Here is a 115,700-nt window from a genome sequence, read left to right on the forward strand (position 1 = left end):
AAGTTACTTTTGGAAGCTCCTAGAGCTAATACTAAATTGTATATATAGTTTTCTAACTCAAATAAATTGTAGGACTTAAATGGCTCAGCTTCCATCTTTAAGAGATGGTGTGTGTTTGTTTCACCACCACTCGAACTTGGTCTTAATGTTGTCCCTTGTCGAAAAGTGTCCGTTTTGGGTATCAATTCGTAGAAATCTTGACCTTAGTGGTGATAAATCGTGTTATTATTATTTGTTTTGGATGAGAGTAAACCATGAGTGATGAAAACTAATATGAACTCGGAGAACACCAAGTGCAAGTTGTAGAGAATAGTATGATTGTTGGGTAGGATAGTATGTACAACCATTATGATGGATGACTAACCAGTTGATATCAGAGTGCGCAGCAGAAATATGATATTTTTTTTTATCGACATTGATTGTTTATTTTCATTCTTAGTTTTCTTATTTGTCGTTAGCTATTTGAACGGATACTTTACATAAAATTATTTAAAAATATTTTGGATTGTATATTTTCTTTTATGAAAAAGAAATTTTTTTGAAAGGTTTTACCGCAGCTGTTTTATTAATTCTACAAGCTTTTCTATTGTTTAGTTTCGTGGGCGAAACTATTTTTAGGTGGATAGAATGTAAGACCCCAAAATTTTATTCATAATCATTTTGTTTCTATTTGTGAGAAAATTATTCTGGTATCCTTTGATTTGTTTGGTTGAATTCAGTCAGTTATTCCTTGAGAGCTCTTAACGTCACACCAAATCACTGAACCTTCAAACTCTGAGGTTCTCCGCCGTTGAATTGTGCATGAACGTCGATCTACCCGACCATTGTTTTAAATCTACACAATAAGAAATTAAAAACAATCAATGAAAAACTCATTCAAACATTTTATCAAACACTTAATGTGCAAATTATACATCGACTCTAAAAATCATAAAAACAACCCTAAAATTATAAATCATATACTCTTACTAAAAGAAAAAAAGTAATCATATACTATAACATAAATCATTCAACTTATGTTTAACATAATTTTTTTTGTTATAACGTAAAATATAACAAAATTATTCAACTTATATTTACTCTTAAAATAAATCATATACTCTTACTAAAATAAAATAAAAAATATAAAACATCAAATTAAAATATAACCTTAAATTTTTAAACTATAACATAATCATGATGCAAACATTTTAACTAAATTAATCAACTAACATCTAATCTAAAAATGATTTATAACATGTACATCTAATTAAAAACTAAAATAAAAAATAAATATAAAACACCAAAATAATAAATAACCCTATAAAATTCTAAGTTATAACATAAACATCATGCAAATATTTTAACAACATTAATCAACTAACATCTACTCTAAAAATTAATTATAACATGTAAATCTACTCAAAAACTAAAAAATAATAAATCTACTCAAAAACTAACAAATAAAAACATCTATAACAACTAAAATGTAAGTTAATAGCATTATAATTACTAACTTGTGATTTTGTTGAATAAATTTGGTTTGGTTTTTTTGAGAGATTTGTGAGAGAGATTTGGTAATTTTTTTTGGAAGATAAGATGAATAATGGATGAGAGAGCTTCTGCCAGATTTGTAGCAGAAGATCCTCGGCAATTAACTGCAACCGGTTTTTGAATTCTTCGTCGGTTAACTGCCGAGGGAGAAAAAACTTATTTTACTCGTGTTTTTAAGCCATATGAAATGTGTCAAGAGCAATTCTCATTTTCCAATCAAAAAAGCATATAACCCCTTTCTTTCTCGTACATGAGTCTTTTTTTATAGGCTTAAATGCAATTTTACCCCGCTATTTTGATTGAATCTGAATTTTACCCCCTATTTTAAAACTTGGAATTTTACCCCCTCTATTTTTATTGATTCTGGATTTTGCCTCCCCTATTTTAAAACTCGGAATTTTACCCCCCTATTTTATGTTTTTCAGGATTTTTCCCCCTCCCCCTATTTTATCCACATAATTAATTATTTGTATTAAATGTTTTTTAATGAAAAAATAAAAATAAAACCAAAAAAATACTAAAAAAAATGAATAAAAAATACTAGAAAAAATGCATAAAACTAGTATGATCTCTAAAAATAAAATAAAAAACTAGTATGAAAATAACAAATATTTTTAGAGGTGCAAACTAGTTTTTTCATGTATTCTTAATTGAATTTTTTCTTGTAATTTTATTGTTCTTCTATTTTTTAATTTTTTTTTTTTGTTGCGTTTTCTTGTTTTCCTTATAATTTTTTACCAAATTAATATTTTCCAATCGTTTCTTTATTTTTCTAGTATTTTTTGATTCTTTATTTTAAAATAGGGGTAAAATTCTGAAAAACGTAAAATAGAGTGGGTAAAATTCCGAGTTTTAAAATAAGGGGGACAAAATCCCGATTCAATCAAAATATAGGGGGTAAAATTCTGAGTTTTAAAATAAGGGGGGTAAAATTCAGATTCAATCAAAATAGCAGGGTAAAATTGCATTTAAGCATTTTTAATATTTTTCTTTTTGTTAATTTTTTTTCATTTAATTTTATCCCACACACACTAACACTCTCTTCACCAAAGAAATTCTGTAAAACTCTCTCATTCTCTAACAAACCCTAGCTGCCGCCTCCGTCCTTCAGTGTGTCTCCGGCGGCGCCTTTTCATTGTTCCACCATCTTCATCCTCTCATTCTCTAAAAAAATCAGGATCGGACTATCTTCGCCGGTTACCACCGTGCCGGAGCTTGCAACCACCGTGCAGGAAAAAAGATTACGTGTTTTCATCTCAATCTTGTATGTTTTGGTCCAGACCTGGGTCAGAATTTTTACACAAACACTGATATTTTGGTCTCAAACCTGGGTTATTTGTCTTCATTGAGGTCAAGTTCTTTACATATTTTGTTTCCATTAATAAAAATATGAAATTGGATGTGATTTTGTTCTATTTTCAAAAATCTGTTTTTTATACTATTGATAACAAAAGTCCTTGATCATTTCATGTTCTCTATATTTTCTTGTTTTGCCTCATATGTGATTTTGCTGATTCTGTAATTTGCTGGTTTAGGAATTGTTTCTGGAAATATAGTTGAAGTTTCTATGTTCGAGACGCTGCATGTTGTCATCACTTTGAACTAGCCGTGTGATGGAATCTGATGTCGGAGGTGTCTGTGATTCTTCTACTGTGCTAAGTTACAAGAAAAGAAGGGTTTCTGAGTGCTATGTTACTCGTTCGAACAAGACCATGACCAAAATTGAAGCTTCATTGCCAATACTGCACTCTCCTGGTTACTACACTGAACCGTCTTTGAAGGATTTAGCGGCCCGTGAAGTCCTTTACCCCGGCTATTGCAGCAGTGTTCCAGATTTCACTGTTGGAAGATTTGGTTATGGATATATTAGGTATGTCAATGAAACGGATGTACGAGGATTATGTTTAGATGACATTGTGAAGTTCCATAAGAATGAGGTTATAGTTTATGAGGATGAAAATAATAAGCCTGTTGTTGGTCAGGGTCTTAACAAAGCAGCTGAAGTGGTTATGGTACTGAATAGTAGAAAGTTGAAGTCTAAGGAGTGTCGGAATGATGTTCTGGTGAAAAAATTAAAACAAAGTACAGAGAGTCAAGGAGCACGGTTTGTGTCATTCGATCTGGTAACTTGTGAGTTGAAAATCTTAGTTGAACACTTCAGTAGATTTGGGTTTGATGACGATGATGAAGAGGACGCTGTTATGGATGATGCTGAGACACATGATGTTGAGAAAGAGTTGCCGATAAATGTCGATGAAATTGAGCTTTCTCATTCTCTTCCTGCCCATCTTAGGCTTGATCCTGTTAAAATGAGAGAAATGAGATCATTGATGTTTCCCGATGAAGAAGAGATGGAGGACTTGGGTCGCAAATCATCTTTTGGTAAGGAAAGTGTGAGGCCTTTGAAAAATTCTGCTCAGTCGGCAATGAATAGATCTACTCCACCAACTGTTCGAAACACTCCATTTCCATTACTTGAATATAAGCACGGAAATCTAGAGTCAAATTCTCCTGGATCCATTTTGATGGTTCAGCAACATAAGAATATGCCTCTGAGGGCAGTAAAAGCTCAGGGTTTTAAGCTGGACCTTAAGCAGGAAACTCCAATATCCGGAAGCTATGCTCACAATATAGTTGATGCTGGTCTGTTCATGGGTAAGTCATTTCGAGTTGGGTGGGGACCAAATGGCATTCTTGTACACTCTGGTACACTTGTAGGAAGTGGTGGTGATCACAAGCTAATGTCATCGGTTGTCAATTTGGAGAAAGTTGCTTTTGACAATTTGGTAAGAGATGAAAATAAAAAAGTGTGTGAAGAACTTGTTGACCATGCTTTGGTTTCTCCATTAAATTTTCACAAAGGAATAAACCATGTGACGAAAGAGGTTGATGTTGGTCCCTACAAGTTAACTCTTCAAAAGCTCGAAGCTAATCGTACAGACCTGCCAGAGATTTCTCATCAATACTGTGATATTATTGAGAGACAAATGAGTGTGCCTGGCTTACCTTCCTGGAACCGATTAGGTTTGACACACCAAGTAATGACCTGGGAGTTAATTAGAGTTCTTTTTTCTGAGAGAAAACAAAAGGGTCAAATAGAATCATTAGGCGCTGACAATGAGGAAGATATGATGGAGGATATAAAGGAAGTTGATAATGATGTTGACCAAGAAGCACTACCTCTTATCAGAAGAGCAGAGTTCAGTTATTGGATGCGAGAGAGTGTCTCCTATCATGTCCAAAACCAAATAAGCTCTCTAAATGACTCTCACTATTTGCAACATGTTTTCACACTCCTGACTGGACGGCAATTGGACGAAGCAGTGCAGTTGGCTGTGTCCAATGGAGATGTGAGGCTGGCTTGTTTGTTAAGTCAGGCTGGTGGTTCTACTCTGAATCGCTCTGATATTGCAAAGCAACTTGATATTTGGAGGAATAAAGGCCTTGATTTCAATTTCATTGAAGAAGACAGATTGAGACTCTATGAACTGCTTGCGGGAAATATTCATGATGCATTGCATGATATCCAAATTGACTGGAGGAGGTTCTTAGGTTTGTTAATGTGGTACCAATTACCTCCTGACACTTCGTTACCAGCTGCTTTTGAGACTTATAAACATTTTCTTGATGAGGGAACAGCTCCATATCCTGTTCCACTTTATATTGATGAAGGAACATCTGAGGAGGTTGTCAGTTTGAAAGCAGATAAACACTTTGACATTTCATTTTATCTCATGCTTCTTCATGCTAAGGAAGATACAGAATTCAGTTTTCTGAAGGCTATGTTTAGTGCCTTCTCGTCAACCCCTGATCCACTTGACTATCATATGATCTGGCACCAACGTGAAGTTTTGGAAGCAGTGGGTGTTATCAATTCTAATGATCTTCATATTCTAGACATGGGATTTGTGTCTCAGCTGTTGTGCTTAGGGAAATGTCACTGGGCCATATATGTGGCCCTTCACTTGCCTCATCGGGAAGATTATCCATTTCTTCATGTAAATCTGATTCGTGAAATATTGTTCCAATACTGTGAAACTTGGAGTTCAGATGAATCTCAGTATCATTTCATTGTGGATTTAGGCATTCCCAAAGAATGGATGCACGAGGCTTTGGTATGCAACATATTTAAATATGGCTTCTTATTTATTTATTTATTTGTTTACTTTGTTTTACAATTATGAAAGAATATAATGACATGCATAATTTGTTGTTTTACCCTTTTAACTGCCCTTTTCAGTCACTGTTTGGATAACATATACTGAGGGAGACGATCATAAGGGGAAGGGGCATAAGTAAATCTTGTTTATGACTTTAGATAGAGAGTACAACACAAGGGAAATCATTTCCTCTCAACTACACAAATTTTGTTTTCACAAAGTTAGCATAGAATAGGGGGAAACTCAAAAAGGTAACATTGTTCTGTTCCAAAGAAGGGGGATGATTATTTGGTTCACAATGGAAGGAGAGAGATTTTAATGGAGAAGAACTAGCTTGTCTCACCTCAACGATACTCTATGTAAATGAAAAAGGTCAAAAACATCCAAACACAATTTATTTAGTGGTGATGCTATGTTTAATTATATAAATGATGTCTGTTACCTGGCTTGAGTGGATTTTTAGAATGATATTTATATTTATGGATTTTTAGAATGATATTTTTATTTATTAAAGGAAAATAAAAAACTTATGATTCATATGGGTACTGAATAATCAGTTTCTGACCAAAACTGCATTAATTTATCGTCCTCATGGTGTTGTTCTTCACTGATTAATGGTATGTGCAAATGCTTGAGGCTACTGGAAGTTCTGATTTCTTTGATTGGGGAAACTTTTAATTATTTGAATGATTTTCATGTTTTGGTGCAGGCAATATATTACAATTATAATGGGGATCTTGCAGAAGCCCTTGAGCAATATCTTCAGTGTGCAAATTGGCAGAAAGCTCATACCATCTTTGTAACTTCAGTTGCTCATAAGTTATTCTTGCAAGGTAAGTCGTTTGTATGTATATTGCTTGGTAAAAGAAAACTAAATGCTTGTAGGATTTATTATGCTATATATTTTTAATTTCTAAGGTGCTGTTGTGTGCGTATTTAGACAATTTCTGTGAATCTTACGTGAGCTCGATTTTTAATTGAGTTTTTTGCACAAACACATATAGTTTCTGCATTGATGGCTCTTTATTAATTATTCCCTCCATCCCATAATGAGTGACCCTTTAGATAATTTCACATATATTAAGAAAAATGTATAAATGAATGAGAGAGAAGAATGTTGTTACTAAAATACCCTTATCAATTATTGGTGTATTCACAATACAATAAATGCAAAGTGGAATATATTAACTTGGGATTGATAAAAGTAGTATTAATTAGAGGGTAGAATTGGAAAACAAACAACTAATATTCCCTTGAAAATCAAAAGGGTCACTCATTTTGGGACAAATTTTATTTACAAATGGGTCACTCATTGTGGGATGGAGGGAGTAATTGATAAGAATACTCCAAATTGCAATGTATGATTTTCCATACTAACTAATCAAATAAATGCTACTACATCGTATAGGAGCTTCAGCAGCTAATGCTTGAGCTCTAAACAGCACAAGTATTTGAAATCAAGTAAATAACGTCAGAGGATGTTTCCTTCTTTTCTAAACATTCAAGCAGTAAAGTTGGTTCCATTTGAAGATATACGATTTCTTTATATGTAGAGTGGAAGGCAATTCCAATGTTTTATTTTGCCATGCCCTATACTGTAGAATATATATTACTTACTGAAATGCCTAAAATATCACACGTTGTCCCCTGTGATTTTCCAACACACTCCAGATAGATGCTCTGACTTTGAAATATATAATTCATACAATAAATTGATTTAGTCCTCAATTTTGAAGCATCTTGCCCCATTCTTCATTGTTACGGTGATATGATTTGGTCTAGGTTCTGGTACCAATTGATTCTGTACCTGAAAAAAGAGTAAGAGAGGGGGCTTGGGTATTTATCCCACTAGCTAGCCCGCATTTAAAAAAAATTAGTCGTACTACCTAACCCAAAATGACAATGTTGATGCTTTGGAAAAACAGAAGTTAAGGATGATCCTTGGAATGTTGCATAATATTCATACTTGAATTGGAAAGTATGTTGTTGTATATTGTTTTGCACATAGCTAGCCCTTTCTAAGGGGTAAACAAACAATTTTCCAGATATTTCATTATCCAGACAATAGCATAACTGGACTTTATTTTTCTTGAAACTGCCATGAAATTATTTTATGCATCGCAGAAAATTGTCAAAAGAATCTCACTGAAAGCTACTTGTAAAATAATTTCTAGAATTTTTCTTAATTCCAGATAAGTGCAATAGGGCATCATAGTTAACTTCTTTTATATACTGTGCAGCCAAACATTCTGAGATATGGAGGATTGCAACTTCCATGGAGGACTATAAATCTGAAATTGAAAACTGGGAGTTGGGAGCTGGAATTTATATTTCATTTTATTCAATGAGAAACTCACTTCAGGGAGATGCCAATACCATGACTGAATTGGTAAGAGCAATGCTTTCATTGCCTCGTATGATTTCAATGATTTGTAGTTGATTGTGAAGTGTAACTAAAATTTGAACAAGTTTGAACCTGAACCTGAAACATGAATGTGCAACAATATGAATTTATCATTCCATATGATGATATTTAATGGAACAGCTGTACAAGTATTGGTGCAGAAGACACTAATGCCTGTACGGCAGTCATTTAAATTTTTTCTAGTTGTGGTGAGCTCTATGTGAGATAATCATACTAGGCTAGAAGAGGATATAATTTATGAAGTTAGGTCACAGTTGTAATTTGTTTCTGTGTTATGGTTCACTATCACGAAACAAAATTTTGTTATGCTCAAAGAAGATGTACTTTATGAAGTTAGGTTACAGTTGTCATTTGTTTGTGTGTTATGGTTCACCATCACGAAACAAATTTTTTATATGGATAAGCTTTGAGCTTGACATATTTTCTAGTTATAATTATATTGGTTGATCAGGAGAATAGGCAGCAGGCACTCACTCTGTAAATCAGTTTTGAATGCTTCAGACATTATTTCTTTTTCTGTTTAATTGATTGAAGTCGAAATTTCTTGTTTCAGGATTCTCTTCAAAGTAAAAATGCTGCATGTCAGGATTTTGTCAGTCAGTTAAATGAATCTTTGGCTGTTTGGGGTTACAGATTACCTATTGATGCAAGGTATATATCGTCCTTTGCTGTGAAAATCATTTACCATAATTGCCAGTACTTAATGTGGACCTTTTTTTTCTAAAAAAATTGTACAGCTAGTATTCTGATTTTGTAGGCTGATCGAGATACTTTTCTAAAACCACTTTCTCTTATATGGAACTTGTTAAGATAAGGAAACAAAATATGATAATACAACAATATGTCTGCAGTTCTGCTTGAAAATTTTGTTGAAGCTTTGCATTTTAGTAACAACTTCAAAATCGCATATCATTTAGTCTAACATGTTCAGCACCTATATGTTTTGACATATGGTCATTCATTTGTTAATCCCTCGTGATAGTGTTTTAATTGCTATATTCACGTTTACTACTTTTTTGCAGAGTGGTGTATTCTAAAATGGCAAGCCAGATATGTGACTTGCTGTTATCTGCTGTCGGTGAGGGTGCCTCACGTGATGAGCAGTTTGGTTGCTTTAACACTGCTTTCAGTGCTCCCATTCCTGAAGACCTACGATCCGGTCACTTGCAGGATGCAGTGTATCTGTTTACCAGCTATTTGTCAGAGATTGCGACTTAATTCTACAATCTGCCATTTACCGAGTTTGTGTGCTTTTTGATATTGGTCTTGCTTGCTGAAGCCTGAGATACTAAATGTAATTGTAGTAACATGTTCAGTGGTTTTACATGTTGACCAACTGAATTAAAAAACACTGTCGTGGAATATTCTTTGCCAAAGCCGGTGGCGTGTCATCCCTTGTATTGCAAATGCCAAAGTTCTTGTTAAGAAAGGAACTGCAAAATTCTTGTGAAAATGAGTAGTGTATAATCTGAGAGCAAATGGTAGATGCCTAAATAGCAACTTTCCCATAAATTTTATACTGTATGTCAAAATACTGTAAGTGCTTTTTTTAGTAAGTCCATAAATTTTATATATTTATTCTACAACGTGCATGTGCTCCTAACATGGTAAGACAAATAACAGATCTCCCCTATAGTCCACTCTTTTACAACTCGTGAAATGTTTTTTCAGCATATCAATTAAATTTTCTGCATATTAATGAAATCACCATATGACATGTACATACAAAAAGGAATTCATTAATCTTTGTTGGGGTACTTGGGTAGTACTATGGTTTCTATTTTTCAGAGATTTATTTTAGTCCGGCTCCTCAAATACAAGCAATTCATTTTAAAGTCTAACTAGGATAATATGAATCGTTAACTAACAAATCAAAGGTAGATATTATAAGTACATTATAAGAAATCATCATTTAATTGAACTGTTTATTCAAGTGAATACAAATTTCTAAAAAAATTGCACAAATTTGAAGATCATGTAAAATAAAATACCAGAAAATAATTTGGAGAAATTGAAATTTAAAATTGATTATTTAAACTCAATACAATAACATTGATAATTCAAAGCTCGAAAGAAACAAGTATAAAATATTTAAATTAAAAAGATTGATTCTTAGATAAATTTAAAGGGATTTAACATCTTTTCTTTGACATTTAGTCATCATAGAGGTCATTGAGGCCTGGTTTGGTTGGTCCAGGGATCAAACGATTTTGCTTAATTTGATCAATCTTCTCATGATCCTCCTTTGTCAATGACCAATCAAAGATACACAAATTTTGGTTCATTCTCTCCTTATCATAACTCTTGGGAACAAAAGTGACTCCTTGTTCATATAACCATCTTAGAGAAATTTGTGCAACAGACTTTCCATGTGCATCTGCAATCTCTTTAAGCATATCATTCTCCATAACTTCATTTGGTCCTCTGCTTGCACCTTTCCTCAATGGTGAAAATGCAGTTAACACTATTCCGTTTGCGTTGCAAAACTCTCTAAGCTTCTTTTGTTGCCATGCAAGGTTCATCTCCACCTATAAATATACGATTTCATTGTATAAGTACATATTAACAATTAAGAAGTTTACTATAAGTTAATCAAAACTTAGGTTTAGTTGATGACTTACTTGATTGACTGCAGGAAGAATAGTGGCAACAGAGAGAAGATTTTCAAGTTTCTTGACAGAGAAGTTACTAACTCCAATAGCTTTGGTGAGTCCAAGTTTCAATCCTTCTTCCATGGATTCCCAAACACCCTTCACATCAAATGGTAAGAGATCTGCCACATCAATTGGAAATGTAAACTTTCCAGGCTGAGAGCTAAGTGGCCAATGAATCAAATACAAATCCAAGTAGTCCAATTGAAGAGTCCTACATGAAATTAACAAATCAAGATCAAAATTAATTTTTATCATTGTAGAATCAAACATCCTCCAAATGAATGTAATATTGATATGAATTAAAATTTACTTACTTGAGAGATTTTTGAAGAGCAGGAATAACAAGATGAGGATGATTTTCAGTAACCCAAAGTTTAGAAGTAACAAAAAGGTCTTGTCTAGTGACAAGACCAAGTTCAATTGCTTCTTTCAAAGCTTCACCAAGAGCTTGTTCTGAGCCATATGCAGCAGCAGTATCAAAGTGTCTATAACCTTGTTTGATGGCTTCAATGATTGCATCTTTTGTGTCTTTCTTACATGTGAAGTCAGGGGCTGATCCCATTCCAACCACTGGCATCTTCAATTGACTAGATGTGTTTGTAAGAACCTTTGTTGGGATTTCAACACTGCCCATGTTGTTATTTTTGGGTTGGACTAAGGTTCAATGTTAAGATTGGTACACTATGAGAGTTATGTTTGATGATGGACTAAGCTTTGCTTGCATCCTTTTTATATAGCTAAAAGTTGGTACGTTCTATAGTAAAAGAAATTGACACTTAAATTATTGCTATATTTATTTGGTTTTGTTTTGCGCAGTCCAATTTGGAAATTTGTGTTTCTTAGAGGGTTGGTGGGTTGTGCTCATTTCTACTACCATTTTATGTGATATTTTATTGAACAATACTTATATTCAAAGTTGGCGAATGGGTGCGGTCTAACGATGTCTATATTGGTCATAGCTCTTTGACCTTTATTTTTTATTTTTATTTTGTTGCTTTCTACAAATTTCAGATTAATCTGCATGTGTTATCCCTACTCCCTAGTACCATTTTTGTCCCTGTCTCTATCTTTTTAATTATTAGAGGAACAAAAACAATTGTATACTGCAAATTGGTAAATTCTCTCTCTCTCCCTCCCCCTCCCCTAATTGATGGGCACACCCTTAACTTTTTATCTATCATTTAATTTTAGACTTAAACCTACTTTTCACCCCTTAAGTATTCAAAAGTTGTAATTTTAGCCCCCTTTTAAAAAAAATAGAAAAGTGACCCTCTATGTTTAGCCCCTTTTGCAAAACCTCAATTTTGACCAAGTTAATCCTATGTGTCATGCCACCTAATTTAAAAATTTGCCAACTGTATATTTTTGGAATTTAAAATAAATAGAAATGCCACAATGTATTTTAATAATTTGAAACTTTCTCAAAAACCCATTCTTTGTACAATAACAATCCAATCCAGAGAACTTGCTTTCACAAAAAAACAACAAGTTTATCTTCGTGAAATCAGAAACAAAACAATTATTACTTGCTGCTGATGTTGCTGCAATTCTGGGAACCTAGAACAAGGGCGGCGGCGTGAGGATACGAGTTGTTGGAGAAAGAGATAGATCCAATTGCGAGAGAGAGATGTTTAAGGTTTTAGAGGGAGTTTTCGCAACCACCTCCTCCCTTTTCTTCTTCTCTTTCAGTTATTTCCATTCCATTTTCCTCCAAACTAACCGTCGTTTTCTTTTGCTCTTTCGATGACCGATTTGGAATTTGCGATTTGGTTTCAAAGATGAAAGTTTGAGTGTTGTCCGATTTGCTCCGATTTAAGTTTTAGGTATATGACAAATTTCAGATTTGTTCAAAGGTTGCTGGGTTTTTAGTTATTGATGAAGAAGATGAAGAAGAGATGAAGTTCTTCTGGATTTGTGGCAAGAAGAGAGATAAATTTCGTTTTAGTTTTCTTTTTAATTATTTTATTTAAATGAATAATGTGTTGGATTTTGTATTTAATTTAAAATTGAAAAATTACACAAGTGTCATCTGAATCAGCTAAGTTAAATGCCACCTCTGCGTTGACCTTGTCAAAATTGATGTTTTGCAGAAGGGACTAAACATGAGGGGTTACTTTTGCCATTTTTTTTTAATAGGGGGTCAAAATTACAACTTTTGCAAACTTAAGAGGCAAAAAGTGCGTTTTAGCCTTAATTTTAAACTGAGGAGATAAATATAATATACCTCAATTCAATGCAAAGAAATCTTAAGATTAAAAATATAGGTCTTGCTAACGAGTGTTCTAAGGACACTCTTTAAAGTTTCTCAATTGAGAAATTATTCATGAAAAAAGTTTAAAATTTCAATTTTCAATGTATTGAATACACAATTTTCCATAAAAATTTACTATTTAAAGTCTTTAAAGAGTGCCCTTAGAATACTCGTTAACATTTTCCTAAAAATATTTTCGAATTTTTTTGGATAATACCTCAATTCAATGCAGAGAAAATCTAAATTCATTCGTAATTAGCAAATTTGAATAGTGGAGAAAGAAAAAAAAGGGTTAAATATGTTTTTGGTCCCAATAAAATTGGAAAATTAAGTTTAGTCATTACTTAATTTTAATAGATTTTTTAGTCCTTACAAAAAAAATTACTTCTAATTTTAGTCCCTGTTACAACAAAGTTTGTTTAATTATTCTTAAACTCTTAAATTTTTGAAGGATATTTTTAAGACAAGTTTAGAATGCCATGAAAGGTTCATTTACCAAAATTTAATTTTTTTTAAGATGAAACGAATTAAATATGAATTTTTAAAACGACAAAAGATAAAGATAAAATTAACAAAATCTGGACGTAGAAATAAAATTTTGCGACAATTTTTTGCAGAGGAACTTTTAGTAATGTTCTTAACACGTCTACAAAAATTGTTTAAAAACTCAAGAGTTTAAGCATGAATTAAACAAATTTGAATTGAGGAGGGACTAATATTGAGTTCAAAAAAAAATTTAAGGACTAAAAAAACTATTAAAATTAAGTAAGGACTAAACTTAAAAGGTCTCAATTTTATAGGGACCAAAAACATATTTAACCCAAAAACACACACACACACATATATATATATATATATATATATATATATATATAACAATTTATTTTTGAAAGAATAAATATACAAAATAACCGTTCTCTACAATCATTAAAAATATCAACCTCTATATCAATTGAGGTTTAATCTAGTGGAATAGGTTAACTTCCACAACAAGATGAATCAAGATTCAAATCTTTACTTAAAAGGTATATCGTTTAGAGTCTAATGTTTCTAGGATAAGATTGTCTTCAGGGGAGAAAACCTATTAGAAATAAAAAGAAAACCCCCTAAATAAAGAATCAAAAACAAAACACCCTTATTTGTATATATAAATAAATTATTTAGCTTTTCTTTTCTTTCTTTGAATAGGATTTTGTTATGTTGGATAAGCAACTTGTAGAGTTTAAATTGTGCGATGATGATAGTGTCATGTGGGTCAAAATATCAACAAATAGTGATATATTAGAATTTTGACAAAAACTTCTTCAAACTTAGTGCTGATGTGCCCCTTCAATACAAATTTCATTTAGGTGACATAATTTTTTGATGATATTGATGACATTGGTGTATTTTAGATGAGAAAGAAGTAGGGATGACAAAAAAATTCGCATCCATGGATATTCGTAGATAAACTCCGTCACAGACACAGAGCAGATACTTTAATGAATATCCATAGATAAAATAAACGGATTTTTTAAATACCCATTAATTAATGGATATGAATGCGGATTTAATGGTATCCACACCCGCGGATATCCATACCCGCTATTAAACCGAGTAAATTACATAAATAACCTTAATACCATTCAACTTTCTAAGAAAAAACCTAGGCATTGTTAGCGTTATTAGTTATTACGCTCCTTTAAAAGGAAGTGAAAGTGGTTGAGATTGTTGAAGAAGAACTTTATTTTTATTAAGTGTAAGGGACTTTATTTATGTTTTTGTTGAGTTAATGATCTTTGTTGTTATTGTAATGTATGAATATTACATTTTGCTAAAAAAAATGCATGCGAAGAACCTTTATTTCTAAATTTTAGTTAAAAAAATTAAACAAATTTTTTCTTTCATTTTTATAAATGTTATCCATGAATATATGTATAAACCTGCGAATACCTCAACATCTACGGATTACCCGCTAAACGGATATCCGCCGGGATATGGATATTGTACATATTTCATATTTATCCAACGGAGTAGACATAAATATTACACTATTCGCCAGGGCCGGCCCTAGGGCATAGGCCGCGAGTGCGACGGCCTAGGGCCCATGCCGGTAGGGGCCCAAAAGTTTTTTTAAGGTGTAGGGTGTATATAGAAATATTTGGATTTTAGGGGGTATATATAGCAAAATTATCTGAAAAGGCCCAAACTTTGAGATGATAAAGGAATGGGCTGAAATCTGTTAATGTTTTTGGCCCTTTTAGTGAGATTTACTATATATATCCCATGTGGTACAAATATTTCTATATACACCCTCCTATAACTTTTTTTGATTGTTCTTAATAATATGCTCAAAAATTTATTATCGAAGAAATTAATGATATTTTTTTGGGTCCTTTATTCCTAATAATGTGTTTCACTAATATTAAAAATATTGACGATATTTTTTATCCAAGAAATTGGGATAATTTTTATAACAAAGCAAATTCTATTTTAGTTGAAAATGGGGTGCTAAAATTTTAGTTTACTATGCATGTGCTATTTTTCTCTACATCTATGGTATTTTATTTTGTTTTGGTGTATATAGAGTATTTAATTTATTTTCAATGTTATCTAAAAAAACATTTATTTGGTAGTGAAAAATGAAATAAAAAACGAAATGAAGAGCTAAAAAAACACAACAATGAGCTAAAAAAAATTATGATCTATTATGTAAGGGCCCTTTTTTCATATTATGCCTAAGGCCCGTAAAACTCTAGGAACGGCCCTGCTATTCGCATCCATGAATATCCATTTACATCCATAGAAAGAAGGATAGATGAATGATTAAAATAATGAGTCTTGTTAACGAGTGCCCCGAGACACACTTTAAACATCCTACATTTAGAGATATTATAATACTAGTATATCTATACCTATTAATAAAGGCAATACATTGCTTTGGTGTAGCCTATTTTCCTACCTATTTTACCCTTCAAGTTAAGAAACAACAATTGCAAATAAAATTTGAAAAATGAGAATTGGGTGGTTTATTTATTTAAAACAGTAAGTTATAAACAGAATGAGATGGTTAGACATCACAAAGAATAAGTCAATAACTGATTAATGATAGTTTCATTATCCTCAAACTTGCGTTCATGCAATAGACATCACTCATAATCATTATTTCTAAAATTTCTCAAGGATATCTACTTTCTTACATAGACAAAACGTTTGGCATTTACCCCCTTGGTTATCTTCTTATAATTTGTTTTTGGTGAACCCTTCTGCTTATAATTTCTACAATTGATTATTGATTACTATTTTGCAGTTCCAATTCATAGACACACCACCGGTATATGCAAAAGTGAAAGCACAAGGGTTCAAAAGTGAAAGGGCTTGCTTAAAAAGAATAGTGGGGATCAAATTATTGTTTAAATATAGATTTTTGATTTGGTTTAATTTTATAATGTTTCTTCATCCCAATTTATGTTATGTTTAGTGATCGGTAAGGACTTGCAAATCAATGGCTGAAATGCAATAAGAGATGAAAGGGTTCTTCAATCAAGTTTAAACCATATGAACAAATGATGATCGTCTCACACCATTTATCGGCTGCAAATTGGTAATTTTATTTATCAAATTGTCAATTTTTTAAAATGATTTTCATTCCTTGGTTTTTCTTCTTCTACATGATCGTTATAACCACCCCGTCATTGTAGGGCCTAACTTCGGTATATAGGAGTACAATTTATATAATTTACACTAATTGAACCCACACATCTTTTAACTTCAACTTACATTATTTCTACTTTCAAAATGGTATGCTTATCCTTCATAACTGGAAAAAATGGTTACCCTTCATACCCACTCACTCGATTCATAAAACTATAATAATGTATACACACAGGACATGAAATGCAGAAATGGGGAATAACGATGGAGCATGGCAACAACCGTAATGTAAAAAAGGAGATTAGTATATGCGGTACATGCGGCAGGGCTGCAATAGCTGCACATATTCGGTGTTGGAATGTTGTGTTTTCACTTTCAAGATAGAGAGGTGAGAAAAAGGGGAAAGGTAGTGGTGTCCTTTGCCACCGTTGAAAAGAAGCGGTGTCGTGGATTGGCCACGGAGAAGTCATTGTGAGCACAACAAGTTATCACATAGGTGACGATGCCACCATGACGACAGTAGGGATTTCTTCAATTTTTTCCTTTCTTCTATTCTTCTTATTCACTTTTTTATATGCTCATTTTTGTTGATTTTTGTTACAACCTGTTATTCTTCATCAAAAAGAAAACCTCTCATACCAATTTTGTTTCACTTATTTCTTCTAAGTCAGTTTCTTATTTCTATGATTCTTATGATTATTGTTATCATGTTTATCTTTTCACAATTTATGAAATAAGAATAAAGGATCATGATTCCAGATTCTTAAGCAAGAAGAAAGTACTCAAAAGTAAGTTTTTATCAATTTCCTACAAGGATTTAACAAAATATTTAATACCATCAACTTTTTGTTTTTTATTTTAACTTTGTGGTTGCTTTGTTCATTGTGCACTGAAATGGGAACTCGAGAACATTGCTTTGAGTAGAGACCATGAAACACAAGGAGGAAGATAAAGCTGAAAAGGTAACCATACATGTACAAAGAACCTTATATGAAATTCTTAAACTCTTAAATTTACCCGAAATTCAAGAGTAGAAAGAATTAGTAGCTACATGGATATATATTAAAAGTACTACGCTATTTCTTATAAGGTTAATACACCACACCTAGGAATTCTAGGCTACACCCAAAAAATTTCTCTTCTAATTAAAATGTCCAGACGGGCACGGGGTTCTTTCTACTATATATTAATTCCGACCTTATATGAACAGGGATTTTCATATATTTCATTAGCGCAGTATATATATATATATATTATGCTTTTTTTTTATCTTGAATATATCAAATAATATTTAAAAGTCAATATGCTTTGTAAATGATACTTACAAATTCACATTCAAATTTTGAAATCATCTTAAGAGCAAGTATATATGCTATGCTTTTTTTATCTTGAATATCCTATTTCTATCCCATATGAGAAATTTATAGGTTCAATATCTCCTATATCAAGTGGAAGGGATTAGAGATTGAGACGAGTGAAGGAATTGAATAAGAGAGCAGAAGAAGATCGAGTGGAACGAAAAAGAAGAATTTGAAGTTATCAAAAAATGGTGCTACATTATCGACAACAAAGCGTGAATGAAAAAAAGGAAAGGGGTCGTTGTATGCAGGCGCTCTTGCCTTCTATTTCTCCAACATTTATCAAACAACAACATCAATTATATGCTCCAGTTTAATTAACATTCCACTTGCTATGTCACATTGACTTTTTCAATCAAAAATATCGCAAAGTATGAGAAGTGATATGACTAATGTGTAAATATTCTTTCACTCTTTTTGAAATGTCTTCGTCCTTTGAAAGACATAAATGTGTTATCAAAGTTTTGTTCTTATTTCTTCTATTGGTTTTCCTTCTATTTTCCTAATTTTATATTTTGTGACAAACTCAAATGACTTGATAAATAATATAGAGCATATGTTTACTGTTTTTCTGTAAAATGTGTTAGCGATGGAAAAGATTTAATATCTTCATCAAACCAACCCTCATAACTGCCACTCATGTTTCATGCATATTCATCCTCCATAGATAGATGATTATGCATCACAAAACTAAGTATATATTAAGTAACTCCGTGTTAAAAAGTGCATGAATTACCTATCTTACATTTTTTATCAAGTTTAATCCTTCTCTTTTTGATCAAGCTTGATCATTCTTTTAATTCTAATAATTTTCTTCAAGATATATCAAGAAAAACTAAACAACATTGATGTTAAAAAACATATTGTTTATGAGTTACATGCGTTAGCGCAGTAGAAAGAGCGGACAGACGGGCACGGGAGTGCCCGTCTGGACGCTAGTTATAATAAATTCCTTAATTTTTTTTTTTTTTTTATAATAAATGAGTATTGACACTAGTAGTGGAAGGAATCATTCTACAGTGAATTTAAATATTTTAATAAAATTAATCTTAATATTTTTGAAATATTTTAAAATATCCAACGTCGGCTAGAATTGACGATGTTTAAACATTCTTAAATTTTGATGGCTTACTTACTATGTCAAAGTCTTAATATATTTTTTTCCAAGTTGGCCACACACCCCTTAATAGAAAAGAACAAATATCAAGATCATGTAAAATAAAGTACTAATGAAAAATAAATTGGAGAAAAATGAAATGTAAAATTGATTATTCAAACTCGATTAAAAAACAAGGGTAATCCTAAGCTCAAAAGAAACAACAAGTATACAATAAGTAAATCGAAAAGATAGATTTTATGGCAAATTTAAAAGGACTTTAACATTTTTTTTAATCATCATAGAGGTCATTGATGCCTGGTTTGGTTGGTCCAGGGATCAAACGATTTTGCTTAATTTGATCAATCTTCTCATGATCCTCCTTTGTCAATGACCAATCAAAGATACACAAATTTTGGTTCATTCTCTCCTTATCATAACTCTTGGGAACAAAAGTGACTCCTTGTTCATATAACCATCTTAGAGAAATTTGTGCAACAGACTTTCCATGTGCATCTGCAATCTCTTTAAGCATATCATTCTCCATAACTTCATTTGGTCCTCTGCTTGCACCTTTCCTCAATGGTGAAAATGCAGTTAACACTATTCCGTTTGCGTTGCAAAACTCTCTAAGCTTCTTTTGTTGCCATGCAAGGTTCATCTCCACCTATAAATATACGATTTCATTGTATAAGTACATATTAACAATTAAGAAGTTTACTATAAGTTAATCAAAACTTAGGTTTAGTTGATGACTTACTTGATTGACTGCAGGAAGAATAGTGGCAACAGAGAGAAGATTTTCAAGTTTCTTGACAGAGAAGTTACTAACTCCAATAGCTTTGGTGAGTCCAAGTTTCAATCCTTCTTCCATGGATTCCCAAACACCCTTCACATCAAATGGTAAGAGATCTGCCACATCAATTGGAAATGTAAACTTTCCAGGCTGAGAGCTAAGTGGCCAATGAATCAAATACAAATCCAAGTAGTCCAATTGAAGAGTCCTACATGAAATTAACAAATCAAGATCAAAATTAATTTTTATCATTGTAGAATCAAACATCCTCCAAATGAATGTAATATTGATATGAATTAAAATTTACTTACTTGAGAGATTTTTGAAGAGCAGGAATAACAAGATGAGGATGATTTTCAGTAACCCAAAGTTTAGAAGTAACAAAAAGGTCTTGTCTAGTGACAAGACCAAGTTCAATTGCTTCTTTCAAAGCTTCACCAAGAGCTTGTTCTGAGCCATATGCAGCAGCAGTATCAAAGTGTCTATAACCTTGTTTGATGGCTTCAATGATTGCATCTTTTGTGTCTTTCTTACATGTGAAGTCAGGGGCTGATCCCATTCCAACCACTGGCATCTTCAATTGACTAGATGTGTTTGTAAGAACCTTTGTTGGGATTTCAACACTGCCCATGTTGTTATTTTTGGGTTGGACTAAGGTTCAATGTTAAGATTGTTACACTTTGAGTGAATTATGCTATAGCTTGATGAATGATGATTGAGTAGGCTTTGCTTGCAACCTTTTTATAGCTAAAAATGTAGAGTCTTATGAAAAAATTGACACTTGTATTATTGCTATTTGTTTTTGTTTGAGTAATCCAATTTTGAACCTATAGTGTTTCTAAGGGGGTAGGTGGGTTATGCTCATTTCTACCACCATTTTATTTCCTTATTTTAATGTACACTACTAAATATCTTAAGTTAGTGAATTGGTGGCGGCATACTCCAACTATGTCTATACAGTCATACATCTTTGACTTTTTGTTGTTTATAGATTCCAAATTAATCTGCATGATGGATTCCATGTACGTACCATTTTGTCCCTATCTATATCATTAGGGGTGGCAAAAATACCCATGCCCATGGGTACCCGCGGGTAAAATCCATCACGGGCACGGACGGGTAGCTAAACGGGTATCCATGGGTATAATTAACGGGTATTTGACTACCCATTATTATATGAATATGGACACGGATTTGATGGTACCCATACCCACGGGTACCCATACCCAATAATAAATTAACTTAATTACTAAAATATCCTTATATAACTTTATTTTACTTCATGAATTTGTATGAATTATGTAAGAATTATGAATTTTCTATGGATTATGATTTATGAAATTTTGAATAGATTATGTATGGATGTTTAAAAGTAGTTGAAGTTTTTTGTTAATTAAAAAAAGTTATTCTTTGTTCCAAAAACTAAATAAATTCAAAAATCCATGGGTACCCACGAATACCCATGGATACTTCAATACCCACGGGTACCCACATAATGGGTACCCATGTGGGTACGGGGTGGGCATGGGTATCATGTTTATCCAACGGGGCGGGCACGGGTATCATACTATCCGTGTCCATGGGTATCCATTGACATCCCTATATATCATTTTTAATTATTGGAGGAAGAAAACAATAGTATATTTCTTTATCTTTTATAGTGATATATATTAAGTTTTTTTTCTATTCTACAGGCAGTCAAGCTTGCAGGATTATGGCAAGTAGAAAGTTGATGGGCAAAAATCTCCGTGAGCTTAGCTAAGTTGGTAGAGATATTGCATATTATATGTAAGGGTTGGGGTTCGAACTCCAGACACTTCACTTATCTATAATTTTATTATGCGAGCTCTAACCACTAAAGCTACTTACAAAAAAAACTGATAGGCACGCACGTAAGTATTTCTTTATGATATAATTTATTTTAAAAGAATGCTAACTTCTTTCCTAAAGTCTCAATTTAGAAATATTTGCCTTAGAAATTGCTACTCAAATTTTTTAAATTTAAAGTTTCTTTATAACAAATGCAATTTTTTTACTTTTGTGTCCTTAACAAACGTAAAACATAACTTAGCAAGACTCATATATTTAGAGTGGGGAATAATATCTAAGGTCAAGGTAAAGAAGATCTTATGAATAAAATATTGTATTTATATTTATCTTTCTTTAAATGTATAAGTGTGGCTTGAACTACCCTCCTCAATAAGTCGATCTTAGTTTTTTTTTCTCTCTAAGTTTTCTTTTTCAGTTTCTTCATCGAGAGGTGGATTTGAGTCAATTTCTGACTTAAAATCACCCATCTTCATCATTTTCTTCATCCTTTTCTCTCTATTTCAATCAAAATAAGTGCTTTTCACATAGATTTAGGTTTTTCTTCGTGATTTCATCATCTGAGTGTGGTGGTGTGTTGTTCGTCGTCTTGTGCGGCGTTGTTTGATTTCCCGCCTTGTTGCAGTGTTCATTTGATTCATATTAAAAGATCGATTATTCAATCAAAGATTTGACGTCAACGTTGCAGATCCGAAGACGGCATGGTATTCCGGTCAATTTAATTTTATAATATATTTTTGTAGGCATTATGCCGTTATATGCTATTAACTTGAATGTTGTGAGTTTTTTTTATTTTTTTTTATTTTTTTTATTTATCCTTTGATGTTTTTAATGGTGTTAAATGATATACTCTATCGATTTTGAAAGAATGAATATCGTTTTCTTTTTGTAAAAAAACGTGTGGCTTGAACTCGGAAGTTTTGGATTTCTTTTTTAATTTTTCACCATTGATCAAACTTTTGGAGCTGATGCACTTCTAAGTATAATCCCTCGGATGATGTCACACAAGCATATATTTTTTCATCACTTTTATGACTGGTGTCAAATTTTCATAAATTAGTTATTGTAAATGATTTGACTTAATTAACAAATAATCTCTTTTGAAAAGAAAGCTAAAAATTAGTCTAATCTGAGAAATTTTGATTTTTTGAGTGTACTGTGAGTATTTTTTTTTTTTTTTTTATAAAGAGGGTCGAAGTTCGAAAGGAAAAGAGAACTAAATAAGAATCAAACGGGGGATAGAAATCCCTATTACATCAGCTGCGAGCACGTGACTAAATTGAGCCGGACAAGACTCGAAAAAGGTAATTTTATCCGTTAGAGAGCATCCAAAATTTGCTAGAGCATCTGCAAAATGCTTCACCACAATCTCCCAATTTAGATTAATTAATCTCTGAAATCTCGAAGTTTTGTTCATGTGAAAGTGAAATATTATATGTTTGTCATGATAATGACGCCATGTCTACTACATCAACTGTAGATATATAGCAAAAAATATGACTCCATTTAAGTTAATATAAAACTTGAATATAATATTTTCTCTTGTTCAGTGTCAGGAAAATGTATACCGAGTGAAGACTGTAAGAACTAAGATATATAGAATTTATTCAAGAGTTGATAGGTCATTGATAATGAGTTTTGAGTTGCAACCTTAAGTGGAGTAGTTTAAATTTCATCAATTAAAATGACAATTACTACCATCGTCGTTGCTAATAATAATAGTAATTTATCTTTTTTATTTTATTTTATTTTAAACAAAGAATATAGACTTGTGAGTTATATACGTTCAGAAGATGTATTTAGTTGTTATAAAAAAAATATGTCCTTAGTTAGAGTGATATTTTTCTTTTTCGAAGCAAGTTAGAGTGAAATTAACACTGATAACATTAACAAAAATTATTGAGTAAGTTTTTTTTAAAAAAAGTATTGAGTAATTTTTTTTTTTTGAAAAATTAACCAAGTTATACACGGGTCATTTAAAATATTTTAGAAGCCCTATTTTAATTTTAAAAATTGGTATATGCAAAAACTCAGGGTCTCAAATTTTTTAATTGGTGTACCCAAGAATTTGAGCTTTAAACACTTTGGAAGCCCTCAAAACTTGAGTTTTTATTTTTTTAATTTTTAAGTAAACTTTTTGGATTTATTGATATTAGAATTTAAGCTTTTACACATTTCTATTTAATGTTTTTACAAGAATTTAGATCTTCAAAATTTTAAGGTATGTGTTGTGACCTAACTCGGTTAGGCTATGGAGTTCAGATATGCTCCATTTACACAAGACTCCATTTAATCCATTTAAGGTACGAAGTAAGACATGTGACATAAATTAATTTAAGGGTTGAGTTTCTATTAAAAATATAAGTATTATTTAATAGAATAAAAAAAACAAATCACTGAATCAGTAACCGTCTTCATTCTCCCTCACACAATCTCCTATTTCTTCCTCTCTCATCGCCACTCATTGATTGTTGTTTTTAACCCTAATCTCTCTGATTCTAATATGCACTTAATAATAATAACATGAATATGACCTGATGTAAAATTAAAAAGGTTTAGCTGTGATTATTATTATTAAGAAAAAAAATGAAAAAAGTGAGTTTTCATGAAAATTGACAGAAGAAGAAGAAGAAGTGAAGAAGAGGAGAACGAGAAGGAAGAAACATAGAAACATGAGCAGGGAAGGAGAGAACGTGAGTGAACATGTGATGTGATGTGATTTGTTTCTTTTTAATTATTTTAAATCTCAACCTTTAATTTTTCTTTTGCCACATGTCTATCATCTATGATGATAAATGGATTAAATGGAGCATACCTGGACTCTAGGCTATGAGACCGTTCTTATGATCCAACCAAGTAATTTTCCAAGTACAAATCATCTGTGTCCATTTTATTTTATAAAAAAGTCGAACTTTTCTAGTTACCTGAAATTATCTAAGAACGATACTTTATTGAATTTTGTATTTTTTTTTATTTTAGTTTGAAGCTGGGGATTTATTAATTAAGTCAAAATAAAAATACTTAAACAACATTCTCCCTCGAATTAAAGATATGTGTATATATCAACATTACATTGATATGAACTCTAATATTCAATTAAACAAAATCTTGGATTTAAGTTTTGTGGATGAAAAAAATGTGATTTAATTGAATGAACCCACTAAAATTGGCCTGCTAATTCTGCAATATTCATTATTGGCAAAATCAGGGATTAAAATCCTCCCTAATGATATATGGTTACCCCAATAAAAAAAATTAAGTGTGTCCCTATCAAGCTGCACATGTCATATTCGTGCGTGCAAGCTTGACCGGTAGAATTAGAAAACTCAATAATAATATTAGTTTAAAAATTACGTAGTAGATTTTTTTCCCCTCCAATAATTATAATTATAAAAATAGAGATATGGACAAAATAGTATCCATCCATAATACAAGATGGAAATTATTCTGCAATTTGTAATAAACAAAACAAAAATAACGGTCAAAGATGTATTACTAGACATCGTTGGACTATATATGCCGCCAGCAACTCACCAACCTTATACTTTATGTATTATTCAATTATATGGTGGTAGAAATGAGAATAATCCACCTACCCTCTTAGAAACACTATACTACAGTTTCAAATTTGGACTGCTCAAACAAAACCAAATATCAATAAAGTGTCAATTTTGTGATTATTAAGAATGTATGAAATTTTTAGCTATATAAAAAGGATGCAAGCAAAGCTTAGTCCATCATCAAACATAACTCTCATAGTGTACCAATCTTAACATTGAACCTTAGTCCAACCCAAAAATAACAACATGGGCAGTGTTGAAATCCCAACAAAGGTTCTTACAAACACATCTAGTCAATTGAAGATGCCAGTGGTTGGAATGGGATCAGCCCCTGACTTCACATGTAAGAAAGACACAAAAGATGCAATCATTGAAGCCATCAAACAAGGTTATAGACACTTTGATACTGCTGCTGCATATGGCTCAGAACAAGCTCTTGGTGAAGCTTTGAAAGAAGCAATTGAACTTGGTCTTGTCACTAGACAAGACCTTTTTGTTACTTCTAAACTTTGGGTTACTGAAAATCATCCTCATCTTGTTATTCCTGCTCTTCAAAAATCTCTCAAGTAAGTAAATTTTAATTCATATCAATATTACATTCATTTGGAGGATGTTTGATTCTACAATGATAAAAATTAATTTTGATCTTGATTTGTTAATTTCATGTAGGACTCTTCAATTGGACTACTTGGATTTGTATTTGATTCATTGGCCACTTAGCTCTCAGCCTGGAAAGTTTACATTTCCAATTGATGTGGCAGATCTCTTACCATTTGATGTGAAGGGTGTTTGGGAATCCATGGAAGAAGGATTGAAACTTGGACTCACCAAAGCTATTGGAGTTAGTAACTTCTCTGTCAAGAAACTTGAAAATCTTCTCTCTGTTGCCACTATTCTTCCTGCAGTCAATCAAGTAAGTCATCAACTAAACCTAAGTTTTGATTAACTTATAGTAAACTTCTTAATTGTTAATATGTACTTATACAATGAAATCGTATATTTATAGGTGGAGATGAACCTTGCATGGCAACAAAAGAAGCTTAGAGAGTTTTGCAACGCAAACGGAATAGTGTTAACTGCATTTTCACCATTGAGGAAAGGTGCAAGCAGAGGACCAAATGAAGTTATGGAGAATGATATGCTTAAAGAGATTGCAGATGCACATGGAAAGTCTGTTGCACAAATTTCTCTAAGATGGTTATATGAACAAGGAGTCACTTTTGTTCCCAAGAGTTATGATAAGGAGAGAATGAACCAAAATTTGTGTATCTTTGATTGGTCATTGACAAAGGAGGATCATGAGAAGATTGATCAAATTAAGCAAAATCGTTTGATCCCTGGACCAACCAAACCAGGCATCAATGACCTCTATGATGACTAAATATAGAAGAATTAATGATGTCAAAGTCCTTTAAGTTTGCTTAAAAATTATGTTTTTAATTTAAATATTGAATTCTTGTTGCTTGAGCTTGGAATTACCGTTGTTTTAAATAATCAATTTTCCATTTCATTTTCTCCAAGTTATTTTATCGTAGTATTTTATCTTACTCTATCTTGAAATTTGTATGTGATGTAATTGCATTGTCTTATTTATTCAATTTAATTAATGGATGTGTGTCTTCCTCCAATCTTCTCATGATCCTCCTTTGTCCCAGTTCTAAGTGAACTAAGTTTAGGCATTTCTAATTTTGCTATCCTCCTCTTGGGTAATGTCTAACTTTGTGGTGTGAAGGTTTCCTCCAAGCCACTTCTCATGATCCATAAATACTGTCCCAGTTCTGTCTCGGGTCTGTGCTGGCATAGTTTAGGCATTGTTTGCTGTTTCGGTCTGGGGTGTGGGTTCCCTTTCCATGGGAGTTTTGGTTATTTTCCGGTGTTTTGGAATGTCACATGTATACGGCATTTGTATTTCTGTTTTTCGCCCCATGTTTAAAAAAAAGTATCAAAATTAAACTCATTTTGTAAACCTAAAAGCATAATGGAAGTTATCAATTATTTATATTCCAAAACACAAACAATGAAACAGTAATTAGTTTCACTAATACAAGTAAAAGGCTATACAAAACTTCAAATGAAAGTTTTTCACCAATAGCAATGACAAACTGCATAGTACATACAATGTCTCCAACTCCATGTCTAGATGACACAATGACAATAATCACCTCAACCAGTGATTAACCCTGCCTTCTTCACCATAGCAGCATGATTATGGTCACTAAGGTGAGTATTTAAATTTGCCTGGCTATTACACACCACATTGCATAAAGTGCACATTTTAATATCATTAACTGCAGCTCCTCTTTCCACAGCTTTACGTTTCTCTGCCTCGATATCAAGTTCTGGTACCTGCTTTGCTTTTAGGTTATCGGAATCTGGTTTTTCCTGTGTCTCAATTATAGTAATTGTTGCGGTGGTGGTGGGAGTGGCACCGCTGCCAACACCGACTTTTGGATTTGACAATTTCTCCAAGTTCCTCAAGTGTTTCTTACCGGATATGTGTGCAGTGTAGCTATCCCTGCTGTTACAATTAATCTTGCAAAATTCACACCATACAGATTCAGCAACCTTGATTTTCTTAGCAGCTTTTTCAATTGGAGCATCACCTTTACGCTTGAGTTCGGCAATAGATGGACCAATGCCATCATTAGACTTCAAGGCAACCTATGAGTCACAAAAAGTGGTCAACTCAGAAACATTTCATAAATGGCACTCCGTTTTATACTTCTCTTGCAGTTCAAGTAATGATAATACAACAAATACTTATCTATCTATAGATATACATCCAGGATACTAAAAATATTTGATTGTTCAAGGTCGCTAAAAATACAAATGATCAATTGTAACAAAGCTAAAAAACTAAAAATCAAGAGTTCTATCATTCCCTGTATGGTCGTATATTAGTTCTCACTGATGTCATCAAATTTGGAAGCCAAAAGACTATATTTTTACATAACTGAACTGTTAAGAAAAACAAGACAAGACATTTATTTATCATATTTAACTGTTCAAATGTTTCAAGGATTATATATATAGTTTGGCCTGGCACTACAACATTTATGAGAAAAGTACATTTAAGACAACTAACTATAACAACAGTACTTGCCGCAAAATAAATAAAGAACAAGTGCTTATTGAATGTAATTTGATTATGACGTCATCAAATCCTTCTAGTGGAAGAAGACTATTGTTGTTGTTAATACCTCTGTAGTTAATAGAGGCTGTTGCGGACGCTATAATACTGTGGCATGACGTAGCGGTAGCTAGGTTCAACTGACATCAGGGCAGCATAGCGCCCATGGTAGTCAACGTTACAGTCGCTTCATGGTCAAATTGCAGGAATTAGCACCCGAAACACAACACTAAACTCATTTGCAAAACCTCAAAAAACCCTCCACTTATTGCCGTTGTCTACATCTCCCGAACAACAATTTTTTCCTTATTTCCAATTACTTTTTCCCAGTGGATGAGTAAGCCAACTAGTTTGAACTAGAATACTCAAAAGTATGAAAATAAGAGAATCTAGGTGGGTTGCAGCCACTATGATTTTGCAAAGCACTTTGTAGCTTTTGCAAAATCACGGTGTCTTGCCGAGATTTCAGCAAACCCACAGTTATATAAAATATTCACATATCAAGCTACCTTACATGCATTTTAGCTAAATGGCCTACAAAGTTAATTAGCTAAACCTTCAGTGATCCTCTCTTGCCTTGTGTGTCCAATCAAGATAAAAAAATTCGTCCTTTTAATGTTCTTGTTCTGTCAGAATAGTTTTGTTTTAATGTAAAACATGGTTATAAGAAATTATACATATTAGTGTGTGCCACTAGTGTGCATTATGTGTGGATAACAGTAGAAGCTATGAAGCACGGATATGGACACGGACACACCGACACAGCTAATAATTTGAAAAAATCACATAATCCAGTGTAATTACAAGTGTCGGTGTCAGACACAACACGTGTCCGACACCAGGACACGCCTAATATGAGGAGTGTCCATGCTTCATAGAGTAGAAGTAATCATGACAGTAACGTAAAGGATAATGTAAATTCACCTTAGCCGCATGCTTTCTCCCAGCAACATGTTTGTTATATGTATCTTGACCAACGCACACAACATTGCATGTTGAGCAAACCTTAACAGAATCAACCTGTTTCTTAGGCTCTGAGTGTTCGGCTACAGGACCAATTAACGCTTGTCCTTGGATACCACTTGTGTCAGTTTGTACATTCTTAACAGAATCAACCTGTTTCTTAGGCTCTGATTGTTCGGCTACAGGACCAATTAACGCTTGTCCTTGGATACTACTTGTGTCAGTTTGTACATTCTTAAAAGAATCAACCTGTTTCTTAGGCTCTGAGTGTTCGGCTACAGGACCAATTAACTCTTGTCCTTGGATACCACTTGTGTCAGTTTGTACATTATTAACAGAATCAACCTGTTTCTTAGGCTCTGATTGTTCGGCTACAGGACCAATTAACGCTTGTCCGTGGATACTACTTGTGTCAGTTTGTACATTCTTAACAGAATCAACCTGTTTCTTAGGCTCTGATTGTTCGGCCACAGGACCAATTAATGCTTGCCCTTGTATACTATCAACCTGTTTCTTAGGCTCTGATTGCTCGGGTACAGGACCAATTAATGCTTGACCTTGGATACTACTTGTGTCAGTTTGTACATTCGCATGAGATGCAACTGTAGGATTAGTCTGCCGTTGCAAATTTTTCTTGTGTTTCTTTCCAGCTATGTGATTTTCTAAAGAGACTTGGCTATTGACTTCAATTTCACACACTTCACATCTGAAAGCTTTGATGACTTTGGTTTGGTTAGGCAACATTATTTTAGTCTCATTGCCATAAATTTGAAGTTGCCATGAACCATTATGCGCAGAAGGCAAACTTGCAGGCACTGCTGAAGTCTGGTGTGATGAACCAACAGCCGGCAATATTAGAAGCATTGGCATACCATTCTGCGCCGAAGGCAAACTTGCAGGCGCTGCTGAAGTATCTTGTGATGAACCACCAGCAGACTGCAAAATTAGAAGCATTGGAATACCATTCTGAATAGAAGGCAAAATTGCAGGCGCTGCTGAAGTCTCGCGTGATGAACCAACAGCCTGCAATATTAGAAGCATTGGAATACAAAACCAGAGTGAAAGTCAGAAGCTTCCAATAAAACTCAAAATCCTAAAATAAGGGATCAAATCAAATGCAGTTGACCTCTCTATTTTATTATTCTCGCTTAACACACTGATTTATATAATAATTGAACACATTTATAGTATAACTTATACTCAATTAACCGTATATATCATAATTTTCCCATTTCTATTTACGTTAATTATATGATAATAGTTAACATAAGTAGATTATAAAAAACACCCAGATTTTCATTATTCATCTTCTTCCTTCTACATTTTTCAAAATTGTTTTTGAAAAGAGTCAATTTAACAAAGAAGAACAAACATACATGTGATAACCATGTGAAGATACTCACAGTAATGGTTAATGTCTTCAATGAGTTTGGCCTCTAGTGTTCTACTACTTCAAGTATGTTATGCATATTGTCCTATTTGGTGTTGTCAATAACAGTTTGCGGAAAATAACGATTTTAACAAAGCCATCACAAAGCCATCATTTGACAATTATTTGTTCTAAATAGAGTATCACGAAACAATAGTGATTTATTCAAATTCCGCGCGCTATAGTGCCACTATTTGACAACACCTGTCCTATTGGGTTCATTATCGGTTATTAGGAAAATTTCCAAGCTGCATAACTACTATAATACTTTTAACCGGATCTAAACAATATTTAAGTCCTGATTGCGGTCACAATTTTTTATATTGCAACGAATTATGGTCAAATACAATTCTTGCAATCTCAACCTCAGTAGCAGAAACATCAAAAACCATGATGTTATGGCCACAATCACAGTATGAACACAGTATCGGTTCATTTTAAAACCCTAATTATGACAATCACGCCATTGCCTCACCTTTCTTTTGCAAACCCTAATTACTACAATCACGCCACAATTGTGGTGTCAGTCCATTTCAGAAACCCTAATTAAGAGAATCACGCTACAATCGTGGTATTGTTCCATTTTAAAAACCCTAATTAAGATGAACTCCAACACCCAAATAACAGAACTCCCACATTACCATCAGCAAGTCAAAAACTCTACAAATATTTATCCACTATTTTTTGAAACCTAACAACTAAAATAAAATGCAACAATAATTTCAAGAAATGAACATAAAAATGATACTAAGAATTATAAAAACAACCCAAATGACAAAACATAAAAAATGGGATTTTGATGAGAAATTTGAAAAGTAAGATCAAAAGGGTAAGTGGAACTGACAGAATCATATCTGATGAGTTGAGATTGTGGAACGATCATATTCGGTTGGGAAGCGTAAAAGGGACGCAGAGGCAGGAAAAATGTTTGTGATTGATTTGTAGTGATTATTGATTAATGGGTTTAATGATTAGGTTTAGGGTTTGCTCATTTTGATTTTGTTTTGACTAGACCCCAACACATGGACTATTTATTGTTAAAAACTACTCCCTCCAGTCCGAGACAAATAATTTTTTTTAGATACATTGAATAATTTGATTAGATACATAAATTATTCAATGTATTTAAAAAGTCAATTTTCTTTTATAATAAGATCAGAATGAGTATTTATTAAACGATCATTAGGAACATGTACTTTTTTTGGAAACATATAATATCATTCAATGAAATACAACAACGTTTTAAAAAATGAATCGATTAAGCTATTGAGCTATTGTTTTATTGGTCAAACTAACAGGACATTTGTTGAACTGCATACTTGAATTGGATAATCCGGTTGTTTAATTCGTTTTCTATGTAAAAAATGTAAATGTAATAAATAAGGTTGAATTGAATGATATGGGTTAGAACCGATCTATATATTAAAAATATAAAAATATTTATTATTGTTTTTTTTACAAAAAAAAATGTTTATTATTAGAAACCATCCACTAATTGGTTATAAAAACCATCAATTACCATTGAGTGAAATACAACATTATTTTAGAAATTGGATCGGTGTTCAATCAGATCAAGGTATTAGGTTATTGGTTTATTGGTCAAACCATATTGTCACTAGTTGAGTCGTATAGCTAAACCAAATGACCTCATTGTTTAACTCGATTTCTATAAAAAAAATTAAATGTATTAAATGATATAGAATCAAATGATATTGGTCTTATAGACTTCAACGTTGAACATGAAATCTCATTTGCTTATGCAAGAATAATATAAAAACAGTTTCATAAATAACATAGGCATCACAATGTAACAAAGGGAACTACAATGTCGAAAATACATTCTCTGATGTAATATCTTGATGGAAGAATCTGATTTAGTGTGATTTTTGTTTTATTTATATTTTATCTAAAATTACTTGTGGGGGAAAAACACACAATCAAAATTTGATATTGAAGGAGTAAAATTTGAGAAAAATATCATAATTTTGTCTTATATATTTACAAACAAAAAATAAGTTTTAAAACTATAATACTATAACACAATCAAAATATCAAATCATTTTTAATTTTCATTTTCAAAGCAAACTGGAAGAGAGTATAAATATACAATCAATCACGTTAGAGATAAAGTAAGAAGGAAATACAAGACAAATAGAAATTTTTTATTGAATCCATGGCTTGCTAATTGTACACTTAACAACCAATAAAAATGGTCCAAACAAGGGAAACATGCACCATAATTATCATGGTCACACATCTAAACCATAGCGCCAGAAAACAAATGCTAGTATGCTACCTCCTCTCAAAAAAAAATGCTAGTATGCTACCTATAATAGCTCTCTTCTCCTTTTATGGAGTAGAAAAACATGAAATAAATTCATACTCCCTCCGTCCCTGAATAAGTGACCTATTTGACCATTTCACACAGATTAAGAAAAGTGTAAAGATGAAAGAAAGAGAGTGATACTTTTACTGAGTTGCCCTTGTCATTATTTTGAAACTTTTTCACTTTTAAGTAATGATTACTTTCTTTGTTCCACTACAAACTTTAACATGGGGACCACAAAAAGTATTTATAAGGGGTAAATCTGTCAAATTTTGCTTAGAAATCTGAGAAGGTCAAGTATTGTGGGACAAATATTTTTTACGTCACTTATTCAGGGACGAAGGGAGTACCAAACAGGTAAACACAACCTTAATTGCATGTGCATGTTGAAGACACACACTTCTTCCATTGGTTCCAGCTAGCATTGTGCTAGAATCTTAATTATTGCTCATAAATGGAAGATCATTTTTACTCACATTACAATAAATCTCTTTGGCGGGAGAATAAGCAACTTTAATCCAACTGATTAGAAACCGTTGTATTCCACCAGTGACCAACAACCTCTCAGTTGGTCAACGAAGGAGAGGAAATGCAGAAAGGCCGGCATCTGCCTCCGTCAAGCACTTCGACCTTACATGCCTCGTGCTTGGGGGGCAGCGTACCACACCATAGAAATTAAACCGGGGGGCACGCAACTCCCTAATTAAGAGGGATGGTGCCTCCACATATACACCATCTTTTGGTGAGGACGATGACAAGCCTAGACACCACGATGATCATACCTAACAACAACAGACTGTAGGTCCCACTATTCGAGAAGAACGTTCCTTACGTCACACCTCGACCAATTCATCCAGATTGGTGAGGATGGAAACAATTCAGAGTAGTTCGACTTCCTTCTTGGTCTTGACACTATAGTAGACATGGTAGATTACTACATGATCTCTCAAGTAAGTGGTTAGTAGTGCGATCCTTGACTACTTTTTCCAACGGAAATTAGTCGGTGGTATTAATCAAAAGTCAGAACGTCGTATCAATAATTAATATAATAACTATAAAAAACCGAATCAAATTCTCAAGTTACACTCTTTAACAATACAATTACAATTTCACACACACGAAAAGGAATCACAAGCAAAAATAATATACTAGCAAAAGTCCAAGCTAAATAGTTCAAGTATACAACTATTATTTATAAGAATCACAATAGGAGACATTTTTATAATAAGACGGAGCAACTTTCCTAATGTTAAACTTCAAACTTATTGGTGGTTTAATCGTATTATACTTTTTATTTTATTTTTAGTACACGACTTGGAGGTTGAGTCTTTTGTTATACTGCTATAACATAATTTTTTATTTTCGTTCGGCTACTGTGTAATAGCTTGTCTTTGTTATTGTAACATTGAACATTTTAGCTTCCTTTGTACACCTTGTACCATAGGAGCTTTTGTTGGTTTTAATATATTCTTTTAGCTTTTTTTTAAAAATAATAATATTATCGTTGGTTTTTTATACGAGCAATGCATGGTAGAGTGTATATAATTAATTTACGATACAACTTAAAATCACAATCATCTGATAATAATAAAAAAATTGTACAACTGATATCTAAATCCATTAATAAAACTAAATTTGACTAATGGTGTCCATTTCCACACTTCACATGCTAACTTCATTATTTGTCGTTAGCCATTTTTCATTCTTAGGTTTACTCTATTATGTGTTAAAACACTTTGTGATGATAAGAACATTCCATGCATATTACTGATGAGTGTTGCCGATATTAAGGTTGATGTAGATATCTTTCGAGCTATGGTACTACTTGGTGTGTCACTCCAAGGGAGGTTTGAAATCAAACCAATAATATGGTAATATGTGTTGTAATTTTTTTGTTTTGAGGGAATGTGTTGTAATTTTTGTATATTTCAAAAGTGTCATTATATATTGTGTACCATGTTTTAAGTGAGAAATATGGAAAAGATATTTTAATAGAGAATTATTATATTGTTTTTTTTTTTTTGACGCAAGAGAATTATTATATTGTTATTATTTTAATTTACTTGGTCCAATCCTTTTGTTATAATTTTTTACTAGACTTAGTCTTATAAGCCTATTTTTGCTCAACTACTTGTTTACCATTTACCACGTGTTGCCTAGTTTTACTTGGTCATGGCTTTTATGACTTATGACTTATCACTATCGTGCATTCTTTTAATGGTGTTGAATTTGTTTATAGCAAAATCAGTAACACATCATTCTTCTTTTCATATAAAAACTCATGCACAACCTAAACAAAACCCAATTTTTTTAATGCTTCAAGTCACACATAAATGATTTTCGTGAGTATGACATACAATCTTGATTTTTCAAAAATAGTTTTCCTTGTCAGTTTTGTATCTTCGGATCTACGAGGAAAATCCTTAATAACAATGTTTCTTACAATAGTTTACCGTATGTTCATTGTGCAGATTTTAATAGTTGGTTTAATAGCAGGTTTGATTTTGTTTTTTTTTGAGGGAGTAGCAGGTTTGAGATATTGATAAAATTGTTTCTATGGTGTAATTATATAACAATATCAAAACCCATATAAGTTTACTTAATATCTCTCTTACTTAGACTCTTTAATATTTAATTGTAATGGAGGATATTCAAGGTGAAATGGATGATTTTGTGGAAGATTTAAATAAGGAATGGATGAAAAATGATGCACCGGTTTTTGGTACCTATTAATGTGGAAGAAGGTTCACAGCCTGACATACAAGTTATCAAAGATTTGAGTGGGCCACACATTCAAGTAAATAAAGATGTGAATGTATCTTTAGACATTATTAAGAATGGTAACAGCCACAGCAAGCAGCAGGCCGATCGAGAGTAAGCAGGAGGTGGTTTTCCATGTGAGTAAAAATGGCGTGCATAATGTTCCTGATGGGGAGTGTTCGCTGAAGGTGCATAGACATTCCAAATCAAAGTCTATCTCTAAAGGGAAACATCATAAGAAACATAAGAAGTTAGCAGGAATTTCTCTTCATCAACCGGTTGGTTTTATTAAAAGAATTGCAAGATTACCTTTGAAAGATAGAAAGGAGATTTTGAAGGTGCTTAAGAGACAAGAATGCAAGAAGAGTGTAGTGTCTACAACATCTAAGGTGATAGCTAACTCTTTATCTCAATCTTCAAATACATCAAATTCATCGGTGAACAACGACTGGGAGAATTAGGTTATTCTTCATGGTAAAAAGGAGGTGGTGGAGAAGGATGTTCGGGATATAGGTACGAATTTGGGTGTTAAATTTAAGGGTGATAAAAATAATAGGTTTAACTTGTTGACTAAGGAGGGACGAAGGGAGTTGCGTGCGGAGAGGGGGGTTGTATTCGTGGAAGAAGGTAAGGAGGACGGTGGGGATCTTGGTGAGGGTTGTTAGGGGCGGTTTTGAGGGTGGTGTTGGGGGTGGAGCGGGGTGAAGATGAAGGTATTATCTTATAATGTTAGGGGTCTTGGTGGTTTTGAGAAACGTGATGAGGTGTGTCGTCTTGTTAATGATAAGCATCCTTTTGTGGTTTGTTTGCAAGAGACGAAGCTGGGAGTGTTTGATGATTTCTTATTAAAACGGTGCGGGGAGGTGCGCCGTGTAAGTATTCTTTCCAACCTTCTGTTGGAGCTTCAGGTGGTTTAGTAACTATTTGGGATACTTCGGTGGTGTTGGGGGTGGAGCGGGGTGAAGATGAAGGTATTATCTTATAATGTTAGGGGTCTTGGTGGTTTTGAGAAACGTGATGAGGTGCGTCGTCTTGTTAATGATAAGCATCCTTTTGTGGTTTGTTTGCAAGAGACGAAGCTGGGAGTGTTTGATGATTTCTTATTAAAACGGTGCGGGGAGGTGCGTCGTGTAGGTATTCTTTCCAACCTTCTGTTGGAGCTTCAGGTGGTTTAGTAACTATTTGGGATACTTCGGTGGTGGAGGTTTGGTGCACATTCAATTTCAGACATGTTTTGGTTATTTAAGGAAGAATTATTACTACCGGTCAAGAATTTTTTTATTGCAAATGTTTATGCCCCTTGTGATTTGACAACCAAACTTGACTTGTGGAATCGACTTACTCATTTTATTTCTAATGTTGGAGACTCTAATTTATGCATTTGTGGTGACTTCAATTCTGTTCGATCAGAAGCAGAGATGAAGGGCAGAAACGCGGTGTCTAGACAACTAGATTCAGATAATTTTAACAATTTTATTGATGGTGGTTCCTTGATTGATTTACTGTTATGTGGCAAATTGTTTACTTAGTATCGTGGTGATGGTATCTCAATGAGCAGATTGGATATATTTTTGGTGTCTGTATCTTGGTGTGATTCTTGGCCAAATTATATTCAGGTGGCTAACCAGAGAGGGCTTTCTGATCATGTTCCGTTATTGTTACACGTTGAGGATGCAAATTGGGGTCCTTAGCCGCTGAGATTGATGAAATGTTGGTCGAACTATCATGGTTATGCGGAGTTTGTTCGTGTCAAGTTAAACTCTTTTTCCTTGAATGGGTGGGGATGCCATGTTCTGAAAATGAAGTTATCTGAAAAAAAATCGAACTGACTAATTGAAGAAAAAATCTGCATATTTCTTTATCTTGCGGTTAAGATAACTTTTAACATCACATCGAACCAAGTCGCATCATGGTTCACGAACACGCCTAGAGAGGACATATTTGGTGCATTTTTGTTTTTGTCAAGTAGTTTAGTGGCTAGAGAAATTTACCTTAAAGATGAATAAGTGGTTGTCAGGGGTTCGAACTCTAACTCCTGCACATATTGCAAATGAGCTAAGCTCATGGGGACATATTTGGTGCATTTTGATTCTACTGTAATGTTTATGGATGAAGTAATTTCTTCTCTTATATAAGAATTAGACACAAAAGTTTGCTAACATCAATGACATTTTCATGTTTGCTTCTCTTAATTTTTCTAACATCTTATTGCATCCATATGTCAAGTGTTTGCTACAAGTTACTATAAAAATAAAGAGTTTGCTATTAAGTATTTGGAATAGGTCTATTTAATCTATTAAATCAAATATTTATATAAATTTAATTTCTATTCCATGTCCAAGATCACTTTTGTCGATTTATTTGACTTTGCGGACAATCATTTCTTACATTATCTGCAGCACAATAAAACAAGCAGAAAATCAGTTAAAAACTAGAATAACCTCGTAGCCATAACATGTTATCATAATCTGTTACCATTCCTTTATTTTAGTCTCCTAGTAAGTTAATTACATATAGTTTTTGGTTGGATAGTATCCAAATTCCATCTCTCATTTTCTCCTATATCTCATTCCATGTTTCTCAGACAGTTCAATATATGGTGAAATCATAGCATGATCCATAGGAAAGCAATTCAATGTCATGATCATCTAGAAAGTGTATGAATTACCTCTCGCTACCCTGGTTTCTCAAACGTTTCAGCACATCTTCTTCGCCAATGAGTCGTCTGACCAAACCTTTAAATTGACCAAAAATTCAATTCAGACTGAATCATGATCATAGATATAGTGATCAGTGATAATATACAAACACTTATGGATGCTACATAACTCTTTACATAGATAGGACATATGTAACATGAGATTCATTCTTTAAATAACTTATTACCATTGGTATAATCGCGGCAATCGTTGACACCGATTCTCAAATCTGTTTCCCATTTTTTGTTGAATTCACTTGCTATTTCCACAGCATCTGCTTCTGCATATCCAACTAGCCAACATTTGCTTCGCGGCAATCTTTTTAACTTCCTCACAAGAACAGCTCCTGAGAATTATATGAACAGAATTGGTGATTTATGTAAAGAAAGTAAACATTTATGGAGAGAAAAATCCAATCAAAAAGTTCACAAGTTATGAATAAAGTCCAAATCTGACCTGGCACAGCTCTACCAGATAAAACTGCTAGTGCCACATATATATCTTCAGGATCTTTTGGTTGAAAATCAAAAACTAGAACCTGAAAATAAATACTAGCAATAAAATATAAGACGTTCTCTACGTCTCGAGGCCTGCTCCGGCCTGAATAGCCTTCGGACTCAACTCGGCTAAACTTTTTTTCTTAATAAAAACACCAATAAAATGTAAGAGAGGAAGGAATAGGATTGGAACCTGTGAAGGTGAGGAAGGTTTGATGATGACCATGAAATGCTGCAAATCCCAAATATTAAGGGAGTAAGCAGCAGACATAAGCAATTGTGGTGGTCCCTTTGAAGCCCTTAGAGGCATTGCTGCCACATACACTTCCTCTCTGCCTCTTACCATTCTTCTTGTCTTTGATACAAGTGATTCCATTTTTATGTCACTCAACAAACAAACTATATTTATCCATTCCTACTTTTGTAAGAGAAACTAATGGTTCAAATTTATCCAATACATTTGGTCCCCACTTGCTTTACATTTTATTATGACTTTACACTTTTTTCCTCAATATTTTTCTCGTCTTTCATATATGGAATTAAGCGTATGAATTTATTTCATTTGGAAGTTATTACCAAGAAATATTATTGTTCTTATTATTAATAAAAGAGGAATATATGTTTTGTTTGTTGTAATTTGTGGGTTTGGGTTGGTGGATTTTGTTGAACTGGAAAGTGGAAACGGCGTCGTTGGTATGTGTTATATGCGGTCATGCGGATGTGTGAATGGACACGTGGGATGAGTTTCAAACACAATTGCTGCACTTGCTTATGTGAATGTGAAACTACAACTAAAAACAAACTTAAGATTGGTTTGAGTTTGTTTGCAATGTTGGTAACTCGATCTCAAAGGTCAAAACTATGTTATATGAAGAAGTAATTTATATACTACTTTCTTAAAAATTTATAAAATTTCTCTTTTGGCAAAATTTCATATATTTTTTTAAAAAAAAAATTTGAGAGAATTTTTTAAATTATTTTGTTATTATAAAAATTGTATATTTTTTAAATTTATTGTTAAACAATTTGAAAATGCCACCTAAGAATTGTATAAAAATTGTATAAAAAATATACAATTGTATAAAAATTGTATATTTCATTAATTTAAAATTGTATATTTCTTACATTATATTGTTAAACAATTTATTGTCATACAACAGTAGTAATATACATATGTATCGACTCTCGTGGAAGCGGCTAATGCCACCTAAGAATTTTGATGGTATGAGATTTAAGAGCCTTAAAGTTTTCAAATCAATAATATTTGATAAAGAAATGAGCATAAAAGTTCTTCATAAATCCAAACTCCTTGCTCTCTAGACTATTCAAAACTAAATATTTTCTTACTAGTGATTACCTCACTTCAAGCCTGAGACATAACTTAAGCTATGTATGGAGAAGTGTTTGGATGGCAAAGATTGTGACCCAAAGCAGGTTCAAGTGGAGCGCTAACATTGGGGAGAACATGTCTATATGGGATCTTGAATGGTTTGAGATTGATCATCATATTGAAAAGTCATTAGGGTTGCATACGACTTTCAAGAATATGAAGGTATCAGATTTAATGGTGTAAAACACTAAGAACGAGAACATCAAAGCTATTAATCATTTCTTTGATACTACCTCATCCAGAAAAAACATATACAAAATGCCCATATTTGCATATATGTTCAGCAAGACAATGCAGTTTGAAAGTTAAAAAAAGATGACAATTAATCCGTCTACGGTATGTATAACGTTAATGGAGCTTGATACTGCTTTGAGCCACCAAAGGGCACGGGGAACCAGAGAGTCATCTGGCGAGCTAAAATACCGCCCAAATTTAAGAACTTTTATGTGGAGGAATTGATTGCCTTCTGGATCATGTTACAATCTAATGGTGTTAATTGTGATACAAACAATGCTTTATGCGACGGACAAGAGGATATTTTTCATATCATATTTATGTGTGACAAAAGCAAGAGAGGATGACACCTCATAGGACTTTGGAATGCTATTAAACAAGTTCTAAATACGAACAACATATCTCAAGATAGTTCTCGAATTTATTTCAGAAGGTGAGTCTGACACCTAGAGAATTTATTTATTTAAGTAATTTTGGTAATGGACTAAATGACATGTCAACACAACAAATATTATAAATAATTTTGTTAAAGTAAAAACCCATTTTAATTTGTAGATAGTGTTTCAATAAATTAACCAAGTTAATTGTTAATTTTATAAATCCAATCATAATTAACAAAATAAATATTAGACTTAATTAATGATTTGATCCCTTAACCGAAAGTCACAACTCACAATTCAGTTAAAAAAATGAAAACAGTTTTTAGCGCCAAATTATTGTCAAGAACCTTTCTTCCTCTAGAAACTCGTTCTGTAAAATTATGGCTTACAATGGAGGAGCCGTGGTTTTGGGGGTTCTTGCTTACGCTACCGCATCGATTTCCATTCAGTATCCTCATGTCAGGCGTGCTCGTGCATACTACGAACAAGTTTTCGCACTAGAGCATGTTGCTACTTTTATTTTTTATCCAATGAATAAAACCACTTTTATTATAAAACATAACAAATTAAATAGCTTATTTTAAAAACAGTTTATTTTATGCAAAACAGTTTATTTTAAAAATAGTTTATTAAAAAAAAACTTATTTTATGAAAAACAATTTATTAAGATCTCTTTTTAAAAATAGCTTATTCAAAACCGTTTATTTTATGTAAAACACCTTATTTTAAAAAAGAGCTTATTCAAAACAGCTTATTTCGCATAAAATTAGCTGTTTTGAATAAGCTGTTTTTTTAAAATAAGTTGTTTTCATCAAATAAGCTATTTTGCATAAAATTAGCTGTTTTGAATAAGCTGTTTTTTTTAAATAAGTTGTTTTCATAAAATAAGCTGTTTTGAATAAGTTTTTTTTTGAAAATAAGTTATTTTGCATAAAATAAGTTGTTTTTCAAATAAGCTGTTTTGAATAAGTTGTTTTTTTTTAAAATAAGTTGTTTTCATAAAATAAGCTGTTTTTAAAATAAGATGTTTTGCATAGAATAAGCTTTTTAAAATAAGTTATTTTAAATAAGTTGTGTTTTTGGAAAGATCCAACAAAGAGTTCAAGTGGTTTCCTTAAAAAAAAAAAAACAGTTCAATTAATTAAGATTAAATTTAATTTTTTTTTATTGATACTATGTATATTAAAAGATAAACATTAAACAATTCAATATCATTATACTATGTTTTTTTTATCGAAAAAGATTAATTAAATAATTCAATTTCATTATACTATGTTTTTTTTTATAGATAAACATTAATTAGTTGTTAAGTTAGTATTATACTATGTTTATTTATTATCTACTTTAATAATACGAGTTCTCGAATAATTTGATAAGAAAACTATTAATAATACAATATATAGTGTTGTTTTTTTGTTTTCTTTTTTAAAGAATACAATTTTTTTTTTTAAGGAAAGAATACAAATATATTGTTATTCTTAAGTGGTTTAACGAGTGACCTTACTTTTAATTGTTGATTTTATATGTATTTATGAGATAAAGAAGTTAGAAATTTCATGAGATAAAGACACAAATATTATTCCGTCAAAAAAAAAAAAAAGACACAAATATTATATGAACTTTTTTTTTGGAAGAAATACATATTATATGAATTAAATTGTGTTGAAATTGTTTGATCTTGGATACAATTCATCAATATTGTATGATCCCAAAAATGAAACTATTGTATGATCATATATACAACTATTAAATATTTTATGATCACAAAAATAAATCTATTGTCTATATACAAACATGAAACAATTGTATATTCATTATATGTAATTCTAATTTATATTTTTAAATTTCAAGAATTTTTCTAAAATAGGCATTTTTATGTCTCAATTTGAAATAACCGCTTGTAAATTTTATAAAAACTTATAAACAAAAAAAATATATTTGAATTCATGACCAACAACTATAAAAAATATTTATAGCAATTGTTGTTGTAACTTAACAAATAAAATGATATATTTTTGTCACATGATTGTTAAAGACACATATATTATATGAACTTTTTTGAAAGAAATAAATATTATATGAATTAAATCGTGTTGAAATTGTTAAGGAGACAAATTGTTTGATAATCATAAATCAACTTTTTTCTCTAAATATCAGATGATGATGATGATTTTTACTATAAAAAGACTAAAACTAAGAAAATTAATTAAAACAAAATCTAAAACTAACATAAATTAACATGAAAATGATGAGTAATCAAACATCGTTTTAAAGTTTGTTTGCACATGAAATCCAAACACATTTCATTACATATATAGTTATATATGTATATATTTTAGTGATTAACATGTATCACATTAATGATTATATGTGATTGACATGTGTAAAAATTGTACATCAATAAAATACCAATTATATTCAATAAAAAATTTGTATAAACATAAACGTTTGTGATAGATTAAAAAAGATTTACATATATAAAAATACTAATAGATCACTCAAAATATATAACAACAAGATTTGTTATTAGCATGAAAGAAAATGAACATAATCTACTTGAAAATAGTTCAATACTTATTTTATGAAAACAGCTTATTTTAAAACAACTTATTCAAAACAACTTATTTTATTCAAAATATCAAAATATTTTGATGTTTTAAAAAAGTTGTTTTTTAAAAATAAGCTGTTTTGAATAAGCTGTTTTAAAAATAAGGTGTTTTTCATAAAATAAGTTGTTTTTTTAAAATAAGTTGTTTTTCAAATAAGCTATTTTGCATAAAATTAGCTGTTTTGAATAAGTTGTTTTTTTTAAAATAAGTTTTTTTTTCATAAAATAAGCTGTTTTGAATAAGTTGTTTTTAAAATAAGGTGTTTTGCATAAAATAAGCTGTTTTGAATAAGTTTTTTTTTTAAAAAAATAAGCCATTTTGCATAAAATAAGCTGTTTTTCAAATAAGCTGTTTTTTTTGTAAAATAAGTTGTTTTCATAAAATAAGCTGTTTTTAAAATAAGATATTTTACATAAAATAAGCTATTTTAAATAAGTTGTTTTTTTGGAAAGATCCAACAAAGAGTTCAAGTGGTTTCCTTAAAAAAAAAAGCTCAAGTGATTTGGTTCAGTTCAAACGGTTCGGTTCGTTTCAAGATGGTTCGGTTATGGTTCAAAAACTGTTAATAAATTAACGGTTCGGTTCGTGAACCATTATAATGGTTCGATTATTTTTGATTCGGTTCGGTTCGGTTCATGGTTCGCGTGATGGTCCCTTTGAAGCCCTTAGAGGCATTGCTGCCACATACACTTCCTCTCTGCCTCTTATCTTACCATTCTTCTTGTCTTTGATACAAGTGATTCCATTTCTATGTCACTCAACAAACAAACTATATTTATCCATTCCTACTTTTGTAAGAGAAACTAATGGTTCAAATTTATCCAATACATTTGGTCCCCACTTGCTTTACATTTTATTATGACTTTACACTTTTTTCCTCAATATTTTTCTCGTCTTTAACTTGCTTCTATCTTCTTTCATATATAGAATTAAGCGTATGAATTTATTTCAGTTGGAAGTTATTACCAAGGAATAGTATTGTTCTTATTATTATTGATATTGTCCACCATTTCAACAGCGGAATTTAAAATATCTATTACCATTTGATTGAATGGAGCAAAACGGGTGGAACATGTTAAATTTTAACTTAGGTTAGTCGAAGTGATAAAGGTTTGGTAAATGGTTACGGATTTGAATGATGACTATGTTAATGAAAAAACGGTGACATTTAGCATGCACAAGACATAAATTTGTGCACCATGCACAAATTACTTTCTAAACAAATGTTAGCCATTGATATATTATTATTATATTTGGATGGTTAAAATCTATTACCAGTAACTTGTTATCAACTTTTTGTAGTTTTGTCTACAAAAACACAGTGACCCCACCTATGAATTATTTATGATTAAACCTATTAATGGGTTTTTGAGCTTATCTGTTGTATTCATGTGTTCTTAAGAATCTTCATCTTCATCAATTTGTTCTTCCTTCAAATTTAGATCTAAAAAACTACAACCACAATACAAAAGTTGTTGACATGGGGAGGAGCTTTCTCTTGTTTCTTTTTTGGGAAGAAGCATGCATGGATCTTAAGTTCACCACAACAGCACCACAAAAATAATGACCCCACCATATGAATTGTTTTTCATGTTGAAGGAAACTAGAAAGAGGGTTTAACACAGATCTGGAAAGTAAACTATGATCCAACCTTCAAACTTAACTAGGGAATGAAAAGAAATTAAACAAATTGATGAATGAAAAAAGAAGTTAATGGACATAAATAAATTGCTGGTGATAATACATATCTAGAAGTATGAAGAAGGTTGGGGGGCGAGGCATTGTATTTCACGTTTTCAGGAAGAAACAAATTAGCAGCAAAGAAAAAAGAGAAATTATATTTGTACAACCACTTTCTCACAACTTTTTGACAACTTTCTTTCTCATACTCACATTATCCTTTTATTCTCTCTCTTCCTTTTTCTCTCTCCATTGTTTTTGACCAATGAAAAGAGAGAGAAAAGAAGTTGTCTCATATGGTTGTTCAAATAACACTACTCAAGAAAAAAAGAAGCAAGGGGTGTATTTGTTTTTAGAAGTGGGAGGTGAATTAGCAAAATCAGACATCTAATATTTGACATTAAAATATGATTTAGGATTTTTTACTATTATAATGAAACAGGTCAAGAACATCCACCTGTCCTTCCAAACCATACTTGTGTATGGTGCACAAATTTATGTTTTGTGCATGCTAAATGCCACCTGAAAAAACAAAGTACTATGGAATTTTGATCCCCAACTTTTACAAACTTGCCATTTTGGTCTGACATTAAAAATTGCACTTTTGACTGTCCATCTTTAGTCCATTTTGTAAAATTGACACTCCCATAAATTTTGACCAAGTCAACCTAAGTGTTAAGAGTCAAAATCGATGATTTGTATAAATTAAGGGGTCAAAATCGCGGGTTTGTGTAAGTTGGACAGCCAAAAGTGTAGTTTATGTTATTGATAGAATACATATGTGACATTTGAGTCATTATATTTGATATTTATCTATGCGTTGACTTGGTCAAAATCAAGAGGTCGTCGTAGGCTAAGTGTGTATTAGGTGTGAAGCCAAATATGCCAAAATCACGGTGATCCATTGTGATTTTGTAGAAGCTACAAAGTGCAGCTTTTGAAAAATCACGGTGGATCGTCGTGATCTTGACATTTACACCGTAATACCAAATTCAAACTAGTAAAAAATTCTAATTGATTAAAACTTGAGAGGGACTTATATACTTCTTGTGGGGAATGGATTCTCTTGAGTGAAATTCTCTCCATTTTTCACATTTGTTACATCTCAACCACACATTCATTATCCTCTTTTCTTTATACTCTATCCGGTCACTATTATAAATAAAAAACTACTTTTTAGGATTATTGAATAAATGATGCATGTGGTCTATATAAATGGCCACATTCATCACTCATTCAATAAACCTAAAAAGTAGTATTTTACTTATAATAGTGACCGGAGGGAGTATATTATAACTTTTTCTCTCTGATGTTTACAATGAAGATTAGTCACAACTAATAATCATATATACTACAATTTTGTGGTAGAACTCGTAAACCTGTTAAATGACATTGTAAGTTGATCCATAATGACCAACTAGTTTGTTGGGCTCGACGAGCTTAACGCAAGTGGAAATTAAAATTTTAAAATCCAAAAGAGATTAGATCTTGCAGCGCAGCGGCAACGATAAAAATGAACACCAATATTTAACATGGAAAACCCTCTAATACCGAGGGAAAAACCACGGGACAAACTCCGAAAATATTCCACTATATTTAAGAATATTACAATATTCTCTCCACTCTCTCACACACACAAAAGATACAATATAGTGTTTCCCTTGAGACCTACTTCTATTCTAATGCTATTATTTTATAGCACCAAGAAGTTATAGAGATGATACCCACCCAGTGTATTTTTTCCACACTCTCTGGATTTACTCAACACTCTATTTTTTCTCTCACACACTTCTACACACACAGAAGCTTTGTGTTTTTCACTTCTGCTTCGATGCTTTCATTCCTTCAAGTACCCTCTCTATTTATAGAGGAAATCAGCTTATAAGAGTTAAATGCTATGCACTCCTTTCACACCAAAGTCATGTCCTTAATGTGTGAAAACTACTCCCTCCGTTTCTTTTTAAGTGTCTCTTTTGGAGAAAATTTTTGTTACTATTTAACTGTCACTTTCAAAGTTCAATGCAACATTAAATATTGTTTTACCAATATTATCCTTAGTTATTTATTGCGGAGAGATAAATATATGAAATGAGATGTTAAATGAATATGATCATTATAGTAAAAGTATAACTTATTGCATCAAAAGTAGTAACAATTATTGATTGTCTTGGTTTGTGTAAAATATCAAAATGTGACAATTAAAAAGGAACGAGGTAGTATATTTTATGTCATGCTTTCAAACTGCTCCATCGCAAGCTATGTGTGTTCTCTGCACATCCTATACATAGCCAAACTATTTGAAAAGAAAAACTAAGCCATGCATTTACGGTTAATGTGTAGAAGACTTTGACAATTGTTTGTTGCAATTTTCCTTTTAGCTGGAACATACCCCACGTGGTGGGACCAACATAGTCTTGCTTATTGTTGAGGTTTCATTTGGTTTCACGTTTTATTATTTATGTTTAAATTGAAAGCTCGATCATAATTGAATTTTTTTTTACCGTCTCGTGAAGCCTTTTATATTGAGAATTGCTGTTGACACATTACCTTTGGCTGAGAATTACTAGTAATTTACCCAAATGCTCCTCGGCAGTTAACTGCCGAATTATGAAACCGGCTGTAGTTAACTGCCGAGGAAAACTGAAAACTTCTGCAGTTAACTGCCGAGGAAACCTCAAACCTAGTTTTTTTTTTTTTTTTTTTACAAAAATCATAAATTGTCATTAATAATATTTATTGATTTTGAATGTTTCAATCATTATTTTGGTACGTTTCAAACAATTGCAGTATTATACTTATGCGTATATATCTTATTAAGAATAGCCTTTAAATCAGTGTAAAAATTAAGCATTTGAATATTGTTTTGCACATTACTTAAATAAAAATAATAATAATAAATCGTTAAAATAATTGTGCACAACGATTTTTTTTAAGGTATAATATGTTGTTATATTTTCTACATTAAAATAAATGTGCACAATGATTTTTTTTTATTTAAGTAATTTGCAAAACAATATTCAAATGATTAATTTTTACACTTATTGAAATGTTTTTTGAGGACTTAAATGCTCTTTTTATTTATAATGTTTTTTTGATGCATTTTTTTTATTGAATCATCATTTTAGGTCCATTAATTACTGATTGCAGATATTATTCATCTATCATATTTTTTCATTTATGGCAACAAAATCATATGAATGAAATCATAAAAATAATTATGTTTAATTCCTTAAAAGGATTAAAGAAATTAAATTAAATTAAGGAAAATTTAGGTGTATTTCCTTATTTAGTTTCAGGTTTGAAATTCTTCGGCAGTTAACTGCCGAAGTTTTCCTCGGTAGTTAACTGCCGCCGGTTTACTAAAACTTCGACAATTAACTACCGAAGGGCATTTAAATAAAATACTCGTGTGGCACAGCCTTATCAAATGTGTAAACAGCAATTCTCTTTTATATTTGAGCTGAGTTTATGTGAACTATTTGTATGTGATAATTTGCACTCTTTTTAGTACCAAAAAAAGTACGTGTAAACGTGATTAAGGGACATTACTCAAAGAAAGATATTGTAACAATCTTACATGTTTATTATAACAAAACAAACAAAGCCAAAATGCATAATCATACAAAGGAACATATTACTGAAAAGGTTACATTAGGTAAATTCAAATGGGTCATCACATCACCCATACATTTAGCTACTAGTAGTAAGTACTATAGCTATTTTATTACACCACTAAACAAGTAACAAGAAAAAGACATTAAACAACAAGACATAGTGAAACTTAACTTAAAGTGATTAATGTAATTAACCACTCTCTCTAATTAAACACTTCCATAAACTTCACACATTTTCTCCTTATTCACTCTTCTCAATTGGAGCCTCTTCTTCATTCTTCTCAATTTTTGCATCATTGTTGGTGATCACTTCTTCCTCTTTCTTTTCATCCATGGCGTCTTCTTTCTCAACCTTCTCCTCGTTTTTCTCTTCTGAGGTTTCTTCTGTCTTAACATTGTCCTTAGTTTCAGGCTCAGCTACCACATTCTCATCCTTAACAACATTTACTGTCTCAGACTCTTCAGCTGGTTTTTCCTGAACAGCCTCAACAACAGAATCACCGTTTTCTTTCGTTTCCTCAACATTAAGAGAATTACCGTTTTCTTTTGTTTCCTCGACAGGTTCCTTTGTCTCGGTTTGTTCTTCCTTCTTTGTTTCCTCTTCTGTATCTTTCACAGGCACAACAACTTCTTCTACCACCTCTTTAGTCTCAGCTTTAACCAAAGGTTTGGCTTCTTCAGCTGAAGATTCTTCTTTGGTTTCTGATGCTGCTAGTGTGATTGGACTCTCAACGATTTCTTCGGTGGTTTTTTCATCAGATTTCAACGATAACTGAGCCGTATCGTCGGAGAGAGCAGTCTGTGCTGATACAACCTGCAGAATCATATTCAGATCAAAATTCGATTGTTGTTTATTAGACAAGGCTGAGTAAAACAAAAGTGAACAATGAACTTAAGTTAAACGCATTGTTTAGTAGAACCTAAGTTCGAATCCTATCTAAAACAATTTTTATTCAGAATTTACTTACCTCCTAATCAAATTTTGGTGATTACAAGATAATTTTTCCTTATGAACGGGAGGGTTGAGACCAAAAATAAAAGACTCAAAATTGATGTTTCTTTCAATACTTTGACTAATATGACACATGGAAAATGTGCATGATTAATTCATGTAGCTTTCTCTAATGTGATAACCAATTATAATTAAAATTTCTTTTAAGAGCTTCAAATTTTTTATAATCATATCTTCTTGAGTGGAAGGCAGATCAATTTTATTAGAGCCATATAATGCATTAAAAAATGTCATAATATTTTAATATCTTTGGTTACATCGTGACGCCATTTGAACTATATGTACTACATTTGACTGCGATTCTATGCAATATGAATCACAATGTGATTGCGACCGTGGTTAAATCAATGTTTAAAATCAAATGGAAAACAAATAAAAGAAAATTATGAAGAAAAACCAAGTACTTGAAATTGATAGGGTTACCTCAACAGTGGCCATAATTGGAATACCAAGAAAAAGCTTAAAGAAGAAAGTTAAGATTGCTATAGAAAACTATGCTTTAAATTTGATGAAAAAAAACGTGATTGAGAATGGTTTATATAGAGGTTTGAGGGCACAAGTTGATGAAAGAAATGAGGTGGGGGCAGTTCAAGAATCTTGAGATTTGACACCCCATTCACTGAATGCTAGTAAGCATGTTTGGCAATAATGGTGGCAAAAGCTTAGAGATGAGGTAACAAGGTTATTAAATAATGCTTATTTTGGATCACTCTATTGGGAGAATGAATTATGGAGCATGATTTTTCATCGATGCCATCATATTCTTTTGGTTCTATGACTATGTGCTTTGTGCAGTCGTATGTAAGGGGAAACCACTAAATTAACAATTATTTTTAATTTTTAATCATGATTGAATAGCAGTAAAATAAAATCATTAATTTAAGTAAAACCTTTTTTTGTAACCGTGACTAATTTAAGTAAAACTATTTTTTATGCAATTTAAGTAAAGCTTATTTACAAAATTTTCTGACAAAAAAATTTATTTACAGATACATCTAATTACATGTAAATATTTGTGTAAATTATTTATAAACCGATATAATAAAGTGGCATTATGTTAAAAAAAAAAAAAAAAAATAAGTGCATAACATTAACAACTAAAAATGAGTTAAAAACAATTAAGATATTAAATGATTAATAGTTAGTTTGCACTAAATGTCTACACAGATTAATAGAACTTGTGGACTCATGAAGCACTGTTCTTTTTTAGCGTAAATCGGATGTATCCTCCATGCGCAACTTGTGGAGACTAATTCATCGAATTTTGCATGACCCAAATGAACGACAATTCTCCTTAAAAGTTTTAATGTTGTTGCAAGCTCAAAGTTGCATTTGAACTCTGGCAACATCATTGGTGAAGCTTCGTCAGTTTTGTTTTAGGGTCCAAAGAGTTGAGTGTGTTTGACATTCTTTATTAATGTAGAAGGACAATGTTTAAACCATTGTTTTAAAAAACTAATAGGACATCAAACCAGCGAGATCTTTAAATCATTATTCAATCGTCTTAAATCGCTTAAACCAAAATAAAATTGTGGCCGACTCATCAAAATATATAACTTAACTGCAGTAAAGACTCTTCCAAAATTCTACCAATTGAACTATCTTATTCGAATTTTCAAACAAGGATTCGAACTTTTAACCGAGGACGCTAAATTTTATTTTTGCCAAACAAATATCATTAAAATGCAAAAAGATCGCATAGTAATTAGTAACAAGGATTGATCCAAGGTCTTGAGATTGTAAAAACCTGCTTAACCACTCAATCTTAGATAGTAACACTTATCGCATCAATGGTAAAATTTATTTGTGTACTTCAAGACTAAACTTCTCGCAAACATTAACATATTGATCATTCTGGAATTTTATTTACCTTATATTTTGAACAAACTAGGCGCAACCAACTTAGGCTAGGTATTGATTATACATTTCTCCTTTATTATCATTTCATCTTTTAGATTTATGGTATAGTCCTTAAAAAAAAAAGATTTATGCTATAGTTTTTTTCCTGTGACATGTTTATGAACTATAACAGGTAACACTTTAGTGATATTGTCGTTGATGACATTGGTGATACGGTCTATACTGTTACAAGTATATAAAATAATAAAACTTGTAAACTTGTAAATTGTAAATTGTAACTTGTAAAACTTGTAACTTGTAAAAATAAAAATAAAACTTATAAATAGATTATCCCCGTGAGCTTAGCTCAGTTGGTAGGGATATTGTATGTTATATGCAGGGGCCGGGGTTCGAACCCCGGACACCCCACTTCTCCACAATTAAATTGTGTGAGCTTTAGCCACTAAACTACTTGACAAAAAAAAAAAAAAAAAAGAGAGAAGAAACCCACTTATAACATTATTATTGATTAATATCATTGATCACAATGTCAAGTGCTATGATCATGTTGGGTCTAAACGGTTGAATTTTTAATAACATCATGTTTACTGTTAGAGAAAAAAAAAAAAACATATTTACTAATTAATTGTAGGTTTATTTTTCACCGTTGGTGTCAAATCATATACTAGGTGGCATATGATCGTCCATCTAATTCTAAACTGTATTGGCTATGGTCGGCTGGTGGGCCAATGGACCAACTATGATGGGCCCAACCCTACATGGATTTAACAACGTAAACCGTACCTATATCCCAATGGATGTATGACACGTGGAAACCACATCACCGACTATGTTGTCGTTTTGTAGCTAGCTGTCCTTTCTTTGTTTTCTGACTTTCATTTGGATGTGATGAATGAAACTATATGATCACAAAATCAAAATTGGTGAATCATGTCCAGATTGACATTGGTTGTGTGAGTGTGCTATTCTCTACTAGTAAACAAGTGTTGAATAGTTTCAAAGGACTCTTTTGCCTAATAATAGAATGATGAATCCTAAGAATAAGAATAGGTAAATTGTTCGGCAAATTCTATGGTGCACCCAACAATTTGAGTGTATTGGTACACCAAATTCTTAAATTAATAGTTAAATGAGTTACTTTTTGTAGAAAAAAATATATTTTCTATCACCTATAATTATAATAACTAAATCTTATTTACCAAAAACGTCAACACAATAAAATTTGATTTTTCTGAATTCCTATTACTCATAATAGAGAATTTTGATTATTTTTTACAATAAAATGTAGAAAAATTTAGTATGATTTTTCTAAAAAATAAAATGATGTTTTTTCTTATAAAATGATATTTTCTAAAATATATATTTCAACAAACACCTATTTCTTTCATAAAAAAATGATAGTTAATTTATAAAAATGTAAGCGAGAGTACCGGTACACCTTAATTTGTGGGTGTACCATAAAAGTTCCCAAATTGTTATTTACCTATCAATAAAACTGAGGAGAGTTATTTGTGTGATTTGACATTAATCAAAATCATTTATAAATACCGATAGATAAATAAATAATTTTAATTTGTTTTAATTTAAAATTTGTAATTTTATCCACCTTTGTATTGATAGTTAGTTAATCTGACTGTCATTGTAAAGATTCATGCACCCCATCACACTATATCATCCACATCGGAAATGTTTATCAAAACAACGACTCGAGATCCTTTATATGTTACCATCTTCATTTTCTACGTTAACAAAATTTTGAAAATATGAATTTTATACAATGTATAATAGGTGGTTGGAAGATAACATTATAAGGAGGGTGGGGGATGGCCGATCTACGTTGTTTTGGATGGATCTGTGGCTGGATGATTGTCCGCTAATAAGGTCTTTTACTAGGCTTTATCATCTTGCAGACAATAAACTAGCTACGGTGTCAAAGATATGAGAGTTACGGTAGGGGGTTGGAGGTGAGGCGTGGAAATGGCGGAGGAGGTTATTTGCTTGGGAGGAAGGGTTACTCATGGAGTGTGTGGAGCGAGTGTCTTTTTTGTGTTTTGCAGATTGGAACAATTGACAGGTGGGTGTGAAAACTCCATGTGTCGCAGTGTTACATAGTTAAATCAGCATATTCTTTTTTAACGGCGATGGGTACCAATCTTAATGACGAATTTGATAGCTTTTTGTGACTTTAAGCGGTGTCGTTGAAGGTGAATATCTTTATATGGCGACTCTTCTTAAATAGGCTGCCTACTAAGGACAATCTGCTTAGGAGAGGAGTTATTGATGCTTCCCAGCTTCCTTGCGCGGCCCTGTGTGGGGAATCATAAGACAATAATCATTTGTTCTTTTAGTGTGACTTTTATGGTCGGTTATGGCCTCTGGTTTCAAAGTAGTTGGGGTTCGTTTCAGCTCTTTGTGGTAACACTCATACTCATGCTGATCAATTTCGTGGTCTTTGAGGTTTTTCCAAAAAAATCTAGGAATGCGTTTACCATTATTTGGATTTTGGTTCTTTTTGTTATTTGGAAAGACCGCAACAGAAGGATTTTCCACAACAAGTCAGACCAGCTTGAGACTCTTGCAGAAAAGGTTAAACTCCAAGCGTTTTGGCGGTTGAAATCGTTATACGTCTTGTTCGATTTTTATTACTCTGATTAGAGAATAAAACCTTTGCAATGTCTTCAAGCGATTGTGTAATTGTTGGTTTTTTTCCTTTTTCTGGCTGGTTGTGGTTTGCCATTTGTGTAACTTTAACTTTGCAGCTCTCTTAAGCACTCCTTGTGCTTGAGGAGTTGTCTGTTGCTTTAATATAATTTTTCTTAGTTTCATAAAAAAATAAAACAAATTAAACTAACCATGATTATCTATTTCAATGACACCAACATTATAACAAAAAAAATATAATCTAAATTCTTATTTTTTTAATCACACCAACAACAATCTTTATTATAGAAAAAGTTGTGTAAGAGTATAACTGATATAATGAAAAATTAACTATAGACATACTCATCTAGTTTGTTACGCTTCTTAAAGGATAAAGGAAAACAATTGGACATATATACACTCATATCTTGTTTGTTACACTTTTATTTTAATATTTAAATTTATTTTTATCTATTTGTTACATGTGTTATTTGTATTGAAAATTGAGGCATTTTTGGGAAGAGAAAAGGTCAGACCAAAAGAGCTTAAAGGAGTTATTTTCTTTATTTTCTTTAATAAGTTGATTCATATACTCTAGTAATATAAAAAGGCTTAATTGCTCTTTTTCCCCTATATTTTTCCAATTGTGCGATTTTTCACCACATGTTTTTAAACGAGCGATTTTGCACCCTATCATTTTTCCCCTTTCTGATTTTATGGTTCCCTGCGTGTTTTACTGATGATCTGTCCGTTTTTTATGACGTGTCCGCATTTAATTCATGCCATGTGTAAATCAAATTTTAAAACAACAAAAAATAAAATTTTTGGAATTAAAGAGAAAGGAGTCACGTGACTCCCTTTCTTTACCTTCACAAAATCCTGTTTCTAACCCATTTAATCCTGTTTTTTTTACTGTTTAGATGATTAGGGTTTCGATTGGGAGGAGATGACCAAATAGGGGTTTGCGATGGGAAACCATTAGAGAAGATGAGAAGAATCAGAGAAGTTAGGGATTCTAATTTAGGGTGTGGGGGGGGGTGTGGTAGGATTTTGTGAGAACTTTTAATTTTCTATATTTATTTGCATATATAAACTTTGTGTTTATGTTTGTCCTTTAAACAATATACTCATTGTGGTTCCGTAAGTCGTCGCTAATTTAGTCTTTAAGGTCGGTCGTTAATTTTTTTGTAGGATGTAATTATTTTTATTGCTTACTAGCGTCCAGACGGGCACGTCCGCTTTTTCTACTGCGCTTATAGTAATTAACCACATATTTGTACTTAATACATAACTACTTCACAAAAATTATAAAGATATGAGCAGTTATAGTATGTGTGTTCAAAATCAAACAATCCAATAAAAAAATCGCAAATCGAAACTTTAAAAAATCGCATTTGGTTTGAATGTATTTGAATCACTTTTTGACTCAAGCGCATGGTTTGGTTTGATTTGCGGTTTTTATTTTACGAATCGAATCAAACCAAACTGTATACTTATGAAGACTTTTAATTTTCTATATTTATTTGCATATTTTTGCATGTATAAACTTTGTGTTTATGTTTGTCCTTTAAACAAATATACTCATTGTGGTTTCGTAAGTCGTCGCTAATTTAGTCTTTAAGGTCGGTCGTTAATTTTTTTTGTAGGGTGTAATTATTTTTATTGCTTACTAGCGTCCAGACGGGCATTCTCATGCCCGTCTGTCCGCTCTTTCTACTGCGCTTATAAAAATTAACCACATATTTGTACGTAATACATAACTACTTCACAAAAATTATAAAGATATGAGCAGTTATAGTACGTGTGTTCAAAATCAAACAATCCAATAAAAAAATCGCAAACCGAAACTTTAAAAAATCGCATTTGATTTGAATGTATTTGAATCACTTTTTGACTCAAGCGCATGGTTTGGTTTGGTTTGCGGTTTTTATTTTACGATCGAATCAAACCAAACTGCAACATAAGAAAAACTTTAATTAAATATATGTCATCTAGATCACTACTCATAGAAACTCAATTAAAACTTTTATAAAATGACATATTTTTTCTCTTGTTAAGTTTCTTCTTTACTTTTTATATCAAAAATGTATTTATGCACTATTTGAAATCGTAATCTTTTATGTTTCTTACATAATAGAATTACTTTGTGTCAACGTTGTTAATTTGATTTATATTGTTTGGTGAAAATGAAATTAAATCAATCTTATGTTTTTGAAAGAATGAATATCTTTTTAAGACTATGGGTTGTTTTGTATATTTGTTGAAGTTTTTTTTATTATATGCTCCGCAGCAGTTTAATATATTATTCGAAATCAATTGACGTGTTTTTTTTTTTTATTTTTTTTTGTTGTTGCAACATGTTTTCTGATTTTGTGCATGTGTGTTTGCGATAATCAAAATTTGCGGTCGCTGTTATGCTTTATTAGGTGATTTAAATGTTAAACCAAGGGTAAACATGGAAAGTAAATTAGGCTACACCAAAACAAAATTTTCCCATTATTAATAGTTATAGATATATACTTTAATTAATTTTTTAATAAATATAATGTGAGTTTAATTATTTAATATATATACTTTAAAATTCTTCAAAATATATATAAAAGTAAAAAGAGAAAATGATTCCAACTCCAACCAACAACATCACATGCGTATCCATGCAGGATGTAAATATGTTAAAACATAAAAATAAAGTCAGAAAATGTTGTAATGACGGAAAATATAATATCGTTAAATACGTTTATTGGTCGTATAAAATTAGCAAAATTTTGTTTCCCAAAATTTATTTTGCTAGTTTCCCCAAAAAAAAAAATGCAAAATTTTAATTAAATATTGTAACAAAATTATATATATATATATATAAATCATTATTTACACTTGAATAGAAGGCAAGTGGGAAACAAGCTGCGCCGCTAGATCTTTTTGGATGGCAAAACCAATCCTTGTAAACACAATATTATGGACTTAGGAGACATGACATTGTTATGCATGACCTTCTGAACTCTATGTAGAAGGCCAACAACCTCTGGTGCTAGGAAACCGAAAGTGTCATAAGCAAATGGTATAAAAGCATGTTGATTGTCAGAACACGTTTTCTCGTGTTTGACCACCATACTTAACGTAGTTTTTAGGGCTGCCTGTCTTACGGTAAAAATTTTAGTTCTGAATTTTCAAAATTGTTTGTTATCCTTGATAAAGAGTGAATTTTAGTGTCGATTTCTACAAAAGATATTATTTGGTTTTAACTAATCTTTAACTTTTAATCACCATTTTCTTTTGTCTCAGGAAAAACATGCAATTGAACTGTATTTCCTGCCTCAAGATTGCTACTACATATAAAGAAAATCTCATCGTTTGGGTTATCAAAAAAATAAAAATAAATAATCTCATCGTTTGGTGAAGACATGCAACCCTTGAAAAGAGATATTGCAATACAAAACGAAACATTATACATATGATAAAATTTATAACGAGTTAGCTTGACTACACTAATTCAGTGTGTTATGTCTTACTAGTCTAGGTCTGATTTATGTAACTCTGGTTACACACATTCGATGTATTTTTTTTTGAAAACTCACACATTCGATGTATTACACACAAATGTGACTCGAACAGTAATTTGAAATATATTTGTTTATTATTATAAATTATTCTCTCCGGTCTCTATTACAAGATCATAAAATTCACTTTTTTAAAGTTTATTTAGTAAAAGATGTATTTAAATTTTAATATAAATCAAATATATCATTAATTAAATGAATTTAAAAATTGAATTTTCTATTATAACAGAGAACGGAGTAGTATGATCATGTGCTACACGTTTTGCTACTTTTTCTTTGATGATTTTTATTTTGGAATTAATTTATTGCATTAACCAAATACATATATAATTTGTGGGAAAACTTGATCTACACATGAGCATACAGAGTTCTTGTTTTTTCTCACGTAAGATATTAATTACCGGTTCCTATTTTTCTCTCCTAACCTATAATTTGAGTGAAAAAAGTTATCCTAATAAGACCACATATGGGTGATTAAAAACTTAATCTGGGTATTCAATTTTGCTAGCTAGAAATAGGAATACACCTGTCATTAAATTTTGGATCAATATTTATAAATTATAATATACTCCCCCAACTCTAAATTATAGTCGTTTAAGATTTGTGCATGATTATTAAGAAAATGATTAATTGTGTTGATTTATATGATTGAAATTTGAAATATATTGTTTTTGTTTAAGGAATGATTGAAATGTATTGTTGATGCTTGATATTCAGTTTTTATATAACTTCATGAAAGGCTTGAGTTTTGATAGTTTGAGAAATTTTACTTCATTGTAAAGTGTTGATAACGTGGACTATTCTCTTTTTCAAACACACTGTTTCAATTTCCGCAAATTTATGACAACATGACATAAATTGACATTTTTTTCTTCACAAATTAACAATCATGAATCATATGGAATCTATATGAATTCTTCTAAAAAAAGTGTGATCATCTCCAACTAAAAACAATGGATGGTTGTATGAAAGTTGCTGTTTCTCACAGTAATAATTTTTTAAAAGCACATGAAAATAACAAAAAAAAATTCAGTGGTAGTTAACTACCGTTGATTTTTTTGTTTTGTTTGTCATTTCCACATATGTATAAGAAACAATGGATGTCAAATCAGCAATTTTTTGGTTGTATTGTAGATATCCCTTAAGTAATTTGGACCGAAAGCTTGAAATCAATCACACACCATTTTACTTGGATTTCGCTCTTCTCCCTTTTAAAATTATCCATTCCCATCCCATCCCAAACTTCTAAAATTAACCCTAGCACAAGTTAACTTCCGCTCGATACCTAGCATGGGTTAACTTGCGCTGGCACCCAACAAAAAATATGTCTTCAAGAGTGGTATCATCATAGTTTTCCCTGGTGAAAAAAAAAACATATTTGTTCTTCTTCAACTTTGAGTACTGACGCAAGTTAATTCACATTGAGTACCGAGCGAAAGTTAACTTGCGCTAGAGTTAATTTTGGAAGTTTGGGGTGGGATTGAGCAATTTTGAAAAGGAGAAGAGTAATATTCTTTTACTTGGGATTGATGGTTTCATTTGGGCCATAATAACAAGTAATTTGGGCTATAATGTATACCAGTGTGTTTATTGTTTGTTTTTGAGAATTGCTATTCTCGTATATGTTTTTGCTCATTCCCGTTCAACATGAGTTAACCCACGCTGAAAAATATACATGCATGAGTTAACTCACGTTGAAAATGCACCTGCATGAGTTAACACACGTTCGGTTATTTTGAAGGGAACGAGTAAAAACATATGTGAGAAGAGCAATTACTTTTTTTTTTTGTTTTTTTTTTCCTTCTTCCAATTATATCATATGTGTTTAGTTTCCAGTCTTCTTTGCTGGTTAGTCTTATGTACGTATTATGTCGTTGTTGTTGTTTGGGTTTTCTTGATTGAATATGATGTTACCTTTTTCAGTTTTAGTTATTTTGGTGTTAGGGACTTTGAAGCTTTCATGCTTGTGTGGTCCAGAGTGTTGAATTTGCAATAATCTTGTACTTTGCCCCGACAGTGGATAGTTGTCTACACTTGTATTATGAAGTTCAATTTCATGGAAAAAAAAAAAAAACGAAACAATAAATTTGTTGGGAAATATAACCGTATCGTTTACGTTGGGAGGAATTTAAACTTATGAAAGAAACACAAGTCAGACTAATAAAAAATGAAACAATAAATTTTATGAAGTTTTTAAATAGTTTAATTAGTTTAATTTTGAAACAATAAATTTTAGTCTGACTTGTATTTAAATAGTTTAATTTTGAACTAAATTAAACTAAATGAAACATTTTTTTATTAGTCTGACGTGTGTTTCCATTGGATATAATAAAATGAAACAACTATTTAAATACATCACTTTTGAAGACAATATTTTAATTTAGTTTCATTAAAAAGAGCCCTAATGGCACTTTTTGACATTTTTCGTAATAAAAATCATAACAAATCTAATAGTAAATTTCTACATGAAATACGAACAGGTTTTTTACCCTCTAAGCTACATCAACAAGTTATTCTATCATATATGCGCATAAGCTCTCATGCAATATGTTTATCGAGAAAGTCTTGCATAGACACAAAGGACAATCCGGTGCACTAAAGCTTCCGCATACGCAGGGTGTCTGGGAAGGGATTCCATCATTTTTGGTGTATTGTACGCAACCTTACCCTGTTTTTTACACAAGATGTTGTTTTCAGGACTTGAACTCGTGACCTTTCAGTCACAAAAGCCTTACCAGTCACAGACATAAATGCAAAAATTATTATTTGAGCACATACACAATAATAAAGAAAATTAAATGATAAAATAAATTAGTCACATCATTCAACTATTTAATCTTTAAAAAAAAATCATGTGGGTGAGTGTGCTTAATTTAGGGTTGCTCCTAAACAAGAATTTCTCTATGCTTATGATGTTTGCACATGTGAATCCTTAATCATTATAGCTTGCCTAAACAGTTGTATTTGATTTTTCGTTTCTTTCTTCTTCTTCTTCTTTCTTTCTTTCCAACTTCTTGATGAATTATGAGCTGGTGGCATGAAGGTTAATATCATATTCATATCATACATCATACATTACATCAATATGCAATTACCATATACGAAAGGACGCGTAAAAGATAGGAAGACCCACTAAATCCAACGACTTATAGAATCAGCTTGATAAAGCTATTCTATCTACAAGTCACATTGATAACAATCTCTCATCTATATTTCTACAATTACTCATTCTACTCTTCAATACTTCAATATTATATATTCATTTTCACATCTACATCTCTGAATATTGCATTACTTTTGCTTTAATTTCACGAACAAAATTTAAGAGTAAACTTTGTCCAATGGGTGATGAGTTTGAATCCCTTAACTACTTCCTTTCTTTATCAGTACATTATTTTTTTATGTTGTCACGTGCTTTGGAATATTTAGAAGGACTTGTTTAACGATTTTCATGAGCATTAATTTGTTGGATTAGGCCATTGACACAACCTCCTCACCTAGTCATACAACCAAACAAAAGCTATTACACCGTTTGTTAAAATTAATTAATGTTGTAATTAATGTAAAGAGCTCATTTGATTTGATCACTGATCTACTATAATTTATCAAACAATTTTTTCTTGATTTGACCGCTGGTCCCAATAAATTTCACATGTTTAGTTGTTTTGTTTACTACAACTAGTATTACACTGCAACTTCAGTCTCTTACTATAAACACTTTCAGATGATTTTACACACATATATTAAGTAATCTATTGAAATTTGTATATTAATAATGTCTTAGTTGTATAGTTGAAAAATGACACCATAACTAGGTATGTTGTTTTGGTAATAATTATCTAGTACTTTAGAAAATAGTTTTAAAAGCCAGTTATTTTCTATCTAACGAGACATATATAGACATTATAAGTAATACTATTGTACTACACTTTCTAGTACAGTATAATCAAGCTGGTTTATTAGAGAAACTTGGTAGGTGTTGATAGTGCCGTAAGTTTACTTCTATACATGAAGCTGAAAGGCGAAGGCAAAACTTAATTTTCCTTTCATTATTATTTTTTTTTTTTCACAAAAAATACCTTTAATTTCTTTGCGAAAGAAACGGTTACAATTTCAATTGCTGTCAATTTAAATGGATGGAAGAAAATAGTAAAAAATTTGGTGAAAAAATGGATCTATGGAATGTAGTGATTATCATATTATGACCACTAAAGGAAGTGATTTGAATATGATTTATGTGTTGCAATTTGACTCAAAAATTTGAATTTGAGAAAGTGAAGAATCGTGACACGATTCTTATGGCGTGTCATGATTTATGGGGCAGAATGGGATGTTGGTCTCGAAGCAAATTGTGAAACGATTTTAAGCCATCCTGTCACGATTTCTAGATAAGGTTGTTGTATCTTGAATCGTACGTATAAAATGTGACACGATTTTGGCAATCGTGACACGATTTTGACACTTGCAGAGTACTATTTAAGTGTTTCTGTTCAGATTTTGGATGAGAGCTTCAAGAGAGAAAAACTTGGGAAATCAAATGAGGTAACTTTAGGATTGATGGTCTTTGATTAGAGTTCTCTTGGATTGGGAAACATTGTAAACACCTTGGGTGAGTGAAAATCATTGAGTGTCTTGTTCTTTGGTGAGATTGGGAATATGAGATTGTTGAAGCTAATTTCTTGTAACTCATTTGTATCTCTTTGTAAGAACTCATTTGTATCTCTTTGTAAGAACTCATTGACAGTGGATTGAAGAAATAAATCTCTCTCTCATAGTAGGTCAAGTTGGACCGAACTGGGTAAACATTTCTTGGTGTGTTTGTTTCTCTTATCTCCTTATCTTTTGCTTTTGCTTGTGGTTTTGAGTTTTTCACTTTGATTCCTAGATTAGATCTAGGTGTTGTTATTGTTGTTGTTGCTTGTGTTTACTTTGATATTAGTTGCTACTTTCCTTTGCTCCACACATCTTTGTTTTCGTTGGTATGATTTTGAGTTCGAATTCACAACAATATATGTAAAATATAAGTGAAAAATGCATTGGAGTTAGGGTCTTTATAGAATGATATGGACTCTTATAAAATGGAGAATCTATATTCAAATCTTAACTGGAAAAAAATATTACATTTCGTATCCGACATATTTTAAATAATTTTTTTTTTGAACAAAATATTTTAAATAAAATTATTTTCATTGAAAGGAACTTATGGAAATAAAAATAAAAATAAAAGAGATTGACATGTGGTTCCGGCTTTGATTTTTGACCGTCCCAAAAAATAGTGTTTGGCTATATATGATAGCTAATTCTCAAGCTTGAATTAAACATGAAAGGGTTATATATGTTTTTTTTTTTTTTTAACAAGTAAAAATGAGATATATTAATACGGATACCGTAATTGTTACAGCATAAAGTGTGCCAAAACAATCACGAAAATGTCAAACTCCAAACAAGATTACAACCAAATCAGTCAATCCCCAAACATAAAAGTGGGCTCGACCACCAATTATGAGTATCAAAGCTAAATACAACATTACGAGCTTTTAACCACCACAAAGAAGATGATTTAACTTTATCTAGCATTTGTGGCAAAGAGCTTTGTCAATTTCTAAGAATATTGTCATTCCGTTCATTCCACAAAACCGAAACACAAAGCAACCAAATCAAGTGGAAAAATGAACGTCGCCCTCTCGAACAACCTGCATAATTAATAAATTGCAAAAAATGATCTGAAGTTGATTGAGAGTCGACCCCTACCACTCCGAGCCATGCCCGCACCAATGGTCATAAGGCACTAAAAGTTGGACATGACAAGAACAAATGATTGACATCTTCAACGTTCCCGCATCCAGAGACACACAACCGCACCTCCAAGGGTAAAATGCCACAGTTTGTCAAATTATTTTTTGTAGTTAACCGATCCCTCAGAAGCCGCCAAACAAGGATAGAGACTTTGAGAGGAACCTGTTTATACCAAATTAACTCCATATTTGGATGTAACTGGGGCTGTTCCTGCGATGTCAGCATGTCATAGACTCCACGTACAGAATACCCACCATCCTGATTTGGTAACCACAACCATCTATCTGTCACTGATTCCTGTAAAAAAACGGTAAGTAATAAAACCCTACACTCCTCTACCAACTCTTCCTCCCAAGCCCACAACCGCCGACGCCACTGCAACGCCTCCCCACCCACATCCGCCTCCAACAAGAACATATTCCTAACTGTGATTGATTTATTAACAGCCAAGTCATATAGGCGACTAAAACGGTCACACCTCGGAACATCACCGCACCAACAATCACGCTAAAAATCTGTTTCAGCACCGTCACCCACCCTCCTCCTAAAACACGCCCCAAACCAGCCCTCTCCACCCTCACCTATCCCATCTCTAACCCTCACTATCTGCCTCCACCACGAAGAACAACTCCGGCCCCCATCCTCCAAACCTCCATCCGCCACATCATACCTAGCCACCAACACCCTACACCATAAAGCTTCCCTATCTATTAACAATCGCCAACACCACTTTCCCAACAAAGCAATATTAAACTCTCTCAACCTCCTAACACCCATCCCTCCATACTCCTTCCTCAGACTAAAAGTATCCCACCTAATCCAAGAAATTTGGAATTAGCGTCACCATCACGAAGCCAGTTTAATCTTGATTGTTGCCAACAAATACTTGTATTAAGACGAGACAAGGAATGAATATCCGTCGAAATACCATGAAGTTCACTGAGTTCTTCCTTTGACAACTCCTCCCCCTCCCCTTTACTGTCTAAGGACGCTTGTCTGTTCTTTAAAGAATCAATCTTTGCAGGTAAATTATGAGTATTAGCAGCATGCCATTCTTTAATAATTGAAATTTATCGAATTTTACAAAAGTATAAAAATGAAGCCCAATAAATTTTAGTGAGATGATGATGAACATAACCCTTTATGTGTTGATTCAAACATGAGAGCTTCTAAATAAGTATGGGAACAAAATTAATCTTTGATTAAAAGTCTTAAGATACTGATTTTTTATTGGTTGGTTTAGGAGAAGGTTTTGCATGGTAACAAAATTTTAGCATCATATTTAGGCACACCCACACATAAAAACAAAAAAAGTAAAAAAAGAAGAAAGTAAATATATATATTTTTAAAATCACTAAATGATATAGAATTTTATGTTTGTCATTGTATGTGTTCAATTTTATATATGTGCGATCAAATAATATTTTTTTGGGTTGTGTCTAAATAAATATTTATATATTTTTAGATAGATTGGATCTTGAATAAAGGAATCATATTTATAATATTGTCAAGAGAGAGTTGGTCAAATCATTTGATCGAATGAAATGCAATTATCACTTTACCATTTCGTTAATGTCGACGTGAGATTAAGAAATTAAGGGATTTTCACTTTCAACCTTCTATTCGCTAATTACTCTATCCATTTTTTAAACAATTGTGGTTTTGATAAATCACCATTTGAAAATTACACACATAAAAGAAAGATTTCAGGTTCCAACTACGATAAAGGATGGACAAACTAAAGCGTGCGTGGATGGTTTTTTATTTTTTTTGTTTTGTTTGTGGACGAAGTGATAAAGATACTAAAATTCATATATATTAAAATCTTGGGTTTTAACGTAGGTAAGAACATCCAACCTAATAATTTCAGTTTTACTGGTTGAGCTATGTGGGGTGTCTATTTTACCACCCTTCAACATGCAATATTAATTTACGAGTAAAACTGGAAAAAAAATGATAGTTAATGTCAAACAAAACAACAAACATTTTGTATATGCTAAAACAATACTTATTTTGAAACATTTTTATATGCTGAAACAATATTTATTTTGTCAGTAAGGCCTAACAACAATTACTCTCTGCTTTGTAGATTGGGAAATCTATATAATTCATAAAGTAAGCTGATGAGTTTCAATTATTTTAAAAGTGAAATTAAAAAAATATGACAAACATTTTATTATTATTATTATTACTATTATTATTATTATTATTATTATTATTATCAAATTGTAATATTATTATATATTATCTTAATTCATGCGAGTTAATCAACATTGTCCTATATATAGAGAATGATGTACTATTTTTTATAAGTAAATTTCATAAAAAAAAATCTTTAAATGATTTTGTTGGTTAAACTAGCTGGTTGTTATCTGTTCCATCTTCTTATACGAAATTATAAAATATTAATTGATTAAACCAGAAGAAAGAAGGTATTATTACATCAATACAATAATTTTGATTATGATACTTATATACAAGTTGGTTGTATGTCATAATTCTATGTCAATTTAATATTAATGATTTGAAGAAGTGGTATAGTTTATATTAGATAAAAAAAATAACCAATATAATATGATATAAGTGATAGATATTTGAGTCTCTTAACCATTTGATTCAGGATTCGATTCCTAGTCGATGCGTATGAAAAAACATTTGTTGAAAGATCATCCTCTTAAATAGATAAAATATATGGAAAAATATTTGTTGAAAGATATCAACCCTTTGTTCTCTTTTATGCTTTCTTTTTCAAGGTGTTGGGTGAATATATGTATGTATGAGTGTATACAAATAATTTTTGAAATAATAATTGTATACGTATTATCGAGAGGGGGAGTATTCAGCAATAAATCATTGAGAAATGGGGAATAGTGAGAAAGGAAAATGGCAACAAAATAAGTGTCGGCGGTGGTTGGTGTTGTTGTGTTGAGTGAGGAAGCATAGTGATCATGTTGATTTCATAATGTTATGTGAAAATTGAAAAGGGCCAAGAACACGAAACTACGGTGAATAAGGATGTAGTTGTTGTTTTGTGGGCATGATGTTTGCAATAGTAAATGATTCTTCAACAGTTGGCATGAGAGTGTTGTGGGGTAAAGCATGGAGCAACCAATATGGGCGGTGGGGCTACCTCTTTGAGCAATGTGGATACACACATCATTTTTAAACATTCTTTATAAATACCAATAAGGTTCTTTTTGAGAAAAAGTTATTTATTATAAATATTTATAGCACAAATTACAATTGACCATCCGATAAAAAATGAGAGGTTGAGACCAAACTGTGTGAAAACTAGCCAAATAAATTTGAATTGGATTACAATTCTACTATCAAGATCGACCCTTGCATGAAACAGTTACCATATGCGATTTAGGTCTGTATTTATTGTTGTCCAAGAAAAAATCAGCGCATTGTTGTGTATGTATGTTAAATTCTATAACAAATTTTTACAAATAACAATCAAATATCCATTTTTATTGTAAAATTAGTTTACACAATATTGAACATCTCCGTGTGAATGTTTGAGTAAGTCTGTTTAAATAAACCACTACAATCTATGATCGATAATCACTTATAAAGTTAGTCCACGGTAGTTTTGACCTCCGGCTTTATATATGAATTAAACTTTTATTTGATCATTTACCTATCTACTAAATTTACAAGTTTTCAAAATCTTCAAAATCACCAAATAGTAAAGGTAGCCGCCGGTGTATTTCCTATATTTCTATCTTATTCCCGTGGATCATACGAATCATAGGAATACTATGGTCCACTCTATCGAAGAGTATTGCATAAATCATTATGTTCTTGAGGGATTATGCTAGCCTTAGGCCTTAAGGTACAATAATTAAATACATTTACATGGGACATCTTGGTCATCACACAAGATTTACAAAAAATACGAGAATCGTGTAATTTTGATAACCGAGACAAAAGTAAAGAAAAATAAGATATTAAAAATGCTATTGTGTTCCATAAGCATCATACATTAATATAATATATCAATTAATATTTTTAATAAAAATATATTAACTATATTTTTCCTAAATTGATTATTTAAACTCATTTACAAGATTTTTCCAAAACAAATCAATTGCAAGATCATATGTGAATAAATAGTTATGTGAGATTGTCTTTTTAACAATATTTTCATCAATTGGAGAGAAACCTTCTATGTGGGTTTAAGGGGTCATAAATTGGAGAGAAAGAAAGAGATGAAAAAGAAGAGAAAAATGGTGGGGTAGAGTGCAAGGTTGGTCTATGATGAATTTAAGAAGTGGTTAGTTGAAGTGGATATGGAAAGACCACCATACATTCAAAGTAAGAAAGGGGTCTTCCTAAGATCATTTTTCACATTAAAAAATAAGACAAAACTGCACATGGTGTATTAAACTTGACAATAAGCTAAAGAAATTAGGTCTAAAATATAAGGTAAAATTTCCTGAGCGACTCTTTAACTTTATTTAAATTTTCATACATGTATTTTTTGTGTCCAATTAGTCACTTATATATTTTTTTTAAAAAGTTACATTGTTAAACAAACTTTTATTCTTAATCAATTTTTATCATAAATTTTCCCACATATTGAATGATATATTGAATAAGGTCAAATTATTAAATTAAAACAAAAAAAGATCATATAAGTTTAGATGATCCTTCCTTAAAAAAAAAATTTAGATGAATTAGATATCATAACCGTCGTTATGATGTAATTTAGATGTTATATAAATAACTTTAGTGGTAATAGTGATTCTATAATGTGTAACGAGTAGTCGAAATAGTTTTTTAATGTATCGAAATTTTAAAATAGTTTCTCATTGTGTACTTCATTTGTCAAAATAGTCATCGACGTCCTTGAATGCTGACGTTAACTCTTTTCATATAAGAATTGATATGATAATAAATAAGTGTTACTTATGAACTAATATGACAATATTAACGAGAAATTTTAACGTAAGAGATTGTTTTCACTAACATAATAACTATTGTGGTTACTCATTACATATTCATGGATCAAAATAACTATTATTCCATAAATTTATTTTGTAATTCATATATTCCTTACGAACATATTTATAAACAAAAAAAACTACTTAATTCATCGAATATCTAATATATTTAATCTATATTGTATACGAATACATTAGATATTTAATAAATCTGAAAAAATAGATTTTACTTATAAATAGGACCGGAATAAACAAGTTCTTATAAATGAACCTCATGCAAGGAGTAAATCCAAACATAGGAAGAAGCACATTTTCCTATTAAAAAACAAAAACACTGAGAAAGTTAGAAGCATCTGTGTGCTGTAAGTCTGTAACCATCTACCTTTATATACACTTCCCCCTCCGTTCTCATTCTTCCTACTTCACATTCTCTCTCTGCTCTCTCTCTCTCAATTCCTCCTTTTTCAGGTCTGTCTTCTCAAACCTCATTCTCACTTTTCATTTCTTATGTAACTCATTAATTCATCACTGTTTAATGTAAAGTTTTCATTTTTCATATCTAAATTTCATGGGTATTTAGATCTCTATCATTTCACTCAGGGGTTTATGTGATGATGTGGACTTAGTATTTGACTAGTCTAACTTTGTAACTGAATTTTATAAAATAAATGTTTTTACTTATTTATTTATTTTCGTAACATTCACTTTAATGTCTCATCTTGAATTTACCATTTTGGAAATGTGGTATTATGGGACTTTACAATTCAAATGTTACAAATTTATCATTTTTTAGATCTGCAATTGCTTCTTCTTATTTTGGTTTCATTACAATTCCTAGATCTTGATTTATACATTTCAATTTCATTATTGTTTGCAAGATCTGGTTTGAGTCATTTTGTTAATGGCTATAGATTTAAGTAAATTGTTAACAAATGTTGAGTGTTATTATGTAAAGAAGAGAATGTGGACAAATTAGAAAGATTTATAATTATTTGTTTAGAAGTATTGGAATTGGAGATTGAGTTTAATGTTTGAACTAGGATTTTATATAATTTTCTGACCAAATAAATTACTTTGGTCTCTAAATGTGTAAGATTGATTGTATAAATCGAAACTTTCAAAATAATCCGAGTGAATCTTTTGTTAGTAAGTTTACGATCAATGTGACAGACAAAAGACATGTTCGTATATGTTTTTGTAATTTCGATACCTTCTGACTATATTTATGGATCTAAATTGTTGTAGTTTAGTCTAATCTAACATGGTGGAGCTTTTTTCTTATAGGAATTTGGAGAGAGTAGTGATATTATAAGGTAAGGAAGAAAAAAAAAAAATCAAAGATGAAGGTTTCAATGATTTTTCTTGTGTCCACTCTGCTGCTTCTGAGCTCATCGGCATTTGCTAAAACTGTAAGTCCACCCTCTCCCCCCGCTGAGAGTCCAACTCCGGCTCCAGCACCAGCACCTACACCAGATTTCGTAAACCTCACTGAATTACTCACTGTTGCTGGTCCATTTCACACTTTTCTTCAATACCTTCAATCCACAAAAGTTTTGGACACTTTCCAAAACCAAGCAAACAACACTGAAGAAGGAATCACTATCTTTGTTCCAAAAGACAGTTCTTTCGCATCATTGAAGAAACCTTCTTTATCCAAACTCAAAGATGATGAGATAAAACAAGTGATTCTTTTCCATGCTTTGCCACATTTCTATTCACTTGCTGATTTCAAAAACCTTAGCCAAACTGCCTCAACTCCAACATTTGCCGGTGGTGATTACACTTTGAATTTCACCGATAATTCCGGAACTGTCAAAATTAATTCAGGATGGTCAATCACTAAGGTGACTAGTGCAGTTCATGCTACTGATCCTGTTGCAATTTATCAAGTTGATAAGGTTTTGCTTCCTGAGGCAATATTTGGCACTGATATTCCACCTGTTCTGGCTCCTGCACCCACACCAGAAATTGCGCCTGCAGCCGATTCTCCAACTGAACAAAGTGCTGACAGCAAATCGTCTTCACCTTCATCTTCACCAGATCGTTCGTCTTCTTACAAGATCGTTAGCTATGGAATTTGGGGCAACCTTGTGTTGGCAACTTTTGGTTTGGTGGTGGTAATCTTGTGATGATGAGGAGAAGTTTGTTGAGTATTTAATTTAGATTTATTATGTTTATGTATCTACTTTTGATGCTATTTTACTTTGATTTGAGTCCAATTTTTTTGTGAACATAATGTGTTATTCAATATATGTATGAGATTGTGATTTCTATAAAAACACACTAAAAAAATTAATAAATAAACTGGTAGCATGTGATTGTCATGTTATATTATGCAGCAACAACTGTATCTACCTTTCTTGAAGAATTTTTAATGCCAATGCTATCAACCATTAATTGGCCTCTCAGAAAGTTGATTTTTATCGGGTAAAATATGTTTTAGTCCCTATAAAATTGCAAGTTTTTAAGTTTAGTCCTTACTTAATATTAACGGGGGATGCTTACTAGTCATGCCACGTAGACGTCACATCAATCTTTGGTCCTTGGGACTGGGACCTAGAATCTTGAAGTCGTGAAATGGGGCAGTCATGCAGTCAATATATTGTAGATATTGGTTCAGTATCAAGTTAATTCTTAAACTATAAAAAAGTTTATGATTCTAGTTTATGAAAATGAGTTAATTTGCATGTAAATTCTAATAAAATTGGTAAACTCTCGATTTTACTAGTAATCTACGAATTTACAATTTTACATTGATTTGAAATGTAAAATTTTGGATTTTTGATATAGTAGGATCTTTTAAAGTTCCAGCTCCTCATGTGTCACCCGACATTCTTTTTCTAATGCTAGTGGGCATGTGAATAGGAACTTTTAGCATTTCAGATCTTAGATCTCGTGAGAATTATTAATCGACTAATCATTAAATATCTAAATTGGTCATGTATTTTCAAATTAGTCTCCGACTCTATTAATTAGTCAATGCTTTGTTAAAAGTTTCTCAATTAAGTTTATGTCTTTATGTTTTTCTCACATGAAATTTGAGAATCTGTTACAATACTACTACAAAAATTGGCTTATATAGCGCTTTTTTTTTTTGCTTTAGCTTGCGCTTTTGAAGCGCTATTGTAATTGGCACTGGTAAAGGTAATATAGCGCTTTTTTCTATGCTAGCTAAAGAAGAGTTTATATAGCGCTTTATGTCAAAAAGCGCTAGCAAAGGTTCTCCTTAAGCAGCACTTTAAAAAATAAACGCCATCTAAGACAGGTATAAAAATAGCGTTTTTGTTTTAAAAGCGCTATGTAACAATATGTTTAGATAACGCTTATTATATGAAAAAAAAAGCGCTAGGAAAAGCATTTATTTTATTATTTTTTTGTCAATTTTTTTTCCTTTCCAGATAGCGTATAAATATATATATATATAGAGAGGATTTATCAAATGAGAGAAGTGTTTAAAATGAGAGATAAGATGAACAAATATTAACCCTTAGATTAAAATAAATGGCTGATATTAAAAGCTGCACTTTAAGTTGCAAGCATCTTTCCTTGCTCTTTTTCGCTCAATCGTACTCCTGATTCTTTCTTTCTCTCTAGTTCCCCCCTACAAAATATTAATTAATATTTCTTCCTGCTTTGTCTATCTCAATCAATGTCTTTTTACTCCAAATAAAACATAAAGTTAACAACGAAGCAGGAGGAAAGAAGTTGATGAAGGGGAGGCCATGGATTCTTTTATTCAATGTACCATTTTTTTCTTCGGTGCAAAAATTGTTGAAGATTTATCTTCCCAAATTCCAAAAGCAACCAAACCCATTTCTGTATCTACTATTTTATTCTTCTTTTTTTGTTTGCTTTTACAAATTGTTGGGTGCCAAAAAAATTATACTAAAAATGTTTAATTCAGAAAACGATAGATTGGAACTAAGATGAGAAGTCATAGTTGTTTTGATTAGATTAAAAAAATCTATAGATTTTTAGATTACCAGTTATTGTTAGTTCGATTGGAGTTGAAGAAATGACCAAAATTAATGGTGTTCGCAACATAGAAGAGGAAGAAGGAGGGGTAGGATGAAGGAAGAGGCGTTTACTTCCCTATGTTGGTTAGTACACGCGCGTGAGAATAATTAGAGAGTTGTTGTTTCCACATTGCATAAGGCTGAGGCACACAAGTAAAATACGTTTTTATCCCATCGGCGGTTAACTGCCGAAGTTTAAGAAAACCGGCGGCAGTTAACTGCCGAAGAAATCCTCGGTAGTTAAGTGCCGCCGGTTTTCAAAATTTTCGGCAGTTAACTGCCGAGGCTTCCTGAAGCCATAAAATGGCAGAACCTCTTGAGGCAGAACCTGTTACATGTGTTTTTACACATTGGAAACACATGTCATGAATATACAACATAACGAACAAAATGTCATGAAAATATACATCAAGTCCTAAAAATCAATCCTAAACATAAAATGCTACTGGTCCTGCTGATGGTGCCTCCTCCTCAGCCTCTGGCCTCGCCTCCTTGCTAATATCGGCGCAATCTGCTCCCTAACATGGCTCATGGCCTGATACCACTGTTGAGGGCTCATGCCCTCCTCCTGGCCTATCTGTGCATTAGCGTAGGCAACAGCGGCACTAACCATGTCATAGGTATCAGGCGAGCTTCTCGCCTCGTACCGCTCCCACTGCTCTGCAATGATATGCTCCTCATTTGCTAGCCTGGGAAGATCTCCTGGAAGAGGTGGCAAAATCTGAGGGTGAGACACCCTAGTGTACCCATAGCACATAGCCATCCGCCATGTCTGCTCACCCCAATCGGTCGCCTTAAGCGTGTGAGTGCGGAAGTCGACGAACGCCTGCACAATATGAGGCGGTGGAAGCTCTACAACATCCGTCAGATGCCTAGGGACAGTCTGGACGTATCTGTACTGCCTCAAAACCCCCTCGGGCAAGTGACGAACACCCTACGAACACCGCACATGATCCAGCCTGAAAACCAGAAAACCTCCTAAAAATCTTGGATCTCCCTGTGCTCTTCGTACGACCTCCAGCATACGTCATCAAACTGTATATGATCAAGCAGTGACCGATACGTGACCCCCTCTCCGTGACCCTTCTGAAGCTTCCACCTCGCCGCCACCGGATAGTTCTCCATGTAGTCAGTGTTGGGATCAACACTGTAAAAGCCAGGAAAATGCGCCAAAAACCATGCCTGTACAAACCAAACAAATCACATTTATAAATTATTACGTACGAAAAAATATAACAAAAAGATTAAAGTTAAGGTTCACATTTATAAGTTTCTTACAGTGAGCAGTGTCACACTCCCCCAAGAGCTCTGTCTCTAGGCCTACACGCCTCAGCCAACTCGCCGTATAGATATGTGAGTGTCATCCCTCCCCATGAATAATTACGCATCCCTACGTAGCCGTCCTCCATGGTCGTCAGATAGACCAACTTGATGCGTTTGTTGCTTCTATCACCAAACAACAAGCATCCAACCAAGTAGAGAAGGTAACACCTCACACAATAAGTCTTAACCCTATCCAGCTCCTCTGGATCCTCCGTATCCTCCAATACGTTGGCCCTACCAAGGTACCTCGTATATAGCTCCCTCAGCATCTTGTAACTAATGTACCCACCATACTCCGCACCGCAAATCTTCTCCGCCTTCTTCTGCGACACACCCAAGTGCGTCATCAGTAGTGTCGCTCCCTCATGTCTCCGCATCTTCTTCCCATGGCTCAACATACGCCCCTTAATCTGAAGATGCATAAGACATGCGACATCATCCAAAGTCACTGTCATCTCCCCCAAAGGCATGTGAAAAGTGCTGGTCTAATCAGAGTACCCAATCATTTTGAGCACATGAGGTCCTACGGGACCTCCCTCTGACAGCTTGGTGGAAAACAGGGCTTTAGAGACATCAAACCTCTCATGCCTGGCTTGCTCTTCATAAAGAGTCTTAAGATGTTCGATCATATCGAACGCTGTCATCCCTTCATGCTGTTTTTGCAGCTCGGGAGTCATTGAAGCCAGCATGATGCATGAAACTTCTACGGAATCATTGAGATGCTTGGCATGAGCATTTCTTAGAGCCGCAGAAGCTCCAGCAGGAGGTGCCTCAGGAATGGGTCCATCCAGCACATACAGTTTTTTTTCGTGGGTGAGGACAATCCTCATGTTACGGGACCAGTCTATAAAATTTGTTTCAGTCAATTTTTCCTTTTCGATGAGGGATCGCAAAATGTTTGTGGAAGCGTTATTGGCCATCTACAATTTAAAATGTGCAAAATAAGTATCATGAAAAATATTTAATTTGGTCTTTAATTAAATACGCTCCCACTATTTTACTCAAATCAAATGACCTTCAAACATTTGACTCGGAAAATCCCGTTGGAAGATTTTCTAGTGGATTGAAATCCTTATTTCACCTTGTTTTAAGTCAACGGGGGCTGTACTTAAAACTTAGCTATTTAGGTAGGAACATTTCCAATTGTATCTTATACAACTTTCAAATCAATTGGCGGAATAACTCTTTATTCAATTCTATCATATAGAAGTCGTCCAATTATAGCTTCTAAATTTATTCTAATCTTATTAAAATTAATTTAGTTAAGTTTGACCCAAAAGAATAACACTTGGATAAATTGGATTACCGCACCGCAACTTACTAGTATAGAATATGCGCTTTACGGAGGCAAAACCCACATATTCGATATTAGTCTTGAAGGGTGTTAAACTTTTGGAAAGCTTTAAACTTAATATTTAAATTGAAGGATTTTTATAAAATTTGACCTCACCTCACCACGGCTTATATATCACATATATTCGCACTCCAATCAAAACATGCATAACATTTATACAAAATAAAAGTGACATGATTATGGCCATCCTAACGCTATGACTCTCTCAAGCCAATGAGAGAATCTAAACTAATCCTAGAAACGACCTTGCTTCTCCAAGCTTGACTTCCAGGACTATTTCTACGTCTTGAGCCCTATTACCTCCTTTGTATTCTATTTACATTACATATGAAGAAAACTCGTTTTACATACGAGGGAGTGGATGAGAAGAGAATGTACAATAGAGATATAAAAGAAAGGCACGGCACGCAGGCCGTATTTTAATATCCAAAAGAAATAAAATAAAAGGACTAAGGCCATAATCATTCACATGACAATAATAATAACAAACACACTTTTATTATTATTAATTATTCCTTATAATTAAATAAATTAAATTAAAATTCGACATGTGATCATCCTACGCAGATTAGCCGGGGGTTCCGCTGCCCGGTCAGCGGACGGTGGTTCCTACCAAGGTACCTCGTATATAGCTCCCTCAGCATCTTGTAACTAATGTACCCACCATACTCCGCACCGCAAATCTTCTCCGCCTTCTTCTGCGACACACCCAAGTGCGTCATCAGTAGTGTCGCTCCCTCATGTCTCCGCATCTTCTTCCCATGGCTCAACATACGCCCCTTAATCTGAAGATGCATAAGACATGCGACATCATCCAAAGTCACTGTCATCTCCCCCAAAGGCATGTGAAAAGTGCTGGTCTCGGGATGCCACCTCTCGCATAGAGCATCAACAAGGCATGAGGCACAGTGGTGTAGCCCAAGTAAACCAAGTCATGTAACCCGCTCTCCCTAAGCGGATCCCAAAACTAATCCTGATTCCCGTTTGGGCGTCCGAGACTCAAGATCTTGGCCACATGGTTAATCGGTTTAACCACACGTAGCTTACAAACCTGAAATAATAGAAAAATAAATACTCCCTCCGTCCCAAATTGTATGTCACTTTAGAAAAAAAATATTTGTCCCAAATTGTATGTCGCTTTACAATACCAATGAAAAATTAATGTTACTTTTCCTATTATATCCTTAATAATTTATTACTCTATCTTCTTTCAATTCCTTCATTTATCTTTCTCATATCATTTATTGAGGACAATTTTGTAAAACAACTCATAATATCTCTTTCCCACACAATATTAATTACATTTCTTAATATGTGTGAAATGCCCAAAACGTCATACAATTTGGGACGGAGGGAGTATAGTTTAGACAATTTATACATTAAACAATGTAAACATTTAACTAAACAAAATAAAACTTAACAAATGAAAAAATAAAACATAACACATGTAAACCTTAAAACTTAAATAAACCACATAACAAAATAAATTTAAATCATAATTAAACATAAAGAAAACAATAAACCTAAAATAAAGAAAATATAAAGAAAATAATTAAACATAAAGAAAAGAATTAAAAAAAACACATATAAAAAAATTATACTTACGTTATCTGAATTATACCAAAGCGGCAATACCAAATGATTGACATAAGAGTGCAGCAAAGATAGGTCTACCGGTCCTCCAGGAAAGGGAGAGTCCATAGGTAACACCTCCGGATGTCATCATCATCTCCTACATGCTGCTGCTGTGGTATATGATCCTGGTCATACCCACCATCTGTAACATCGTGGTGTACCTGATCCTGATAATCCAGGTACTCCACCTCAGACTGGTCAACAAGCTGTGACGGGTCAACAACTTCTGACTCTTCATGCTGTGTAGCCTGAGAAGTCCCTGAACCATCTCCTCTCCAACCTCTTCCCCTCTTTGGGATGTGCCCGCTTTGCCTCTCCTTCCGGTGGCTTTGGGTCATCACACGCCTACCACCAATCATCTTAGATGGATCAATGGGGTCCTGATCGGCCATATGTATACAAAAAATTAAAAAAATTAACATCATTTCCATAACCTAATAAAACACATTAAACCTAAACTAAACATAAACATAATCAAACTCATTAAAAGTACAACGATGAACATCATTTCCATAACCTAAAATCATTCAATATAATCATCATTACAATAAAATTTATGTCCATCATTTCCACAATAATCTAAACATCCTTCAATAATTAACATACAATTAATCATTTCTATACACTTAATCATTTGTGTCCATCATAATTCTCGTAACCTAAACTAACTAAAAAATCAATATACACTTAACCAGACTATAATTAACATCATTTCTATCATTTCCATAACCTAAACTAACTAAAAATCAATAAAATTGTCATTGAGGCATTTTATCAAACACTTTGTGTGCAAAGTATAAAACATATTCAAATTATGTTCATTTGCCACAATTCAAAGCCATATTATGATTTAAACAGCATAGGCAACAACTACATTCATTTATCAATTCCTAAACTACACATGCAATCATCAAATTGTCAATTTTAAAATCAACCCTAACCACATGCAAACTACTCTAATTTTTTTTTAAAAAATAAACCTAAACAAACTAACATTATCATTAAAATGATTGATGCAACTTACTTGTGATAATGTGCGGTTGATTTGCTTGCAATTAACGGAAATGGATTTGGTGAGAATTTGAGAAAGTTTTGAAAAAAATTAGAAACTGATTCTATTCTGTTTCTGCGTGCTTAAGTTCAGATTTCCTCGGCAGTTAATTGCCGCTGGTTTTCTAAAACTTCGGCAGTTAACTGCCAAGGGGGTAAAAGCGTATTTTACTTGTGTTTCTCAGCCTTATCAAATGTGGGAACAACAATTCTCAATTCTCGAATAATTAAGCATGATAAGTGCCATTTAAAGTGCAGTTTTTAATGTGAGCCATTCATTTTAATCTAAGGGTTAATATTTGTTCCTCTCATCTGTCATTTTAAACACTCCTCTCATTTGATACACCCTATATATATATATATATATATATATATAGTCAGAAATTTAAAGGGAAATATATATAATTTTGGCACATTATAATTGAGACTATTATTTATCAAATAAAACTTAACCATATCATAAAAATGTATTTATATATAGCATAAAAGTCAAAAATGTATAGCCTCTAATATGGTAACATAGATATCTCTAAGAGTTACAACTAATTAGTTAACATAAAATCAAAATCTTCTATGGTATCATGTAGTCTTCATCTATCTTCTGGTCTTCTCAACATTTTTATCTAAAACAAGCAGGCAAATCATCATTCATTTCCAAATTTCATTCACTCTCCTCCACCTGAATATATACAAGAAAACACCATTAAGCAATAACACTATATTATACAAGAGATAAATTCAAAGTACATCATGAGTACAAATTAAAGCAAGATTATAAATTAAAACAACTACCACTTCTAGCAAATATATTTAGAAACATTAAACTCACCCACCATATTATAAAAAAATCATATAACTTTTAGGCTGATCATGAACCGACACCATATTACAAAACCTGAGAAGTGAACCTTACAATGCGGAGATTAAAACACAAAATCTGAGAAATAAATTGTATTTATAATTGTTCTTCTTCAAATATATGCAAAGCCATTCATAGTCTTATGTCTTATCCTTAATTTGCAACCACTTAAGAAAATAAGGCCCAAGTTACACAACTCCTTAAATGACATAATTTCCTAAATAAAATAGACCCCAAAACTTAACTTCTAATCAACATTAAAACTAATTTTCTTAAGGCAAAGTATAGTTTGGACGACCAAATACAATGCTCCAACTTACACCACCTCAATATAAGCCATTAATATATTATAAATTTATTTTAACGGACCAGATTTTATGATGAAAAAGTTGTTACAGGGTGTTATTTTAGTGGTGTAAGTTGGAGCGTTCTATTTAATGGTGTAAACCAAATGGCACCTTTTCTTAGAGTTAAAACAACGAGGAAAATAAGCTTTATTTATTAACATATGAAGAGAGCTAACCAACCCATATTCTTAAACTAAGTATGTATTTTAGAACTAGTTAAAAATGTACATGTATTGTAATGTCATGGTCTATGCTTCATAGAACCTATGTCACAACACGTCCAATAACACACTTAAGTAAGATCTTAACTCAACAACAAAAATAAATCATGAAAATCACCTTTACAAATCACAGAACAATAAATAATTTATTCAATTTCACTCAAGGTTTTCCATATCTCACTGAATCACAAATTCACATGCACATTCTCTCTCATTTGCACAGACAGACAAAACTAGGGTTTGCATTTCGTAGCAGCAATGGCGCCGACGAAGGAGAGAGCATCTAGGGTTAGCCGAAACTCTGATTTGATCAGAGGGATTGGAAAGTTCTCAAAGTCACAGATGTATCACAAGAAAGGTATCTGGGTTATTAAGGCCAAAAATGGTGGCGTTTTTCCTCATCATGATCCTAAACCTAAGCCCGAAACTGCTGTTGAAAAACCACCAAAATTTTACCCTGCTGATGATGTGAAGAAACCTCTTCGTAACAAGCATAAGCCTAAGCAGACTAAGCTCAGGGCAAGCATCACTCCCGGCACAGTGCTGATTCTTCTTGCTGGTAGATTTAAGGGCAAGAGGGTGGTGTTTTTGAAGCAGCTTCCTTCTGGATTGCTTCTTGTAACTGGTCCCTTCAAGATCAACGGAGTTCCTTTGAGATGTGTGAATCAGGCCTATGTGATTGGTACATCAACCAAAGTCGATATCTCCGGTGTTAATGTGGATAACCTTGATGACAAGTACTTTTCAAAGGAAGCCCCAAAAAAGAAGAGCAAGGGAGAAGGCGAATTCTTTGAGTTAGACAAGGAGGAGAAAAAGGTGTTACCTCAGCAGAAGAAAGATGACCAGAAAACAGTGGACGCTGCATTGATAAAAGCTATTGATAGCGTTCCAGACTTGAAAACTTATCTTGGTGCCAGGTTTTCTCTCAAGGCAGGTGTGAAGCCACACGAACTAGTTTTCTAGTTTGGCGGAAAGAGGGATGCTATGCTTGCTTTTATAATTTTTTTAATGAAACTTGGTTCAGATAGTTGCACTTTCTTAACTGTAAGAGCCTAATATTGATATGTAATGGAATTCTGCTGGAGATATTCCTTCCTGCAATTTCGCTATTTGTGAACTTTTTCGTTGATTATATGAATTTTAGTTATTTTGTAAAAAAATTAAAAAAAAAAATCACATGCACATTTATGCTACCATTACCCTTATTTCCTAGAATCAATTTCAGATATCACAAACACAAAACCCATAATTGTAAAAAGCCAATTCCAAAATTAGAACTAGAACTCCACTTTATACACAACACTAAGACCATATACACTTCATATCACCTTAAACAAAAAAACAATAATGAATAAAAATCAACAAAAAGTAAAGTGATTAAATCACAATCACAATGAACAACAAATAAAATCCATAACAAAAATCAACAAAAGATTGACATGTTTATTAAAAGCCTAATCCGAGGTGTATCTATAATTCATAAAAGATTAAAATTAACTAAGCAGAAAACACATAGTTGACCTTTTTATTAAAAGCTTCAATTCCCATATCAGAACTGCTTCTTTGATCCTGCAATCCCATTTCAATATCCATTATTAGCCTCACTAACAAATGAATCCTGCAACAAAAAAAAAAAAAAACTATCCTTAAAATTTGGTTTACAAAAACATGATACTTGAGTTCAATCCAAGTCAAATAAAAAAGGATTACCAAAAAGAATATCAGAATGAATTGAAACAGCCAAAACCTAAATAAGGATTAACTATGATCTTCTAACAGTGATGAAATCAATTTTAGTTTTCAAGAATCAAATTACCAAAACATGATTACATGAGATTCATACTGCTAAAATTGAAAGCTAAAAATTAAAATTAGGAAAGGGAAGTAAAAAAAACCAGTAATCAAAATTGAATTTTTTTGGGGGGTGAATTAGAAATATGAACTTACAGTGAGAAGATCGTTCATGTTGCTGAATGATCAATTAAGTTTCAGAGAGAGAGAGAGAGTCGTACATGGTTGTGGAAGGAGGATTATGATTTAGGGTTTAAGGATAAGAGAGAAACGAAATTCTTTTCTTTTGTGGGTCTGGACAGTTTCTTCTTAAAAAAGAAGAGAAAAAAGAGTGTTGTTACTGCACAACGCTTTTATGTAATACAAAAATTTATTAGTTGGGGATCGAACAGGAGATCTGACAGTGCATACCGCTCTTTTTGACAAAAAAAAGATGAAAAATTCCGCACAAGGAAATGCTTCACCACTAGGCCGAACGAAATAAATTACAAGATGGCACTTTTGTCCTACCTATCTTAAGCCTACTGTAGCGTTTTTAGAAAACGCTATTTAAGGTTATTTCGTTTATAGCGTTTTCCATCAAAAGCGCTATATAGGATTAATCCTGATTTTTTTAAGAATATTTATTATTTTTATTGAACCTATACCAGCGCTTTTTGAACAGAACGCTATATAAATTTTGTATCATAAATAGCTCTTTTTGGCAAAAGCGCTCTCTAAAGCCTCCCTGTTTTGATTTATAGCGTTTTAGTGTTAAAAGCGTTATTAAAGTGGCGCTATATTTTCCCAATTTTGTAGTAGTATATATGGACCAATTTGGTGGTTTATTCATTATTAATCATAATTTGGCTGCTTTTAATTTTATTCCAAATGTCGATAACATTTTTTTTTTTTTGAGTCTTTGACCATTTCAAAATAATTATTGAGATAATGTCAAATAGGTTATATTTTTTTTTTATAACAATTGCGAGTCACTTTCCCTTTGATTTGTTTATGTCAAATAAATTTCATTTTGAATGTTTAATATATAATAAACTATATTGTAATTGGTGCATGATATTCAAATTAAAGTATGTGGATTTTGAGTTGGACTCGTAATGTGTTGTTGATAACATTCATAGTGAAAAGAAGAATTTATCTTAGCAAGGTGCTATTATTTCAAAATTCTCATGTTGAGTTTGTTAAAAGAGAATCTAACTATACAATTTATACTCTTACAAAAGTGTCTACATTCTTAACTCTACCCATAATATCATATTATTAATCAATGAAATGCTATAATAAACACAAAAAATAAATAGAAAAAAAGTATTTGTTGGTGTCTTTGTGAGGATCGTTTTTTTTTTTTTTACCACAAATTCTTTGTTGTCACGATTATTTTGTGTAAGGATTTGTGCTTTCCATATCAATTGTCGAGGTGTAAGTTTGTCACTCTTGGGTTGGATGTGCAATTATAAAACACCAGGGTGAGAAATGTTGGCAACTTAGAAGCCTCTTAATTATTGGGACTTGGAATGATATCCTATCATCAAAATCCGGACTACAAGGGTATATTTGGATTTATTCCTTAAAATTCCTTAAAAAAAAGAGGATATATTTGGATTTATGTTATAAAATGATAGAATGAAATAAAATAGTTTTCATTTGCAATGATAAATATTAGTATATGTTAGTTTTATGTTATGGATCAAATATAATCTATTACTCCATGACCAAACACACTCTAATTGATTTCTGAACATTTATATAAAAAATACAGCATTGTAATTTGTAACTTATTAAAATGTTTATATGAAAAATTAAAAGGCTTAATTGCACTTTTGGACTCCTATCTTTCTAAAAGTTGCGGTTATGGACCTCTAACTAATTTAAATATAAAACAGTCCTCTATGTTTTGATTCTTTGGCAGTTTTGGACCCCCAGTCCATTGTTGACTCGGTCAACGCTGACGTGGCACCCTAAGTGAGGTGCCACATGTCAATTTTTTTTATTTTTTTTTGCCTTGGGGGTCCAAAACTTTTTGGAGACTATCACTCGTTTCCATTAATTAATTAAATTCATGAGAAGGATTAATATTCCAAATTTCCCTTGCTAAATTAAATTGTATACGTTTGGAAATCCTTCATGTGCCTTTTACATTATCCCAAAAATAATAATTTAATTGGATCCGATTAAGGAGTATGATGTTAATTGAATCAGATTTTTCTTATTCATCGAAATAATATTGGATCTGATTTTTTTAGGGGAATATTATTGGCATCGAAATAATATTGGATCTGATTTTTTTAGGGGAATATTATTGGCATCGAAATAATACTGGATGTGATTTTTTTTAGGGGAATATTATTGAATCTCACCCTTATACCTGTATGAAGCATTGCAGAATTATATGGAGAAATTATTCTAAATCGATTATTTGATATTGAAATCATACACATTTATGTTCTTCACTGTTGAGTTATGATACTTTGAAATTGAGGGCATGCGGCTGATTTGCAGATTGTTTCTCATAAACAAATCTTACCATAGGAATTAATTATAATTAATCACAACCATTGACTATTATTAAAATTAAAGGTCATGATTGGGAGTAACTCTTTAGACTTACTCTTGGAGTCAATGGATCCCTTCTCATCAAGTAATGGTTATATTTTTTATTTATAATTGCAGTCTTATTATTATTTTATTTATTTTACTGATTGTTTTGATGTTTTTTTTGTCACAATTTCCTAGATTCCTGATAACGGTCCATGGAATTACAACTTCTTGGGAGTGAGGCATGCATCTGGGATGAAGTATGGACTGAAGCTTGGGACCCCTAGGGAGTATTATCATGAAGATCATAGACCAACCCATTTCTTAGAGTTTACCAATATGGAGGAAGGGGAGACAATTTCTGAGGGAGATCGAGAGGATACATTCTTAGAGTGTGTTTGGAATAGGGGATTTAACATGGTAAAATAATTTTTTGAGGGAATTAAAATGATTTGTCTTAGCTGTAGCACTGTTTCTTCAAACACTATCAAATTGTAAGTTGTATCATTGCAATGTTGAACAATGTTCTGAAAACTTTAACTGTGTTCTATAATTTCTTTTTGAATTTGTGTTGGTTGATTGTGTCTGTGCAGAGATCAAAGCCTTGAAGCTTTATTAACTACTTAGAGAAGGTCATTGATGAGGTCACCTCTAATTTCTCAATTGCTGGTATTTTTGTGCTCTGAAATTTAGTAGGTGAAATTGCCACTGCTTATATTGAATTTCAAAGATTGATTCATAAACTCAGTCAAACATAGGTATTAAGTAAATAACAAAACTAAATTGATCAAAAAATAAAAAAATAAAATAAAATAACAAAACTAATGGAAGGTTTAATTTTCATATCCTATTCAAGCTTCTGTGTGCAAAGTTTCAGCTGTAGTTGCTCAAAAAAAAAAAAAAAAAAGTTTCAGCTGTAGAACAAAAACACTGACAATGAGTACATTTGGAATCAAAATAGTGTACTTCCAGCCTTAAAATCTGTTAAACATGTCTTCATATGCATCCTGGAATAGAATACCTTGATAAATGATAACTAGCTATATGTTTTTTTTATACTCTCTTTTTTAGGAAATTTTGTTTGCACATGCCAATCAAAGTTTATTTGGTTTATCTAGTGGTTCTTATCCAAACACTAAATTGATAGGGGGCTGCAAATTACTAATTCCACTTTTCTTTTTAAAACCTATACGGAGTTTCTTCTTTTTGTTTGTTTTATAGATTCCACTTAAATGAAATCTATCTTGGGTTATTGACTCACTCATGTACATGTTTTGAGAGTTTGAACCTCGGTCCCCGTAACTCATTTTCAACAATTTTAATTTTGATATTCAATTATCTGCACGAGGCAAGAGCTTTATCTCTTGAGGGTTGTTTTCAATTTATCACTTGTTCTTGTTTCCATGACTTACTGAACACGATTTATCTTTTGAGGGTTGTTTTCAATTTATCACTTGTTCTTGTTTCAATGACTTACTGAACACGATTTATCTGGTAATCCTTATTTGTAGCATATAGTATATTGTCTCCTTGTTAATTAGTTGTGACAAGATAGAAGCCTATGTAGCTAGATTGTCTGGTCAAAGCTAGGTAGTGATAAGGTTGTGCTTCTTGACATCTAATGGCAGGTTGGGTGGGATGATAAGATCGTCCTCCCAAATTATCGGTTGCTTCAGCCCATTGGTTTAGAATGCAATGCTCCAAAAATTAGACTCAAAAGTAAAGGGAAACTTGGAAGAAATGTATGCTTATGCATTAGTGTTGTTTCCTTTATTACTGAGATTTGATTATATATAATAAAATTTGCATGAGTATCAGTTATAATCGAATTTAATATCTGACCAGATGCTAGGATAATACCTAAGTTTTGTTTTGAAGAAGGATAATAACTAAGTTATAATTACTCAAGTTCCTTCACAGTCAGTGTGCTCAAGGCATCACCCATCAGCTGCTTAAGTATATGATGATAGTTATGGGCAATAGTTAGATTAACATGGAAAACTTCATTGTCACCAAGTAAATTATATTTGTATGGAAACTATCTATATATTCATAATCTATCAATTTAAATAATGGTATGGTATAGTTAGTGACATGTGAAACAAAGGATATTTTGTTTGATACTGTTGAAGAAGATGAAGGTATAAGGCATGTGAAACATAACACCGTTATCTTCCATTTTCCTAGCATTCGAACACTGTTATCTTTCATTTTCCTAGCATTCGAAAAACTTCCAGCAGTCCAGCACCTTCAAGGAACTTTTTGTTTCCATGATCATACTCCTCTGTAACCATAGGATATTTCGGTTCTACATTCTGTACCCTTTGTCCCCTAGTGTTTTCATCACTGCTTTGATTGTCCTTCATCATGATCATAATTATTACAGCCAGTAATTTATTCAGCTAAATATGCCTTTGTTCTTGAATATGTCAAACTTGTTTAATTTTTGTTATTGGTGATTTATTGAATGAATCTGTTTAGTTAGGAGTTAGGACTGTCATTTCTTTTTTTACAAGTTCATGGTTTCAGACTTGTTATAACTTAGAAGAAGCCTTTCGCCAATGGTTCAGATTTATTCAGACTGGTGTCAATGATTTTTCAATGGTTTAGAATTGTGCAGTATCTGTGTAGAGATTCTTTTATTTTGGTTAACAAATCTGGATATAGGCTGTCGTTTGTGTTACTTACACCCCTCACTTGGATAGTAGGTATGTATGTATCTATTTTTTGTATACATTTGGATTTTTGTTGCGCATAAAATAACTTTTTCCATTTCTAATATTTTAGTATGGCTAGGATAATTGTTTTGCGCATAAAATAACTGGTTTTGTGTACCTATGTAATGTAGTGGTGTAAATGTTTGTCATGGCTGGATCCTTGTGGTGCCAAGATATTTGCATTTCAGATTAAATTTCAGTGGAGCGTTGGATTTGGCGGCTGTTTTTGGTAACACAGTTGGAATTATCATCCACTGTATTTTGTGTATGTTCTAAATTTACAAGTTTTGCTCAGCTAGAACGTGAATTACATTGTCACTGCACATTGAGAATGTCTCAACTATTGTTACGTTGAACTGTTGGCAATACTGGTTAGATAAATAAATTTCTGAGTTAGTTTTGTTTTTTAAGTAATCAATGTACAACTCCTCAAAAAGTAATCATGTACAATGAATTTTTTTTATTTCGCTAGAATGATCTATATTCCACTAAGGAGGAATGACAAAACTCACAAGTGGTTAAGGATTTGAGTGCTAAATCTCACCCTTCATATTGGATCACAGTTCATATTTCTCCATGTACAAAGGATCACAATTTAACCGATGAATCTGTTTTTTTGTTTTTTTACTATGAACAAATTTAAAGACAATTATTTTTACACTTATTTGAGGATAATAGATAATAACAAATTTTAGAATTCTATCATTTCCTTTTTTTTAAGACCATAGGAATATTACCACCGCCATTAGTTGTCAAGAAGCACAACCTTATAAGCACAACCTTATAAGGTACTAAGAACATTCATAATAGAGACACTCATTTTTGGGTTCTTAAATGGATCCCACACGCATACATCACTCATTTATAATTTTGTAATAATAGTACATAATAAGTACTCAATCCCTCATACTCAATCCCTCCAACTCAGATCTCACACAAAGTTCTTAAATGAGACCCACTAATCAATTATCAATAATTTTATATCACTACATTTCAATTTTTTAATATTAAAAATATGCGGACCCCGTTTAAAATTGGGGGTCTTAAATAAGATCACGATCTTATAAGATCTTGAAAAAAATTCACCCCAATAAAGGTACCTAATAGATACTGGATCTTAAATGTTTAAGACCCTTCCATTGGAGATGGTCTAATAGATATTGAAGAAAATTCAAAATAGAGCAGTAATTCAAAATATTGGAAATATAAGGTACAATTAATAGTTAAATTAGTTGGGTCAACCTTATTCATGTAACCTTTGGACATGTAACTTCCAATGACTATCTTATCTTGAAAAACACCAGCAGTAATTGCAATAAATGAGTTGTCTGCATATATGTATATGGAAGGAATGACCCTGCTATAATGATAATCGATTGCTTTTACTGTCATCTCTTATGTGAACCTAATGACAATAGTAAACTTTGGTCACAATATAAGAGTGAAAAACATATTTCTTGATACGTGAAATAACTTAAATTTATTGCTTTCTAACTATCTTGATACACGTCTTAGTTTACATGCAATCTGAGTAAAGTCTTAAGGCTCAACCTATAGTCCATCATCTTCATTCTTTAGGCTCAACCAACCTTCACACGAACCATGCATCTTGACTGGCTTTGTGGTAGATGCCTGGCTGATATCATCTCCAAGTGTTTCAAGGGACTCCACACTTTCAGTTAGGCGCTTGCTAAACGGGGTTTCCATCAAGTTGACTTGATGTTGTTTCCATCAAGTCACCGCCTTCTTCCTCAATCTATCATCAATAAAAGTTACACACATATATAGCACATAAAAAGTTGGTATACAAACTAAGCATTAGATTGTTAAACAGAATTGCAACCTGATCCTCAGTGACAGCAGCTGCATTGCACTCAACTGCATCGGAATCAACTTCACCCTGTAACAACAATGGTTTTATTCTTAATTGTATGGTTGCATAAAGAGATAAAATATTTAATACCTTAAGATTATGCATGCTTAGACATAAATTGTTCAATATTGATACATCATCAGAAGCCCTCTTGACTGCATAATTCCTAAACTTCTTTTTGAATAGAACTTGTTTGTCGATGAACATGTTAAATTCCGGCGGATAATCAACATCTTTGTTTGCCTGTCCCTAAACACGAATAAACAGCATGTTTCAAAGCTTACTATCACTGCTAAATTGCCTTTCTGAATACTTACAGCTTTGCATTATAAATGAAAACGTTCGTTACCTGCCCAAACGAATCATCAAATCTTGAACATTGTATCCAAAGCATATGAGACAATCTGATCCCCAAAGTCTGTAACAGACATTTTTTTGCAGCATAACAGCCCCTTGCGTGAATCAAGCATCAATTTACTAACTAAAGGCTTCATTCATTGAAAAATATAATAACACTATCTCAAAGTGAATCAATCACCTCATTAACATGGAACTCGCAACAAATGGTCCTGTATTGAAGCCTCAGCTCGTTCACAATCTTATCAACATCAGTTGTTGGATTTGGGTCCAAAGGAGCTGATCACAACAGTAAAAAACCAAAACAGATTAGTGCACGTTAATAACAACACAAACAATGGAAAGTAAATCACTCACCCTTCAAGCAGTAGAGTGCAAGCATCGTTTCAAATTTGCGGTAAGACATGTTAAGTTAAAAGTGATGTCACGAAGAAACAATCAGAAGGAATGAGGATGGCAAGTATATGCATGCGCAGGCCACACCTATATATAGAGCAATAGCTTAGAGTTTGCATGGGAAGCTGAAACATAAACGTGATGCATTTATTGAAGTAGTTGGAATAACAAAGGTCATAAGTGGGCGGTTGGATTGGTCCCCTCGGATTAGTCGATTAAATCGGATACCGAGTTTTTTTTTTTTTAAAAAAAAAACATCAAAGTGAATGACAACTAAAAAACTAAATTTTAGAAAGAAAAAAAAATAATAATTAAGCAAATGACATCCAAATACAAGATAAAATAGTTCATCGTAATGTTGGGATTTCCCGAGGTTAAACTAGGTTGGATAATCACATTAGGTTAAGATCAATCACACAAGTGAGTTTGACATCACTTCTTCATCCAAATCTTTAAAGCATTAGGTATATGAAGTCATTTTACGTATATGTTTCTCACCATATACTCCTGCATCTAATATGAAACTTTAACTCACATATGACATATTAACATATCCCTCTTAAGCATTAGGTATATGAAGTCATCTTACTTATATGTTTCTCACCATATACTCCTGCATCTAATTGAATTTTAATGTAAGATGAATGATAAGGAAAAAAAAGGTGTGTGCTTTGTCAATGAGATTATAATGAATATAGTGAGTTGTTAGTAATCTTTCAAATTTGTTGAAGGAGTTACAAATTTTTGTGTAAATATTTGTTTAATAAGCATGTTTTCTATCAACTCAGCAAAATACATCTGTAGTTTTCTATTGTCAAATACCACCAAAGACCAAGGTTGAAAAATTAAACAAAAGACATCAAAAAATTAACAAACCAATTCATTATAATTTTTTGGACTTTCGGGGTTTCTGACACTGAGTTTGATCACCATATTAAACTAAGATAAACAAACAAGTGAGAGTGATATCACATCTTCGACCAAAACCTCAAGACATTAGGTATATGAGTTATCTCATTTATATGTTGTTCAAAATTTACACTTCCATTAATATAGAGCTTTAACTCACACTTAACACATTAGCAAAACAAATCATTATAATATTGCGACTTCCGCAGGAACCTACATTGGGTTGTATCATCATATTAGGTTAAGAGTAACCATACAAGTGAGATTGAAATCGCGCCTTTACCCAAAGTCCTAAGGCATCATATAATGTATATGGATAATCTTCTTATATTTTGCTAAAGATCTACGCTTACATTCAATGTCGAATTTTAACTCACATTTGAGACATTAATATGTAATGGTTTCTAAAATTGATAATGGAATAAAATGATAATTGTGAATTGATTGTGAAATGAAAGGTAAAATTGATAGATTAGAACTCAATTAAAATTGATGTTCTAGGTACATAAAAACATTAAAGAAAAGATAGAAGAAGACTAAAGTCTAAGACTTAGCCATTACTCTATTAGAGAGTCCAAAGGGAGAAAGAGGAGTGACTTTCATCATTTTTCATCATGCCCTTCTTGTTAACCATTGCTCCATTTTATAGAAGGTTAAGAGAATATTATCCCTTAATTGTTGGATCAAGTGACACATGTCCCTTTTCTCTAACCAATTGTTAATTCCACTTTGATGACTTGGCTTTGCTTATATTTGAATCAAAACATAATATATATCCATTAAGTATAAGACTCTCTGTGTGACACATGGACCTTCTAGAGGAATAAGCACTGATGTGAATCGACATGTTCCAGAAAGAGCAACAACAAAAGTGGTAATGATACTGAATCTTAATCCAAAATTTGAAGGCTTAAAAATAAGAGTTTTTCGCTTATTTGTTGTTCAACCTCTACTTTTTTATTCAATGTTGAAATTTAACACTTGATACATCACAATATTTTTCTTTCTCAAATACGATGAAATTCTAGCTCGTGCTTGGCACGAGTGTCCATACTAGTTATCTCTTAATAATTGACTTGTTGTTTTATTATGAGCTAGATATTGGTCATTTAATTTTACTCCTTCATTTATCTTGTTTTGATATAAATATTATACATAGTGCACTTTATCTTAATTTTATGTAACAATTTCTTTTTATATTTGTTCTTTCATGTTATTTTGTTTTTTTGATGAATTTTTATATGGATTTTCAATATTTAATTCTCTGATTTTATTTTAATATGATCTTTTAGTAAGTTACTTCATCTCCAATTGCCACAAAAAATGTATCCATAAGCATCTGGACAACTACTCATAATATCTCTAGACCTAGTGGTGACATTTGTCTTTGACTCAAGCTCCCTCTTCATTGTGTTCTATTATATAATCTCTTCATTGATTTAGACTGATTGTTAGCATTCTAGTATATAAAAACATTAAAACTTTGTATACACTATAATACTAATTAACAAGCAACCTAAGCTGACGAAGACAAAATATAATAGAACATGGTGGAGAGGAAGCCTAATCCAAGAGGCAATCGTTACCACCTAAGATAGCATGCTTGATTTGTAAAGGGGGCAAAAAAGTATGTTAGCAAACTCCCTTCCATTTGCTTTAGTATTGCTTGAGACATGAAGATAAATTAAGGAAACATGCTTTTAATATTTTGTTTAAAAAATAATATGAAGTGTTCTCGAATCGGTTAAAACAGGAATACAAGAATTGCTATTGCAAAAGTCACCCCCAAAATGAGTTACAACAGAGAGCTCCCAAACCCTAAAACAGCAGCAAATAAAAAAGTTAACCGAAGGTAAAAAAAACCGAGGCATAGAAATCAGCTAGCAACAGGAAACAAGTTAGTCATTTACATAAAATTGGCCATAAAAAATATTAGTATCAAATTAAACTATAAATAAAATAGACTAGAGAATAAGCAATATTTATCGAACTTGAGTGAGGCATGCCAAAGCATTGGGTGAGAGTATTTGTCACCACAAATTATCTGACGATGTTGGTCTCATAGCTAATATTCTCCATGATACAACACTCATTTCTTGGATACTCAAGGAAACAATAGCAACTCTCAAATGTATATGTGTGTGGGATTTAATTTATGCTTCAGTTTGTCACAACAAGGAATGTATGTAATTCCCTTAAAAAAAAGGGATGTATGTAATTGAACCTACTAAACTCTCGTGTATATTTTAGACCTCAAAACTCCCTTTCTATATATACTTGATTGCATGTTAAGGTTGCAAAATTTTCTCTGAACCAAAATTGTAAAACTACAATGTAAGATTGAACAAGTAAATTGTAAGGTGCAATATTGATCAGGCAACAAATGTGTAGGTAGTTAGTTACATGACTTAGTCTAAGATAAACTAATTAATAATTAACTTTAAAAATAATTATAAATAAAAATACAAAATTGGTAAGCCCACGTGTAGTTAGTTTAGTTACATGACTTAGTCCAAAAATAAACTAATTAATTAATAACTTTAAAATAAAATTCCCTCAAAAAAAAAACTTTAAAATAAATTATAAATAAAAATACAACATTAGTAATATATTTTTTTAAAAAATTATTAGTTTATTTCATGAGTATATCTTTCTCTAAAAGGAAGTATCCATTAGGTATAGATGATGTCAACTCATGTATATTTTTTTTTTTACAAGATCAACTCATGTATATATATACATCTCTCCTAGACTTTTTAACATTCACATTTTTAAATAAAACGGTCCTATATATGTTTTCAACAATTTACATACATACCGTGATTCTACCTATCTTCACACGTGTAGCATACATTATTCCTTAATAAATACCAAAAATAGTCATTAGATCCACCACTTACGTGTTTGATGCCCAACAGAGGCAGAATCGGAGTACCATTTATTTGTGCGGTCCTTTTCGGTGGACGAAATGGTTGATAGTATAATTTGTACCTCATGAAAACCACATAATGATAAGATGAGATGAAAGCAGATTCAACTACTAATCTTAATTAGAAGGGCTACCAATGGCTCACTAAAATGGATTATGTAGGTAATATTTTGTAAACCACCAATCAGTTGTGTTTTCTTTTTTATGGACAACGCAGAGATATTGTTGTGCCGCATCTTCTTCACATGTATAATATCTACCTTTGGTGCCATTTGTTATGACTTTAATCCATTTTTTGTGTGAAGAGAATGTGATATTCAATATATGAATGAAAATGTGATTTCCATTTTTTTTAGTAGACTGAGAATGCGCTTTTTATCATACACTTTATAAAAAATAATAATTGATAGCTTGTAATTTTCAAGTTTATATATGCAGCAGCGGTTGTATATATCTACTATGCTTGATTAAGCAAGTAACTAGACTACCTTTCTTGTTATAAAAATGAGAATAAGAATATAAAGAACAATTTTCCCTCGTCTACGTTTGATATCGTCACCCCCTTCAAAGAACATCATATCTCCTTCATCATGTTCACACAGATCAACTTCGTCGTTAAGAATCTTCTCACTAAACACAAGGCATGAATGATTTTTGTCCCTTCCCTCATTTATTCGTCCATCTCTACCGTGATTTCCTCTTCATTGTCCTCCAAGTTGATCAAGACGTTCCATGGATGAAACAGAAGGAAACAACGTAAAGGTTGTGAGTGGTATGTGGAATTTAGGGTTTATGTGAAAACTAAGGTTTTTCCTTGTCACAAGGAGAGAGTGCGCATGTCATAGAGAGAGAGAAAAAAAAAACTTAACAATATGTTGTTAAAGAGTTATTAAGCATGAAACCGTGTATACTCATGTGGAGGGTTATGTTTATTCTCTGAATTTCTAGTCATTATACTACTTAACCGGAAGAAAAAAAAAAATTGTTAAATATACATCTAGGTTTAGCTTCTTCTTTTTTATAACCAAAAAAAGATTTAGCTTCTTTTTTACTTTTGAGTTTGACGGCTAAGTAACAGAGTTATACACCCTTAGATCATTATTATAAGCAAAAATTCATATTTGAAGAGTGTTATGGACACTCTTTTTCTAACACTCTCTCTAACAGTCACTTTTTTATTTGGTGAAATTCATGTGGGTACCACGCATTGGAAATGGATCCCACATAAAGTGGTGAGACCCGCATGAGTTTCATCCAATAGAAAAGTGAGTGTTAGAGTGAGTGCTAGAAAGAGAGTGTTCCTAGCATTTCTCATTCATATTTTAGATTCATTCAATAAATTATGTATGTGGTTTATATTATTAACTATATATATCATTTATCGAATGAGTCTAAAAAAATACAGTTTTACTTATAATAGTAACCGTATGGTATATTCAATGATTCAATTATACTAAGCATGATTTTGAGTAGTTAAACTTTTTTTTAACAAGTAAAGTGTTTAACACCCCGTTTTCCCGACTTAAAAATTTCATTTAATTAATCAGAGTATTCAACATGTAAACGGAATGCTACACTTCATAATATCATAAATAATTCAAACTTTGCAGGGGATTAAATTCATTAACATAAAAAGTCTTGGCACGAAGGCCTCATCAAAACATCTCATAAAAATCCAATTAACAACTTAATCATGTAAATTTATAAACAATACGTAAGGAATAGAAAAGCATGCAACAAAGTTCCCATCCCGTTACGTATCAGAGCACCTAAACGACTCAGTGAGGGATAGCCCCTCACGACAGCAAAAACACAGCAACCTACTCTCGATCACCTGCAAGTTACTCATACGAAGAGCAACATTTTCAAGCAGAAGGGGTGAGATTCACAATCAATAATAATAATATATAATTCATCAAATGCATCTAACAACTTAAACTTCATCAATTAGTAATAGTAATTCTTTTAACGACTCCTAAACCATATCATGTACTCATCATATCAACAGTCATAACTCGATATCATAAACAACATCATAACAGCATCATTTAACTTCATAATCAACATCTTAATCATAATCATATAACATCATACTCATAATTCGTATACAACATGATAACTTCATAATCAATGACCTAAACAACGTAACAACAGCATATTCATAGTTCATATACAACATAACAACATCATTAATTCGTATTAACATTCTCCACCTAGCACCTTATTAACAACTCATGAATAGAGGACAACTTAGCAACTATACGTAACATCATAACAACCTCATATTCAACACCATAAACAGTCATCATAACATCATAATAAATATCATAAACATCTTCTCATAATAATATAAACGACACAACATAATCATCACATCATAACAATATAAACAACTACATATATTCAACAATAATGTTCTTACTTCTTTAACTTTAGTAACACTTTCTAATTCAACCAGCAACGACGACAACAACTTAATAAACAACAACAACGACAAATCTCTCAAGAACAACGGCAACTACAATTATCCAATATATGTATATATTTCATAATCAACAATATCACCAATAATAGATATCTAATTCATCAATTAAATCTAACACCCTGTCATAATAATAATTCATCAATATATAAGTATATCATCATTAACAACATCAACAACAAATGGTAATTAAAACCAACAACAACGACTCATGCAACAACTCGACACCACCGCTAAGACTCATGCAAGACATGACAACTCCACTAAGACTCCTCAACAAATGCAACTATGCATGTGGTACCATATCAGAGCCGAAGCCCTCACCGTTATAGAATGGTTAAAGCATTCTTTTTATCAGGACATGAGTCCTCCCATTAACACCGCTTTGAACAACATAGTGTTCCACCGCTTTGAACGACAAGGCATTCCAGGACCGAGGTCCTCACCATTTTATGCTTATGCACCGACTCCACTTGTGTATATCTACATACAACTCAACAACAAATGCATATGTACTTATATGACTCACCACCCCTTAATGCAACTGACTCCACTTGTGTATATCTACATACAACTCAACAACATCAACGACAACCACTACTCATATCAATGCATATATGTAAATATGACTTCACCTCGACAATCCAATTAATAATACTTCAACCTTTGAAAAGAATTCAGCAACATGTATAATTTATTTAAATATAAATATACATCACAGTCAACAATAACCCATCATAATTGATCCAACGATTCCAGAAAATACACAATTAATCATCTCCAGATTCACTAAACTCAACAACGGCAACATAGGCAACACATAAACATCTCAAGATATAACAATATCAAATGATAATCAATATCAACTTAAACATCTTATATAATCCACATAATGCATATACAAATATATCTCATTACTAACAACATCAAATCATATTATATCTGACTCACTCAACATCAACAGTACTATAATCAACCTCCATTCCTACCCCCAAGGATCAACTCACAACATGGGTTAAATACTCTTAAGCACCTTAATTGCACTCATATTACTTCTAGTTTTGAGCCTTGGAATTATCCCACAAGTTTTGGATTAACTTGGAAAATGTTTTGCTGAATTTTCATAAAATTTCCCGAAGACCTACTTGGAGTATTTTCATCATAACTCCTAAACCAAAAACCATTTTAGAGTCAAACCAAAGCCATTGGAAAGCTAACAAAATTATCTACAACTTTCATGTTTACACCAAAGGCCAATTCAAAACAGAAACGTGTGAAAAAGACACAAGAACGCGAAATAAGAAATGCTGTAAAAAGGCACTTCGCTTAAGCGAACGAGTCTTCACTTAAGCGAACTACTTACAGTAGCTGTTCGCTTCCGGCTCGCTTAAGCGAACAGTCATCGTTTCTGCATAATTTTTCACGGGTTTAAACCATTTTTCACCCCAAAACCCCCAATTTTGATCTCCCAATGCCCAAACATGTTTCCAAAGATTGTTTATAGGTTCATTATACAATTAGGCATCTAAAGGAACATAAAACATGCATCAACAACAACAATTCATCTCATTCTCACAATCTTGCAATTTCCCTCAATTTTTCTCCAACAATCCTAACCTCTCCAAATTCGGATTACAGCAACATTATAATTCCTAAAATCGATCTGAATATGAATTCTAAGCATAATTAACATGAATCCTTACTCTTTTCTCCAAAATCAGTATAGAACCCTAATTTCCAATTCTTATTTTTCTAGAACAATTCTAATCAAACAATTTTCAGAAATCATATATTATAATCATTGAAGGTTAGCCTCACCCTTACCTTAGTTTTGCAGAATGATTACACAGCACAATCGGTTCCTAAGCCCTCCTCTCTTGTTCTTGCTCTTCTTCTCCCTTTTCTCCCAAAAGCTAGTTTTCTTACGTTAAAAATGTTATGACTGTTTTTCTTTCTTTTTCTAACTCTCAAACTATAACTTCCCTATTTCATTAAACTCCCTTAATTTTTATTAAATCCTAATTAACTCCCTAATTTCTAAAATAATAATAATTTCCACTTATTCTATTAAATAATGAAAATAACCATTTAATAAAATACACCACACCACAAAATCAACATAAATCATTTAAAATCATATAAAAGACTTTAAATCAACTAAAAATAATTAAATAACAATTAGGGCGTTACAAAGTGCACCAAACGTTGAATACATTTTTATAAAGGCTTAATACATCGTTTTGTCCCTTAACTTAATTCTTTTTTTCGAATTGGTCCCCTAACTATTAAACGCTTTAAATTGGTCCTTTATCTTTGTTTTCATCATCAATTTGGTCCTATTTTATTAATTTTAAACCTCTCAAAAAGAAGACCGTTGGATAAAGGAGGTCTATAAGATCTAATGGTGTATCACCAACACCTAATTATATTACTTTCTTCATCTTCTTCCCAACGTATGATCCTAATCTTATGGATCTGTTCCTGAGATTCTTTTAAACCAGGCTTAATGGATTTCATTGCAGCATATGCCATTTTTTTTTCTTCCCCTTAAGAATTGTTGCTGAATGTGATTTCTTCTTCTATGCTGCTTGGGGATGATGAAGTGATTACATGGTTAGAACAATTCTTCCATTAGCAACAACATAAATCAGCAACAATCATGAATCATCATTTAAATTCATAAAAATCAATTAAATCCGTTAATCAACAACAAAAACAATTGATTCTTCAACAACAACAACATTAATCACCACAAACAAACCCATAATACACCACAAATAATTCACGCCTCTTTCTATTTGTATTGATCCCAACTTACAGTGTGTGCATAGTCAAACAAAATAAACCATGAAAAACAATTAACATTAAAAATAAAAAAAAAGAATTATGAAAAGATTTCTCCAGAGAAAAAAATCACCTTTTATAAATTACACAACTTTACATACCACATGAAATGAAAGAAGAATCGAGGAAGAGATTTTCACGTTTTACGGTTTTCATATCAAAGTTTGACATCTGTGAGTTTATCGTTTAAGTTTGGGTTGGTGGGTGTTATCTTAACTGATTCAATTCCTAATGCAAAGAGTGAAAGTATCTATGTTAAAATTGGAAGTTTTTAAGCTTTTGTAAATGTTGAAGATGAAGATGAAAGAGGCATAATGTTTGATTGTAAGAAAAACCCATAAACTCAAATGTTGCAGAAGATGTGGTAAAGAGTTTATTCTATGAGTTTATATGAGTTAATGGGTTAAAGGTTGTGGTGTTAGATATTATTTTCTGGGCTGTGGTGGTGGTATGAAGTTCATAGGATGGAAAAGAAATAAAAGATGGAAGATGAAAGTGCATAATATTAGGTGTTAGTGATACACCATCTGATGGACCTCCTTTATCCAACGGTCATCTTTTTGAGAGGTTTAAAATTAATAAAATAGGATTAAATTGATGATGAAAACAAAGATAAATGACCAAATTGAAACGTTTAATAGTTAGAGGACCAATTTGAAAAAAAGAATTCAATTAAGGGACCAAACGATGTATTAAGCCTTTTTATAAATCATGAACATTCAAGGCTCCAATAATGTCCCAAGATTCCTTTCTTTATCATTGATCATTTCTCTCTCGTTATTATAGTTGATCCTTTCCTTCTCATTTGTGGTTTTTGTTTTGACCACCGATTCTTCTCGGTAATCCTGAAATCGTTTTTCTCCTTCTTTAGTCCTTGTTGTTTTGAACAGTGATTTTCACAACTCACAAGTGTTTTCCTCCTTTCTCTATTTAATATTGTATCCCTCAGTTTGATCTTTTTTTAATGGATCAGACATTTTTGTGTAACTATGAAGACTAATCATACGAGTTGAATAATCATTACAATGTAATGAGTTACAAAATTTTCCTTCAAAAAATTTAATATTATTTCATTTTTTCTGGTTGGACTTGAACCCAAAATTTCTAATTAAGCTGGAAGAAATCATTAATCATCATAGTGCTCTTGTGTATTTAATCTTTCATTTAAGAAAATGCATTTGAAAATCATGGTTTTGAGAAATTGCTTTGGTTTAAAAAATATTTTGGCATGAGTAAATTATTGATGGACAATTTTTTTTATTTATTTTGTAAAGGAAAATGTTAGTATGGTAATTGTTAGAGTTGTGTTATTTGCCCAACTTTTTTTATAACAACTCTTAGTACAACTATAAATTTTTAAAGAAAAAGAGACATTGACACAAAAATCAAAACAATAAATAGAGAGAGAGAGAGAGAGAGAAAAAAAGTAAAAACATAACGAGTAAAAGAGAGAAGATTGTCATAAAAATTATCAAAAAATAGTTATGCAAATATCATTTTTCTTAATTGCTATGTTGTTTTTTTTCCTCCTTGTTAGGACTTCAACTTCTTTACTCTTAGCTTTAAATTTGTTGAGTTATCAAATCCGCTCGGTGAAAAAATATTTACAACAAATCTAAATTAACTTAGTTTTGACATTAACTCAAAACATCCAAGTCTATAAACTTAAACATGCACTCAAAGTAAAATTTTGAAATTAGCTTTTAAATTCCAATTACGTTAATCTTGTCATGTATATTTGTTTGATTGATCTAGAAAGAGTAATATTATAGGAGATTTTCCATTTTAATTTAATATTTTTAAATATTAATAATTAGGGATATTTAATAAGAAAAGGCGTCCTCTAAACTAAACTAGTTTTATGCGTCCCCGTGAACTTATCTCAGTTGATAAGGACAATGTATAATATATGTAAGGTTCGGTGTTCAAACATCGGACACCACAAAAAAAAACTAGTTTCACACAAACTTTTAATGAAAATCCAATATTTTGTTGTTATTTTTAAACTGCAATTATAAAAGAAATGATGTGTTAATATCATGAATTTTTTTAGATTAAAAACCATACCTTGTCAATTTAAAAGTTGTTTACACCGACAATTAATCACAAATCACCTGAAAACATATAATTACATAATTATTTTTATTTAAAAATTATATAGACGATGCAACAAATTGAATTATTTTATTTTTATTATTTTAAGGAGCAAATTGAATGATTTAGATTGAATGTTAATGTAAAATTGTTTTACGCACTCATTGTATATATCTTTTAATCTTAATTTTACGAGTTTAATGGAAGTGCACCAATAAAAATAAATCATATTGTCATTGTCAAGTAAATGTATTTGTAACCTCTTTTTAAAAATGATCGTCAAATTCTCAATTTTTTTTTTTTTTGGTCAAACAAATTCTCAATTTTTATTAGGCCTCAATGTAAAATTAGTTAATACGTGCATGTTGTCACATTTTCTCATTTTTTATTAGACGTTGTGCTAAAAGTATTTACACCAATAGTTTATCTCAATTAAACCCACGTTACATTGTCACTATCCTATAATTTTAGAGACTAATATAAATTGTATTAGTTTAACTAATTGATTTGACTCGATAAGGATTAACATATGTCATATTCAGTGGTACTGATATTCTTCATTGTCATCCGGTAACAACAAATCATATTTATATTACGATCATTTTTTTTTAATAATCATCATATTCTCGATTCTTATTCCACGTCAAGGTAAAATTAGTTCATTCTAACAACACATGTGATCAGGGTTAGAAATGAATCGAGTTGAATTTGTCAGAGCTTGATTCAACTCGATTAGACTTAATTCGACTCTAGTTCGATAGAAACCTTATTTAAAGCTCGAATCCAATGCATTTAAAGTTCACGAACAACTTGATTCTACTTATTAAATTCAACTCGTTTACTTGCAGTGCAAGTGAACTTTGAATAATTGTACTAATACTTATAGTTTTATGTATTTTGAACTTATTTTTTCAACTATTACTTTGAATAATTGTACTAATACTTATTTTTTCTTTTCCACCTCAAGCACATAATAATCTAGAAGGAAAAACAAATATTCAACTTTTTTCAACTATTCTATATTATATTTTATAAATCTTTAAGGTCAAACTCAACTGACAATATCAACATTAATAAAATTGAACATCTTCATCTAAGTTTATATATGTAACCTCTCAATTGTGTTTAGATGTGTAGCTAAGTTTTACATGGTAGTTATCACTATGTTTAATTCTATAGACAAAAAAAATAAAAGATTAAAGTAGAATATTAATTAACTAATTAACTTTTAACTAATTGATCTAGATTTGATAATGATTGACAGATGTCAATTAAGTGTTACTTATGGCAAAGCAAAGAGTGAAATAAAAGCATATGATTTGTTAATTGATTGATTGATTTCTCATTTCTCATTCTCATTTCCTTCTCCTTCGCGGGTCCTATCACCAAATCGTTTTTTTCTCTCCACCCCAATTTTCTCACTTTCCTACAATTCTCTTCTCTCTTTCCTTTTTACACAAAAAACAACAAAAAAAATGAGTTTTTTCTTTCAATCTTAACCCATAAGGTACGTTAATTGCTTCAATTTGATTTGTTATATGAATCTTCCATTCAATTTGTTGTTATTCAATCATCGTTGATACCAATGCGTTGGTTATTTTTGTTGGGTCAGTGTGATTTTCCAACTGTTTGATAAAATTCCTCAATCAAAGTTTCAACTTTCAACATGTCTAGTTTTGTGGGTGTTCTTGTTTCTGATCAATGGCTTCAGAGCCAGTTCACTCAAGTCGAATTACGAACTCTCAAATCAAAAGTAAGGTTTTTTTTTTTTTTTTTTTTGTGATTTTAATTTCAATTTGACCATTTTGATTTCTTGATCATTGATGAGGATTTCAATGAATTTGAATAATGATGGAATGAGTTTGTTTTGTGTTGTTTGTAGTATGTATCTGAAAGAACTCAATCGGGCCGTGTTATTGTGGGAAATTTGCCTCCCATTTTCAAGAAATTGAAGGCTTTTGCGGAGTTTTTTACCGAGGATGAGATTAAGGCTGTATTGGAAGAGTCATATCAGAATATGGATGATGAAATCGACTTTGAGTCCTTCCTTAGGGTGAGCCCTTTTTTCGTTCTTTGTTGCCCTTTTTTCATTTACGCGTTTTTTATATAATGTTTCTTGATTTCGTAGAAGAAATAGTACAATAATGGAGAAATTGCACTCATCTCCTTGATGTATGCTTAAATTACACATATAGACAGGTGAGGGGTGTGACAATTTTTCCAACAAGTAAGAGTGGTTAGTGTTTATTTGAAAAATAGAAGGGGTGTGGGTGTTATTTTGGTATTCCTCGTAGTAGATAAGTGCAATTTCCATGCGAACATACAAGAATGTCATTGATGTTCAATTTGCTTCTAGAGTCTTGACATATATATATATATATATATATATATATATATATATATATATATATATATATATATATATATATATATATATATATATATATATATATATATATATATATATGCACCTAATTTGAAAGTATACTTTTGTTTTTTGATTCAAATGTCTGTGTGGGAATGCGTATTCAGTTCATTTGTAAGTAACTTTATAGGTATTATCTATACTGAACCTGGTAGCTTATTTATTGACATTGAGTGGTAGGCACATTTAAACTTGCAAACTCGAGCTGCAGCAAAAGGTGGCGGTTCAAAAAGTTCTTCTTCATTTTTGAAGGCAGCTACGACTACCGTTCATCATGCAATTAATGAATCTGAGAAGGCTTCTTATGTCGCACACATTAACAGTTACTTGGCTGAAGATAAATTCATGAAGCAGTTTCTTCCAATTGATCCGTCTACAAATGCATTGTTTGATCTTGCTAAAGATGGAGTCCTGCTTTGGTAAATGATCAGCGCCAAACATAAGATCAATTCTATTTTTTATAAAAAAAGACTAAATTTTTATCTGTCTAATTTTATTGTTTATTTAACTGCTGCAGCAAGCTTATTAATGTTGCTGTTCCTGGGACAATAGATGAGCGAGCCATTAACACAAAACGGGATCTTAATCCATGGGAGAGGAATGAAAACCACACCCTTGGCCTCAATTCAGCAAAGGCTATTGGGTGCACAGTGGTTAATATTGGTACACAGGATATGGTTGAAGGAAGAGTATGTTCAATTCAATCTTCTTTTTTGCGATTTTGATCCCCTGAATTTTGACAGAATTAAACTCTTGACAAGTTTCTTGTTTGTTTATTTGTAGCCTTATTTGGTACTTGGTCTGATTTCACAAATAATCAAGGTACAACTGAAACCTACTCCATTTTCACTTTCATAAGATGAGGGATTGACAGTTAATACCATTCTGATTTCTATTATTCATTGAAAAGACTTCTTAACTTATGGTTTCTTGTGTTTGTCTGTCTTTTCATTCTTTGGCAACATTAGATTCAATTGTTAGCTGATCTCAATCTGAAGAAAACTCCTCAACTTTTGGAATTAGTGGAAGATGATAAGGTGATATTGGATAATATTGTTCCTTATATATGTAATTTTCAAGTTCCCTGATATTCTTTCCTTTTCATTTGTCAAAACAACATTAAATTAAACCTCTTCATTACCTTATGACAAAATGGCAGGATGTGGAGGAGCTTATCAGTTTACCACCTGACAAGGTTTTATTGAAATGGATGAATTTCCACTTGAAGAAAGCTGGTTATGAGAAACAAGTTACAAATTTCTCATCTGATGTAAAGGTGAGGGAAATGCTATTTCTTATTGTATGTTTACTTACTCTAATCAAAATTGTTAGAAATGATAAAAATAAGTAGTTACAGTATCATGTAAATATATAATACAGGGTAGCATTAAATACTTCGTATTATCATGATGTGTGTGCATATATAATATAACATAGCTCCGGTGTGTGTAGAATACACAAATTCTGTCACTTGCTTTCTTAACATGGTGTCAGAGCTACTTATTTTCATCATTTCTAAGACTTATAGTACTTCAGGATTTGGCTCCTCTAGTGCGATGAACTGTAGAATGAAATTGAGGAGGTATAACAATTAATGAATTAGTATCGTAGTACTCCTTATGAGCCACTGTTGTTCTGATTTATTAAATCAGTGAAGAAACTGTGGCCCTTCTTATGTTCTTCTGTCCTTGACAGTGTTCAGTAGTTTTTTATGAAAAAATTCACTGTATTGTTGTCCTGTAACATGCTGATTACTGAATCATTGTGTGACACATTTTCCTCACATAGCAGACGTTCGATAGATGTTAACCGATACAACATGGTTCTAAATTGCGCGGGTCTATTTTATCATTGAATACTTTCTTTTTTCAGGATGGAGAGGCTTATGCGTACTTGCTTAATGCTCTTGCTCCAGAAACTGCAGGCCCATCTGCCTTGACCATAAGTGATCCGACAGAAAGAGCAAATATGGTTCTTGAGCAGGCAGAGAGATTAGATTGCAAGAGATACCTCACTCCAAAGGACATAGTTGAAGGGTCACCTAACCTTAATCTTGCATTTGTTGCTCAAATTTTCCAGCATAGGTATGGTTACTTTTAGGAGGTTGCAATTGTGCTAATCACTTTGTTGCAAATTTATAAATTAAGAATATTTTGGGGCATGCTTCCAAGAACCTGCTACTTTTCCGTTGCCTTCTTTTATTGGGAAAAGGTTAGCACCTCAAAAAATAATTAATGGCCTTTTGAGTATCTTTTTTTCTAATGAAGGGCTTCTTAGTATCAGGTTCATTATATCTTATGAGTATAGAACGGTTCAGATTTCTTTCTTTTGATTGTTTCCACTAGACTAGAACTTTCCCTTTTGGAAAAAAAGAGGATGAGGTAGTTGATGTGGCATACATATCACATAATGGGTCACCCTTGTTGATTCATTTCATTTACTGGGAACAAGTATCTGGGAGTAGTGCAGTTATAGAGTTAGGAAATGTATAGAGGATGGATCTTTAGCTGATGGAGATTGTGGCTTTCATGTGTGTAGGAATGGGCTTACAGTTGACACGAATAAAATGTCCTTCGCTGAGATGATGACTGATGATGCACAGACATCTCGGGAAGAAAGATGCTTCAGACTCTGGATTAACAGTCTCGGAATTGCTACTTATGTCAATAATGTTTTCGAGGATGTCAGAAATGGGTAGCTTTTCCTTTCATGTTCACATTTGTCCTGTACTTCTGCCTTTTAATTTTTTCATTGAACTAACTGCTGGTTATGGATTTCCTTATTTTCTTTTTCACAGATGGGTTCTATTAGAAGTTCTTGATAAGGTTTCACCTGGATCTGTCAACTGGAAGCAGGCGACAAAGCCTCCTATAAAGATGCCATTTCGGAAAGTGGAGAATTGCAACCAAGTTATAAAAATTGGGAAGGACCTAAACTTTTCCTTAGTAAACGTTGCTGGTAACGATATTGTTCAAGGGAATAAGAAGCTCTTACTAGGTAAGTTTCTATGATTTTCAGATTTATGATAAATCGATATTGTTGGTGAAGTCGATATGTTTGTGTCATTGTTGGCTGGCCGGTGCTTTGTTTTATACTGCTACTATTTCTTTCTAAATCAATATTATAACTGAAGATAACCAATAGGCCAGATATGTTCTTGTTATTTCATACGAGGAACATTCATAATTGTTCTCAAACTATTGCAGAACTATATATTAGACCTTATTTCCATGGTGAGTGTTGATGTAGAAAATCTGATTTTCTGCTAAAAAGAATATCGTAAATTTTAATTTTATTTATCTAGATGATAGATTGACAATTCAATATTATATTTCAAATTGAAACACCGCATGGAAACCAACTCGAAACTGCAATTTTATTAAGACAGTTTAAATGAGAAGTTACAGAAAAGTAGGAGCTGTGTGTCTGTATCAGGCGACTCTTGATGGATTTGAGATGACAATTTCCTTCCCCCTTTTTAGTTCAAAGTTATAGTGGAAGTTAAAAAAACAGTCTTTCTAGGAAATGTTAAAATGAGATATCCTTCTTCTGTAACATTATAGATGGGATGTTATGACGAAGTTCTGTTGATCGGTCATTATCTTGTTCAGAGCTGTCTCATTAAATTTTGAAACTGATGGGAACTAGAAATATTATAACCGAAGAATGGATCAAGAGCCTATTTGAGAGGTAAGATTTACTCGCAGACTAGGTTTTGGCAACCTCCCTGCCTTAAGGCCTCACAAAAACTTACTAATGACTAGCTACCCTATTCTATACCTTTCTCTCTCTTTATCATCGTTTTTAACTGTTTCCCCCTCCTTGCCTGCACAGGCAAGGTTGTTACAGCACAACTCCCGTTTCTTCCCCCTTCCCCTGTTTCCCATGTGTTATCTAGCATAGGAGTGTCTAACAGGAACATTCATCTCTGTTTGTCCAACAGCTTTTTTGTGGCAGCTTATGAGATTTACCATGCTTCAACTTCTGAGAAACTTGAGATCACACTCCCAAGGTAAAGAGATTACTGATGCTGATATACTAAACTGGGCGAACAACAAAGTGAAGAAAGCCGGAAGAACATCTGAAATGGAGAGTTTCAAGGTAATAAAGCAGAAAATTACCAGTTCTGAGTATACTGATATTGACATGTATGCATATTATCTTAAGGTGGCTCCAAAACAGTTTATATTATGAATTCACTGTTGAGAATAATATGTATGCATTTGCATATATCATATTTGGTACTCTTAATTTTACATTTATACAAAACAATTATCAGTCTTAGATATGTGTTCTCATATTAAATGACAAGCATTTGATATCTGCTGATAGTAAAAATTAATATTGTTAAAGCTTTAGAATAAAGAAAAGAACTATTCAATGTTTCACAAAAGGGGCAGTGTGCACAGTGGTTGCTTTGATGTTTGGACTCCAACACATTTTATTTTTTTTATCAGGATAAGAATCTTTCCAACGGAATTTTCTTCCTTGAGCTTTTGAGTGCCGTGGAGCCAAGGGTGGTCAACTGGAGTTTAGTTACTAAAGGGGAGACTGGTATGTCAACTTTGCCACACCTTCAAGAAATTGAAGCTGACTTGATCAAGCATTTAATTTAACATTGATGTGATGTGATAGTGAATATGTTATCTTACTAACAATAACTGAAATGTTAAATGTAATCTGTTGTACAAATTACAGATGATGACAAGAAGTTGAATTCAACATATATAATCAGTGTTGCCAGAAAACTTGGATGTTCCATTTTCCTGTTACCTGAGGACATAATCGAGGTAAGGCTGTCAATATTAAATTTAATTTTAATAGTAATTTTGCTAGTGCTCCATGAAAAATCAACTTCATGGTTTTGTTAAGTTTGGTGAATGTTATAAAATCAACTTCAATGGGTTGTTCAGATAGAATGTATTAAGTCTTGCCTAGATTATGCCATACTCTATTGGGCTGAGAAATTTTATTTTTGTGGCTCAAGCTTATTTTGCATTTAACCTTGACAGGTCAACCAGAAGATGATACTCACTTTATCTGCTAGCATCATGTACTGGAGCCTGCTGAATTCTGAAGAAAACAGCACCCCAGAAACATCGCCTGTAGCTTCAGCAGATGGCGAACATGAAACAGATTTAGTCAACGAGGTATCCGATTTAGCTATTGATGATAATGCTGCAGAAAATGCCAGCTCTCCTTAAGCTGGCAGCGTGAATCTCTGTCGACATTAAAGGATCTCTGTCAAAAGGTTGAAGCAAACCACAAAATGAGGGAGAAAAATTCATTTTTGTTTATAGAATAGAAAGACGAAGCCGGCCTCTTGGTGCTCGGCGCAAAAGAAAGAGCTTATATTTTTTTTATGAAGAACCACAGATAATAGAAGGATCTTGTAAAATTTCTTTTAGAATTTTTTTGTACTTTAGGTATATTCTTTGACGAAAATCGTATGCATTTTATTCCCAATAATAAGAAAAGGGAGGAGGCATCAGTTTATATCGACCTGATAGCCAAGATTACTCCTAATCCATGCTTGCACTCCATTTTAGAGTGTGGTTTTTCTAGTTCAGGTCTGGAATTCAAGTATAAGGCAGATAGTTGGAGACAATGCATTTCAATTTCTCTGTTTTCCTTCAGATGCGAAAATATTCTTAGTTTCTTTTCTTAACTTGGTTCTGAATATTGCTTACAGAATTTTGAAATTGAACTGGTTTGAAACTGAAACAGAACATGTGTATTGTGTACACAACTCTTGCTCATGTTGATCATTAAAATGATCTTTGTCGATGTAAATAAAATTGTTCCTTGTAGATTCTATGTAAGTTGTAACCTAGTAACTGTGCAGACTTTAATTGGCCATGACTACGGTGCACAAGTACTGAGAGTATTGCATCGTACAACACCATTTATCATATTAGGTCAAAAAGGTCCACCAATCTTGATGGTAAATCATCCAAACTAGATCTACTCTCTTTTCTTCTTGTTTCCCACCCTCTTCAAACCCACCTCTTCTGACTCTTGTCAACTCCACCACCTTCATGTGAATCAAATTAAGCACCTTTTTTCTGTTTTTTCTTCTTTTTTTATACTCATTTTACATTCCTCCTGCTTCGTGGTACGATTAATTTTCAGGGCAAGAGAAGAGTGAGTGGGTGATTCACCACTCAACTATCCTTTCTCTGCCATCTAACTATCCAACGACTACCCCCAACGTCCTCAGCTGTGGGACTACGAGTAACCTTTGTTCCTTCAAACTCTTCACGTATGACATTTTTGGCAAGCACGTAATTTACATGAGGTGTGGCATCCTTGAGTGCCCGTCTACAGATTTATGAAGCTTCTCCTGCCAAGATTAGATCCATCTGAGGGACTCATTTTTGTTTATAAACGGAAAAATTATTTAATAAACACACAACAGAGCATGGGCAGATGGATTAGGAGGAAAAATAGGTGTATTAAATGAAAATAACTAAGATGTTTTCTTGGTCTAAAAGATTTGTGTTTTGTTTCTTATAAAAAAGACCTGATGAAACATGCATTAATTGTTAAGTTAAAAAAAAAAAACAGCACCCCAGAAACATCTGAAGAAAACACCCCAGAAACATTGTATGCACTTTTTCCCAACAATAAGAAAAGGGAGGAAGGCATCAGTTTTATTTTTTGTCTGATAGCCAAGATTACTCCTGATGTGTGCTTACAGAGATGACATGTCTGTACACCATTTTGGTGTTCTGGTCTGGGATTCAAGTATTATGGTAGATAGTTGGGGTTGGGACGATACATTTCAATTTTTCTATTAACTCAACCACAAAGATACAAGAAGGATGGACAATGTTGAGTATTGCGTATCATCGACCGACTAAGATGGAAGCGTTCAATTCACCTTATTAATGATAATTGGTAACTCTTCAAAAAGGACATTTTTTCGGATATGTAATATTTCTATTTCCTTCATTTGTTGTATTTCAATTATAAAAAGAAGTTTTGTTGATCTGATTGTTGTACTTCAATCATAAAAAGAAGTTTTGTTGGTCAGATATATTGGTGAGTACTTCATCATGTGTACTTTTAATCGTTTTTGAAATATAGTTGTACTTTTAATATATACCAATTCTCTCGTGATATTTGAATCAGATTCTTCAAAAAAATGCAAAGGTGATGAAACTTCAAGCTCATAGAAAGTTATATTGTTTGTCATAATTCATGAATATTTTCATAAATAAACTTATTTGTGGTAACATTTGCATGTTGCTGGGTTTTAAGCGTGAATGGTCAAATTTGTGACTGATTATTTCTTTCATTGCTTATGGTGTCTCTTATTCCTGTGGTCCAGAAACCATTTATGTTGAAGGGAAATAGCCGTTATTATTTGTTTTAATTTCCACCCAAGTAAAATTTTAATAGAAAATAATAGGACGCATGAGAAATACATAGGATGAGAAAAGTAATAGCCGTAATTTTTATGTTCAAATAACACAAATATATTTATTTTGAATAGTTAAATCAAATATTTTACATATTAATTACATCAATCAATTTCAATATCAATAATTATTTTTTGTTGAAAAAATATGAATAAATTTTATAAGGTTAAAGAAGATAACAAAGATCAGAAGCAAATAATCGTATATTTAGAGGATTAAAAGCAAATAATGAATATGATCTCGTACTACAATATTTCCATTGGCCTTTGGTGTTTAATTACTCTTATTAAATCAAGGTTTTTAGTTGAGTTGCTTCTGTTGGCCATTCATGTAACATTTGTATTGACAAGACATTTTGTTATTGTTATTTGTTGTGTTCCCGCATAACTGGAGCAGTTGAAGAAAAAAATAATTATAAGTTGAAAATCCAAGCTAAGTTCCTAAATTTTGTCTATCCAGAAAAAAGAAAGTCACAAAATCAAGGTAAATATGCAATACAACTGTTTTGTGATTAATATCTTGACCTGCTTACACCACATAGGAGATGTTTTATAGAACCTAAGTTAATATAGTAGCCCATAGTTTTAAAATCTTGTTAAAACAAAGATTCCTAAATAGCAGAAGGTAAAAGATAAAATTTATATAGATTTCATATGGTTCAACAAATAAGTAAAAAAACCATTTACAAGACAATATCTCTTTTATGTCTTTATCTTTGTCCTCAATTTTCCTGTCGTCATTCCACAATGCACCCACATTTTTTACTACTTTGATACTATATTACTTACTCCGGTGAATTCATTACTTTGATTTTTAGAGTTTAACTAGTTACAAACCCGTGCTTCGCATTGAATAACATATTTTTTTAAAATTTAGTTTTGAAGGAGAAATCTTATAAATTACAAAAAATTGTTGTCCTTTATAAATGTGAAAATCAAAGCTGCGTAAACCAAAATTTTGCAACACAGAGCCTAAAATACTACATAAAAAATAACATAACAACTATTATAATATCTTATTCCTTAAAGTTAACCCGAACGCAAAATTTTGCCCAAAATTTAACCTAACTTCTTTGCTTAATTTTATTGTATTAACCCTATTTAATTTAATCAAAATGTTAACGTTAATTGTTAGGGAAATCAAAATAAACAAATCGCTTCTAATTTTTCTCCTTAATTTTACTAAACAAATTATATTAACCCTAGATTTAATTTATGCAAAATGTCATCTCTTATCTCTTATTTTTAAATGTTAACCCATGACGCAATATTAACCCTAGATTTAACCTAATTTTTTCGTGTAACTTTACTATATTAACCCTAGAATTAATTTATGCAAAATGACATCTCTTATTTCTAAATGTTAAACCGTGATGCAATATTAACCCTAGATTTAACCTATTTTTTCGCGAGACTTTACTATATTAACCCTAGATTTAATTTATGCAAAATGTAATCTCTAATTTTAACCTAATTTTTCCCTCCACACTTTTGCATTTAATGTTTATCTAAAGTAAAATAAAAGTATGTTCCCAATTATATGCTGTTTTTTTGAAAAGGAATAACCGTTAACCCGTCTAGCTATACTTAACTTAATCTCTTACTTATAAATGTTAACCCGTCTTGCTATACTTAACCTATTTTATTTTATTTCTTAAAGTTAACCCGGACGCAAAATTTTGCCCTAGAATTAACCTAACTTCTTTGCTTAATTTTACTGTATTAACCCTATTTAATTTAATCAAAATGTTAACGTTAATTGTTAGGGAAATCAAAATAAACAAATCGCTTCTAATTTTTCTCCTTAATTTTACTAAACAAATTATATTAACCCTAGATTTAATTTATGCAAAATGTCATATCTTATTTATAAACGTTAACCCGTGACGTAATATTAACCCTAGATTTAACCTAATTTTTTCGTGTGACTTTACTATTTTAACCCTAGATTTAATTTATGCAAAATGTCATCTCTTATTTCTAAATGTTAACCCGTGATGCAATATTAACGCTAGATTTAACCTATTTTTTCGTGTGACTTTACTATATTAACCCTAGATTTAATTTATGCAAAATGTCATCTCTAATTTTAACCTAATTTTTCCCTCCACACCTTTGCATTTAATGTTTATCTAAAGCAAAATAAAAATATGTTCCCAATTATATGCTGTTTTTTTGGAAATGAATCCGTTAACCCGTCTAGCTATACTTAATTTAATCTCTTACTTATAAATGTTAACCTGTCTTGCTATACTTAACCTATTTTATTTTATTTCTTAAAGTTATACCGGACGCAAAATTTTGCCCTAGAATTAACCTAACTTCTTTGCTTAATTTTACTGTATTAACCCTATTTAATTAACCATGTTTAATTTGATCAAAATGTTAACGTTAATTGTTAGGGAAATCAAAATAAACAAATCGCTCCTAATTTTTCTCTTTAATTTTACTAAACAAATTATATTAACCCTAGATTTAATTTATGCAAAATGTCATCTCTTATTTCTAAATGTTAACCGGTGATGCAATATTAACCCTAGATTTAACATATTTGTTCTAGAAGTACTTCTTTTAGTAAGTACTTAATTGATATTGTGTTTGACCTAACTTCTTAAAAATGTAGAGAAGTTTGAAAAATGTCGGGTCAAACGATACCTTAATCTTCCACAACGGCAATGTAGAAGCAACTGAATTTGGGGGAAAAAATTGAAAAAGTTAAAAATATAAAAATTGGAAAATAATTAAAAGTTATTAAAAATATAAAAATTAGAAAATAATTAAAAAAAATTGGTTAGGGGAAAAAATGGAAATTCATAGGCCATTGTTAAAAAAAATATATAATATTAAAAAATAAAGAAAAGGTTCTCGGCGTAAGTTGAAAAGAGGTGTTTGTGAAATAAATTGTCGAGAAGTAGTTTTTTAAAGTAACATTCAACATCTTCTGGTCAAAGCTCGTTCCATTCAATTTTATGCGTTCAAAAAAAGTACTTTTTTAAGTAAGTACTTAATTGATATTGTGTTTGACCTAACTTCTCCTTAAAAATGTAGAGAAGTTTGAAAAATGTCAGGTCAAACGATACTTTAATCTCCCACAACGGCAATGTAGAAACAACTGAATTTGGGATAAAAAAATTGAAAAAGTTAAAAATATAAAAATTGGAAAATAATTAAAAGTTATAAAAAATATATAATTTAGAAAATAATTAAAAAAATTGGTTAGGGGCAAAAATGGAAATTCATAGGTCAACCTTAAAAAAAAAAATTCAACCAATAAGTAGATTACCAAATTGCCCCTTATAGGGGCAAAATGGTAACAATGGACATTTTCTTTTATATAAGTATATTGAAGCTTGCTGGGCATTGAAATGAGTTTGTATGTTCTCTGCACATGGTTGAAAGTTGAAACACTCTATATAGCATGTTTGATTTTAGAATGAGTGTCGTTTTAGCCAATTTCACACAGATTAAGGAATGAAATAAAGTAGTCAAATGTCATAGCAATTTTACCAAATTATCCTAATCAACTATTGGTTTGTTTTTCATTAAAGAAAAAATAATACTATGTAAGTAGTGTAACATAGTATTAATTGAATAGTACAACTATTGGTTATTATTGCATTGAAAACTGAAAGTGATATTCATTTTAAAACATTTTTTTTAGCTAAAACGACACTCATTTTAAAACGGAGGAAGTATAATTTTAGGGCAAATGAAAACCTAACCGAAAATCAATTTGTAAGGTAGGTAGATAGAATTAGTGAATTGATTATACACAACACCATATACAATTCAAACATTCATGAATTAAATCACTAAGAGAATTTCAAGAATTAAGAGTTGACTATAGTTTTTACTTTATTTTCACCATCATAAAAAATAATCATTACCAAAGAACGCTTCAAATCCTTTGGTTCTTCTGCCTCTTTTAATTCGTTAATATATATCTTTCACAAACATAAGTTAGATAGCAAAAAAGTATTCTAGTGTATTATGTATACACTATGACAAAGAAATTAACAATGAGATGCATAATTACAACCGTATGTTTTTTGAATGCTGTGATAGTTGGTTTCATGCGATCCGACTCATAATAATTCATTAGTAGAGCTTGTTGAATAATTGAATTAGATCTACCCTCTTCTGGATCCACCAACTTGTTGATAGTTATTATATGCTTTATTTACGTAATAATTCAATTATTCAACAAACTCTACCAATGAATCATTATAAGTCAGATATCATAAAACCAACTATCACAGCATTCAAAAAACAAATGGATGTAAATATGCATCTCCCATTGTTAATTTCTTTGTCATGGTATACAACTAGAATATTTTTTTTAACTACTATTTAACTTATCTTCTGACAAATATATATTAATGAATTAAAAGAGTTGGAAAAGCCAAAGGATTTGAACCATTCGTTGACAATGTTTATTTTTTATGATGGTGAAAATAAAGTAAAAACTATAGACAGCTCTTAATTCCTGAAATTCTCTTAGTGGTTTAATTCTTGAATGTTTGAATTGTATATGGTGCTATGTAATGAAAATTGATTTGAAGAAAAGGTATGTGAGTTTTTGTTATTGTTTAGAGTTTACTGTTGATTGATTTTGAGGAATCGAAAGTAATGATTGTCATTTGTAGATACATTTTTTGTTTGACAAGAATCTAGAATCAATGTATGTCGGTGTTAAGGTTGGATTGTTTGCAAGTATGAAAAATAAAAAAGATCAAAAGAAAGTATATCATAAACTATATCAAAATTTGATAGGATCGTACATAACAAACATAAATATTCTATATTAGGATTAAAAATGATCTACATCCAATATCAGATCATTGCATGTTATCGTTGTCATCCATTGCAAAAAGGCTTAATACATAATTTGATCCCTTAGTTTATTTTTGGATTTCATTTTGGTCCTCTAACTATAAAGTGTTTCAATTTGGTCCAATAATTCTTCTGCCGTTTACTATTTTGGTCCTCTCCGTTGATTTTTCAATAACAGTTAACCAATTGTCCACATGTCATTTAAGATTGATAATCAAGGGTTAGATTTGAAAAGTACACAATGGGCTCACAACATATGATCATTTGTATTTTTCTTGATTTCCCTAAAAATAAAAATTTAAAATCACCATCAATCTTCATCTTTTTATATATTTTTTTGAAAAATTGGCATCCAGATTTTTAAAAATTAAATATTTCCAGAATTTTGTAAAAAAAATTTAAAAAAACCTTTTTTTTGGAAAAAAAAAAACTGACCTTTTCTTTAAATTTCGTAAAATATTTATAATTT

General features: G+C 32.0%; 10 protein-coding genes and 2 long non-coding RNA genes across 15 annotated transcripts; 6 read left to right on the plus strand and 6 right to left on the minus strand.

Annotated features, from left to right (window-relative positions):
- Positions 1–2,548: 2,548 nt before the first annotated feature.
- On the plus strand, positions 2,549–9,701 carry LOC11433942 (nuclear pore complex protein NUP96). Of its 2 annotated transcripts, XM_003617954.4 has the most exons (6): positions 2,549–2,883; positions 3,069–5,648; positions 6,403–6,526; positions 7,934–8,082; positions 8,672–8,769; positions 9,141–9,701. In XM_003617954.4, exons 2-6 carry the CDS (start codon positions 3,147–3,149, stop codon positions 9,334–9,336), a joined length of 3,069 nt encoding a protein of 1,022 aa, XP_003618002.1. In that variant the 5' UTR covers positions 2,549–2,883; positions 3,069–3,146; the 3' UTR covers positions 9,337–9,701. The 2 variants fall into 2 exon arrangements, with proteins under 2 accessions (XP_003618002.1, XP_024640926.1); XM_024785158.2 differs by lacking the exons at positions 6,403–6,526; positions 7,934–8,082; positions 8,672–8,769; positions 9,141–9,701 and adding an exon at positions 5,774–6,057.
- Positions 9,702–10,119: 418 nt separating this feature from the next.
- On the minus strand, positions 10,120–20,623 carry LOC11419649 (NAD(P)H-dependent 6'-deoxychalcone synthase). Of its 2 annotated transcripts, XM_024785159.2 has the most exons (4): positions 20,570–20,623; positions 11,087–11,438; positions 10,740–10,983; positions 10,120–10,646 (listed from the first exon to the last, which is right to left on the minus strand). In XM_024785159.2, exons 2-4 carry the CDS (start codon positions 11,404–11,406, stop codon positions 10,272–10,274), a joined length of 939 nt encoding a protein of 312 aa, XP_024640927.1. In that variant the 5' UTR covers positions 11,407–11,438; positions 20,570–20,623; the 3' UTR covers positions 10,120–10,271. The 2 variants fall into 2 exon arrangements, with proteins under 2 accessions (XP_024640927.1, XP_003618003.1); XM_003617955.3 differs by lacking the exon at positions 20,570–20,623 and having other exon boundaries at positions 11,087–11,486.
- Positions 17,394–18,266, plus strand: LOC112422219 (uncharacterized). The gene is made up of 3 exons (XR_003012540.2): positions 17,394–17,444; positions 17,564–17,618; positions 18,084–18,266. It is a non-coding gene; the product is annotated as an uncharacterized lncRNA (long non-coding RNA).
- LOC11425292 (NAD(P)H-dependent 6'-deoxychalcone synthase) lies at positions 19,256–20,629 on the minus strand. Its single transcript, XM_003617956.4, has 3 exons — positions 20,218–20,629; positions 19,871–20,114; positions 19,256–19,777 (listed from the first exon to the last, which is right to left on the minus strand). The coding sequence occupies exons 1-3, from the start codon at positions 20,535–20,537 to the stop codon at positions 19,403–19,405; spliced, it is 939 nt and encodes a 312-aa protein (XP_003618004.1). The 5' UTR covers positions 20,538–20,629; the 3' UTR covers positions 19,256–19,402.
- A 4,832-nt stretch (positions 20,630–25,461) lies between these two features.
- On the plus strand, positions 25,462–26,900 carry LOC11430929 (NAD(P)H-dependent 6'-deoxychalcone synthase). Its single transcript, XM_003617958.4, has 3 exons — positions 25,462–25,859; positions 25,963–26,206; positions 26,300–26,900. Exons 1-3 carry the CDS (start codon positions 25,540–25,542, stop codon positions 26,672–26,674), a joined length of 939 nt encoding a protein of 312 aa, XP_003618006.1. The 5' UTR covers positions 25,462–25,539; the 3' UTR covers positions 26,675–26,900.
- A 369-nt stretch (positions 26,901–27,269) lies between these two features.
- LOC11428409 (zinc finger protein 385B) lies at positions 27,270–31,817 on the minus strand. Its single transcript, XM_003617959.4, has 3 exons — positions 31,660–31,817; positions 29,348–30,409; positions 27,270–27,954 (listed from the first exon to the last, which is right to left on the minus strand). Exons 1-3 carry the CDS (start codon positions 31,696–31,698, stop codon positions 27,457–27,459), a joined length of 1,599 nt encoding a protein of 532 aa, XP_003618007.1. The 5' UTR covers positions 31,699–31,817; the 3' UTR covers positions 27,270–27,456.
- A 6,240-nt stretch (positions 31,818–38,057) lies between these two features.
- On the minus strand, positions 38,058–39,565 carry LOC11428410 (uncharacterized). The gene is made up of 5 exons (XM_003617961.4): positions 39,291–39,565; positions 39,057–39,138; positions 38,788–38,946; positions 38,570–38,636; positions 38,058–38,294 (listed from the first exon to the last, which is right to left on the minus strand). The coding sequence occupies exons 1-5, from the start codon at positions 39,471–39,473 to the stop codon at positions 38,291–38,293; spliced, it is 495 nt and encodes a 164-aa protein (XP_003618009.2). The 5' UTR covers positions 39,474–39,565; the 3' UTR covers positions 38,058–38,290.
- Positions 39,566–48,950: 9,385 nt separating this feature from the next.
- On the minus strand, positions 48,951–50,595 carry LOC11434399 (probable serine/threonine-protein kinase kinX). The gene is made up of 2 exons (XM_003617966.2): positions 50,440–50,595; positions 48,951–49,818 (listed from the first exon to the last, which is right to left on the minus strand). Exons 1-2 carry the CDS (start codon positions 50,452–50,454, stop codon positions 49,246–49,248), a joined length of 588 nt encoding a protein of 195 aa, XP_003618014.1. The 5' UTR covers positions 50,455–50,595; the 3' UTR covers positions 48,951–49,245.
- Positions 50,596–69,100: 18,505 nt separating this feature from the next.
- Positions 69,101–71,160, plus strand: LOC11421056 (fasciclin-like arabinogalactan protein 7). Its single transcript, XM_003617969.4, has 2 exons — positions 69,101–69,286; positions 70,103–71,160. The coding sequence occupies exon 2, from the start codon at positions 70,159–70,161 to the stop codon at positions 70,945–70,947; it is 789 nt and encodes a 262-aa protein (XP_003618017.1). The 5' UTR covers positions 69,101–69,286; positions 70,103–70,158; the 3' UTR covers positions 70,948–71,160.
- A 7,484-nt stretch (positions 71,161–78,644) lies between these two features.
- On the minus strand, positions 78,645–81,852 carry LOC112422244 (uncharacterized). Its single transcript, XR_003012600.2, has 3 exons — positions 81,571–81,852; positions 81,145–81,241; positions 78,645–78,875 (listed from the first exon to the last, which is right to left on the minus strand). It is a non-coding gene; the product is annotated as an uncharacterized lncRNA (long non-coding RNA).
- LOC11418706 (60S ribosomal protein L6) lies at positions 79,848–80,601 on the plus strand. The gene has a single exon (XM_024785298.2). It carries the CDS (start codon positions 79,882–79,884, stop codon positions 80,584–80,586), a length of 705 nt encoding a protein of 234 aa, XP_024641066.1. The 5' UTR covers positions 79,848–79,881; the 3' UTR covers positions 80,587–80,601.
- A 20,032-nt stretch (positions 81,853–101,884) lies between the features above and the next one.
- LOC11425294 (fimbrin-5) lies at positions 101,885–108,643 on the plus strand. Of its 2 annotated transcripts, XM_003617974.4 has the most exons (15): positions 101,885–102,057; positions 102,163–102,303; positions 102,433–102,603; positions 103,156–103,394; positions 103,493–103,664; positions 103,759–103,797; positions 103,944–104,012; positions 104,135–104,251; positions 104,848–105,059; positions 105,514–105,669; positions 105,773–105,972; positions 106,919–107,076; positions 107,433–107,529; positions 107,674–107,765; positions 107,988–108,643. In XM_003617974.4, the coding sequence occupies exons 2-15, from the start codon at positions 102,217–102,219 to the stop codon at positions 108,177–108,179; spliced, it is 2,001 nt and encodes a 666-aa protein (XP_003618022.1). In that variant the 5' UTR covers positions 101,885–102,057; positions 102,163–102,216; the 3' UTR covers positions 108,180–108,643. The 2 variants fall into 2 exon arrangements, with proteins under 2 accessions (XP_003618022.1, XP_039690269.1); XM_039834335.1 differs by lacking the exon at positions 101,885–102,057 and having other exon boundaries at positions 102,080–102,303.
- Positions 108,644–115,700: the final 7,057 nt, after the last annotated feature.

Source organism: Medicago truncatula, chromosome 5 (genome assembly GCF_003473485.1).
Source record: "Medicago truncatula cultivar Jemalong A17 chromosome 5, MtrunA17r5.0-ANR, whole genome shotgun sequence".
Lineage (NCBI taxonomy): Eukaryota > Viridiplantae > Streptophyta > Magnoliopsida > Fabales > Fabaceae > Medicago > Medicago truncatula.

Coding starts and splice junctions, on each gene's coding strand:
- LOC11430929 (XM_003617958.4), top strand. CDS start 25,540: ATGGGCAGTGTTGAAATCCCAACAAAGGTTCTTACAAACACATCTAGT. Junction 25,860..25,962: donor GCTCTTCAAAAATCTCTCAA/GTAAGTAAATTT, acceptor AATTTCATGTAG/GACTCTTCAATTGGACTACT. Junction 26,207..26,299: donor TTCTTCCTGCAGTCAATCAA/GTAAGTCATCAA, acceptor GTATATTTATAG/GTGGAGATGAACCTTGCATG.
- LOC11421056 (XM_003617969.4), top strand. CDS start 70,159: ATGAAGGTTTCAATGATTTTTCTTGTGTCCACTCTGCTGCTTCTGAGC.
- LOC11418706 (XM_024785298.2), top strand. CDS start 79,882: ATGGCGCCGACGAAGGAGAGAGCATCTAGGGTTAGCCGAAACTCTGAT.
- LOC11428409 (XM_003617959.4), bottom strand. CDS start 31,698: ATGATCGTTCCACAATCTCAACTCATCAGATATGATTCT. Junction 30,410..31,659: donor AACTCATCAGATATGATTCT/GTCAGTTCCACT, acceptor CTAATATTGCAG/GCTGTTGGTTCATCACGCGA. Junction 27,955..29,347: donor GGAGAAAGCATGCGGCTAAG/GTGAATTTACAT, acceptor TGTGACTCATAG/GTTGCCTTGAAGTCTAATGA.
- LOC11425294 (XM_003617974.4), top strand. CDS start 102,217: ATGTCTAGTTTTGTGGGTGTTCTTGTTTCTGATCAATGGCTTCAGAGC. Junction 105,670..105,772: donor TTCGAGGATGTCAGAAATGG/GTAGCTTTTCCT, acceptor TCTTTTTCACAG/ATGGGTTCTATTAGAAGTTC. Junction 107,077..107,432: donor CTGAAATGGAGAGTTTCAAG/GTAATAAAGCAG, acceptor TTTTTTTATCAG/GATAAGAATCTTTCCAACGG.
- LOC11425292 (XM_003617956.4), bottom strand. CDS start 20,537: ATGGGCAGTGTTGAAATCCCAACAAAGGTTCTTACAAACACATCTAGT. Junction 20,115..20,217: donor GCTCTTCAAAAATCTCTCAA/GTAAGTAAATTT, acceptor AATTTCATGTAG/GACTCTTCAATTGGACTACT. Junction 19,778..19,870: donor TTCTTCCTGCAGTCAATCAA/GTAAGTCATCAA, acceptor GTATATTTATAG/GTGGAGATGAACCTTGCATG.
- LOC11419649 (XM_024785159.2), bottom strand. CDS start 11,406: ATGGGCAGTGTTGAAATCCCAACAAAGGTTCTTACAAACACATCTAGT. Junction 10,984..11,086: donor GCTCTTCAAAAATCTCTCAA/GTAAGTAAATTT, acceptor AATTTCATGTAG/GACTCTTCAATTGGACTACT. Junction 10,647..10,739: donor TTCTTCCTGCAGTCAATCAA/GTAAGTCATCAA, acceptor GTATATTTATAG/GTGGAGATGAACCTTGCATG.
- LOC11433942 (XM_003617954.4), top strand. CDS start 3,147: ATGGAATCTGATGTCGGAGGTGTCTGTGATTCTTCTACTGTGCTAAGT. Junction 5,649..6,402: donor AATGGATGCACGAGGCTTTG/GTATGCAACATA, acceptor GTTTTGGTGCAG/GCAATATATTACAATTATAA. Junction 6,527..7,933: donor TCATAAGTTATTCTTGCAAG/GTAAGTCGTTTG, acceptor TATACTGTGCAG/CCAAACATTCTGAGATATGG.
- LOC11428410 (XM_003617961.4), bottom strand. CDS start 39,473: ATGGAATCACTTGTATCAAAGACAAGAAGAATGGTAAGAGGCAGAGAG. Junction 38,947..39,056: donor ATCTGGTAGAGCTGTGCCAG/GTCAGATTTGGA, acceptor TATAATTCTCAG/GAGCTGTTCTTGTGAGGAAG. Junction 38,637..38,787: donor TTGCCGCGATTATACCAATG/GTAATAAGTTAT, acceptor GTCAATTTAAAG/GTTTGGTCAGACGACTCATT.